We start from the raw sequence: 123,538 nt of genomic DNA on the forward strand, positions 1-123,538 counted from the left end.
CCCATCAAACAATTGATATTTCAATCAAGCATTTATATATGTTTCTTAATATTGTTCAAGTTTCTGATTTCCGATTTAATTAAGTATCAACTTAAACTAACAAATTTAGACTTACACCAAACTTAGTTTTGACACCAAATTAGCCAACATAAAAAAACCAATTAAATTCTAAAATTTCATTTCTGTGAGATGTGCTTAGATGATATGTGAGGATATGATATGATAGGATGCAGTTGATCAGTTAGTTGTCCATGTCATTCGATAAATTAAGATCAAGGCCACCTGCCTAGCTAGCTAGCTATCTAACTAGCTAGTCAAGATGCTTAATTAGCCTAAGCAATTCATTTAGTTTGACTAGATGGATTCAGGATTAATGTCCTTGCCAACATGTTGGTAATTAGCATGGCATACATTCAAGAGTCTTGAGATCATGAACTAAATCGGAGGGTACTTCTCTGGAAACCATCTTTTGCCACGCAGCTCCTAATTTATTTTTGGGTAGAAGTTAGGTTTAAGTTTGGATCGTGTTGATGCATAAGTATAAAATTATAGAAATTAATTATAACTCAACTAATTTAGTTAAACATGTCAGATCCTTAGACCCAACCCACTAATTTTGTGAGTTGCCTTAAAAATTGCGGGGTCTTTATGAGTCCAAATCGTGTCGAAGTATATGTATAAGATTATATAGATCAATTCAAACATGACCCATTTAATTAAACAGGTCTAATTCGTCTTGAATTCACAAATTATGTCAAAAATTATTTGCATTAATTGAAGGGGGCCAGTTGGATGACTTATATGAATATATGATAGATATCTTAGAGCTATGAGTGAGGATAGCCGGGTTCAATGATGACTGGCTAATAAAATTCCCACTTGGTTGTATATATATTTAACCTTTTATTTTCTTTCTTTGATTTCTTTTATATATATATATATGGAATTTCAATGATGCAGCAGAAAAGACTGATCGGTACCAAACGTCAAAGTAGGTCGACCTATTTGAGCAGAAAACAATATTGCAGAAATCGGAGCCCATTACCGAGCATATGGAACTGTAATAAGAGGATCCAATGTGACAGCTAGAGTACTCATGTTACCAGTGAAAAAAAAAAATCCAAATATGGGAAAACAATATAAAAGAAAATACATGGAAACCCTTAATCCTCTGCATGTGAGGGTCCAAGAAACCCTAATTCCTCATCAGACACTCAATGTCCCACTTCTTACACAGACCAGATTGAAAGCTATAGACTTTGATGCCAAACAAAATGGGGTAGAGTAGGGAGGATGTGGGGTAGGGGTGGGTGTCCTTAGCACTAATTGAATTGTCCTTTATTGGGAGAACCTCTAATTGACTTCACGTGACAATGCAAATCATGTGCTTGTGAGAAAACAACGGGCCGGCTGTGTACGTGTTGAAAAACCCTAGCTAATTAATTGTCGATTTTTTATTTTTTATTTTTGAAAATCCCTTGTGGGAAAAATTATTTACCGAAGGAATTTTCTTGTCGGATTCAAATTTGCTGGTTCTGTTGGAACCCTAGCTAGTTACAGCACAACCATTTGAGCTAACTGAAAAGAAATTCGTTTGGGTTCGAGACACCAGGATGAGATAATTAGGCCTGGTCATGGTCAGGAGAAAAAGTTAAAGAGTCCAAGACTAGTAGCATGGAAATAATAGCTCCATGTTCTTCTTTCTTTTTGCCGCTAGATACGTACCCATGGACTGGACTGAATTTTTTTCATCTTACACGGATTGATGTCAAGCCAGCGATTGCATGTGGTCCAAAGCTTCAGACATTGAATAAAAAGGAATAGATGTAGGGGCTATCCGCTCATGTTAGGACCACCTATTAATCATCCATCTTGATGACTCAAAAAAAAGAAAGAAGAAGAAGAAGAAAGAATTCAAAGAAAGAAGAAGAGTTTAATTAGGGTTTCAAAAAAGAGTTGTGTATACCCATTATTTAGATGAAGAGTGGTAGAGAGAAAATAGATAGATAGATAGATATAGAAGCTAGCATGGGGTCGGCATGAACACATACAATTAATTAGGTCATGCATGTGGTCATTTCAGCAGGGGCATCATGGAAATTGAATGAAAGAACGTGTGACCTTAAAATTAGTGTCATAATGACAGGCAACAGAGACTGATGAGTCCATTCTAACCCAATCCCTCTAAAAAAGGTGAATGAAAACAATTAAGGTGAAGAGACTCTCTGTACGTGTGAGTGGGCATGCAAGCTGGCACTTAGTGAAATTCATGTGTGAAAGATATGAAATACAAAACAAAAGAAGAAAAAAGATGGCAGCAAATGGCAGGGTTCTTTCAAGGCCCTTGTGCTCCACTAGATGGGTTACAAGGCCTGGGTGGAAATAAAATCTGTGTCCCGCAAATCTCCAACATATGTCCTCAGGGGTGAACCAAAAACCCTACTTTCAAATCACATCACACCACAAAATTACCCCCACTATGCAATATTATGTGTGAGAGAGTAAAATATATGGTGGTGGGGTCTCCATATATAGCGCACCATGGAAAGAAAAAGAAAACAAAAAAAAAAAAAAAGTCTTCACTGTGCTCCTGGTCCATCTGTGCTTCACTAGTGTGGACAAGATCTAGCACCATCCATCATCACCTGATATGAAGGGGTCAACTTGGACACCCAGTGATGGCCTTCGTTACGAATGGCTGAGATCACTTCCAAACTACACCCATCTTCTTCCTACGCACTAGACTCTATCTTTTTTTCTCCTTTAATTCCCCCTTTCTCCTCCACATTCTATCTGGTTACAAACTAACTAGACTAAATATAAATAATTAATTGCCTGAAAAAGTTATACATGTTTAAAAACATGAGAGAGAGAGAGAGAGAGAGAGAGAGAGAACAAGTCTCCTTTTCAAAGTCTCATGTGCATGGTGAAGTGTTATGATAATTGGGGATCGAGTGGATTCGAACAGTAAATTAAACTCAATCAAGTGATGGAATTATGGCATCTACCTTACGAGTCACCATCTTTATTAATAATGGATGTTATATATGTTGTTGAAGCATTTATTGGATCAAACAGTCTTCGTTTGGTGTGATTTTTACGTTTTTCGATGCGTCTCTGATCATCGACCTTAGAGCTCCTACAAAATAATAAGAGCGTCAAAGGGAGTATCTGGGAAAGGCCCCGTAGACCCTTCGTATATGGGGTCTAAATGTAGCCTAGCTAACAATATATTGAGAAATAAATGATCGATCTTTCTTACTGATGCCTGGTGTTCCTTTTTATAAGATTTTATCTGTAATTGATTCTTCAATCTTTTCCCTTTAGATAGTGGAGAGATAAGGTGAGGTAGTTGAAATAATATAGGATCTTATGAGATAATTGAGGCTGTTGAGAGATAGTATGACCCATAGTGAATTTTATCCCCAACATATGTGAACTTTGTTACATATAGAAAGAATCATTGGCATTTGGCGGATATATAATAGAGGGCTTCTTTTTTAAAATTAATTACCAGAGGAGCTCATATAGTTATTTGAAGTTTTTACCACACAAATATATCATAATTAGTTATGTTTTGCTTAATCTAAATCATTAAGTTAACTATTTCCTATCAACCTAATTTCATGGATTTTAACCTTATTTCTGTCTTTAACCTATTATATATTTTAGTTAAATATTTCATGCGTTAAATTTTATTTGTTGAGAAAAATTTGAATTCACACGTGAGTGAAATATGATCATTTCCTATAGACTAATAGTAAACTTTAATTTTAAGGTAATTGACGATATAACATTTTGACCTCCACATTAATGCTTGATATCCCTAGCTAGTTAAATCATACCATGTATTGGTGACATATATAATTGTTATCAGCATTTGATTGGTTAATTTGCATATTATTCTAATCGATCCTTTACCTATAATTTCTTATTGGGAATTGGAGGTTCAAAATCTAGACCTATTTATTATGGAAAGAATGTTTTGGTTTGGTTGAATGGACAGCTAGGCCATTCCTCTTGGTCAGACTATATGCACCCTATTTGGTACCTATCCATGTGCAAAGTATTTAGGGCCATGGCCTGACCGGGAAAATAAATGTTCCTCCCTATTATTTAAGGGGGAAATTAAGTGTTACATTTTACATGTCACATCATCCTAAGGGACAATGAGGTGGAGATTAAGATAGAGATGGAAATGATCTTATTTTTGAATTGAAGTGCGAAAAAATAGAATTCATTTAGATTTGAAATTTCAAAGGTACATTTTATTTGAGAACGTAATTTTTAAAAATATAATTATATAAGCGTTTGATAAAATCAAAAATTTGTCGATTTATTTTAAAAGATGTATATAATAATAATAATCTGCCGGAATAAATGTGAGTTCTTGATCCCAAAAAAAAATCACATTATATACATGCACCTTTGACCACGTCGATACAAGCACTCGACAGCTTGCATATATTTATAATATGCTTCGGATCCCCACTAAATATGCATTTCCGGGTCAATCATATGATCGTACCATTGACCAATATATATATATATATATATATATATGTATATATATATATATATATATACAATTATAAAATTACAGAAAATAATTATTAATTATTATGATGAGAATGTATTTCTTAAGAAACAAGCATAAAAAAAAGTTTGGTGTGTGAGAGGTAACATGGACTGGACCACAAGCCTTCATTAAAAATAAGGAAATATCATATAAAATTATTAATTTCGCTACCCAACTTGTTGGGAGAAATTCTAAGAAAAGGATATCTAGGTGACCCACTACTGCTAAACCCTTCCCATGTGTCTGGTTTTGTTATAAATATCTTTGAAAACATTTTGTGATGATTTGGTAAATCTAAATAAATTTATTAAATTGGATTTTATTTTCAGAAAAAGAAAAAAAAAAAAAAAAAAAAGAAGTGAAATTTTAGTCATTTTTAGAGAGCACTTAAGTCTCTTTTATATTGAAGCCTCCCTCAAACCACTTTCCTCTACAACACACACAAAAGAGAGAGAGAGAGAGAGAGAGAGAGAAGAGAAGAGAAGGTTGAAGGAGGTTTCTGGGTTTCTTTCTACTACTGCAACTAGAGGAGGCATCCAAAGGGATCGCATTGATCCCAAGTTTCAACTCTCCCTCAATTTTCCAATTTTGGATCATGCTATCCCTTTGGATTCCTCCTTTGGTAGCTTCTACTTTCCTTGCAGAACTATGCTACATAGCCTCTTCTTCATGCATGATCACACCTATACATATATATATCCTGCAGCCACTCATCCCAGAGAAGCTAGAGCTCATGACCACCTCTAATTCAAGTAAGTCATTGATATCGCTAATTCTCTCTCTCTCTATATATATGCAACATTCTTAGCCTTTTTTCTAGCTTTCAACTCATCACCAAAAACCCACCTTAATTTGCATGAATTTTAGATTTTGTTTTCTTCTTCACAATTAAGTTTCTTATACCAAAGATCACCATACTGCATATTTGCATATTTTTCAACATATCTAGCATCATTCTGGTTTATTTTCTTGTATATGGATGAAATCATAACTTTATTCAAAACCCAAAACCTAATATGAACATATTATTGGGTCTGATTTTAGAGGAACATGGCTCAACCCTAGAAAACGAAGATCCGCTCCAAGAGGTGAGTTGATCTCTCAGTATTGTTTGTTTACAGTTGCCAAAAAAAAGAAAAAAAAAAAGGCAAATTTTACTTCAACATTTATTCCTTAATAGTTAAATAACATGTAATTAAAGTAAAACAACTTATCTTTGGTGAAACTCAAAAACATCTTTTGCTGTTAATTAAATTTAGAGATCTATATATATAGTTTAGTCTTAATTTCTCCAACTTTAATTTGGTTAAACTGTTAAGGATCTTCTGCAGTTATACAAGCAAATTAACACATTTTTAGGTACTTGTGTTGTTGTGTCTGATGGTAAAAATAACTTGTTTTTATCAGTTCTTGTATTTCATGAACAGATTTTCGTTTTCTCAAACTATAGTGCTTCTGTTCACAATATCATGATTTGACAGAGAGCAAAGTGGAAGCTAGCTAGCTATTAGCAACCATAGCAAATAAAACAGTGATGGGTAGTAAAGACTTTCAATTTTCTAGATACGTAAACTGACAATCTATCTCATTTGCAGAAACTTTTTGATCATTACATACTTCCAACATTTTGATTCACCTTTTAGAAAAGTAACTTTTTTTTTTTTTTTTTTTTTTCCTGCAAATGATTCAAACATAACATATATTTGACCAACTACCACTAACATTATAGTTTTTTAGTTTACATTATTGAATAATGTTATTTTTTACGCTCATTTTATATGTTACGTTAGTGCATTACTTTTTTGACAAGGACTAGAACTAGAGGGGAGTTGGATGAAAGGTAAATAGGTAATTGAGGAGACTAGCTCGCATTGCCACACATATGGTGGCCCTAGCTGAGGCAAGAGCCCAAATCACATGCTTTTAAGGACTTTAATTAGAATCCAAGGTTGTAAAAGATGGTACTATATATTTAAGAAGTTCCTTTTTTTTTTTTTTCTTTCTACTTTGGGCCTCACATTGAGTGTCCTAAAGGGCAAAGGAATCATGTACATGCATGTGATGAGACCTTTAAAAAAAAAAAAAAAAAAAGCCCTTTGAACATTGCTCTAATTTTGAAATAAAGGTTCTTTATATAAGGCATATCCCTCGTACGTAGCACATGAACCCAACATACTTCAAATCTCACCCACCCATATGATCTCTTCTTCTTTTTTCACATGGCCCCAACCTACAATCTCCTTCCGTTTTAATTTATTACTTATTCCAGGCATTGATTCATGCCTCTTTGATGAATTATGATAAAGGTACCCTCAAATAAGGAACAACATACACAAGGCACGGAGTGGGGCTTCCAACAAATTTTAAATTACCCTTCAATATATATTATAATGTTAATGCCCAACCATAGCTTAATTAGTACATGGACAATCATCATTAGATATTGAATTATGTTACTCTTACACTAATGCATTTCTTATACTCATTTTACACCGAATTACGTGACATATTTTAAGTGATATATATATAAAACTAATATGAAAAGTCATTTAAAACACGTCAAGTCAGTCATGACATGTTTTAGAATCATACTAAATATTGACCGTGCATGCCTATTAGCCCAATGGGATAAAGATGGGATGGAGGTATAGTAATTAGTGTTACTCTTGATATTAAACAACCAAATCTCTTACTGATATAGAAACCAAACTCCTTCTAGCTAGGTTTCTTTTTTGTGTCGGACTTAATTAATTAGTAGAACAAATGATAAAATGTAATGGGACACAGTTTTTCTCACAGAAAATTCTTTTAATTTAATCTATCAAATGGCATGACCTCATCATAATCTGTAGTGAATTTTTATTTTATTTTTTCTATGTTTCCTTCAACAAACAAACATGGTCCAAATGTCATAAGCTCATAATCTAGATCTGGTGTTTGATAAATAGATGTTTTGAGTGTTGATCAGCATCGCTGCTAGCTAGCTGCTAAATTTGTGGTACGACTGGTTCGATTAGAACATGCCAAATCAGACTTCGGTCTGGTAGGCATGATTGAAGGCTATATGTACTGGAAAAGGCAACACCAAAATCTTTCTTTTTTTACGAAAAGGATTTTCATGAGATTTTTATGCATCTTTGGTCTCCATAAAACCCAAGAAACGTACAGTAAAGAAAAAGGATAACCAAAAACAAAAAAGAGGGGGCCATATTATATACGAATTCGACCAATTAAAGGCCTGATTGCGATTGATGCATTAATTAATTATTTTGCATATATAATTCTTTACATGTTTGCTTGATTCTTAGGATCCCAGTATTATATGCATCTCACTTTTGTTTTTAGAGTCTAACATATAGAAGAAAGAAATTATGTTAACCTTGTCATTGGACTAATTAATTCCACTTTAAGATACTATGGTATTTTACATTCTTTAATTCTTTGATGGGCATAGTTTAGATCTCTTTTTTTAAAAAAAGTTAAAACAGAAGATTACGTTAATCATTCAATAAATATGACAAATTTAAGAGTATCATATACAGAGGATGTTAAATCACTAAAAAAAGATGAATTTTAATTATTTAATTAATATTTTTGTGGAATTCCTCATGTGTTGGCTCAAGCTCTCTTTCAACAAGTTAAGTTGGGCTTAACACGTAAAATATTTAACTGAAATTTAGGATTTAAGTGTAAATTCATGATTAATCGAACTCATCATGACCTCTGCACTGATACTATATACTATATGGGCAAAATGTAGTGAAAATTTTGCTTTTGTCAACAAATTAGAGAGCAAAAAAAAGAAAGTCCTTGACTTAGGAAGAAAAAAGGGCAAGATATGATAAGTTGTCCTAGTGGAGTTCTTCAACTCTTGAAGGAAATTATGAGGGGATTGAAATGTTAGAAAGAAGATGGGGTCCTAATTAGCTGAGAATGAAGAATTGTTGGACACTAGAATGTACAAATTTTTCTTCAAATGCGAAATATGTCGTCCAAATGTCTCCCTCTTCAACTACAGAGCCTTTTGGAAGGACACATGCTGCCAAAAGAAAACCAAACACATTATCCTTTTCATGTCAATGAAAGATCGGATGCCTCTTGCTTGGGGACAAAATACCCTTGACTTGCGTCCAAATTCAAACCTTCCCTTTCTTTAAAATTACACTTGGATGGTGAAACTCAATTTAATCGTAACCATTAATTAGATGGCCGGCGGGGCTCATCAATCTCCCCAAACAGGTGTTCGGATAGTTTGAAACCTATTCGGGCATGTGGACCTTATTAGGGTCTCTCTCAGTTACCGCTATATATGATTGTAATACATTAATTGCAAGGAACTCCAGTCCATCATATATCTTTTTTTTTTTTTAATCTTTTTTTTTCCCTACACAATACAGGAAAAGGTTAAGGGAAAAAGGATTACAAACTAGTGCTATGAATCTTTGAGGCTTTCCAGAAAGAAAAGAAGTTGAGCTGTGAAATAATATCCCTGATAATAGGCTCATTAATTCTCCACCAATTATGAGATAAGCCCATGGTAATTTTGTTGTGCAAGCAACAATCACCTTGCCTTTATATATCATCACTTACACTTAGGATAGAAGTGAGATAAAAAGTAAGTTAATTTAAATTCAGCACATAATGACTACGGTATAAAGTGGTGATTTGTTGAAGCAAATATCAATTGTATCTTTTGATTAGACAAAGGCTAATTGGGCCAGCCAAAATGTTGGGGGCTTGGGGTAGCAAGAATCCCTGATTTTATGGTGTATGCACCATTTGTGGGTTTAAACAATGGAAAGGAAAGAAATGTACGTTCGTTGTAGTGAGTCTTTTCCTAAGTTCAAAAATGATCTACTTGGCCACTCTGCAATTTCATTATATTGTATTTGACTAACTTGGCTACCATATCTACCCACCTCTTTTGAGGGGAAATGATTATGATTTTGTGGGAGAGCAAAGCAACTCCACGCCCACGGTCAGAGACCCAGAGCCAATGAAGCCCCACCTAACATTATTATGTTTCTAAGATTACCAAGATTTAGATCATCTTCATGGTTTCTAGAACTTCAAAGCTTTTCCACACCTACGTATCCCCCATGTTTTGTTTAATCATATTTGTTTTATCTCGATTCTAAAAATGTTAGAACATTAATTAAATTATTAAATTTATTATTTCGTATTTAAATTTCAAGAGAAACTAATTACAAAATCTCCGAAATATCAAAATATCAATCTCCACAATACTTCTATCGATCTAACCATATCTCAAATATCACAATCAACCACAATGCTTCTATGCCTGCATCTAATCAATGCAATGATCGCACATAACTTTGTAGAATCTCTACACAATGACTTGATTACATAAACTCTCTAATTCACTATATAAATTTTGAGTATATGGAGAGAATGCATATAAATTTATCAGTTTCCTTAGAGGGGATCGAGCTCCAATGATATCTGAGCTACTATGATTAATTATGTTTCTATGTCTTTTAAGGATCTAATATGATTTGCGCAAGTTTTTTTTTTTTTTTTTTTTTTTGAGAAATTGAGTATTTCATTGAATAAAATTGTAATGAATGGAGCATATAAACTCCATCAACATTCACAAAATAGAGCTGATTGCTCCATCAAAACAATATCACTAATACAATTTGGAGTAGTATCCCTCCATATCCTATCACTGATATCTGTTGTCGCCGCTTTTGCAAGCCGGTGTGCCGCCTCATTTGCATTTCGATAAACAAAATTACATCTCCAACTGGAAAAGGATCGTAAAATTCGCCTTGTGTCATCTATTAGGTGTCCGAAACGACTCCATGTACTCGTAGGAGAGTTGACTGCTTCCACAATTTGTTTCGCATCACCTTCTAGATGTATATTTTGTATTCCAAGATCCCTTCCAAGGCAAACTGCAAGATATGTGGCTAATGCTTCTCCCGTTGTCGGCTCCAATAAACCCAATGTAGTTTTACTTATAGCCGCAATAACCTGCCCATTTTCTCCTCTAATCATGACACCAATCCCCACTCGTTCATGTAATTTATCAGTAGCCACATCCCAATTTATCTTATACCAACCTTGAGGCGGGGCTAGCCACTTCTTCTCATGATCAATGTTCTCCACCCCTCTTTTATTTAGATTCAACTCATTTGCTTGTTTGAACTCCTCGGCCTGCTCTTCAGTCTTGCGGAGAAGAACATTTGGGTGAATAAATATTCCTTCATGGACCCATTTATTCCTCCTAAACCAAACCTGACGGGCTAACTGCACAAATAAGCCAAAATCAGCTACTCCACTTCTTTTTAGAATATATTCTACCGTCTCCATGAAATTTTCACCCTCTATAACACACTTCTGGAATATTCTTTTGCTACTGCCCCATACATCCATGGCTGCTGGGCAGCCCCACAAAGCATGATAAACGGTTTCCGGTTCCTTCTCACAAATTGGACACCAAGACTCAATCACAACCTTTTGTCTAAGGAGATTATCCTTTGTTGGCAATAGATTGTGACAAGCTCTCCAAAGAAAATTTTTGGCTGCATTTGGGATTGTTAGTCTCCAAAGAGTTTTCCACAAAATACTCTCCTTTGTCTTCAAAGAGCCTTCCGGACTCCCCCTCGTCTCCATCTCTTTCGCAAGGTGATAGGCGCTCTTTACCGAAAACATTCCATTGTTTGAGCACCGCCATATTTGGACATCTAGTTGATTTGTTTGGCTTATAGGGATAGAGATAATAGCAGCTCTTTCCTCCTCAGTGAAAATACTTTTCAACAAATCTTGGTTCCATCCACACTTTCCATTGTCAAAGAGCTCACTTACCTTACTACTCGGGTCCAACACCCTCGGTGGGGATTGGATTCGATAAGTTGAAGAAATTGGGATCCAGCTATCCCCCCATATATTAATTGATTGGCCATTACCCACTCTCCAGAAGAGACCATCTTTAAGTAGTTCTTTGGCGTCTTGAATACTTCTCCATGCAAAAGAAGGCTTCGTCCCCAATTTTGCATCCATAAAAGAGCAATGAGGATAGTATTTAGCCTTTAAAATTTTTGCTGTTAAACTCTCTGGGGACTTCAATAATCTCTAGCATTGTTTCGCCAACAGAGCTTTGTTAAACATGACAAATCACGAAAACCCATGCCCCCACATTCTTTGGACAACCCCATTTTACTCCATTTCATCCAATGTATCTGCGAGCTATTTTCTTGATTTCCCCACCAAAACTTCTGCATCATGGAATTTATTTCGGAACACAATCCTTTGGGGATAAGGAACATACTCATGGTGTATGTTGGAATGGCCTGGATCACGGCTTTTAGCAATATCTCCCTCCCAGCTTGTGACAACAATTTTAGCTTCCAATCACCCAGTCGCCTCCCCACTTTGTCTTTTATGCTATTAAAAGCTTGTTTGCGAGACTTACCAACAAGAGCTGGCAACCCAAGATACTTGTCGTATCTCTGCGTGGACTGAATCCCAGACAGTCTCAAAATTTCCTCCTTTGTGACTACCGGTGTATTGCGGCTGAAAAACAGGGAGGTTTTTTCTTGGTTTAGTCTCTGTCCAGATGCTTTCTTATAAATGGTTAGGATCTTAGTCATCCGTCGCCAATATAATGGAGTAGCTTTACAAAATAACAGACTATCGTGCGCAAGTTATTCTTTTGCGATGTATTGATTTAATCGCTATTTTGGGGATACGCAACTAAGCTACGATTTGAAACTAATAAGTGCTTATTACTATCAGCTTAAGGAGTAATGTTATATATGTCAATGATGTTGTTTGATAGTATTTATTTGGATGCTCTAGGTGCTTGATATTTAATGATATTAGTGGATAAAAATAAATAAATAAATTATTAGCCAAACTTCCATTGCTTAACTACTATTAAAAGTATACTAGTAACCCTCTAAATTAATTATTTAATAACTAAATAATTTGGGGGCGTTTCAATTATACTAACAACTCACTCTTTACAATTTTTTACTTTGGATGTAAGACTTAATTATTCATACGCCGACATTTTTTTAGTTTAAAGTGTATCTCAAGCATACAGTACTTTTAAAAAATATTAATTAAATGATTAAATTTATATTTTTATCAATTTAAAATTTTGTAATAAATAGTAATTTAACATGTTATCAGAGCTAAATGTTATAAGTTCAAACTTTATCGCAATCATTCACCTCATTATAGAGTGAGATGGGCATCTCCTCTTTTACTATATATGGTTAAAATGGGAAGAGAGGTTGCCGGAACGGCCCAAAAGGGAAACTGATAAGGTTTAAAAATTTTGTTCTTGCTTTCACAGAGAGATAGAGAGGGAGGCCATGACTAGAAAAGATATGCGGGAGAGAGCTCAATTATGTAAACGTACGAACAGACAGCAATGAAACAATGTTGCTAAACAATTCTGTCCTGTTCAATTGTTGGACATATATATATGACAACCAAACAATACTAAAACAAAAAACAGAATAGCAGACGGTCGTAGCCCAACCAAATTAAACACGAAATATATATATATAGATCCTGATTGGAATCAAAAAAAATTATCACATAGTTCCAATAATCTCTTGTTGGGATTGATTTTCTACATGTAAAACGTGGACCCAGATGCCTTTCATGCACACCTTTGCGTGCAGCAGATACCAGACACAAGGTCTTGTCCACTCGGGGCCATTCTATTATCGACCTACCTATACAACAATTCCCTACTGTTTCAAAACACTACTATCGATTTTAGACAAAATTGTGAATATATAGTACTGATGGTTTGAAAGTGTCTTTAAAACATATTGAAAATATGAATTTTTTTTCACCTTTTTAAATTATAGATAAAAATATGTATTTTTTTTAAAAAAAAATGCACGATTTATTAAGATATAATGAAAGGATTGGGCCAAATACATGTTTATAGAGGCCCATTGAGTCAGGCTATGGGCTGCTCTTCTTCAACAATACAATGGTGAAGAATCTTTGTAGACTTTAACAACCTGGTTCAGTCCTGCAGATAATAGTTTCTTTTTCATAAGCTTTTTCGTGTCTTCCTAAGTTTTATACGACAAAGATTTGCAGCCCATATATAGATATTTGGGGCCTGAACAGAAAAACTTTGAACTACACGTTTATGTCCGTAAAGCTTGAAGATCGGCCCGGACCGGCCCATTATCTAGTTATTCTGCGTGCCAGCTGCTTCAATACTGAAGAAGCCCCAAACAAGCGTAGTGAGGTACTGGTTGCTCATTCAATCTTACTCTGCAAATCGATTATGGCTGAAATTCACACTCTCAGGTTCAAACTCTCTTTTTCTCTCTTAGTTCTTCCCTATGCCCTAACCCTGATCTCAAACCCCACGTCCTCTCTCTCAACCGGGTTTGGCTTCGATCCAGTTCCAATCTATCGAACCCCAACCACCAACCTCAACTTCGATTCCCGAACTGCCCTCTTTGGCTACGCCGACATGGTTGCCGTCAACAATGGCATGCGGTGCGTGAAGCTCACACGGCCGTCGATCTCGAGATTCGGGCTTCTCATGCGCGATGAATCGTTCAAGTTCCTTGACGGAAATCATCCGACGTCGTTCTCAACGGAGCTCTCGTTCTCGATCTTCCCCGTAAACGGCGACGGCGACGGCCTTGTTCTCGACTTCGTTCCCAGCGGATGTTGGTCAAAATGGTTGACTACTGGAGGTTCGTTTGCGCTCTCCGAAGAGAACAGGTTTCTGTCCGTCGGATTTGATGCGAAAATGGACGGCAATGTAGGTGATTCGAATGCCAGCTACGTGAGAATCAATGTGAACGGCGTCGTTTCCTCTTCGAGTTTGGTGCTAAGCAACGGCGACAACAATGGATTGAAATCTTGGATCGACTACGATGCGAGCTCGAAGCGACTGGAAGTTAGGCTCGCCAAATACGGGGACGCGAGGCCGTACAATCCGATCATGGCGCGTGCGGTCGATTTGGCCGAAATGTGGATGGACGACGACGTGCGCGTGGGCATAGCTTCTCGGAACGGGATGGTGTGTTCGTGGAGGTTTAGGGTGCGAAAGTTTCCGAATTCGATTCACACGCTGCCGGTGGATCCGCGGAGTTATGTGGGTAAGGAGGAGCGTGGTGAGCGCGTGAGGCTGGAGAGGAGGAGAGTGCGTCCGTTGTCAGTGGCCGGATGTTTGATTTTCGCGACGGTGTGTGGGGCTTCGGTGGCTTTTGTGGTGCTGTTTCTATCGGTGATCTTTTTCAAGAAGCACGCGGCGGAGCATCCGGTGTACGCTGTGGAGTTCGGGTACGAGAAGGTTGCCGTGGATGTTGAGAAAAATAGAGAGGGCTTCAAGAATTCCATTATTGTCTCAGCCACCGCTTCGTGATCCTGCTCGTCCGCAATTTCTGGCCACATTTTCTTGGGTGTGCCATGGGGGAACACTTGGAATAAATTAAGGTATGGCCGGGCATGAAATTGGTTGTGGGATTTTGTGTTTCTGTTGTGTTTGTTGATAGAAACTAACGTTGGCAGAGCTAGAACTAAATTCTGTAACATATAACAATTGTACTAGAATGAACTATGATGTACTTGGTTTGCACAGCTGACTTGCCGGAAGTGTTGTCGGAGAAAATCTTATAAAGCAGGTTTTGAGAAAAATAGTAAGGTGAGGATTCAAACTTCTATTTAGGGGGAAAGAGGTGATGAAGCATTTTGGGCTACGTGGCACCTTTGGATTGGGGGTAGTAATTCGAAATTATGAGTCTCTCAATTCTCTCTTTTATTGTCTCTTAAATAACATTTAGGTTGTAGGCATATGTGTTTTGTTCTTATAATAAAACACCATCGTTGAGTTCTTTCAAATCTGGACGTGAGATGCATCATTATACATTGTAAAACACTTACCAAATATCCTTATTTGTGAGTTCTAGAATAAAGGTAGAGTTCAAACTCCATGTTTCTTATTTCTTATGTTTATGTTTTTCCAACAATATATTAGACATCTCTTAGTGGGGTGTAAAATGTCATCGATAGGCAAATACTATTTAATTACTGTAAATGCTATTTCAGTACCAACGATTTAATAAAGTCGTTGTTAGCAGAAGACCCGTGATTCCGTGAATTTTCTTTGCATTAATTAATTGTGACATATTTTCTTTGCATTAATTAATTGAACTTTGAAGCAACGATATGAATTCAACTCCGCCAGCCTATGGGTCCAATGGCATATCTTGTGTCCCTCCCTATAGGTTATGGATCCATATATAACTTCATCTCCTTAATTAAAGCATTTGAGTCCTTTGCAAATGTGTTGTTTGGATCCGGAAATTCTATGCATTCTGGTATCCTTTCTTCCACCTCTTACATACTCATAACTCATTAATCCAAATTCATGTATTAAATGGTTTTTTTATTTATTTTTTATTTTTTCTAATTGAATAAGAAAAATGATTACAAGAGATGATCATTTTCATTAATCCAAATTCATGTATTAAATGGTTTTTTTATTTTTTTATTTATTTTTCTAATTGAATAAGAAAAATGATTACAAGAGATGATCATTTTCATTTATAATCTTAAAGGAAGAGAGAGTGGGTAATCTTAATAACGTAAAGGGGGTGGATCGACTCTCCTACAACAGACCCAAGACGAAATACAATAGTAAAAAATACATTAAAAAGTAGAAATTAAGTCAAACAAATGATCTGGTGGCTGTTTTTAACTTACAATGATTTTTAGTAAGGAATGAAAGGTGAGGTTACAGTTGTAATTTCGTGTGGATAGTATACATGACTTTCGTATTTACCCCAAGTTCGATTCTTGAATTTGCTTAAAAAATAAATAATAAATTGTGTGATTCGTGTTCTATGCCAATATGCAATGCAAAGAGTTGTGATGTTAAGGCTAGAAACCTATTGAAAATAAGGGTTGAATATAAATTTGTTCCGTATGATTTATTACTTTATCCAAAAGTTTGTAGGGTTTTCCAAAGTAACAAATTTTATCGACTTGCTTTTCTATCAACTTCTTGTTGAAGAACTAATCGAATTTTTATCGCAAATGCATATAACTTGTAAAATATTGTCACGTGTACATTCTTACTACATCAGCATATTCTTTAAAACCAAAAATAAAAGTAAATAAATAAATAATTTAAGATATAAACAATAAAAAGGTGGAAGGAGGTGGTGCCAACGACTAACTCCCACCCCACCCTCAAGGAGGTATTTATGTGGAAACTCTAATCCCACAAAGCTGGATGCGGGATGAGGAGTCCCTTGTAGTTTTTAAATTAAAAAACATATATATAATTTTTTTTTCACATTTGTTTACACTCATGGTCTACCACGTTAGTTTAAAAAATTTTTCAAATTAATTTGTGTAGCACTTTCCGATCATGTCTCGTAAATATCGTTAGGTCCGTGCCTCTATTTCACCTAGCCAAGATGATGATGAAGTGGGCAGAGTGTAGTATTAGCAACTTTAGAAGATATTCTCTTTGTTTTTGGACCATTATAAGATATCGTATCTCCATAGATGGGGCCAAGTATCGGTTGGGGCTTGGATTTTTATATGAGGAATGGTAAAAACGAGAATCAATGATTAAAATAAAGTTAGTAATATAGTAAGGGAATGTCTCGGAATCCACGTCACATGGCGGTTGATCAATGATCGTTGTCAAAGAAAATAAATCAAAAGTCAAAAATAAGTCAGAAAAATTTGGCAGAATATCTAACTGATGTTACGTTAACCTTCACCTAAAACACATTGGAAATAAATTACGCAACTTCTGTAGAAAATTCTATGCAACTAGTATTCATAGAAGAATTTCCACACGTCAATGAGTCATTTATGTATGGAGATTTGAAATACCAAGTTTCATCCAAATTATGGTAAGAGAGAAATTTATTTAATTCAGTTTATGAATTTGATATTAATCTTAAGGATATTTGTTATGAAATGTTAATCTTTTAAAAAATGTATATGATAATTACATACTCTAAAAATAAATGTCAATTTAATAAACTGAGAAACCTTGTCCTAACCTAAAATAAGACGTACTATAAAGAGATTAATCATCACTTTTTTCCGTAGTTGTAATATTAGTTATTTACTATTTTGAGAAAAAATCATACTTCCTTCGTAATCATAAAAATAAAGTTTGTTGTTATAATAGTTAGAATATTACATATTTTTCGTATATATTATAATTATGCTGATATCAAATATTATCTATTTATGGGTTAATTGTAATAAAATCTTGAGATTGTAATCAAATCAATGAGATTTAATTACAATAATTGTATTTAAATATTACCCTATAAATAGAGACATTTGTATTGTAGACAAATCAAGTTAATGAGTACAATGTAGCCCTTATGGGTACTCCTAGTAGTGGACGTAGGTGTCTAACACCGAACCATCTGTAAGTTCTCTGTGTTCATTCTTTTTCTTGCTTCCGCTCAATATTCTCACATCATCATTATCTCAACATTGGTATCAGAGCTTAAGTTTACCAATAAGTCTCGGCCTAACAGTCCATGGGAGAAACAGGTTGTCGTTACTCCGACCCAGGGCCCGATGTGTGAGGAGGAGATATCCCACATCGGTTGTAGAAGGGGCTGATAATCACTTTATAAGTGTGAGAGAAAGCCTCACTTCTTGAATTAGAATATATGAAAAATATATTCTAACAATAATGAAACAATTTCACAATGACGAAACTATTAATATACCAAGAGGAGGCATAGCCCCCTTTGTTTTCGGTATTATTTTTTTACTTTATATATATAAATTTGAATTTATATGCATTTCTAAGCTTAAAAACTAGACCGGACCCGGGATCCCATCAAAAACAAGTTTAACTTCTCATTTATAGTTTGGTCCCTCCAAATGAGAAATTATAATTTCATCCCTGGTTACTCATATACGTGAGGTTATCTTCCACCCAAACTTTATTCTTGATTTGTTTTAAGTTGTTTAACTTCTCCTTTGACTATTTAGGCATCCCATTATGGCACATAAAGTCATCTAAAACACCATGGAAACAAAGAGTACCATATCTCCTGCGAAAAATCTTAAAATATTTCGCTTTATCGATCAATCATTTACCCCACGGAAAAAGCGTGATTTTATTATTAATAATTTAATATCCCATTTTCGTATAAAAAAATAATAGAATATATCCTCTTCATATTAAAAGATGCAACAGCCAATCAATTTGGCAAGTGTAGTACGTACTGTCCTTAACATGCCGTGGAATTGATTTATCATAATTACTAAACCCCCTTCTTTGAAATCCAAATTCCAAATGGACTAACGAATATAAAATTAGTCACCATATCGACTAAAGTTCATATAATGCAATCTTTTTTATTTTGTCTTTGTCGTCATTTTTGATTGATTTCACAACGCTTTTAATTTTGTTGGGTCATTATGGAAGAACCTTTTTATAGCACTGAAAAAAATAAAAGAAATCGATGAATAAAGCAATCTTAGTACTTACAAAAGTTGGTGGGAATGTTTTTTTTTTGAAGATGGTGTAATAATTAAAGGTGGCTACCAAATAGTGACAAACAAAAAAAAGAAAAAGAAAAATTACACTTTATTTTCTTAAAGTTTTGTGCAATTTTCAATTCATTCTCTAGTATTTTAATTTTTGCAATGCACTTTCTTTAATTTGCAATGTTTTTTTAATTCGATTAATATTATCTCAAAATTTTCATATTGCACATAATTTTTTTTTTTTTAATAAAAAAAAATTAGCGGTGCAAAAATTGCCAAATGGCCAAATGGGTGGCTACGACCACGAGATTTTTTTTTTAATTTATATATATATGGGCTATATGAGAATTTTGAGATAGCATTGGTCGAATTGAAAAAAAATTTAAATTTAGAGGGATGCATTACAAAAATTAAAATATTAAAGATTGAATTGAAAATTGCTTTAAACTTTGGATGGGTAAAGTGTACTTTTCCTGACAAAAAAAAAGGTAACCTTTAATCTTTTATTAGCTATAAGAAAGTTGTTGCATTGTGCCGGGCAGGCTCTATAATAAATTTCAAGTAATATAATTTTATATTCATGTTTTGATACGTTTTGAACTTGACATATAAACACAAATTGATACTCATAATTTTAAATCCTCAGAAAAAGAAAAAAGAAAATGAGAAGACATAATATCGCCTTTTATGCTTTAAAATTTATAGAGCTCGTGCTGGATGGTGGAGAGTGAGAAGAAGTGAAGAACCCTTTGTAATTGAATTTATTTATTTATTTGTTTGTTTTTATATCTTTTTCTCATCAATTAAAAAAAAAAAAAAAAAAAAAAGACACGAATCATATGCTACTTTGACAAGACGGGGGAGTCCAATTGTTTCTCATTTATTTATTCATACAATAATTAAAATATAAAATGATAGTAATGTAAAGACAATGGTGATGGTGCACTCACTTTTATTTTTATTTGTTTATCTTTTTTCTTTTGGTTAACAAATTAATTAAAAAGAAAGAAAGATGCAATAATTGGTGGGAGCCCATTTAAAACTTTGATCTGGACTGATCCTTCAATATAAGACTTAAGTGAACATTGGTGTCAAAAAAAAAAAAAAAAAAAAAAAAAAAACATTGGTGCTGGTGGGCTTAATTCTCTACTCCTCTCCCAAAAACAGGACAAGCTTGTCGATGTCCCACGTGGCACCTTATTAATCCACAAGCACCATTAAAACTCCCTGTGACCCAAATTGCATATCAACCATCATTTGTAAACAAACAAAAGAAAATATTGGATTAGAATCCCCTTCAATTTATTTTGAATTGAAAAATATTTATTTTATGGTAAGAAATTTTAGAGTTATAAATGAAATATTTGTCCCATTAACAACAAAATAATAATAAAAAAAATTATTTTATATTAAAAAAATATAAAATAAAATAATAAAATAATAAAGAGTGGTTTGCCACTCCATTGGGGGTGGCTGGACTACCCCAATTGGGGGCTAGGTGGCTTTGGCCACCCCCAAAGGGCCATGGGATGGCCGACCACTCCTTATTTTTTATTATTTTATTTTATATTTTTTTAATATGAAATAATATTTTATTATTATTATTTTGTTAGTGAGTCGTGTGTTTCATTTGTAACTATAAGATTTATAAAAAAAAAATCATAACTATAAACTAGATATTCTTTAGTCCAAGTCTAACATGACCTAAAGATATTCTTTAGTTCTGAAAATATCACCGTTTGTCCTTGCTCATATTATGAGTTAAAATATCTTTATTTTTTTTAAAAAAAAATTAATGTAGTTAATTATTTAATAAATAAGTAGTTCATACTTCATTCTTAAAAATTGTAAGTATTTAAAAATGCCTATTTTTTGTCAAATGCTTTCCGAAATGAAATTATTTATACAATTTTATTTAAGAACGTGCAAAATTGAAGGGTGAAGCAAACGGTCCAAACTCTTAATTTTCATTTACGCGGAACGAACACAACAAAGTCAGTAAACGCACAACATATGCATGATACTGATGGCTGTTAGCCAATATATATAAAAAGATAAAAGTAATTATAAATATTTTATTTTATAAATTATTTATTGATATTTTTATATTGAAAAGAGAAAAAGGAAAATAAATGCCATTTGCACGAAACTCCATTGGTGCCACTTCCACGTACGAAAAAAAGAAGAGAGGAAAAATCAGACTCCAACCAAGTTGGGTCGTTCTCTTTGGGATTCGCATCGGCAGGCTAAAAAGAAGCAGAATTAAATGTTTCTAAAAAAGTGAGCTGGGTCTGAGAGATTCGCTGGTTGTAACTATACAGAATTGCTGTATAAAAGCGGGTTAAGAGAGCAGCGATTCGATACGCTGGCTGTGAGCTGTATACTCGAAGAAGAGGAGGAAGAGAGCGCGGCGCTCTTCGGGGGACGAGAACCGAGCATGGAAGGCGGCGAAGCAGATTCTCTTCATGGCAAAGTGCGGGATGAGGATCAGTTGGCCGTGGACATCCCAGAAACGGCTCATCAGATCAGCAAAGGTTTCCCATTTGTCTTACTTTATCTTCCATTGTCGTTTTCCTTTTTCTTTTCTTTTTTTTCTTCTTCTTCTTCTATTTGAGGTTGTTATGGCATTTACTGGCGTATATGGTATCTGGGTTGTGAAAAATGGATTTATATGGTATCTGGGTTTGGCGGGTATTGCTTGTACGGTATTTGGGGTTCTGAAAGTGATTTTATTTTGGGTGAGATACTGAGATGGGTAAATGGTTTATCATTCTTCGGAGCAAGAGAGGATTGATTGATTTTTATTTGAATCATTACTTTTATGCTGACAGAGCCTGAAGACGTGTTGTGTGTTTCGTTTGTTATAAAAACATTTGGGCCTTTAGTTTCAAAAACAATTTTACTTTATTGTATCAATTCTGTCAATTATGGTCTGCCATGCTTTGCTATGTTTGATACCACCTCTGCAATCTTGAAACTCTTCCCGGCCGCAAATATCTAAGGAAGAGGAAATTTTGTATCTTGGTAATCTGTTAGGATAAAGAATTTCAATTTCCATAAGTTAGTGATGTTGAATTTTATGTTTTTTGGAGCTCATTTCACTTTTTTTAATTTTTATTTATTTATTATTATTTTTTATGAATGTACAGATTCATGGTTTCAAGTGGGGTTCGTCCTAACTACTGGTATCAACAGTGCTTATGTACTGGGATATTCTGGGACTATCATGGTTCCTCTGGGTTGGATATATGGTGTGGTTGGTTTGATAGCTGCCACCGCTATATCTTTGTATGCAAATGCTCTTATTGCCAAGCTTCATGAATTTGGGGGGAAGAGGCATATCAGATACAGAGATCTTGCCGGATATATATATGGTATGAGCAAAAAGGAAAAGAGCAGAGGAGAATTAATTGGATCCGTTTTCTCAAAAACATCTTATTTGATTTGTTAGTTTGTCTTATTTTCTAACATTGCTTTGTTTGTTGGGGTTGTCTCAAGGGCAGGCAGGAAAGCTTATTCTCTTACATGGGGATTGCAATATGTCAACCTTTTCATGATTAACACTGGGTTTATCATTTTGGCTGGCTCGGCTCTGAAGGTAAGATCATAGAATAAACAGGGCCCTTTTTCAATCAGATTAGCATATTCCGAGAAATCAAGTTGTCTGCAACTGGAACATTTTTTTTTTATATTCTTTATCCTTAAAAAAACAGCAGTTTGCAGTAAAGGAAAGATTCCTTTTTCTTTTTTTTTTTTTCCTTCCTGTTAAGTAATCTTCCATCATATTCAGATAATATGCTGCCTCATTCTATTTTACAATAGCTTTGCATCTGGTAGTCACTGTCGAGCTATTTGAATGAGATTAAGCTAAATACATGACAACTTGACGAGGCACTTTTCACTTTCTGTATCCCATGGGCGTTATAGTGTGCTTCATGACCATAGCCCCCTCTTCCTTCTAGTTACAAATTTATATATGATTAAAATATTTATATATAAATATATAGTTAAAAGATTTATGTATTTATGGTTAAGTATTTATATATAGCTAAAAAAAATTTCTTAAAATATTTATATGCAGTTAAGTATATATATTTTTCAGCCTAAAAATTAAGTTTGACCCTTATCAAAATTAGACTTAGCCCTTTATTAATATTTTGGCCCCTCCTAATCAGAAATTCTAGTTTTGTCCCACATCGGTTAAGAATATCGTCTTCGTGAATTGTAGTAAGTCCATAGATGTAATGATTAAAGTTGTCAGATTTTTTTCTTAACCTTTTGGTCTATGCATTTGCTGTGCAGGCTGTATATGTTCTTTTTAGGGATGACCATGTCTTGAAGCTTCCCTACTGTATTGTCATAGCTGGGTTTGTGTGTGCATTGTTTGCCATAGGGATACCCCATTTGTCAGCACTGAGGATTTGGCTGGGATTTTCAACGTTCTTCAGCCTGGTTTATATCATCATAGCATTTGTGCTGTCGGTTAAAGATGGTGTGCTTTGTTGTTTTATTCAGAATTGTGCTTGCTATTTTGAAGTTTATTAAGATAATATTATACACTCTTTCCTTTATGTTCCAAGGGACACAAAATACCAAATAATATACATGCTAGTACATAGAACTAGGTTCTTAGGCTGGCACCTTTCATCTGTCATTTTCTCATCTTGGCCAGTTCAACTTAATAGTAATTTTCTAGTCTCAAATTTGCATTTACAGTCTCGAATTTGCATTGATATTGTGTGTGTTGTAGGAATCGGAGCACCAGCTAGGGATTATGACATTCCAGGAACAACAACTTCCAAAATCTTCACAACAATAGGGGCAACTGCCAATCTTGTTTTCGCATTCAATACTGGAATGCTTCCAGAAATACAGGTAGGCCAGGAGTTCAGATCCTTGATTTCTCGATAAATAAGAGAAATTTTAATGGTCTCGTCTGCATAAATAATGTCTTGTGATTCATGTTTTATAACTTTTGGAAGTTTCTTCCTTTATGTGGTCTATGGTCATGAATAGTTGCCATTTTGATACCTTTCGGGGGAAACCATAATTTTATGAATCCTCTTGTTGCTTTTCAAAAATAAGAAAATCAGAGCTGTTGGTGTGCTTCAGCTGATTATATCACTCGCATAACATTTCCCAAGCGTATGTATCATTTTGCAGAATGAGAAACTTCACGTATGTTTCAAAAAAGAAATGTTTTGTTTCCATCTTTTGCCCATCTCCTATCCATCTTCGTATAGGGACGAATCCACCATTGAAAATGTGGGGCCCAATGTGAGTCCCACATATTCAATGATGGATTTACAAAAGAGATGGACATGAGATGGGTTATAAATGTACGTGTAACCTTTCTCATTTCAAAAATCATTTAAGAAGTTGGTCAAATTGGATGTCCGTCTGCATTTAGCTTAAACTCATAAGTATCCTTCCATTTCATGAACATGGGGCTTTTTAAACATCTTTCCAAGTTTCAAAACTTTATATTAAAAGCCATTAAGTCACCTCTGATTGGTAATAGCTGTAGTTGCATTCTATTCGACAGCCAGAATAGGCATGCCATGTGTATCCATCTCTTTCTGTATTTTACTCTTTAGCTCTGCCTTCAAAACTCACTCTTTATCTGCAATGTTCTTGCAGGCAACGGTGAGGAAGCCTGTTGTTGACAACATGTTAAAAGCTTTGTACTTCCAGTTCACAGCGGGGGTTTTACCAATGTATGCTGTTACTTTTGTTGGGTACTGGGCCTATGGATCTTCTACATCGTCTTACTTGCTCAACAATGTCACGGGTTCAGTTTGGGTTAAGACAATGGCCAATATAGCTGCCTTCCTGCAAACAGTCATCGCTTTGCATGTACTTTTCTATGATTCTCCATTTCGCTTTTAAAAAATTTGTTATCATTTCCTTATGAGAAATGCTATTGAAGAGACTCCTATATAATTGCCATATAACTGAAATGACATGGCTATAAAAAAGTTTATTAACACGTCATTCCAGTTGTATGATAGTCGTATAATAGTCTACTAAACAACATTACTCTTTTCTTTTTGTTACACTAACCTAATATACGTGTTATCTGCTGCTTGAAGATATTTGCAAGTCCAATGTATGAGTTTTTGGATACCAAGTATGGGATTAAAGGAAGTGCACTGTCATTGCGCAACTTGTCATTCAGAATTGTTGTAAGAGGTGGCTACCTCGCTATTACCACGCTAGTGGCAGCTCTTCTGCCGTTCCTCGGAGATTTCATGAGCCTCACCGGGGCAATCAGCACGTTTCCTTTGACTTTTATCCTTGCAAACCACATGTATCTAGTGGCAAAGAAGAACAAACTCACTTCTTTACAGAAGCTTTGGCATTGGCTCAATGTTTGTTTCTTTGGCTGTATGTCCGTTGCAGCAGCAATTGCAGCCCTGAGGCTCATTGCCGTAGATTCCAAAACATACCATGTTTTTGCAGATTTATGATGAAGCCTTTTCTTCTAGTATTCCTTTTCTTCTTCTCTCTTTTTATTTTTTATTTAAATTTTTCCCATGATTGTAATTTTCCCAATCCAGATTTTGGGGTTACATTGTTTTATTAGGCTTAAAGCTTCAAGCATAGAATAATGTATGCCCTATTTATTTAAATACGATTCTTGTCCCGTTTGTTAGGCTTAAAGCATTTCACCGTCAATGCATGTCATAGATCAAACCATGTAATTTTTATCTCTATTTCTCTTCTTCCATATCTTGTCTCTTTCTCTTCTTCCATCTCTTTAGTTTATGACAAGTTTCTTCATGCTATCCGAGCAAAATACCTTATTTCCTGTGAGAGTCCATTTACACCTTCCCTCTCTCTCTCTCTCTCCCTCTCTCTCTTGAACAGATATTTCTTTCCATCTGTTGAATTTAAAATTTTCGATAGACAATTTAAAAAGAGAAAGAAATACCCCAGTCGTTTAAGCAATTTAATTTTAGTTTCAAAGATTCATTTAATTCTCTACCTAAAAGAAAATCAATTTAAGCACCATGTTGCACAAGGCACAATATTTATCACGATGAGAAGTACTTGTTTATCATACCAATTCATTGAAACAGTGACAAGTTCCATTAATGAATAACAGTACTAAATGCTGCATATAGTCAGAAAGTTAATTCATGAATTGTAAGGGAGGAACTTATGTCAAAACCAACAGAGACTAAAGCATGTGCTGCATCCATCGTTTATACCTTGGCAAACAGTAACAGCAAAAAGTCAAAGTTCCTACACCATTGAATCATAAACCGCAAAAGCTATTTCAACAAAATACAAAAACCACTCTGTAACATTCAACCAAATTCACAATATCTTCATTCCCCAACTAATCATATAAAAGGGCCATTTCCAAAAAAAGAGTTTCTTGATTTTTCTAAACCTCCTCCCCCTACACCCCCCAAGAAGAAGATGAAGAGAAAATTCCTCAGCCTTCCAGAAGAAAAATGTCTTTTTTGTAGAGTCCCATCCATCACAAAACTTAATGAAATCTGCAATCATTCAGAAACAAAATCATATAAATCCCCTCATCAGTAAATACTTTAATCATCACAGGACAAGGAAACTATAAATGACAACGTTTTTATAGCATACAAGTCAGAAAAGGACAAACCTGCAAAAGAAAGGTGTCAATGGGAAGGCGGGGAAGAAAAGGTAATAAGTCAAGCTAACCTATAAAAGACTCCAAAGGATCATTACTCTGGAGAGCGAGGTTCCTTCTTATTCCTTAACCTTCTTTTGGAAGGGGGTAGAAACAGGAAGGTTCAGTCAAAGATTTTACAACTGGTTGTTGTTATCATCATTAATGTGAGACACATATTTTGTCTTTGTTTAACAAATTGTGCTTTTGGTATATTGCTGTTAATGCGATAAATTCACCCTGAAGGAATTTCTGTTCCTGTTTAAATTCGAATTAAACACCATTCAAGCACCAATGCATAGTCTCACTTATAACGAAAACTAAGCTCAAAAAATCAGCATTGTGCAGAACAAAATATACTGTCACCATAGTTTAAACAAAAGCTACCCAGAGGAAAGTCATACGATACAAGTCTGCTTGTATTAAGAGAGACCAGCTCTCAATTTCAGAAAATAATTTACATCCTATTTGTATTTGACAATCGACAGAAACTCTGTTTTCATGAAACATAAAATATCCTTGCTCCTTCAGTAGTAACATAAGGGTGAAAATTTGTTCTAGTCATACTTGAGTAAACAGAAAATCCAAACTACTATAAAAACATATCTTACCTTGTGTGGTGTCATCCAGACACCAACTTTACAACGATGCAGATGAAGTTTAGCAGTATGAGAGGAACTCTTAAGTACTGGGTTGCATAAATGAGACCTATTAGTTGCCCCTTAAATGATTTGGTCTTGCCCCCTGAGAATTCTGAGAAGCTCAACCCTCTATGTGCCAGGAAGCGGTCCTCATTTAATATTGCCAATGCATTTGCAAGAAGTAGACATCCCTCCAATAATGTCCACAAACCCATTTTCCTGTATGATGAAATAGTTATTATGCAAAACCATAATGGACTTCAATTTGAAGGCAATCTTCACCCTGGCCTTCATCCCTCTTGTATTTTATACATAAAACTGCTAGAGAAGAGGATGGCAAAATATCTTCTCCGCATCCATTTAACAGACATGACAGAAAGGACATGAATCCTAACATTGTTTATTTTGACAACACATTCTTTACAGGTGATACAAGTGGATGATGTCAAAGTTGCAAAGTGCGCACATAAAAGCCCAAAGGCAACTTCAGCAATATAGCAGTATGAATACAGCTGCCAAGTTGTCACTCCACCCTCCATAAATCAGTTCAAATACATGCTGTAGACATGAGATGATAGGAATTGTGTACTCATCATGGTGTCATGCAAATGCACTAGTTAAGCATGTTTCTCCATTGGATGCAGAAGAGTTCAGAAACAAATTTGACCATTTAACTAGGGTTGAGCGTTGGTCGTTAATGTCGGTTTTGGTATAAAATTTTTATTTTTGCCTTTCAAACCGACAATGTCGGTTATTTCACCGACTTTTTTTTTTTTTTTTTTGATAAGTAGTTATTTCACCGACTTATTCCGTCAAATTTTATTTTATTTCGCATTTCGAACTGAATGGCAGTCGGTAAAGTTGGTGTCAGTCGGAAGTTGGTAAAGTCGGTGTCGGTAATGTCGGTATGTGGAAAAGTGGCAAATTTGTTGGTAAAGTCGGTTTGGTTAAAACCTCTTCTGCCTACTGAACCGAAAAATTCGGAATACAAAGAATCATGCCGTCTATTGTCCGCCATCTAGTCGGTAACGGTCGGTGTCGGTCGAAATCCGTCGAAAGTCGGTTAATCGGTAATTTGCTCAGCCCTACATTTAACCCGTAAAACACACAATAAACTCACATTTTAGCATGGGTAACTTGTATAGTTCCTGAATTTCCTAAACTTCATGTACTGAAAAATATCACATTCTCCCGGTGCCAGGACCAAACTCATTTCTGAATTAAACTAAACGGACCAATAGAACATTTGTTTTTCTCAAAGATGTGAGGAAATAAGAAATCTGTCCATATTCATAATCAGACTGCTCACCATTATACCTATCACGTAATTACTCCTTATCATTTGACATTGTATCAAAAAACAAATGTAACCCATTTTCTATCCTTTCGTATATGATTGTGCTGCAAAAGTAAGCATTCGGAAACCCAGTTCTAAAGATGTACATTTTCCAAAAACCAAATAAATCCTTAACGAAAATGGGTATCAATTTAGCATTCACAAAACCAGTTCTAAAGATGTGCATTTTCCAAAAATGATCCCTAACGAAAATGGGTATCAACCTTCCTTCCTTACCTTTTTTTTTTTTTTTTTTTTTCAAATCCCAGCAATTCGATCGCCACAACACAAAAAGAATAACCCAATTGCGAGATACACAAATATGAGCGAAATCTGCACACCAAATCGAAAACCCGATGCGAATCATGGAAATCATGTAATAGTCTGAAAATCTCAAACTTTACGAAGCTACAAGATTAATAGATGAATCTAAAATTTATGGAATTAGGGACAGAATAGGAAATTTATTTGTTGCTCACCTGATTACAGAAAAAGCTTTGAAGTCGCGGAGTATGGAGCAGAGGCTTCACCGAAACCAGAAAAGGGCAGTAGAACATGCCCTTTCTTTTTGTTGTAAAACTAAGGCCGCGTTTGGTTACTGTCGTAAAATTAAAATGTGTTTTCTACTTCAGAGGAAACAACATGGATGGAAGCGGTATTTTGTCGGTTGAAGGTGTTTTTATTTTTCTCCATCCTAAAATTAAAATGTGTTTTCTATTAGACTATTACAGAGGAAAGAGCGTGGGTGGATATTTTGTCGGTTGAAGGTTTTTTTTTTTTTTAATAAATATAAAAATTATATTTTTATTTTAAAACTATTTAATAATTAATGTGACCCTCTAAACTAATTCTTAATTAGATCAAATAATTGTTAAAAAAAAAAAACCCAAAGTCTGGAGATAAAAATTATGATATATAATATCTCTTATATTAATGTGAAAAGTAATGTTATATACCACATTAATATTCGACAAGTATTTAATTATGTTATTTGACACTGCAATGTTAGTATAATGAAATACTTGTATAATATTGGTGACATGATAAGAACTTCTTCATTTCAACAAAATAGATAATATCAACTTGATAATTATAATTTAAACTTAGTACATCTAACAATATACATGATATCACGTTATTTAAATTTGTTAATAAACATGTCAATATTAACTTTATGTACATAATTAAATGCACCAATTTTAAATTAAAATGGAATGAAAAAAATCATTTTCTTAGGTAGCATTATATATATATATATATATATATATATATGATCGAAACTCAAAAGGTATGAAAAAGCTTGGAGAGGGATAGAAAAATTATTTCCTCGGCTCAACTCAATCGTGGCTTGAGTTATTGCTGTGTATAAATATAAATATAACTCTTGTGCACATATTACAAGTAATCAGCAATTAAAAATAAAGATTACAATATTCCAAAATAAGGCAGATTTCCACTCATATTCTCGATCAGCAGTAGTTGGCTGCAGATTTTCTGCATCAATCTTGCCATCTTGCCTTCCAGAAGAGGGAGTTGACCATTGCCACCATTTTTGCTCATCACCATATATATATATACATATCCTTAACAAAAAGTAAAAACCGAAATCACCATCAGAACATTCTATGAAGGAAAATTCAGAAGAAAAAAATCTGGTAAATCATAAATGCGTATATATATATATATATATATATATATGTACCTCTAGGCCCCAAAAAAATGGCATATATATATATATACAGTGACTCATGAACTACAAATGAATCAATGGGTGTCTGCATAATATACAACAGCCAGAATCCGGATGATCAAGAGCCCAAAAATCTAGCTTCTCAAACGTGAGTTTCGGCTGTGTGTTGGGTCTACTTTCTGGTTCCTCTCTCTCTCTGCAATTTCGGACTTGTCACAAATGCAACCAGGAAAAGGATTTGCATAGAAACTCTCCTCTAGCTTATGGGAAACTCCTGGAAGCCTAGGATATGGCCCTCCAATCCTATTTTTATGTAAGCTCTTCACCTTTGATGAAAATGTTTCCCATGATATCACCCCCTTGTCCAATTTATCAATCAACATCACAAAATTTTGTCTGCATTAACAATATAACTTCATTATTTCCATTAATAATGCTCCCCTTTCCAGCAAGCACATAGAATATATATATTCAATTGAAATAGACAGTTTTTCCTAAATCAGTCTGGATATCCTCCAACCCATTTAAAATAATGTCAAGTGTCTATAAACATTTAAAACGTTATTCTACTTAGTAAACTGTTATTAATGACCTTAAGAATTTAATGTGGGTTTTAAATGTTTATAAACACTTGAAGGAAATTTTCAGACTAGCTTAAAGGAAATTTTTGTCCAATTGAAATTATACATACTTGTCAGGGCTGATGGTTTTCCGGAAACCTTCAAATCTCCGGTGACCCTGGACTGCCTTAGCCATATTTCCATCGTAGGTGTAGACAAAAACGTCACTTTCTAGAGCCACAATATAGTCCAAGGCAGCAAGCCGATTCTGGCAGTGTTTAAAAGGTTTTATCTCCTCCTCTGTAGCTAAATTGAAGTGGGAGAAAATCAACGGATACTTTTCTTTCAGTGGCTCAATCCCATTTTGACCATAAATCTCCCCGGCGACTATGTAAATTTTTGTGTCGGAAGGATACCCAATTGTCTCAAGGAACACGGCAACCTCTCTCGGTGTCATGGGGCATCCTCCTTGTAATCGCCGCTCCCCGCCGTCAATCTCTTTCACCTTCCAATGCGACACGCTGTACCTCAGTTTCTCGAGCTTCTCTGACTCGGCTTCTGTGAGATTGTGATCGCAGCCTGTGAAAGCAAGCATGTCCTCTTCATATCTGTACGTAACATATTCATATTAATTTCAAAGTTACTGAAATTGCATACATGCAATATTGAAAGACAATATTATTAATATTCCTTGGTGCCAATAATATCATAATATCTAATTTAATACCTTAAATGAAGTGCAATATATGGGTTACTACCATTCCTAAGCCTGTTGACCAACTTTTTTCCGAGAGCTTCGATTTCGGGCGTGAACCTGGTGTAGTATAAATTAAACGATTAAATTCATCATTTTTTATCAGTTTAAACTTTCGGGATACGTGATGATTTAACATAGTATTTTTATTAGTTTAAGTTATTGGGATAAGTTTTGACAGAACCTGAGAGCCTCATACATGGCACGGCAGCGGAGCATTTGGATCGAAGCGGCAAGACCATTGTTAACGAGGCGAGAATCGGTACGGGTAAATTTGAGCACCTTATGCTGCTTTAGTAATGAAACCATCTCCCCTCTATAGTAACTGGGCTGCATAAGAATATATAGGTACCCTCGTTTTTTTGAATTGATCAAAACCTCATGACTACTTTGTTAGAAGAAAGATTAATTTGAACCATATTTCTAGCTGTACTACCTTCGACCAAGAAACTGGGGCCTTGGTGGCGGCCTTCACTTTTGCAAACTGTCTTGGAAGAGACTCTACAACATCAATCTCATCTTTCAAAACTTCCTTGAAATTCTTCCAGTTGAAAATGTCTTTGAAGTCGCTGCAATTAAGGAAATTAATGAGGACTATTATTGTTATTATTATTATTTTTCACTTAACCCATTGGAAGCACTAGTATACACACCTTGGATCTGTCCAGAAAGAGCTATGATCTAAATAAGGAAAAACCAGAGTGGCATTCATAATCTTTGCCACGGCAACCATGTCACTTATCTGCATTTTGGTTAATACACAAGAAAACAAAGGGAGAGGATTATAAAACTATGAAATATACAAGACTGAGAATCTCCATTGAACCAGCCAAATGGCTTGTATTAGCTATATTAATTAGCTAATATATGTCATTTAAAAAAAATAATATTTAAATAAAATAGAAAAGACTCAAAAGAGAATAGAAAAAACAGTAGCTAAAATAAAAATTTGTATTTATTTTTGGTAGATATTTTAGTTATTATTAATTAAAATGAAGAAGATAAGGCTACAAAAAGTTTTACATCACACTGATGAGCAGCCTACCCCAGTTTTCATTTGATTCAATCCCCCGTTTGAATGTACTATAATGTACCCGTTTGTGGCACCTCTACTCCCTGCAGGAAGAAATATTATATATACTTGCAAGTTACAAAAATTGCAACAAGAGTACGTTAAAAGTGTGTTTTTTAAAATTTGTGCACATTTTTAAGTGATAAACTGTAATTTTAAGGGCTAAATTGCAATATTATTAAAGGCTTGATTGGGTTTTTAAAACTAGAAATTCAATTAATAGACTCTAAATGAACTAATACACAAGCTATCAAGTTGGATATGAAATTTGTTGGACACATACTTCTTTCTTTGGCCGAATGGTTGATGCATTTATAGTAGTCGCCACTATCTGGCTGCATCCAAATTTCAGGAATCTGACCCACAGAAATCAAACGAAAACAAGGGTTAAAATCTAAGGTAACTGTAAATTAAAAATAAAAACCTAATCAACATAATATCACAACAATCAAACCAAAATTAAGCAAAATCCCTGCATGAATGCAAGCTCAAAGATGAGATTGAATTAATCTAAGTAATTCAATAAACTAGTATTTGTGTAAATCTGTGTAGGGTTATGTCATTTCATGAGGTACAAATTAAGCTAGTTAAGAAGATGACTTTTTGGGGGAAACTTCACTTTGGATTCCGGAGTTACCACTCGTTTTGACATGCTCTCCCTCAAACTTCAAAACATCTCAATTTGGACCATTGAACTTTCAATTGCAGTCAATTTAAACAATTCTCTTAAATTTTAAACGTTAAAAGTTAGACAATGACGTTTATACCCTTGACTTTTTTATAAAATTTTAAATTTACCCTTAATTTCAAATTAAAAATTTTTAAAAATATATATTATTAAAAAAAAAAATCACAAGTTGACCAACAGTTGGGCCACCTTGTGACCTTTTTTTTTTCAAAATTTGTTTTTTTCATTTTTTTTTTCAATTTTAAATTGAAGGGTAATTTTGTCTTTTTAAGGGTTTTAATGGCAAAAATTGATGGAGATGTTCAAATTGACTGCAATTAAAAGTTCAAGAGTCCAAATTAAGAGAGAGCAAGAATACATATAAGAAATAATTTAGGGGTCCAAAGTAAAGTTTCTCATAACTTTTTTTGACATATCATTGAGAAACACCAACATGAATATATCAAATTGTGCAGAAATATATTAGAAAAAAAAAAAATAAAAAAAATTGTGCAGAAATATGTATACACCAAACGATGCTCGTTTTGTCAGAAATATATCTAATTATGCAGAAATATTGGTTTTGTCTTAGAAAAACGAAGACAAAACTAATATTCTCTTAAGAGTTTGTATGTTAATTTTATTAGCTAGGTACCAGAAAAAACACAACCTAGCTACTCACAAATCTCTGTTATTTATTTATTATCTATCTGAGTTTAAGTAGGAAATAATAGATATATATCGTTTATCATATCTTTATTTATGTTTATCTTTAGTATTGTAAGGCTATGTATAGCCTATGGATTAAGCAAAATTTAATTCCCTCAACTCTAGTAATTCTTTTAAGAACGAACAACCCTTATTTATCCCGTCACCTAACAAATTTGTCGCATTATTATGTTCGGTTCCTGATCATGCCATAAATAGAAAACAAGAAATCGAGCCAAAATCCCTTTGACGGGCATTAAACTGTCATTTAATGAGTAAATATATCTCTTCCTCCGCCTAAAATATCTTATCTTCAACTGGTGCAGCCAACTAGCATATCAGAATCCAGAATATATATATATATATATATATATATTAAGATAACTATATATAACAAAATTCAACTTTTTATAATTAAACTTAATTAATATAATAACGAGCTGACCGGGAACTTCTCCGGCGACAATATCCTCGTACTTGTAGCACCCACGTCCTCTTCCTCAATTACAACATCATAATTTGTAACTGCTGACACACCTTTAACCCTGGTTCGAAAACGATTCTCCCCCACATTCAAATCATGAAATGTACTTAGCAAGGCAAACTTTGCAAGCAGGGAAAGAAAACACAGAAGCATCAAAACCCCATAAAGCCGACGGCTCGGCCTCAAGAGCTCTGGAAAAGGCCGAACTTTCCGACGAAAAAACACATTGTTTTTCATCTCGGATTGGCAAGGATGTTGCCCTTCTGTGCTCTCAAACACCCGCCTTCTCGTCATGAACCGAAACAACCCCGGGGATGAACCGGTATATGTGTTTTCTTTAGCCCTTGACATGGAGAAAGAAAGATAACCCCCTCCCCCCTAAAAAAAAAAAAAAAAAAAAAAAAAAATTACGAAAGCAAGTTAGAGAAGAAATGAAGAGAGAGACATGGTGGAAGGAAATGGGCAAAGGCTTTCTTTCTCTCTGTCGTATTTTTTTCAACACTTGGTTGTGATTTCAATGGTCATTGGGAAATTATGGGAGCGGAATATAAGGCGAATGAGACTCAAAAGTCTCTCATTTAATTTTCTCCTTCGTTGGCCATGATATGGAAGAGTTCCACGTAAATTCAAACCCCATCCCCCCATTCAACCAACCACAAACACCTTTTTTTGCCAAGGATATATATATGTTTCACGTAATTGGAACAAAGTCGTTGAAATCGGACCAGAGTAGAATTTGACTCATTGAAATTGAAATATATCAATTTTGTGTCCTATTATAGAATGTATGTTTCGGCTCTATCGGGTCCAATTTTAATTGAAATTGGCTAGCAAATCTATATCATGAACCTAATTTTAGATTAATCTATTTGTTACCAAGTAATCTCATTCATCCTAGTCCCTATTATTTAACCGTCTCTCCCAAAAAGAAAAGATAAAAAAGGCTTAACCGACCTAACACGTACAAAGTAATGACCTCCTCGTTGCCTGCCATGCAATGTGACTCTGGGCCTGAAGGAGACCAAAATGTAGTGGGCCTTGTTAGTTTGGCCCACAAACAATGCAAGCCCTCGTCAACTTTATCTCATGGACGTAAAAGGCTTCAAGTAGATTATTTCCGTCTCTCTTATAAATACCCAACTCTCATACATTGGCCAATTAGGGTTTTAGGTTCTTACACTACTTGGCCTCTCTCGGTTCTGCTTTCTGAAGCGAGCGCCTCCAAAGCAAAGAAAATGGTGAAGGGACGCCAGGGGGAGCGAATCAGGTTTTGGATCCTTGTTTTCCGTTCAGATTTTCCTCTCTCAGAACCCTATCTTTCCTTTTGCCTATTTTTCACTCTACGGCAATGGATTTTTAGCGCTTAATTTTTTGCCTTAATCTTGTATTTGTCCGCAGGCTCTATATCAGAGGAACAATCCTCGGGTACAAGAGGTAATAGGATCATTTTTTTGTGAATTATTTTTTTCGTTTTTGTGGGTTCTATTTGGATGCTGAGAAAAAACCGAGAGAAAGTGAGTGTTATTAAGATCTTAGCTGGATTTTGGTTTTCTGTGTTCCCAAATGGTAAAAAACTAGATGGTATTGTTGTATTGATGTGTTAGGTAGATGGTAGTTACTTTCTTTGTAATGTACTAGTTTGTTTTATTCGGTGTCTATTAGATGTTTAGATTCTGAAAAAATCTAGAGAACGAAAAATGAGGGGTTTTTTTTTTTTTTTTTTTTTTTTTTTTTTCTCTGGGTTGAGGTGTTTGTTTTGCTTCCCGAGTCCCAAATAGTGAAACTGAAGGATTTAGGTCGTTATTATAGTTTGCGATTTCCACATACACGTTTCTCGGTTGGTAAATTAGGGGCGGAGATTTTTCCTAGTGATTTGTGTAGTGTTTAAATCTTTGGTGGGATGATGGTTCAGGTCCAAGTCCAATCAATACCCAAACACCTCCCTAATCCAGATTGAGGGAGTGAACACAAAGGAGGAGGTTGCGTGGTACGCTGGCAAGCGCATGGCTTATATCTACAAGGCCAAGGTGAAGAATAATGGTACTCACTATCGCTGCATTTGGGGAAAGGTGATTAGGCCCCATGGTAACAGTGGTATTGTTCGTGCTAAGTTCAAGTCGAATCTTCCACCAAAATCCATGGTATGTAAAGAAGCTATTGCTTTGATATTTATCAAATGGGTCTTAATAAAGAGTTTTCTGAGTTAATCGTGCCTTTGTTTTTTTTTGCAGGGAGCTAGAGTTAGGGTTTTCATGTACCCCAGCAACATCTGAGGTGCTTATGGCTCCCTTTTTTACCTCTTGTCATTTGTCCTTTAAATTTTAATTTTTATTACGACTTTGCTTGAGATTGTGGCTGAATATATCACTTAGCAATGTTTTGATATTGAATGGTAACTATTTCGTTTTCTTGTGTTTATTTTTCAAATCTGTGTTCAAAATTAGCATTAGGAGCAGCTACGCCATGAGCTCCATGGGCACACAAATGTAGATTTATATTGATGTAAACATTTCACTGATTTTAGTACCTTATCAGCTGTTCAATGGATTCTAACCTTTTCGACTTTTCTGTCTTTAGATGATGTGTTTATTTTCTTTGTGGTTTCTTAGGATCTTTTAGAATTTTACCGGTGATCGTACTTTTTTTGTTTCTCTGGAGTTTGTTGTTGTACTCCATATCCTTTTATTTTGTTTGCATTTACTTATCTGTTGGAGTGAAGAATAACCATATGTATAAATCTATTGTCTCTCTTGAATTTTAACTGTTTGGTAACAATTGTTTTGGGAGAATCAGAGATCTTGGTATTATTTGCTGATCTGTTTGACTTAAGAATAAACTTATGTGAACTAAACTGAAGAATAACCATATGTATACACACTTTTTCTCTATCTACGCAGTGATTCACTACTGTTTGAAGCCACATTTGGACTAATTTGGGATGTTCGTGTGATAATCTGTTTTAACTGTTTGGTAACAATTGTTTTGAGAGAATCAGAGATCTTGGTATTATTTGCTGATCTGTTTGACTTAAGAATAAACTTACGTGAAATAAACTGAATAATAACCATATGTATACACTCTTTTTCTCTATCTACCCAGTGATTCACTACTGTTTGAAGCCACATTTGGACTAATTCGAGATGTTTGTGTGATAATCTGTTTTAATTACTGAATGCTGGTTTGTTTTATAGTTTTGAATCGTTTTTCTGGTCCTTAATTGCACCTCTTTTTTCCCTGCAGCTCTCAGGTTGTGTAGATGCTGGATTGAGTTGGGGAACATGTGATAGTACTTTTTATGCCAAATTGAGTTACGAAGTTACTTATTTTTATGAGTTATCATGTGCTTTCTCTATTTAGGTTGTTGGATGGAACATTGTTTGACTCTTTACTAATTTCATTTAGAAGTTTCCACCTGTTTGTTTCTTGATTTGAGTTTTGGATTATCATCATTTATATAAATGGATGTTGAGCAATAGTTGTAGGTATTTATGATAATGCTAGATTTTATTTTTGGCAAAATGTTCCCCCCATCATGATGTGATAGTTTGTTTCATATTATGATACTTCATAAGAATATGGTTAGGGAGAAATTATGATGAACGGCTTTTTCTGTTTAATATACGTAATTATAGTCTCCATTCAAGCTGTTGTGTTATTTTGGGGGGAGGGTTGGGGCTGATTTTCAGTTGCTAGTCTCAAATTTCTTGCAGCCGTTAACGAAGGCTCCCCAAGTGATGTTTTTTGACATGGCAAATGCCACTTTTAGTGAAGTTGAGGGATTTCCGGTTTGATGGGTCATTGTAATTGATGAATGAAACTGTTTGTGGAGGATTTAAGATAGAGAAGTGACTTAATAACAAATCGCATATTTCATATTTTAAGACTAGGTTTATATCCCTGGAGGTAAACATAACACTGAGTCTTCCTGGTTCCATGGCTTCCTGCTTAAAAAGGCATCGTCCTCAGATCCGAGAACTATGTGAATATACTCTTCTTGAAGATTTTAAAAAATAAGCTTAAAAGGCTGAAGAAGTTATGTACGGGGCAGGGCGAAGACTAAGAAAAGTGACGTGAGTGCCTTACCCTTGAGTGTCGACCCTCGTGACTCGCTCTAGTGCCATTCGCGTGCATACAATCTATGTGCGTTTTTTAACTTGTTTATCATTCGTTTGAGTTTGAACTCCTTGGACTCGTTAGATTTAGGATGAATCTGTGGATGTAAAAGAAGCTACTTTTAAGGTTACTTTAAGATGAAAGTGTAATGTGGAACAGTGGAAGTTGAATCCGTGGGTCTTGTAAAAAGTCAACAAAACTCTAGTTCATAGTTCATATGTGGATTTCAAAATCATATCACCATATAACATTTCATAAGAAACACGAGTTCAGCTACAGTTTCTTATGTGGTGCATAAAATTTCAAAAGAAACCTCTTTTGTTGAACTACGCAATGATGTCTATATTGGGTATCAAATTGGGCCTTTTTTTTTTTATATGTATACCATAGACAGTAGCAAATTGGGGCCTTCTTCCACTGGACGGAATAATAACAATCCAATTCTCTCCGAAAAGCATATGCCCGTGGGGGAGCTAACAAATGGGAACCATCAGCGGTGCCACGTAGGCACTAGACTGCCAAAAAACACTCGATTCTAAGTTCCTTCACGCAGACGAACTCTTGCACTCGCCGGACCCACGCTGAACCTGAACAAGTTTCTTGGCCTGGTTCACTCCGACTTTCCCTCCTCTCTCGCGCCCCCGCACAGACTCCAGGGTTTCCCCCCATCTCCAATGGCACAGATCGCACTGACCGCCTCGGCAACACTCGTATCCTTCAAAGGTACGCTCGCTTTCTGTCTTAGAATAACCTACCCAACACTTGAGAAGTGGGAAAGATTTATCGATACCTTTGATCGGAGAATTTCAGGCGGATCAAAACAGGGGGCGACGCTATTCTCCGATTCTCTGAGAGTATCGGGTGCAGCTGCCAATTTATCGTTATCTCCGAGTAGAGGGTTTGGATTTGTTTCTTCGGACCGAATAAGAAGGGGAATCGAAGGTGTTGCCAGGGTATCAGACGGTCAAACTGATGCCTTATATTACACCTGGCCGGATAATAAGGTTCGACTTTCATTCCAATTTCTTTATGGATCCGGCTTGTGACTACAGCACCGTGCTGCTAAAACAACCAACGGTTGAGATTTAATCAAAAAAACTTAGAGGAGAAGGAATACGTACTGCTTCTAGTCTGTATTGGGTGCTTTTAGCAGAGACTTGTAGGGCTTTTGAAAAAAAAAATTGTTAAATTTCAACAGTTGGATTTTTTTTAAAAAAAAAAATTCTATTTAATCCCAACCGTTGGTTGTTTTAATAAAGCCGGATCCTTTGTTTATTATAGCTTTTTTTTTTTTCTCTATTTCTCTAGCCAAGAACTTTACTATATTTTTTATTATAATCTTTTATAAATTGTTATATCATAATAAATGTTAGGTAAATTGCTAGGTCTTGACATAATAAATTTATAGTACTATATATATATTTTTATTATAATCTTTTATAAATTTATAGAAATACACGTTTTAGTGAATGTAGTGACATGTGGTAGTAAATATAACGTACAATTCTCTTCTTAAATCCATCTCTTTGAATTTCGATATAGCGGGTCTTTTAAGGTAGTCTTGTCATCAAAGGAAAGGAGCTAGCGATACACGTGAATATTAAAATCTTAAATTCTTTGATAAAACGAGGGAGGCATGGGTTCTTCGGCTTTTGGGCCCAAGCCCAGAGCGTCTGTTCCACAAAATGTGGACCTTTTATTGTGAAAGCAAACTATACTATTCCAGCACAATGCCGCGTTAACGAAGCATGAGTTTTGCCTAACATGCTAGCAGAATATGCTGCTGTTTGACAAAACGACGGAGTCTAACGCCGTCTTATCTTGACTTGACGTCCCCTGGCCGTTAATTCAATAATTCAGACCCGTCATAAATCAAAATTATCGATTGACACTAAATTACGTTAATAATAGAAAGAAAAAATTAATGGTTAGCCGACAACCCTTTGACCTTGAGCGAGTGATCCTACATTCCTGCCATTCATTCATAAAGTGGCTGCCCACCACCTTAAGGAATGGCTCCGCCATGCATTAACCTTTTTTTAAAAATAAAATTTTAAAAAAAAACATTGTTATTGTTTAAATTTTCATTTTGAATGATTTGTCTGAATCATTAGAATTACAGGCTCACCCTCTTCTCTTTCCGCTAATAAAAATAAGGAAATTCATTACTTGTTCAAGCAATTCGGACAATAAATACTATCAATTCGGCAACTCCCTCCTCTCTTCGGGTTCGTGAATTCCATCTACAATTCATACACCAAATTGTTAAAGATTTGAGTCGGGTTCATGCAGCTTATAGAGTACTGTTCCAAATCCGAAACAAGTAGTCATTTATGATTGTAGTAAGTGTAGCAGTTAAAGCACAGCTTTGTAATTAAAGCTGCAAATACTTTGGCTTACAATCTTGACCATTCATTTTCTAATACGAGATCTTATTTGAAAAAATTATAGACTGTAAGCCAAAAATCCAGGAAGGAATGGGAGTTGATCCGGCCTAGGGCTGCTTGTTTAATTAGTTTGAATAATATAAATAATTAAATATCACATTGACCAGATCCACACAATCCCATTGAAAAATTAGGCGGCATTTGGACCGGCCTCTGCCTATTACCTCTTCCAAGTTGTAAGTCTCTTAGCACTTTTGACCATTCTCCGTCCATTACGGTGCAAGTCACAGAATACGTCTTTGCTTCTTTTTTTCTTCTTCTTTCAATTCGAAAAGTCAACGAGAACGTGCCGCGTATTGGGTTTTTACCTAAGGGTACATTTTCACAATTTATTATAATTCTATTTATTAAATTGACACTAATTAATTATTTTGATGTTTAGGAAAGGTAATCTCCTTAATTGAATTTTCATAAGGACAAAAATTTCTTCTAAACCGGTATAGAGGAAATATCCTTAAACCCATGTAAAATAGTGTCAGGTATTTATAAACATTTAAAAGACACATTAAATTCTTAACCTCATTAATAGCAGTTTACTAATTTAGACTGAATTTAATGTGTCTTTTAAATGTTTATTTTGCATAGGTTGGAAGATATTTTTTTCATACCAGTTTGAAAGAAATTTCTGTCCTTTTCAAAGGGAGAAAAAAAATAAAAAATAAAAATCCTCATGTGGAAATGGGACAAGAAATAGAATAGAAATTTGAGAGTGACTTGCTGATGTTTCAATTTCCAATTGATCACGCTCTTTATAATATGTCTTTTATAATCGTATTTGTGAATGGAAAGTATCCTCTTTTCGTAGAAGTTTTTGGTGCAGTCAATATATTGTAAGATTATTCATCAAATCGAGTCAATTTTGGGTCTCTCTCCATGGTAAGTCTTATTAATTCATTCCAACCCACTTTTGTTATTATTTAAATCTCATACTATTTATTAACCCGATACCCTTAAAATATTTTCCTTGATTAAATTAAAAATCTTTTTTTCAGGGAAGATGACAATTAAAGATGAAGAAAAGAAAAGAAAAAAAAAATACAAAAGGAAAAAAGAAAGACTAGTAGCACCATAAAATAAATAGTCGGAGAAGAAGGTAGTAGCAATAAGTACAATAAACAAAGAGAGAAAGAGAAAAGGAAACGAAACGAAACGAAACAAACCCCCCTGTACGCGTTTACCTCCTCTGCTTTACAAGTCTCTCTCTCTCTCTCTCTCTCTCTCTCTCTCTCTGGGTATTCTCTATTTGCAGATGCACATTCGTCGTCGGTGGTCCTCAAAACTCGACCCCAAATCCTTAAATTTAAGACAGACAGACATTTCTCTCTGTTTACCTTGCTCTCTCTCTCTCTCTCTCTCTCTCTGCGAGAAAGAAATGAAATGAAATGAAACTCAAGTTTTCGTCAGATCCATGGGAGCGTTGTGTATTAATCTGTCTCTGCATCTGAATTCACCAATGCCCAGATCTCTGTAACGCGGCCTGAATATTTTGTGATTTATCGATTTGGGTCTTTGTTTGGTTGTTGAGAAAAATCTAATTTCCGAATCTCAGCCGTCGGATCGAGACCCACCTCCCGGAATGAAGGGCTCAAGCCGGTTTTTCACGATCGGCCTCGTCGCCTCCTGGTACTCCTCCAACATTGGGGTGCTCTTGCTCAACAAGTACCTGCTCAGCAACTACGGGTTCAAGTACCCGATCTTCCTCACCATGTGCCACATGACCGCTTGCTCGTTGCTCAGCTACGTGGCCATCGCGTGGATGAAGGTGGTTCCCATGCAGACCATTCGGTCTCGAGTCCAATTCTTCAAGATCTCGGCACTCAGTCTCGTTTTCTGTGTGTCGGTCGTGTTCGGCAACGTCTCGCTCCGCTTCTTGCCCGTCTCGTTCAACCAGGCTATTGGGGCTACGACGCCGTTTTTCACTGCTGTCTTTGCGTACCTTATGACCTTGAAGAGGGAGGCTTGGCTTACCTATGTGACGCTCATTCCTGTTGTCACGGGGGTCATCATCGCAAGCGGGGTAAGAGATTTTTTCTTTCTTTCTGTTTTGTGCCAATTGATTGATTTTATTTGGAATTGCTTTGAATTGTGGGTATGAGTTTTGGTTTTTCAATCGAATGTGAGCTAGTTTTATGTGCAATTGGATCAGATTTATTGGGAGTTGCTGCAAATTGTGGAGATGGGTTATGAGCTATTTTTTCTATTTTGTGCCCAAGTGATCGATTTTATTGGGAATTCTTTGAATTTTGGATGCGGGTTTTGGTTTTGTAATTGAATGCGAGCTACCTTTCAATTACAATTAGGCACTTTTATTGGTAGTTATTGCAAATTGTGGAGATAGGCGGGAGGGAAATGGCAGAATATGGTTAAGTCCTGTGTGTTTGGCTGGAAGATTTTGGGAAAACTATATTTCAAGTCTTAAATTTTTCGTTCTACCCAGCTGATCCTAGTTTAACTATTAGGCTTTATGGTGACAATACGTAAGATTGAAATTTCGTTTGGCTGCATGAAATTGGATAGCTTTCTTTAGTTCCAGCTACGGGTTATCTAGCGTACATGTAGTCTTTAAGATTTGTGCATACTCGTGTGATACTGTCAATTTGATTTAACCTAAAATATATATATACATATTTTTTTGGTGGATTTATATTAGGTTCTTTGAATCATTATTGGATTTGGGCTAGAGAGAGCCAGAGAGGCTTACTGCTTCTACTGTAAATTTAGTCTTTGATTTTCTGATTTGTTGACCCTTTTAACTGTTTGATTTATTCAAGTGATACCATTGGAATGAAATATATGTCCTCATTTTTGTTGTATTTCTTTTCATGTGGCCTTAGGGTGAACCAAGTTTCCATCTGTTTGGGTTCATAATGTGCATTGCAGCTACAGCTGCAAGGGCTCTCAAATCAGTTCTACAAGGGATTTTGCTCTCCTCTGAAGGGTAAGGAACTCTTATTTATTCATCTTATTGAAACTGAAGTTGATTTGCATAAGTTTTTTGTTCTGTATTTTTTACAACTAGAAATGGGTACTGAGAGGCTTGTGATATTATTCAAGGGAGAAGCTGAATTCTATGAACCTCCTTCTATACATGGCTCCAATAGCTGTGGTCTTTCTGCTACCTGCAACGCTTATAATGGAGGAAAATGTGGTTGGCATTACCCTGGCTCTTGCTAGAGATGATGTCAAGATCATCTGGTATTTACTATTCAATTCGTCGCTGGCATACTTTGTAAATCTGACCAATTTTTTGGTCACAAAACACACCAGTGCTCTCACTCTCCAGGTATGGCTCCTTGATCTAGACTAAGTTCCATCGCATGTTTAATGGCTGCTATTCATTATGCGTGTGTGCTTGTCTTTGAGCTCTAAGATATCAGTATTTTAATAAGCAGGACAGTTCAGGAGGAATGATCTTGGTAATAAATGAAGTGTGGAATTATAGAATTCTAAATATTAATTAGAAAGGGAGCAAAAGGTTAACATTTTTTTTAAAAAAAAAAAAAATTGATTGTGACTGCACTATTTTATTGGTACATATAACCAGATAATCTGGTTTTTGTCAGTCGAAAATTGCAATAATTTCTCTCTAACAATTATTGAGCTCGGTCATGTTTCTCCGATTATGCCATAGATGGAGCTTTAGTAGTTCTTACCTAGATTTCTGTAAATGAAACAATAAAAGGAAGTTGATTGACTGCCTTGCTTGCATATGTTTGCATGTTATTCCGGATGGGCTATACCTTTAATTTCACTTCTTCTCCCAACGGGACATGTAGAGGGTGAGCATGTGGGTTCAAGACCCATTGAGCGCACACCTGACTTGCCAACATAAAATTTATTTTGCATGTTATCTGCAGAAAAATAATTTTTTAGTGATACTTGGAGAGAGGAAGAATTAGGACTCTTAAGATGTAAATGTAAACAGCCTAGAAATCTAGAATTGAGAATCCTGTTGCAGCCATAGAAAAGAGTATTTGGCGGAGCTCCTTAATCATAGATTCGTCTAGAGGTTATTGGTGGGAGAAGTATCATTAGGTTCTGGTGGATTTTATCCGTAGGACTCAAAAAAAAAAATGCCAAAAGTTGTTAGTGGTAGGTTATAAAGCTAGTCTGATTATTATGAGGGTTTATTCTATTTAATTTGGTCATTTCTATAGGTCTCAAGAAATGGCTTGGGGCTTGTTATGTATATGTATGCTGTATATATATATATATGAAATGCTTGCAAGTGGTTTGTGAATTTCTTCTGAGAAATAATTATTTTGCCAACGACAAACTTTAGCTGCCCCTTGCATGATATGCATGGAAATTGGGGGGAAATTTTCCAATACACGTTGTATTCTCTACTGCTAGACCATCTTCTGTTGCTGCTCTTGGTGGCAATGGAAGAAGTGAACATTAGAGATAAGCTTTCAATCTTGCCGCCCTGTCTATTTGTGTCTCAAAGGGTGGTCAATGCATGTATATGCAATGTTGCCTTATTTTTCCCTTTTATCTACATAGTTTTGGAAGTTGGAGCTTTGTAAAACAGAGTGCTTGGTTCTTTCAGGTACTAGGAAATGCAAAAGGAGCTGTGGCGGTGGTGGTTTCAATTTTAATTTTTAGAAATCCTGTATCGGTTACTGGAATGCTTGGTTACTCGCTGACAGTCCTTGGAGTTATACTCTACAGTGAAGCCAAGAAACGAAGCAAATGAGATCATTCTGGGAGAGCATTAAATATTTTGGTTTTTTCTAAAGGGAGGCAGCTTCAACCCAATGTGGAGGCAAGTTTGGAGCACATGCCAGCAGTTGTGGCGTGGGTTTTGCCCTCTAAATTCTATTTTTTGCCCGGAAGCCTTACAGATTGGCTTCCACTTGTATCAGCAACAAACCCAGGATTTAGCCAACAAGTAGAAAAGTTCAATAAGTGACCGGATATGCCTCTATTATTCCCAGCATGGGGTATTGGAGGAATGTCTTTCTATTTTTATTTTTTATTCTTTCAGGAAAGGATTGTAGAATTGGGTCTCTCTACACAATCAGTCTGTTATCAACATTTCTTATATTGATTAAATTAATGAAAAACACTCATTAATCTTACCATTCTGTGCTTATACATCATGGCGTCCAATGAATTAGTTGAGGATTATTTCTTCTATTCTTACCATCATGTTTGACTCAAAAGTTGAATTCCTGATATTATGGGAAAATACTCCTCTTTTTTTTCTCTTTCTTTTTTTAATCAAAGCAGGAGAGGGAGAAAAGGGGAAGGGAAAATACTCCATGTACTCGAGAAAGGAGTATACTCTTTTTCAATGTTATTAAGCTCTCTAAGATTCAATGTTATTAAGCTCTCTAAGAGTATACCAAATCATTTGCGATGGCAACTTTTTCATTACATCAACAAACATTTTTCACCTTCTTCTCATCCTAGCCATTAACCTCGAATCAAATTAAATTCCCTCTAATAACAAAGGAAAATGGCAATGACATGCTGCAGATGTTGTATTATTGCATTACCTGTTGTTATCAAACTCAATGCCATTTTGATCCAAAAACAACATTACCTCGTACTTCCGTTCATGATAAACCCCATTTCTATTATAACTTCATATATGCATTACATCCCCAGAAATGCACCACTATGTTTGAAAACCATATAAAATTTCCACGAATGCATCAATCACTCCATTGCAATATGATAAATCTCGAGCAACTCAACTCACCCACTTGTTGGAGCAAATGGACCCATACATGGGAGCAAATGGACCCATATATGCTTTCTCTGGAATCCTGATCCGTCTTCTTTTGAGCTTTTTCAAATTTCAGTATCACCATGAAGTATTGCAGCAGCCTAAAAACACACAGCAAGTACAAATCCCAAAATTTTTGCTTGCACCAATGGAATCCATTGATATCACATATATCAAGCGTCAAGTCAACAATATAAAGACAAACAATTATGTCAACTAATATTACAAAATTGCAAAGCCTATGACGTGATAAGACCTTATGGCTTGCTCAACTTTGCACGAGTACTAGGATACAGAAGCTGGTCTTTGGGTCTTTAACCCAAACAAATTCTCAAATAATTTAGGAGCCATAGGAAGAAGATCACTAGGCCGAGGAGCCATGAAATTGACAATCTTTCATGAACTTGATACCTGTAAAATCATAACGCAGGAGAAAAATATGATAAATATATTCAGATATGCATTAAGTTTACCAAAGTATGAAAATTTTTGCGGGGGAATGAACGATTAACTTACCTTATCTTGCGACTCTTTGATGCTCGTCGATCGACTATCTTTCTCTTCTTAGTTTGCAACCTTTTCAAAGCATAAAAGGCCGTTTCTGTGTAGTATTGAAGTGTCAAAATCAAGGAGTCAATCACATTGTCTAGCCAGTAATCGTCTTTTTTTTCTTTCTCTAACTATGGGACAACTATGCAACTGGTGTTCCCCATTTTTTATGATATAGAAGCAAAATATTCTTCCTTTACATTTTTTAATGTTCTTCTCTTTTGGATTTTTAAAAGAAAGAAAAAACATAAGAACTCAATGTCACAATTCAAATACTTAATCAAACTTATTAGGTATTTTTACACTAAAGAAACTCATAGACTGGGTCCCAATTGCAGAAAACATGGATATACAAATTAAAAGCTGCCAAAAAAAAAAAAATGATGTTGGGTCAATCGTCTCAAAGAATTCTTTCAGTAATTGCTGGTAAAGGGTCACCATCAGCTTGTACTTCCTTATTAAAAAAAAAAAGGATTTAATAAACATCAAATTATGATGGAAAAAACATAATTCAATAATTTTACTCGGTCCACCTTCAAGAAAATGAACACCATATAATGAACTCAAGTATGTGCATAAAAGTAGATTACCTCTCCCCCAGCATTACCCTCCCCCTAAAGACCCTGCCATCAATATATACCAGGTATTAGAATATGCACAAATGTCAAGAAGGATAGCATATTATGAATACCTTGTCCAATTTAGTCCACGTGTTCATGTGAGTGTACATATGCATTATCTCTTTAACAGTCAAATGAATAAAGAAGATAATCTTACACTCCCAAATATGCCTTCTGTTGACCATTCTACTTGGATCTCTCACATAAGCAGCAACTCGCTTGCTAATATTCTATGATTGGAAAAGGAGAATTTACTGAGCATGTTGTAGGTCTTATAGGGCATGTTGTCAGTCCAGTCACAGAGCCTAACCTGATTAAAAGCTTGCAACTTGCCTTTAATAGCAGCAGCACCAGTTGTCACCCGTGTCTTCCTCTGCCATTTATCTATTGATTTGTCTCTGAAGGAAACTGTTCTATAAGATACAAACATGAGTAGTACCGTCAGTTAACTCAAATTTCCCATTAAGAAATAACTCGCACTAGAAGGTTTAATGCATGCAAAAGATGAAAGGTTTATATAACAAAACTGAAATGGAATAAATCATGCGAGGGAAGTTGTCAAAGCATGAGCTGTGTATATATAAACACTGCTTTCAATGAAGTATATATGAGTACTTCATTACTAAGATTAAAATGGGGAAGTGGATTCAGTTTGTTTTTTTTTTTTTTGTTTTAAAGACACCAAAGTAATAATTTTGCTTTAACTGATAGACAATTTTGCTCCAGTACCAGGACTATCCTCCTGTAGATTTGAATTTCAATAATATATACACATCACAAATAAGATACATTCACCACAAACCTCCATAGCCTTAATAACATAGGATGGGATATTCAATACATACTATTTAAGAACAGAAAATAATTTAACAGGGGAAAAGTTGGCTAGTCTAGAAGATGACCATAGTACCTCATACGCATTTGAGAAGCCCCTGACCAATCTTCATCTCCTTCAACGTTTGAGTTCTTAGAAGCTTCTGAATGCTGGGATGAGTTTCCAGAATTACCTTGAGAGGAGAAATATATTAGGATAATCAAGCCAGCCATATCAATAACTTTTCATGCAAATATGTAGTTCTTTCTTGAACAGTAATCATGCACATAAATCGCACGTAAAACAGTAAAACTTATGAACCACAGAGAGAGAGAGAGAGAAAGAATGGGACACCGGCGTGAGTTTTTTTTTTTTTTTTCCTGAGCAAATGAGAGAATGAGATTGAGAGGATGAGTAGTGATTATTGGGACACCAGCGTGTATGAACAGTAAGCATGTCGGTATGCCACGTAATTTTTTTTTTTTATATAAAAAAAAATTGAAAACCATGATTTTTTTTGAAATCCGTGCACAAGACAAAATTTGTCAGTAAATACACTCCTTCCCCCCAAAATCGTTTCAGATTCCACTCCCATCCCCAAATTTCCCCCCAAAAAAATTCTCCCTCCCCCTTCCCTCACTCCTGTGCAACGACCCTCCACCACCGCCGGCCTTCCCCACCATGCGATGACCAGCTCTACCACGCCTGAAACCCTCACCGACCCAGCCCATTGGCACTGCCGTTAAGCTCAACAGCGCAGACTTCGACATCGCCTTCATTTTGTGAGGGTTTCAGCGCTGTTGAGCAACAAATTCACATTGGCTTTCTAAGAAATTTTGGAAAATAAAAGGAAACCGAAATCTTGAACCTAAGATCTCTATTGACAAAGACCCATTAAAAGAAAAGCCTCCACTAAGTTCATCTAAATCCAACTATTTGGTTTCATGGTAAGATTCCATATTGTATATATTCACTTATAAAAAATAATAATAAAGATTTCATAGATATTCACTATAATTGGGAGGTCGAGAATAGAGACAGGTTTGAATTTATAACCATTTTCTCTAAATACAATGACAAATTACCATTTATCCAAAAAAAAAAATGTAAATTTTAATCGTTTAATCATTATTCTAAAATAAATAAACCAACACGATCATGATATGACTAACGGCGGTAGTTAAGTAGAATGCTCCATACAAAGAAAATCCAAAACCATAAAAACGGGTTTAACATTCAAGATTTTTCCTTCCTCTACCAACAATAGAATTAATTCGCACATTTTCCTTTCTCACATTTTCTTGGCAACCATACAAAACAAAATACAAAAAAAGGAAAGAGAGTGGATTTGTACTAGGGCTTCTGAACATGAAAGTAACGCTGTCTCCGCCGTCATCGGCCTTGATCGTGACCTCGTCTTTATCGCCGGCACACTTGAGCATCTTGGCCATGTTGTTGAGGTTCATGACCATGGAGAGGTTGCGGTCGCAGCAGTAGTGCTCGAAGCCCTCAGATCAGAGGAGGATGGCCACTAGAGCCACGTGGCTCGAATCCATGGCCTAGAGCGAGAACCCCGCCGCCGAGCAGTCGAAGTTGGCGTCGTTGACTAGGTTCTTGGTCGCTTCCAGAACCTTCTTCAGTAGGCTGCCTTGGACCAACCTTTAGCTCTAGCAGTTTTTTCTTTAGTATTTGAATCTTTCAGATAAATTATGCTCTTGGTTTTCTGAGAGAGAGAGAGAGAGACCGTTGTTCTCGTTTTGCTCTCTTTGGCGTTCCCGCCAGAATCGAAATGAAACGACAACGCTTTGGGCTCTCTCTCTCACCCGTCCCTTCTTAAAATTGTCAAATGGTAAAGAAATGGCATTTGATTTTTCAAGGTAAATGCTTCACCAATTTTATTTTTATTTTTTTAAGTGAAGGTATCATCAGAGATTGATACAATATATAATAGAGAAAATTTTCAAGAATTCCCAAAGAGTTGCTTATTACCACACCCATGAGTAACATATTTTGCAACTTTTCATGGCAATCATTTAAAAAGTTTTGTTTTTTTTTTTAAATCCACTTAAAACACGTTATATTAACCAATATAAAATGGATGTTATAAATGAGTGTGAAGTATAGCATTACTCAATCCCAAAAAGAGCAAGATTAGAGAAAAAAACATATATAATCAACTGACAAATCACAAATGTCTTAACGGGCAAAAATCAGGGTAGAGAGGTAAGCAGCAATAATGGACAACGTAAATGAACTTTTCTCACTCCATATCTTTGTAACAATCCAAAATAAAAAGCGCAAGATGCTCATGATGTTCTGCAAATGACATCCTGCAAGCCGTTTTACCATATATCAAGCAAACACAACAGTAAGCCCAACACTGATGAATGAGCTCAAGAGAGCAGAGAAGAACCAAGTTTTGCCAGTTCTCCACCATTGCGATTAGGGATCAGAAAAAAAAAAGCACACTTGGAAACCCCCAAAAAATTAAAAAAAAAAACCATGTAATCAAACCATAATTAAGCATAGGGAGGGAGTTTAAGCCTCGGGAACAGATGCTGCTGCGCGTTTCATTGATGCAGACTTGATAAGATGGTTGTAGCTCCCTTTCTCCTTGAAAAGCTGAGCGAAATGGTGTTTGCAATACAAAATGCCCTCGAGGGCTGCATAATTAGATGGGGTTATTGGGCAACCGCCATGAGAGCACTTGAAACATGACTTATGATAGGCCTGGCTTTCCACTGTCACCTGCAAATTTTTGGTCAAAACAAACCCACGTTGTATTGTCAGACGTGTAAAATATGATCTGATCTAATCCAGATCAAGAATATTGTAAATAAGAAACATCAGATTACCCCAATCATGATTTAAAACAATTGCATTACATTATATGCATCTACCTGCATAACTTTATGCATGTACAGCAAAAATGTATTTGCTCACCACATGCTATGCAGAACAGACAGAAAATGCTCAGATACTTCAAGGTTTATTGATGAAACATTCCAAGAATGTTTCCTCTTTTAAAATTGTATTTTGCTATTATAGGCTTCTAAAACTAGGAACTTTGGGACAGGCTTCAATCATTGCCAAAGGAAAACTAACTTGACTGAGCTAAGCCCATCTCCAAATTAACTATACGCCTATCTTCTTAGTCTCAGACTTAGCCCAGCTTTGGTCCTATATGGCTTTAATCTGTTCTGTTTGTTCTTCCACTCAATATCTGGCAATCTGATCCCCTAAGCACCAACACAGTTTTGTTTTCTTAGTTCACTTAGCTTGACAAATTTGATAAAAGCTTACAGAAACTACCCAATACAACATTAGAACCAACAAATTCATATTCATACATTTGCGCATTGGAGATTCACTGCAATCATTAATCCTACTATAGCACATATAACATGGCAACAAAGAAACAAGCATGTTATACCCATCCGCTATATATGCGATACATATGCAGTCACTCATCTTCAAAACTAATCTCTATGCATAACTATTGCGGATGAACTCATTCACACCAACATCATGTGAGATCAACATACTCCCATATAGAAGATTATGATTAAAAATAGATGTGTATAAGACATGCACTCATCTATTAGAAATAACACTAAAAAGTGCAACCTCAAACCCATAACTACCAGGTTTGGAACATACTTTGATGTAGAACATCACAACAAATTGACTGTTGGGTATCTTATAATTTTACCTTTTCCAGCGGATAAGCAGTTTTACCACAAGTAGCACATTTTTCTTGTGTCCCAGAAAACATGCTGGCAGCTTTGCTAGGTGACCTAGTCTGAAACCAACTCAAGCTTTTGAGAATCAGTGACAACACCAAGTAACACATTAGACTCCTTACGATAAATATTCTCCACTCATAATCAAATTTTGAATACATGCAGTGCAGTAGGGAAAATTTACCATCTCTGGGGTTAACTTGTCAGCTGACTTTGCAGCTGTTGAAAATGAAATTCATGGCAAATTATTAAATAGGTAGAAAAGAAAATGCCAACAGAAATCAAATATAGAATTTAACCAGACAATGAAAAGACATACGTGACTGAAAATTCTTGTTGAAACTACCCGTCTCCTTGAAGAGCTGCTCAAAGTGAGGTTTACAGTACAGAACACCTTCCATTGAGGAATAGTTGCTGAGCTGAAAACATAAAAGTTACACACATCAATAACCTGCATAGAGTTCAATCCACAAACAAAGAAGTTGCTGATTTTTACTAAACAGAATCTGGGTTGACGCAAATAATTATTGCTATGTCACATTTTGAACCCATATAATAGTTATATGAATAGAATAAATAATTCTCTCAAAGTTGATTCATACTTGGCAGTTGATTTAACACTGATTCATATTGGCAGTTGATTTAACATTCTATTATTTTAAAACCCAAATAATTTCAGCGAAAATATAACAAAAGGCGACAAATATAATGGATTCCTCTTACTTCCTACCTACTTATGAAAATGAAGCATAATTACGACAATGCTATATCAACCAAAAAAAAAGAGCAAAAACTCTCCGGGCAGAGATGATAGATGTACCTTCAGCGTCCCTTTGCAATGGGAACACTTGAAGCAAGACTTGTGGTAAACAACCCCATCAGCAGAGAGCTGCTCTACCGGATAAACTGTCTTCTCACAAACCTTGCATTTTTGTTGGGTGCCAGTGAAAGACATAGCTATTGCTTCGGATCTGACTCTTCTCTAAGTACTAATACTACCACCAATTCCAATGCGATAGATCGGTTTTCTAAAATAACTTCCTGCTTAGATTTGCCCTTCCAACAACAACCTTGTCTCCTCCAAGAACTTAAACAAAGAAACAGGATCAAGAATGCATGCAGATTGTATCCAATCATGAAAAATAACTCCTTCAATCTGTTTGGTTTCTGAGAAAATGCAGAAAACGTAGAAGAAAAAAAACCCAAAATTTTGAAACTTTAATTGATTTATTCACATGGGTTTTTTTGTCCAGAAAGAATGAAATCTAAACTAAGCCATATACGTATACTGGACTCGGATCAAGTAAATTGTCCACACCCATTATGTGAAAAAACAGACTCAAAATTAAGTTTCTTTCAATTTTCCTGGGATTTCTCAATAACCCATCAGACCACTTATAGAAACACATAATTTAAAAGCCAACCCAGAGAAATGTGAACATAAATTCAAACACAAATAGATTGAGCGAGATCTGGTTCTTTAGCTGATTAAACGCACCAAAATTAAAATGGTCAGAGATGATTACCTCGAGAAAGAGAGAAATGGTGGATCTGAAAGCTTCACTGGGTTCCACTCGATCTCAAAACCTACGAGTGGCTGAAATGGATTGAATGCGAAGGGTCAGAGTGGTTTTACGCAGCGAAATGAAAACTATAGATAAAGTGGTACACCCACAGAGAGAGATAGAGAGAAAGAGAGATTATTACAATTAAAAAGATGCAAAAATATCTTTGCTGGAAACACTTTGGCACCACTTTGTCTCGTTCAACGGCTCAAATACGCGGCTTTCTATCTGGGGAACTTTGTTGAGGGCGAAGACACGCTGACCTCTTTCTGCCATTGTGGGGGCAGACTTTCTTTACTTTTAACTTTTACCTCGTAGAACATCGTTAATGCGGTTTCAAATTTCAATATAGTTTTACTCCAAATTTTATGGATTATTATTTATTTATTTATTTCCAATTCAGGCTATGATTGTTATATTGAAACGGTAATTTCTTAACAATATAAATTAGTATTATAAGAGATTGAATAAAGATTTTTATTTTATTTTATGAAAACAGAATAATGATAAAATAAAATAAAAAAATTAATTCTTTTAGGGTGGCCTACTACTCTCACGAATAATAAAAGTTTTTTTTTTTTTTTTTAATCTTTGAAGGAAATGAGAGAATGAAAATATGGTATTTCCCCAAATTAAGCAAAATTTATGTCAATGAAAATAGTTTTCGTATTTTGATAATGTTTTCTTTTCTGTTTTGAATTGTTTATTTATGTCTTTGGCTTAAAACAGAAAACAAATGACAAAAAAGCAAAATCATTAACAAACAACTCATAACACAAAATATTTAATAATACATTTACGTTTAAAAAGTATTCTTCTTATCAAAAGAGTGAAATGTCTTTTTAACTCTTGAACAATGAAATTACAAAAATAAATATATAATAACCAAATCATGTATATACTCATTCAAATAAAGAAGAAAAAAAAGGGTGGGGGAGGGGGGAAACTACATTCATTTCCATCTATCTACCACTTAATTTGTTATATTTTCTCAATCTTTCAATTTAATTAATGTATCATAATAATCTACAATTGAGATTACAATACTCTTTTCACAACTCAAAATAATAAAAATACCTATCATATCATCAAAACAATTTGCATTATACTTTATATGTCAAAGGAAGAATATTAAGTCATCGACTATCAATTTTTGACATAATTTACGAACCAGGCATGAAATTAGTTGGCTAATGTTAAAGGGTTTGACCAATTTAATAAAATTAATTGGGTTATAATTGACTTATCAAGTATTATACATTGACACAACTTGCAAAATTGACATAAACCCGACTTGACATTAACATATTAGAAATGATAAATCCTACTTGTTTAATTAAATAAATCGAATTATAATTTATTTATATAATCTTATATTAATGCATCGACAACCTAACCACAACAATCGAAGGCGGCCTCGCTAACACTAACAACATGAGGGAATGTTTTTTTATTTTTTAATTTTTTATTGTAAGATGATGAAGGAATGTTGATTATTAATGTTGTTGGAACATTTTATGGTGCATTAGGAGATGCCGGGGCACGCGCTGGTATATATGATTGAGCTGGACGAATGACGATGATGACCTTTTATTACCTGAGAGCACGTAAAGTAAACCTGGTTGGCGTGTCATGTGATTGCCTTTATATATCTCCACACATAATCCTCAAGGAATCCACGTTTTCTAGGCATGTCAACGCTTTCCTCTAAATTTAATTTAATTTTTTTATTAACTTGTTATTGGTCCCAAATAGATAGGAGAATCATATGTTATTATATTAAAAATGTATACGATAATTAAGAATACAAGTAAAATTCATATGTATTTTAAACATGTGTTAGTTTAATAGGCTTAGGTAAAATAACTTTATTTAACCTAATTTAGAGAAAATGTCATCCGAGCATTGCATGGTACATGATCACTTTTTCATCAAAACAGACTAGCGACTCTAATGTAGGAGTTTAAATGCAATAAAATTGTAAATTGATATATCTAAATGTCACAACTGTCAGTTTATAATGTTAAAAAAAAAAAAAAAAATTGTTAATCCAAAGAACCAAAGTATATTTATCAAAATATATATACAAGAAGGGTTGGATCACCCCTACATTGACACTAGTACAAATATTACAATGTACAAACAGATTAAGCTACAAAATAGGGAATGGGTTTATGAATAGCACAACCCAATATTAAGGGGTGCACAAAAGTGGCAGTTTGTGAGACAAAACAAACGGTGAATTATCGTAAGAGACACCCGTGATAACAGTAAGAAGAATGACAATATCATATCAGTAAAGTGAAATAAAAGTATAGATTGTAAAAATTTGTGTACTTATTATTTCTATGGAATTCCTGTACCCATTAGTAGGCATGTCAATTTCATGTTTGCATGTTGAGTTCGGGTTGTATCAAGACAAGGGTTAGAGTTAGAATCCTCAACCCTAACTTGTTAATTTCACGTTAAGTTTATGTTAATTTTGTAGGTTGTGTAACCAATTGTTAACCTTAAATGTTATGTATCAAGTATAGGTCATGTCGAAACATAAGTATAAAAATAGTCAATCATACATCGATCAATTTAGTTAAATCGGTTGTACTCTTTATCTTAACCCAGTAATTTTGTATTTAATTAATATGGAGATGGGTGTTCCTTATTTTCATAACATCTACGACGGCTTTAATGACTGTCGTTTTGTAGTACCTCCCAAAGCAAAAGGATCTTTTTCCGCCAAACCAAACCGAGTGAGTGAGGATTCGACTGAGTCAAAAATGTCGAACTCGTTCTCCGACCTCCACGACCTTCTCATTCAGTAAGCTCTCTCTCTCTCTCTCTCTCTCTCTCTCTCTCTCTCTCTCTCAAATTTCTCTCGCTAACATTTAATCTGTGATTGTTTTCAAGGTTATCGGAGCCTATAACGGAGTTTCTCTCCAAAACCCACTACACGCCACCAGAGGGCTCCAACATCTCCGTCAAAACCCTAATCGAACCCCTTTTCCCACACAAAACCTCACCACCAAACCCTAGCATTTCCGAAGCCCAAATCCGCGCTTCAATCAGAGACTTCACCCTAGCTTGCGCCTTGATATCCTCCTCCCAGTCCTCAACCCACGAGCTCCTCTTATGGATCCCCCAACACCTCTCCATCTCAGCAGACTCGGCCTTTCGCGAGCTCTCAAAAGCTTATTGCGGCGTTTTCACCGAGGAAAATGCGAAGAGGATTGGAGAGTTGGGTGTGGATTGTGTTTCGATGCCTGAGGAGAAGAGGCTAGTGGTGGAGTTGATGCCTGAGGTGCTGCTATTGTTGAAGGAAAGGATTAAGGAGAGTTCGATCGATAAGTCGGACGAAGTCCACGAGGTCTCGGCGGCGTCGGCTAATGTTCCGGTAGGGTTCGCCGTTGTGGCAGCTTATCAGTTCAGATGGTTTGTGACTCAGGTTTGTGTTGCTTTGGGCGTTCTTTTTGAATTTCAAAGATTTGAGGTATAATATTACATGTTGGTGTTTGGTGGTCATGTGGGCTTAGTTACAACTCTTGGTTTTTTTTGGTAGGTTGGTTATCCTTATTTGGGAAAGTTGTGCGCTATGGTGATTCCTTCTGCATTGACTGCGCTAGATCATTGGTCGCCGGAGGTGAAAGTATGTGCAATTTCATTGGTTACAAAGTCTTCTGTTTGGATTATAGACTTCATTATTTGAAGCTTCAAGTTTGTTTCAAATTTCAATCGTGTTTCAAAATGGGAAGCAAGAGCTGTTGTTAGAGTGATAAATGTCCTCATGTTGGTTTTCTCATGAAGTAGGGAAGAGGGTTTACCCAATTAAAAGTGTGGCGTGATTACTTTGTTTCATTTTTTTTTCCTTTCAATGAGCTCTGGCTTAAATGACACTTCCTCTGCCTCTTAAGAATGGAGTAGAGGGCGAGATTGGGGTTTTAAAACCTACTGGATGCGTGTATAACCTCTGCCCCATTTTTTTGTAAATTTTTTTTTGGAGCGATTTAAAGTTCTATAGTTATTTGTATTATATTTGTGTCCTTATGGACAACAGTAGTAAGCAATTGAAATTCCTGCTTCATGTTAGTTAGGAGATTGATAAACTGTAAGTGGAAGAACTTGTTGGAAGGAATGCAAAATAAGTAAATTGATGTGTCATAGTGGGTGGATAATCCCCTCTTCTCCTGTATTCAGGGGCAGGGCATGGTTAGCCTTACACATCTTGCAAAAAATGTTGATGCTGCTGAGCTTGGTTGTTATGGGGATGTGCTTCTTGATGCATGCTGCCAGAATATTGCTTCTAGTGATGAGATATGGCCCCATGTAGTTGAGATGTCAGCACTTCTTGTGACTTGTACTCAGAAGGGAAATCCTCGTAGCCCATGGTATACTTAATTATCTATATTCCTTTACTTCTTGACTGTTATTGCTAATGAGTTTTTCAGGTGTTGTTTTGAAACTGAAAGAACATAGACCAGGTTGATAGTTATTATAATAATGGATGGTGATGTCTTCATGGGGAACATTATTTGTGAAACTGAAATCATGGCTATGGTTCTGACAAAGAATTTGGATAAGAATTATGATAAGTTTTGCAAAAGAAGACTCTCTTTGGTATTATTCTAGTTAATAATCAGTTAGAACGGCAAGAATGTCTTCTTTTTTTCCCCCTGTAAGTTAAGTAAACAGTGCAAACTCTTTCTAAATTGACCAGCGATAGTGGGTCTGTTTAAATTTTTTTGCTTATGTAATCTCCTGGACTTCCATAGTCAAACAGTAACTGTGTAGACTTTCTAGCACCCTTTCTGGATACACTGCATTAGAGATAGTAGTTCTTAGTTTGTGTCTTGCTGATTTGTTTGTACTTTTAATCTTAGATTTTGTAGAGTTGAATAGGGATTACAAATAGATTACACTATGCTGCTGTATGATGCAGGGTTAGAGATCTTGTCAACCAGCCTGCGTATATGTAAAACATATTTATGTTGAGATTGCTCATGATATATATATATATATACATGTCTATACACAATATATATATATATTGTGTATAGACATGTATATTATCATCCAATTCGTTATAGAAATTAGTGTTTGCTTATTATCATATACTTGTTCTTTAGGTTTGAAAGGATGTTAAATGAGATGTTAAGTCACTTGGAGCGGCAACCAAGGAACAAGGAGCGCCGTATTGCATGGCTCAAATATATCGAGCCAGTTTTGACTGGTGTTGGTCTTGTGTTATTAGCGCATTTTAGTCGTATTTTTCCACTTTTCCTTAAGTGGATGCATGCTGATGATGACGAGACTGTCAAACTGGTGAGAAAGAATTTAATCTTCTTTTGACATTTAGCATAAGATTTCACAAGCTTTTCTTTTCCTGGGTTCTTTCTTTTTTTGGGAGGGGAGGGGGCGGTTGGTCACTGTCTGATGTCATTTTGTTAGCATGAAGACGGGTTTGGGATCCTTGTCTTCCGGTAACACAATAATGAAGTTTTACCACCTTCACTAGGTGGCGTTTTCAATATCTACATTTCAATTATAAATTCTGATGATAGATCTTCTTGGGTCCTTGTTTCATGCTCAGTCTAACTATAGGCAGGAATAGTATTGGACTTTGCTATGGAAGAGTGAACTACCTAGCAAAAGCTATTTGTCTGTTTTTTCAATGTGCAGTCGTCATTTGGCCTTTTGCATCTTGTATTGTCAATGCATAGCATCATACTTGTCTTTGTTAAGATAAATATTTTTCAAGAAACAATTCTTCAAGAGATCCTTGTTAGTCCAAAGTTCCTTCTTAGGTTCTTATTGACTCGGCCATTTAAAGTTCAGGCATTTCGTTCATAACATAATTGAACATGTAATTGTCCATTATCCTCTTTTGTGCTTTTCATTGACAAATTAGTCTAGGGCAAACCTAGCATAATTTTCTGGAGCTGATGTTGTTGGATGTAGTAAGAGATGCACCATTTCTCAATTCCTTAATTGTTTGCAGGTTTTGGAAAGGATCCAGACTATTTTAAGGTTAACGTGGATAAGGAACACACCATATATTGGAAGGTAAACTACTAGGTAATTATGCTTCATCATCCAAAAGAAAGTACAATTAGGCAGCATTTGGAAGTTCCCTGAAACATTGTCATTCTGTTGTCTTGCTTGCAATATGAATATATAAGTTGATAGTGTACAACATCACAATATGAGGAAAGAATATGTGGGGTTTAATCACTGATTTTTTTCTTAAGGATGTTTAGAAAGTACTTCAGTTCAACAATCGCTTCTAGATAGGCAGCTAGTGATTGTTTAAGTGACAATTAGAAGTAAGTTCTCAGTGAACTTTCTTCCAAACACATACTTAATTGCTTTAACCTTGAATAGGAAGTAATTTTTTTTAGTTTCATACATCCTTCTTCAAATCCTATCTAATGTAGAACAGAAACTTTTGGTGTCAGGTTGGTCGATGAACTCACAGTATTGTATAAAGAGGCAGCATTGAAAAAGGCTCGCGAAGAAGTCAGAGCACATATTCTTCAGATATTGTGCTTACTCCAGCAGTAAGAATCCTGTTATGATTTTTCATGATAATAGAGTATGAACAGAATTTCTTTGTTCATCTTTGATTTGTTTTGGTGATACTTTTTCCTGTAATCCCAAAGATGCAAAGGCGTGCAATTCGAAGCAGCCTGGGGCAAGCACAAGGATGATCCAAATTTGACAAATCTCGAGTCATCTTTAAGTGGTAGAGACAAAACAACGGTAAAGATTAAGCCCTTTGTTGCTGCACATGAATGACAATCGCAGTGCAGTGCAATTTTCACAACAGGGTTCAAAGCCATTGAGAGCTCTCACTTGGCCCATAATGTGGGAAAAAGCAATTTGCCGAAGATGGGGGGAAGGGATATGCAGCTGGCTTATTGAGTTCCATTTCCTTCAATCTTTCCGAGCATGTTCATGTAGTTACGAGCTACTAATTTAATTTGCGAGATTTTATGGTGCTAACATATTTCAAGCACAAGCGGCAAGCCCATGTACATTTGCTTACGTGCTACTGAACTTATTAATTGTTTTGAGCAAAGATTAAAATACCATCAACATATTTCAGGCATGGCATTTTTCATAAGTTTATCATAATGTTAACCAACCCGTGCATAATTTAGCTTAATGGACGGCCTCTACTAATTAGAGTGGAGGCATTTTTAATGCAGACATGTTTAAAAAAAAAAAAAAAGAAAAGGGAATATTAACGAGGGAGGGAGGGTGGCAGGGGGGGAGAGTATCTAGAGACGAGCCTAACGAAATTCATAACCGCCCTTCACTGAAAAAAACGACCTGAACGGCTTAACCTCCTCCTGGCTCCATTGAAGTCACACAATTTCAAAACCCCATGAAATCCCTCCAAAACTCTCTCTTTCTCTCTCTCTCTCTCTCTCAACAGCCAACTAACCACACCACATGGCTCCTTCTCTCTCCTCCTCCTCCTTCTTCAGCCTCGCACTCTCCTTCCACTTCCTCTCTCTCCTCCCAACCACCGCCTCGCTCACCAACCTGGGCGTCACCTACTTCACCCCCGTAACCATGCCCAAGCCGCCGCCACAGGACCACATCCCCGCCGCTGTCTCCTCCCTCGGCCTCACCACCATCCGCATCCTGAGCCCCGACCCAGCCCTCACCCGCGCCTTCACCTACACAAACACCACCCTCATCCTCACCATTCCCAACCTCTTCGTCCCGCCTATCGCCGCCAACCGCTCCAACGCCCTCCGCTGGCTCTACATCCACGTCGTCCCCTTCTACCCGCGCGCCAAGATCGCCGCCATCTCCGTCGGCAATGACTTCCTCTCCGCCTCCCCACCTGGCGCTCTCTCCTCCGCATCCATCCTCCTCCCCGCCATTCGCAACATCCACCTGGCGCTCCGCGACCTCGGCATCCGTAGGATCTCCGTATCCACCTCCTTCTCCTTCGTGAACCTCGTCACGACGGCGTTTCCACCCTCCTCGGCCGAGTTCCGCCCCCCGGTCTCGGAGACTCTCATCAAGCCGTTGCTTCAGTTCCTCAGGGACACTAACTCCTCCTTCTTGATCAACATCTTTCCCTACAACGTGTACCGTTTGAACGCCGAGATTCCCATTGGGTTCGCTCTGTTCCAGAAACACTCGTTCAATTTTCGCGACGATTTGGTCACCGGCGTTCGATATCGGAATCTTTTTGATATGATGGTCGATGCGGCGATTAGCGCCATGGCCGTGGCTGGATATGAGAACATTCCGGTGGTTGTGGCCGAGACCGGGTGGCCGAGCTCCGGCGGGGAAGCCAGTGAGGTCGATGCCAACCCAGCCTACGCCGAGATGTACCTTAAGGGCCTGGTGGCGCATTTGAGATCGGGAGTTGGAACGCCGTTGAGGAAGGAAGGAGTGGCGGAGGCTTACATATACGAGCTGTTCGACGATGAGGATCAGGCGATGAGTCGGCCTAAGCGGAACTGGGGGATTCTGCACCCCAACATGACCAAGAAGTACAAGATTGACTTCTCTGGGTCACTCAGGACCGGTGAGGGGTATGCTTTGGTGAGAGTTGGGCTAATTTTCTTGGTCTTTGCTCTCTTGCATTTGCTCAGCTTTTGATACTCTGTTTCTTCGGTGACGGCCTGCATTTGAAAGCTCCTTTGAGTAATGGGATTTCGTTGCGGGTTGTTGATGCATGCTGATCTCTTTGCTGTAAAGATCGATGATACATTCTTTGTCTCTGTCGGCTCAGGTTTTCCGGTTTCTTTCCGGAAGCTGGTGACCCTAACTCTCTCTTCATGCATATATAGATGCCTAAAAGCTCTCTATTCGAGTTGGTGATCGATGTACATTTGATAAAAAGAATTCAATTGAAATGTGGTTTATGTTTCGCACTAAAATTCTGTGTTCTTGTATTATCATTTTAAGCATGACTTACTAGTGCTAAAGCATACTAACTGTGATTACCTACCTTCCTTCAACTCTGCAATGGCTGCAGTTGGGTAACCAAAAAATATGATTTCTGTGTTAATGGCTTCTGGATATTTGTTCCATGCTTAATGCATGTAATAATGCATTCATCGCGAAGGGATCCTTCCTATTTGCTCATTCTTCACGTATTGCTAATCTTTAGTCCTTTTCACACGTGGCAAAATCTTAGACCCTAGCTCACAACCTTGGGCTTCTTTTTTAAATATAATTAGGTTAGATTTCTCAGTTTTGCTAATTTTAAGTTTTTAACCATGCCCTCATCTTCTTTTCTATATATATATATATATATATATTTTGGTGGCATTTTATGATGTGACCTTTTTTTTGATTCATCGAAATATGTGTATGGCCCGATGAGTCGCAAAATTATTGAATACGAAGAATATTCTGTTATAAAAGTTATTGAAAAGTTAGAGAAAGAGAGTGATTTGATAACGAATTAAACCTTAATTATCGCTTTGATAGGGTTGAATCTTAAAAATTGATTTAATAAAGCGATGAAAAGGGCCTATGTGAATACTATTACATCAAATAAAAGAGATGAAAATATAGTTCACAGCTTTACTGGTTGATACAGTCTTTTTCCAAACAGGGCCAAAAAAAAAAAAAAAAAAAGAAATTCCACCTAATAGTCATTTTATCTCCAAAAAATCATCTTAGGCCACGTCCTTGTGTTTGGGCCTTTTCCTTTTTTTCATTTATGTTCTGAGTGGCCCAAAAAGTAAGAAAGGGAAATGGCTTAAAGTAGTTCATGTCCCCGCAAAAATCTTCAGCCTCAGGTCTTTTCTTTGTTTCACTCCCTGTTTTCGCGTTTGAGGAGCGCTCAGGAACTGCCATCACCTTTCTTCTCAAAGCTCGGTCCGGACAAACATGCGGTCCTTTTGAATGCAGGTATTTCTTCTTTATGCAAAAATCTGCAAAATGGGTTTCTTTCTGATTGCTTATCTAATTCATATAGCTTACTTTGAGGACTGGCGCAATGGCTCTTTTTTTTTTTTTTTTTTTTTTTTGTTCCACTATTGATTCATAGAATGATACAATTTGTCAATTTATAAGATCACTCCATTTGAGATTCATGGAGATTGTTTCAGACATACAAACACACATAGAGACATTTATGTATATATGTGAAAACAAATGGGAAATTGTGTGTAGGAGTCCCACAATCTCTCTCTCTTTAGGCTTTGCTTTGGGTTAAACCTATGCCTCCACCTGGGTATTGAAGTTTTCAATTTTTCATTACATGGGTCCAAAAATGTTGTTGAACTGAAACCCAAGTTCTTATGAGGTTTATTCATTTCTTCTAGTCGGGTTTTTTATTTTTTATTTTATTTTATTTTATATATGTTTCAAAATATAATAAAAAATAAAAAATTATTAGGATTCCAGTGTTATCTATGAACCCTACAGGGGAGAACATAACTATAGTTGTTTGCTAAGGTAGCCGTTAATTATCCGAGTCTAAATTATTTTAATTGTTTCAAATTTTTTTATTATTTTAATTTTCTTTTTTGAGTCTTTTTCTCCTAGCGCTCTATATATATTGCAAAGTTGGCTGGTTTTATGGTAGACTATTAACTCGACATGGTAAGAAATTCCCAGGTTTCCAACTTTTAGTTACTCTTTCTATTTGTCAATACTTCAGCAATGATAGTCTTTTGGGTTCTTAGCTGTTGAAATCTGATAGTACTTGCAAAGAAGGGTACATTTCTTGTGTATAAGTTATTTTTAGTTTTACCTGCAAGGGTTAGCTTGAATGGTTACTCGTTTGGTGTAAATACGACGAGCTCAGCTGTTCGAGTCTCCTCAATTACCCAATACACGGTTGTTACGGGCGAGATTGTGTATCCAGGGTTTATCCAACAATGATGGGTCTCAAAGGGGCCCTGCCTTGAAGGGGTTCCTCCTCATTTTTTTTTTTTTAAAAAAAGGTTCTTTTTAGTTTCAAAATTATTTCGCGTTCATTTAATTTTTGCTAATTTTTAAATACATTGTGGATGTGGTTTGAATTTGGGCCGGGGGATCACAGTGATAGTGAATTGGTTAGGGTTTTTACTGATATTTTAATTCTATCATGCATGTGGAGTCTACCAGAAGAATTGCAATTGAAGAAAGTATGTCTCACTTACCAACTGGAAAAGCCACATGGACACCTGCCTTCCACAAAATATTTCTTGATTTATGTATTGAACAAACATTAAAGGGTAATAAGCCTGGGACGCATTTTACTAAGGAGGGTTGGAGGAATATCGTCGAATCATTTTATGAAAAGACTGGTTCGATGTATGATAAGAAACAAATGAAGAATCACTGGTCATTAACCAAGGAACAATGGAAAGTCTGGATTAAGCTGATCGGTGATAGTAGTATGAAATGGGATCCAGAAACCAAGCTATTGGGTGCTAGCAACGAAGACTGGACCAACTATATAAAGGTAGGATTACTCACTTCACAGTGTGTAATGGTATATTAGTAGAGACTGCTGAATGTTCTTGACGTATTCCAGATTTGTGATAACATAGTGGTTTTGTCATAGGCAAACCCAGAAGCTGCACAATTTCGATATAAGGAACTCCAGTTTACTGACAAATTGGAAATTGTTTTTGATGGAACAATAAATGCTGGAGACATTGAAGCTTCGTCTAGGCGTAAGAGGCAGAATGGTAGTTTGACCTCCTCGCTTTTGCGCAGGAAAGAGCAAATAATAATGACACCAGATTGGAAGAATGAGCATCTATGTGATGATGAAACGAGGAGTGCTCTTATGGTTCAGTCTACTCAGGGCACAACAATTGCAAGTGAACAAAGTATGTCTAGCTCATCCCCTCGAAGGGCAAAAGCCATTTGGACGCCTGCCACCCACAAAATATTCATTGATCTATGTCTAGAACAGACATTAAAGGGGAATAAACCAGGAACACATTTTACTAAGCAGGGTTGGAGCAACATTGTTGAATCATTTCAGAAAAAAACTGGTCTGGATTATGAAAGATTACAACTAAAGAATCATTGGGATATTACTAAGGAACACTGGAAAGTCTGGTCTAAGCTAATTGGCACTAGTAGTATGAAGTGGGATCCTAACACCAACCAATTTGGTGCAAGTGAAGAAGACTGGGAAAATTATTTACAGGTTTGCTTAATGAATGAACTATAGCTGTTTCTATTTAATTTAAAAACTTAGGGAGGATCTGCATGAATTTTAGATTGATTGTTGCAGGCAAACCCAGAAGCCGCACAATTCCGCTTTAGGGAACTTGAGCTTGCTGACAAACTGGAGACCATCTTTGATGCAATGACAGTTATTGGAGAGTTCGAACCTGCTAGTCAGCGTAGGAAGTATAATGATGCTTTGACAACATCTTGGTTACATTACAAAGAACCAGCTATACCGAAGCCAGATGAGAAAACTGAGCCACTCTATGATGCTGTTGAATCAAGAGATGCTGTAATGATTCAGAGAAGTGCTCAAAGAGTTCCATCTACACAGGGCAAACTCAGTTACAGCATTGGGGAGTGCATCGACTGTCTTGATGGGATGGAGGAAATTGAACAAGGAAGTGACCTCTACTTGTTTGCCTTGGACATATTCCTGAAGAAGGAATACAGGGAAGTTTTTCTTCAACTTAAGAAACCTAGTGTAAGGATTGCATGGTTGCAGCGCTTGCAATCACTTGGTCCACCTTTGTAATACCATGCTTTTTCCTTTTTCTTTGGTGCGGATAATAGGTAGTTTTTGGATATGAGTAGCAATTATAAAGTGGTTGTTCTGTACAGTCAAATGGTGGAAGATTTGTATTTTATGTGCTTACACATTGAATTATGTAGTGGTCTTTCTATATGAGCATTTAATCATTAATTGTATGCTTACTGTAATTTTTATCTAATTGGCTGAAAGCTAGCATGATTTGCACTTTTCACTTCATAATAGCTGCACGGTATATAAAGCTGGATTCCCAAGGCTTCTTGAATAAAAGAATATTTGTCCTTAAAAGAACGTAATTTTTTATATGCATTTTTAAAAAATGTATATAAGAATCACATGTTCTATTAAAAATGCATGTAGAAATCATATGTTTTGAAGATAGATGAAAGTTTAACAAGTTCTTCAACTTAGTTTGAAGGAAAACTGTCCTTTTGTGAATGCCATTGCCCTCTTCCACTCTGTTCTTTCATGCACAAAACCTCTCCCCAACTTGATAGCCCTGCCATTTATTCTCATTCTCACGTACTGCTAATTGTTGCAAGCAGCAGCAGCAGCAAGATTTTGGTTGAATTCTTCATTAATTTCTAAGCGAACTCACATAAGACATAAACTTAATGAACAGTAAAAATCATAAAGTAAAAATCTGATGTGGCTGAACAGAGTTTACAATCTAAGACTCTCAAAGGATTAATACAAGAACAAAAATCCGACAGTTCCACCTTTGAACATGATCTATTCTGGAACAGATTTCCCAATTTGACGCTCCAAATTGTAATATATAGCATTCGGAAGCTTAAAAATACGCTTTCCTAAATATGGGCCCGTTAAAGCATCCATGTGGCTGCTTATCACACCTGCTATATGGAAGCCAGATTTCTGCATCACTGCCCTTCGTCTGGAAAAGTATTCACAGCTATCCATATGCACTTCATCATCCGATCTGCATCAGCGCCAACTAGTTAAACCGACGGCATTGGTGGCATCAAATATGAAATGCAGTTTCAAGGTACCATACGCCCAACTAAGCAAAAAGAAATAGACAATCACCTAACAGACTTGGAAGATATTTTATTGGCATGCTTCATTGGAGATTTATATGTAGCTACTAAGTTATGGGCAGGGCACAAAATTTCTCTCGTCTCATAAATAGTTTGATACCATCGAAAAATTCAACCCATAAGTTTCGAGAAATATTTCGTATGAGAGAACAATATTCAAAAATGCTCACTGGGTAATCTCAATTGCTTTCTCCATCACAACAGTCCTGATAATGAAACATTCAAACCCCTCCCTCCTCTCTTTTGCAATATCAACTCCTCAAAAACAATTCATAATGTACCACAACATTATGTAGAAATAAATAGCCTTGCATGTAGTCTATGACATCGTTTTGCATATGGAAGACTACAACCGCAATTACCAGATTATAATAAAAATTAAAGACAAAGAAGCCTTGAACTTTTTCTGCTAAAAACCTGATAATTAGCAATTTGACCTAAAGGGTTTAAAGAAATGAACATAATAACAATACCTCATAATCAATGAAGTCCAACCACTATATCCTGCAGAAAGAAGATGCCCTACAGTGGCATTCTGTTGTCTCTGAGACTTTCTTGATAACAAAATTAAAGGCCACCCACTAGCTTGAAGTTTCATGTATAATCTAAAGATAAGCAGGTGCTTCAGATGCTTAGCCTCTTCAATACAATCACTACAACTGAACTGATCAAATCTGTACCAAACAGAAACATTTTAGTCTCAAGTCAAATATAACAACATAGATCGAGATTGGAAAGGCATTAGATATGAATTTTCTACAATAGGAGTTAAATCAATATCAGATATAACGAAATTTCTGAATTTGAACACTAGAGCAACATTTCTAGGTTAACAGACCCATAGAAATAACCATTTCTTCCTGCCTTGTGGCGGAGGGCTTAAGTGCAGATTTTAATTTCAAGATATAAAACGAGGGTGGCAAACGGAGCTGGTAGCACATGAAAATTTAAAACAAGGTAAGTTGCTTTGCTATTCCATTTTCCAGAGTATATGTCCTCCCTTAAAAAACATTAGCAATAGCACAAAGAACCATTGCAATCAAGGGAAAAAGACAAAGAGGGGCACTTATTAAGAAATATATATAAAAAAGAAAATAAAATAAAAAGAGGGCATTAAATGGGAAGAAGCGAGGGGAAATAAGCAAAGAAATGGCAGAACTTCGGTTTCAAATGTTCAGTAATTGTAATAGACAAAAGATGTTCATTTTCTTTAGGAGACTTGTGACTGACTTGAACGGGCACTTTAGGACAACCAACTTAACTGTACATGAGGACAATAACATGTTAAAGAACTCTAAGTGGAGTTAAAGATCCAACATGTGAACACCAATCAAAACCTGACATGAAATCGGGAAAATACATAACAGAAGACGTGAAATATTAAAAGAAAATTACCTGTGCATTAATGGATTGATATGGTGAAGATTTGAGGAAAGAATGTCATCTATGTCAATTAATACAACATCCAGAACATTGTTTAGCGGCATAATGCTACTGAAATAGTTCTCAACCACCAGCATAGTAGCATTTAAATCTCTCGCATATTGACCTACTCTAATATACTGGCTAGCAAAATCCCTGCAAATTGAAGGGAATTCATCTGCTTCCAAGCTGTTGAGCTCTGCATACAGAGCAAAAATCTTGCAATCATTGTAATCATCACTTGGTTTCTGAATTTCAACAACTCCTGAACTCTTACTTTGGCAAGATTGCAACATTACTGTTAATGCAATCAGCAAAGTGATTAATAAAACCCCAACAGTTACAAGGCCAGCAATGAAGATTGTTGCAGCAAAAGATGTCATGTAGAACCCTGACTCCATCACATAACGACTTCCCATCTCCGTGCCTAAGGAAAATGAATGGGATTGGAAGTTTATCAAAATTAAGCCCAAAATATTAGTAAAAACATAATTTAGCCTCAATTATAACATGTCAAATAGTCTAACAATTGCAGGCTATTTTTGAATCAGCGCAAGAAGCTCATTATCCAACTTCACATTGATGGTTCATCAGTTTCATACAAATTTCAACTTTGAAAACAAATTTAAAGAGAGCTTAAGGTCTTAGGTCCATGGTGAGAACACTCTGAAAAGAAATGACAAGCAAGAGAAGGTATCACATACCGGAATTTTCTCTATTGGAGAGACTCCGCGCGGAGTACTCCCGCTCCATTTGATGGCCATATGCAGACATGGTTTCTGACTCAATCAGCAATCATTGGCCACAATTAGTATGCACAGAAAATTCTTTCGATCCCTTCTGGAAGATAGAAGGCCACCTGTAATCACAAAAATCAAACTCAGTCAAGCACCAGCCTCATTTGAGCGATACAGTCATAAATATGGAGGAATAAGTACTCTTATAACTTAAACATTAACATCTGAACGAAAACATAACTTACAATCAGCTTCATTTACCATGCTAAGAGCTATTATATTATTACCCCATCTCAATTTCTTTGACTATAACATTTATACCAGAAAACAAAGAGAATTTTTTCCATTTCAAAATAGATGACATGATTTCAAATGACACAATTATTAAAATAAATAAATAAATATAATGATCATCCTAAAATTTTGATAAGTATATTATTTAAAAAATAATAATAATAATTAGAATAATATTGAAAAATCGAAAAAGTATGAACTTCTATTTTTGTTAAGTTTCATATATTCAGAGACATCATAAACGTTATCATCCGAGTGATTAAGTAGAAATTGTTATAGACCTTCTCATCCTACGCGGATAAAATAATACAGAGACCAATTGCAATGAGCCAAAAAGAAAAAAGAAAAAAAAAAAAAATATATATATATATATATATATATATATATATCAATTTTCTAACAAAATTATACTTTCTCAGATCTCTACCTTATTCAATATAGGCCCAGCAGTCTAATTTCCAGCACCCAACCAGAGAAAATACATTGAACTTGACCATTTTTAACCACGTGATCATCCATCACAATACAAACAACATAAAATCATGAACTGGGTCCCTAAGACACTGAGCTGATCATGTCATCGCATTGGTCAAAAGAAAATAAAAAACTGAGATAAACCCACTTCTTTTCTTCTCCAGCAAAGTTTGTTCCAACAAAACTCCATAAGTCACTGAGTAAAACAGACACTAGAAGCTAACCAATCAATCAAAACTAAAGCGAGAGAGAGAGAGTACCGGAGAGAGACATTGATGAAGAGGTGATTTCTGGAAGAGGGCAGACGATAAGAAGAAGTAAGCACTAGAAAACTCCAGGACAGATATTTCACCATTATCTCTCTCTCCCTCTGTCGGTCTCTCTCAGGAACGAAGCTTCCTTTTCAGGATTTTTTTTTTTTTTTTTTTTTTTTTTTTTCCATTATTGATTGAGAGGTGCCTGAAAATGCTTTTCAAACTTGTTGATGATGCGGACATGAACGGTCCAGATTAAAACAATTGCATCCAGTGTAAAATATACAGGATCGCGATCCCGATCCTATCACGATGTCTGTAGTGGGGACTCCTTACGAAAATGATGTATAGCTAACCGAGATTCCGATTTTCAATTTTCCGATCCTATTGCCTCTTTTTTTTTTTTTTTCTTTTTTTGACCTACATTCCCTCTACGTCAAATTGTCTAAATTATATACAACTTAAATTTACAAGGTCAATTGTTCATAATCTCCTATTTGTGATCCTAAAATTCCACATTTTAAGTGTTGAAGTAAAACTATGGCTCGAATGGTTTTCGTTCGTATAAATCCCTCTTAGGCAGTCCCTGCGGGTTGGTGTTACTATAGTCATACTTCAGATAGAATAGCTACAATTAGTCTCTCCTTCTAACATTTTTTATTAAAAAAAAAAAAAAAAAAAACTTTAATGGCACTTTTTTTTTTTTTTTTTTTCCTTCTTTTTTTGACCACCAGTCCACCCTTTACTTAACGGGTTTGTGATTTGATTATGGACTTTCTTTTGGACTCAATCTATCAGCAAACTGACTTTATGTCTTTTTCCTAAACCTTTCAAAATTAAAGTAACCAAAATCAAGCTTATGGATCAAGTTACGTTAGTTTACACCAAACAAATGCATTTGGACAACAAAAGGTTTGCTCAGTGGAAAAGGTTCGGATTTAAATTTTACATCTAACAATATAGTCATATCATTTAAAATGATTAAAAATCGGATGTTATTCCAGGCTGTCTCATTTGGGAATATGATTTTCGAAGTTGGCAGTGTAATTATGTTAAGAAAACGTATAGGATTTCTCAGCACTACTTTATAATTCAATATTCAGAATCTTGGTTTTGTCCCCTTCCCGAAAAATTAGCATTCAGACTACAGTAATCAAGAACCTACACTATTTTATAATGAAAAATAATTGGTGTTTCTCTATATTTCACCCATCTAATCTTACAAATCAACCATTTAATTTTTTTAAAAAAAATTTTGGAGGGGGAAGAGAACTAATATCACCAGCGAGAGAAAGATTGTGATTATATTTGGATCAAAATTGCCTACAAAATTTCGACCCACTTGGCCATTCAAACACATGAGAAACAATCAATTCAGTTACAGTTGCCCATTCTTTTATCAGGAGACAAATTATTCTTTTCCTCATTTCCAACAAAATTAACATTTCCAATAAATCACGTTTTACCTGATCATTGATTGATTTATGGGGCACTGAAGATTCGTCCAGTAGTGCAACAATGCCCTGTAGTAAACCATTAAATACCTTGTTGAGCTCATTCAACTATTAGTTTTCAAAGACCACCACGCCATTCACCAAATTCACAGCTATGTCTACAGTCCTGGCCAATTCAACGGCTGCCCCAACATAGCTATGTGGTGTTAATTTCAACAGATTGGTCTTTGCTTCTTCAGGTAAATCCAAGCCCTTGATAAACTCTGTTATACTTTCTTTAGTAACTGCTCTTCCTCTTGTTAGCTCCTTTAGCTTCTCATATGGTTCAGGAACACCATATCTTCGCATAACCTATATTCAAGTTAGCAAATGGTGTGTTATTACGTAGCATATTTGGGAGGAAACAGATAAAAGAAGAAACGGTACTGAGAGAATGGGAGAAACATCATAACCAGGTAGATCAAGAACAAAATGAATCAAGCTAAACATATTATCTTCTTTCCTGAGGAGAAACTCAACCCCACATGATTGCTAACACATAAACTTATACAAATGCTACATGCCACAGAACATCGAAATGCACTCATGTTTCTGGCATTAGCTAATAGGATGATGTAAGCAGTAAGTACAACTCAAATCATATATATATATATATATATATATGATGATGATGATGATGATGATGAAAAAGAACATAAACAATACATACAGTCTGTATTGGTTCAGCAAGCACCTCCCATGACTGGTTCAAGTCCTCACTCAAGTGAGCTTCATTGACCTAGAGCTCAAAACAAACTCCATCAGGCAAAAAATAAAAAGAGAAACGCCTATGGAATTTGATAAATGTACTACCATCAGAGATCAACAGCATTGAATCAATACATGAAATAATATTTTGATAGATAAGCAACCTCTATCTATCACTTAATTACTTCTGCACCATGTAAACATAACCATGCACCTTCCAGAATACATCCAGCACAATTCTGTATTATATTGCATACCTGAAGCTTTGTTATCCCCTGTAGTGTGCTTTTGTAGGCAAGAATTGAATGCCCTAATCCTACACCCATGTTCCTCAGAACAGTCGAATCAGTCAAGTCACGCTGCAACAACACATAACAAGAAATCTATTTACTAGACTGCCACACTCTATAATCCATACAAGAGTAAAATAAATTGCAACAGCTAGCTAAAAGCTGCTCCCCGAGGCTTAGTTGAATTAGTGAGCACAAGCCAATTTTAATAGCAACTAGTAATACACAGGCAATATCTATGGATGCTTGTACCACACAGCCTCTTAATGTTACTCGGAGACTCAAAATACCATAGGGACTAGGAAGAATACCTAGAGCATGGACAATGATGCAAGGAATAAAGGAAAGGTTAAATTGGAAACTGGAGCAGGTCTTACCTGCCAACGTGAAATAGGTAACTTCATGCTTAGATGAGAAAGACCTCCATTAGCAACACCAAGATTACCTTCACTGTTTTCAAAATCAATAGGGTTCACTTTGTGAGGCATAGTTGAAGACCCAATCTCACCAGCCTTAGTTATCTGCTCAAAATTTCAAAAATGAAATGGGTCACTATTCCTGTACGAGGGGTGAGCTTACATTCAATATTACCATTCATAACAGGTGCTCACCTGCTTAAAGTAACCCAAAGATATATAGCCCCATGCATCCCTATCAAAGTCAGTCAATATATTATTGAACTGAATGATTGCATGAAAAAGTTTTGCCATATAGTCATGGGTTTCTATCTGCAAAACAAGCAGTGTAATTCAATCAGAAGAATAAAAGAATAACCATTCATGATTATATGCCATCCATTTAATGTCCATTCAAAAGCTTTTCTATATAGTCATGGTCCACGAGATACCCCATTCACTGTGAGAAGAGAATTTTTCTATAAGCAGTTAGAAGGTTTATATTATGAATCCATAAGTTTATTTCATTCTCTATGAACTTTCATATTTGAGGACTAATGCTGACATAGTATATCAGCCAATTAGTAAACATGTTTACTGGAGGCATTAAAATGCAACACTCATTCTTCTACTTAGCAATTTTTATTCATGAATGGATTATATTATTCAAGAATGTAAAATGTATAGAATTAACCCAAAAAAGTTTTTACTTCGAAGAAAAAAACAAGTGCAAGAAAGATACCTGAGTAACATAGGGATTAAAACTCAGTCCAAGTGATTTTACAAAATCTTCAGCAATTTGAGGCCACTTAACATCAGGATATGCAACAAGATGTGCATTGTAATTACCAACTGCACCAGCAAACTTCCCCATTATCTCAACCTGAGAAATTTCTCGCCTTTCTCTGCTTAACCTGACGGCAAAAACTGCCATCTCCTTCCCCAAAGTCGTTGGTGAAGCTGGCTAAGGAAGACAAAGATAATAGATTATCTATCTATGAGTATTTAAGAGTTAATTTTAGATAATATGAGGTATACATGATTAAAAATAAAAACTTCAGGTTCAAACATCGAGATGCTGATTCTATCACATCATGTTGTTCAAACAAAACTTCAATCACCATCTTTAATATAGCAAGAGTGGAAGTCTCTGAAAGATTTTGAGAAATGATAATACAGAGACATACATTTTAAATAAACTTCAGAGTTCAAACATCTAGGCATGGGTCAATGTTGCAGACTCTCGAAGATTAATAACATGGTATTGCATAAATGGCTAATTATATGCAAGATATAGCATATCACCTGCCCATGAGTGCGAGAAAGCATTGGAATGTGAGCATTATCTTTAGCAATGTTACATATTGCCTTAATCAGTTCATCCATGACAGGGAATATGGCAGAGTTCATTGCTTCTTTAAGCATCAATGCATGGGCAAGATTATTGATGTCTTCCGATGTGCAAGCAAAATGAAAAAACTCAAGCACCTGCAATGAGAAAGAGAATGGTTAGTTTGTCCTAAAGCTTCAAAATGAAATCTATAAAAATTGATGACTCCATATAGAAAGAAGCAGGTAGTCTCAGTATCTGAAGGAACAATAAAAGTGAGTCCCCACCTTAGCTACCTCCAGATGCAATTGGCATTTCTTTTTCAAGAAGTATTCCACTGCTTTTACATCATGATTTGTCACTTTTTCAATATTCTTAATTTCCAAGGCATCATTCATGCTAAAGCCATCAACCAGTCCTTGCAAATATGACTGAGCTTCTTCACTGAAGCTTGGAACCTCTGTGACTTCAGGAATTTGTGAAAGCTTTAGAAACCATTTGATCTGACAGAGAGCATCTAAATTAAAGATAAACCCTTTAAAGTATTAAAAAAGTCCCACAGAGAACAAAATAATTATAATGTAAATGACTGGCATACCATGAGAATGTACATAGATAAACCAAACTTGAAAGATTATATATTTATTTATTTGGCGACAAGGAGTATAACTCCAAAATTCAGCACTGGTAGTTATTATGGAAATTACCAATAACAGAAAGAGGTGATCAAGTTGGACGCCATGATTTGGGTAACTTACTAATCTATCACCCCAGAATCTTGATCACAAACTAGCAAACCCAATACACAATAGTCTTAAGGAGTCATCTCCATTATTGGCAGTATGCCATCACCATCATAGTTCATAGACCACTAGACATGGCATCACATTTACTCAAGCAGTTTATGACCGGTTAGTTCCTTGTACACAAGGTAGAATTTTTTTTAGTAGTAGAAAAAATAATGCACAAGGGAGATATTAGTATTGTTAAGCCCTGCATAAGGCACAGCCCTTTGATTCTTCAACAGCAAAGAAGCACTTTCAAAGCTTACTACTTTAACTTCCACCCATGAGCTTAGTGACACAAGTAAGACTAGTAGAAGAGCCAAATATGGGATACATGTTAAAACTTACCAATGATGCTGTCTAATGCCCTACACCTTCTTCAGAGAAAAAGGAATATCCTAATCTTTGGAAAGCAGGCACATGTAGTTTCTAGTGGCTCAATGCCCAATTGAATTCGTTCGAATCACGCATTCCCCTTCCCCTAGGGGATAAAAAACTTACTTATCAAAAAACAAATGCCCAACTGAACCACAACTTACTAACCTGCATGGTAAACCATGCCAGTCAGCTCTAAACTCAATTTAGTTCATGAAACTCCCTCTAGTTTTTGGTTCAATTGAATCCTTTAACCAAGTTATAACTCAACTAGGTCAACTGCTTTTTATGATTTCACTCCACATTCATCTTCATAAAATCTCAGCATCAAGCCTCTCAAAGAACTTTCAGAACGTAATGTTGCCTAGATGATATAAGCAAGACAAAAGCATATTTCTAATCCATTACTCTTAGAATGTAATTGAGCATTAACACAACTGTTTTCATTTCCTTTAAAATATTTTGAGCAAAACTTTCCATCAATAATGGCAGATCAGTTTCCAAAACACTTATCCTTCCCCTTGATTATTCACACACAAAAATAAATAATTTTTTGTCATTTCCAACAATATGACGCTGCCCATAAGAGTTTTAGATCAGAAGAGCACCTCAACTAAGACGCGGAAGTAGATTAGACCATACTCGCTCATATAAGGAGCTAAGTCCTTAACTTTACTCCAATAACGACCATCCAACGGTGACAAAGCCGTTAAACCTGAAAGCTCAAATTCATTTCCAGACATCTTCTCCACCTGAAACGCCAAATTCAGCCAATCCACAAACCAAAAAGAAAAAAAAAATTATAATTCTTCTTAAAAAATAATAATGACCAATTATTTAACTATCAAAATACAGAATTCGAATTAGAAAAAAAAAATTAAAAAAAAAAATACTAGGAAAACAAAACGAACCTTCGCCGTGGCCATATTGGTCTGTTTTAGAGTCGCTTTGCAACTGCAATCTCTGCGAGAAGGTGTGGTGGAAATGCGAAACGAAGCATTTGAAGGACGAAGATAAGGCAAGCTCGAGAGGCCCGTCGGCGTTTGAGATTTTATCGGGAAGGCGCTGGGCCAAGAGAACTGGGTGCCGTTGAAAACCCTATAAGAAGAAGAAGCTCCTCCAAGCTCCATGAATCGCAACGAGACTGCGTAAAGAGAGAGGGTTAGGCACAGAGAGCTCAAGCTCGAGGGTTTTCTTCGCGGTCTTTTTTGCTTTTTGGGTGGGTTCTGACTCGGATAGTGTAACCCTAGTTCGGGTTGGGAGGTAGGTGGGTCGGACTCTTCTCCTCAAGACTTCAAGTCCGACTCGACCCGATCTTTCAACCTAACCAATTATACGGCAGACGTCTGCCAGTAGTCCCAACGTCGGATCAGGATCCAGTAATAGTTGTGGAATTGTCCTTGGTTTTTTTTTTGGTTAATTCGGACCCTCTAATGTCATTCAATATATCACGTGTCATACTAATAATAAAATATTATTTATATTAAAAAAATAAATATAGAATAAAATAATAAAAAATTATTAAATTATTAAAAAACATGGGTGATTCAGCCACCCCATTTTTTCCATAGGAGGTGGCTTCGGCCACCCCAAGGGCCCGTTGGGGTAGCTATGGCCCTAGGGGCCACCCCCTAAGGCCAAACCCGAAAAAAACAAAATTTGGATTTGGCCTTCGGGGGTGGCTAGGGTTGAGCTGGCCACCCCCTATGCGGAAAATGGGGTGGCCGAACCACCCCATGTTTTTTAATAATTTCTTTTCTTTTCTTTTTAATTTTTTAATTTTTTAAATATAAATAATATTTTATCATTTTATTATTAGTGGGACACGTGGTATGTTGGTAGCCGTTGGATGACATTGAAGGGTCTAGATTAACAAAAAAACCCATGGGCAATTCTCCAACTATTGTTGGGATCCCGATCCCCCAATGTTTGCCAAGTCTAATGTGGCCTTGTGACACGTCTAGACTTGAAAATGAAAAAAAAAAATTAAATAAACACAAAACTTGAGAACCTAAAGATGATACTCACAATAACAAACGATAGTCATAAGTCGCATGCCTGTTGATTTTTTGGAAAAAAAAAAATGAAAATATTTTTTTGGGTAAAGTCCTTTTAATCCCCTCAAACTATCATCTCAATGACAATCTACCCCCCAAAGTATTAATTGTGACAATTTACCCCTCAAACTACCAAAACAATGACAATATACCCCAAATTCTAAAAAAATGACAAAATTACCCTTACTAAAATAAAAACAAAAATACTAAAATTTATAAAAAAAATAAATAAAAAGTACAAAAATAAATAAATAAAAAGCAAAATAGGGTGCCAGACCACCCCTGTTGGCCGGACAACCCCTAGGTAACTGGGGATGTTCCGGCCACCAACCAGGGGGTGGATCAACCACCCCCGAGCGTTTTTGGGCATGGCCAATGGACTTGCAATCCATCCTAGCTGAGCCATGCTCGAAGCCTCCGTGCCAGACACAGCACTCCTGATCCTATCACCCCTGTTATCATATGCGCTACTGCTGTCCATACATTCCCTATTTCCCTTCATCATCATCATCTTTCACACATTAGAAAATTACCCATCAACGCATAAATGAATTATTCTTTCTTATCACCATTGAAAATAAAACCCATTGAAGATTTTCACCAGTTCTCTTGAAAGGAATCTTTGCTGGTTGAGCTTGCAACAATGACGCCTAATCTTGATTATCTGCAGTTGCTACTACCAAGATGTTTTTGGGGGTGGCTGGGACATCACCGTCGGCGAACCTAGGCCCTCCTCAGCACTTGGTCCACCATTCCCATCCACCCCCAAAACTCTTGTCACCTTCAGTGCAGTTCCCGGCGTGTTGCCGGCTCCCTGGGAGCTTTCCAGCGTCAAAACCCCCTTCTTCGGAACCTTCCCCGCCATACCCAACATCTCCGGACCCGCTCCAATCACCCCAGGCTGTGCTCGGAGACTACTTTCTACAATCGGAGGCGCCTTTTCTATCTCCGGCGATGTCTAGGCTATCTCCGACGGCGGCTGAGCTAACGTCGACAAGAACTGGGTCGTCGCCGACGACCCACTTGAGCTCTAACAAGCGAGATGTCTCTCGACTCTCGGGATCCCCGCCAAGCCCAGCTTCAACCCCTTCGCCGGCGAGCTTGCCGCCAACACATGATCTTGCGCGAAAGATTGATTCGCCTTCGACCCAGACTTCGACCCCTCAAGCGATCTCGGCCACCCCATGCACCTGGGGGCGTTAGAACCACCTTTTTTTTTCTTTTATTTTTTTTTTCAACTTTTGTTTTAAAATTTTAATTTTAATTTTTTTAAAATTTTTTGGGATATTTTTGTCTTATTAAAAATTTTATATGGGTAATTTTGTCATTTTTAAAAAATTGAGAGTACATTGTTATTATTTTGGTAGTTTGAGGGGTAAATTGTCGCAATTGATAGTTTGGGGGGTAAATTGTCATTTGTGTGGTAGTTTGAGGGGGTTAAGAAGACTTTACCCTATTTTTTTATACATGAAGGGTCGCTTGTTTGTTGATTTCTTGAAAATGTATTGAAAATATTTTTTTTATAAAGGGTCACATGGCCGTTGATTTCTTGAAAATTTATTGCAAATATAAAAGAAGAAATGACGAGGGCGTGGTAGCGGAAAAGGATCCTCTCAATTTCAAATTTCCTTTATTTCTTTTAATTAGTGAATTTAAAAGAGTAATGTTGTCAAAAATTTTTAACTTCAAAGTAGCCTCATATTCACCCACTTGACTTTTGAAAGTTGTTTCTTTGTCACCTACCGTTACACTTTCAAGCATAAGAAATTGACAAAGATATATAGACGTAGAAATTTTTTTTTATGGGGAAACTTCAGAAAACCCCCCTTGAAGTTTTAGCCGATTTGAAATACCCCCTTTGAATTTTCAAAACTCTCATTTAAGCCCCTTGAACTTTCATTTTCTTTCACTTTGGACCCCTTTAACATTAAACTATGTCGTTTTGAATATTTTATACCCATTTTACCCTTCCTCAAAACTACGTCGTTTTGTGTCCTAAAATTACCCAGCCTAAAACGACGTCGTTTTAGGCATTAATTTTTATTTTTTTTTAAAAAAGAAAAAATTTAAAAATTTAAAAATTTTAAAAAATTTTTTTAAAAAAAGAAAAAAACTGGGGTGGCTTCAGCCACCCCCTGGCCGGTCTGGGGGTGGCCGGACCACCCCCTTGGCCATGGGGTGGTCCGGCCACCCCCAAAAGGGGAGAAAAAAAAAAAAAAAAAAAAAAAAACGGGGGGTGCATATGGGGTGGCCGGACCACCCCCAAGGGGCTGGGGGTGGTTTCGGCCACCCCATACGGCCGGTATGGGGTGGCCGAAACCACCCCAGCCCCTTGGGGGTGGTCCGGCCACCCCCAAAAACACCCCATCCCCTTTTTTTTTTTTTTTTTTTTTGGCCAAGGGGGTGGCCGGACCACCCCCTTGGCCATGGGGGTGGTTCGACCACCCCCAGATCGGCCAGGGGGTGGCTGTAGCCACCCCCTTGGCCAAAAATGGGGTGGTCCGGCCACCCCATTTTGGCCAAGGGGTGGCTGAACCACCCCGGTTTTTTATTTTTTTATTTTTATATATATATATATATATATATTTTACTTTTTTTAATTTTTTTTTTTTTTAAATTATGCTTAAAACAACGTCGTTTTGGGCTGGATATGTGTTGTGATTTTAGGACACAAAACGACATAGTTTTGAGGAAGGGTAAAATGGGTATAAAACATCCAAAACGACGTAGTTTAATGTTAAAGGGGTCCAAAGTGAGAGAAAATTAAAGTTCAGGGGGTCTAAGTGAGAGCTTTGGAAATTCAGGGGGGGTTTTTCAAATCGGCTGGGACTTCAGGGGGGTTTTCTGAAGTTTCCCCTTTTTTCATTATTTTTACAAGGTTTTGTGTGTGTATTTTTTTTTTTTTTTTGACATCTCCACACAAGAGGGGGAGGAGATTTTTTTATTTTTTATTTTTATTTTTTATAATTTCACTTGTCATATTTATTGGTTTTTGTGAGTCTTTTGTTTTTTTTGTTTTTTAATGAATTAGTTGACATTTGCTTATGTTACATTACATTGGAATGTTGACATAAATAATAACGTATCAAATGAAACATACACAACAAATAACACATGGGTGATGATAGAGAGAACATGGGCGTGATGCACGCCCGTGTTTTTTAATATTTTTTAATATTAAAATGATATTTTTTAATATTATAATTAAAAATATGTATATTAAAAAATATTAAAAAATAAGGGCGTGCATCTTGCCCGTGTTCTTTCTATCATTACTCAATGACAGACTATTCACTTTGAAGGTATGAGAAAGTGACCTACTTTTCGACTGATTAATGCAAATGGCTTATTTAGTTAAGAGTGCATTGACCTATAATTTCATAGGCTAGAGGTGTACTTATTTTAAAAAAATATTTTTTTTGAGAGTACTTTAAAAAAAATAATAATAAAAAATAGTGGTTTGAAAACTTTGAATTTTTCTTTTTTTTCAACACGCACACGCACTTGAAAGGAAATGGGTTTTAAAAAATGAACGATCTTAAAGATAATTTAAGGCACTATTTTTTCAAACCGAAAATTTTACTAAATATTTAACTATATTTTTAAAAATCATGTTTTTAGTAACTGTAATTTAAAATTGTTGTTATTGATGTTGTTGTTTTTTTTTTTTTTTTTTTTTTTAAATAGCATGTTTTAAAATTGCTACATAAATTTTAGTGTGTGATGCAATATTATATAAGAGGAGGAAACATTGAATAATTGCTCATAGGATAGAAGAAAGCTTACAAAAGTTTACTGTAATGAGAGTTAATTATAATTTTTTTAAAATCTCTTATGCAATCTAACCCCCAAAAAAAAAGGTAGAAAATAATTGTTTGTGCAACTTGCTCTTCTTCATGCACGCGGTTCCAAAAACAAAGATGGGTCTCCAATTGTCTATCTTTATTTTTGTTTTGTCTTTTAAATTCATACAATCAGCTATCCAGAAAAATAAAAAATAAACTACGGAATCATCAATTACTATTAAACATTGTATGTGTTGGTTTTCACACGTCAAGAAAAATATTAAAATATTAATTTTAAACTTTAAAATTTTAAAATAAATGATAATTTAATACGAGCATTCTTACCTCATGCGAAAGATTGGCCGAATTAGCCTTGCACATGCCAATTCAAGGAATATGACAAACATCAATGGAAAATCTTGATCAACTTTTCAGATATTAGAAGAAGTGATTATTCCGAAATTAGGAAAAAAAAAATTGTGCATTTTATATGGTTGTGGACAAAATCAGAAAACAGCAAAGTGGCATGCTTACCAAAAAAGAAAAGAAGATGTATCAATAGACAATAGTCCTATCTGCTGCTAACAAACTAAATGGCAATTACGCATGCACAAGTGGGGCTATCTGCTACCATATCTCTTCATAGGGCCAGAGCAGAGCCACATAAATCTGAGCGATGCTGATTAACCTTAGCTCATGCCCACTGTATCAGCTAGCAGATGACACGTGGCAGGCCACAATTAACCGCTTATCTTGCTATTCCCAGTTGCCATGCCAAAAGCAATGCAATAACACACTGAGAGACATACTTCAAGGCAAGAAGTGGCTCTCAAGTCTCAAGAAAGCAAATTGAGGTCTTGCAATTGTTTGGTCTTTCTGTGTTTTGACAAGAATGGAGACCGGCATAGCTTGTTACACGCGTGGGGCATTCTTGCCTAGTGTTCCTTCCAAGCATTCAACTGGGATAGTCTCTCCACCATCACTTTCTCCATCTTTCAGTTCCAGGGTATGAAAAAATAGAGCTCAAATACAACATAAGCATGCACATATTCATGTCAACCTTTCTGGGTTTACTTTGTTTTGAATGAAATAATTGAATGTTTCTTAAAAGGGTGTATGCATGACAGAGTTTGAAATCAAGCTCACTTTTTGGGGAGTCATTAAGAGTGGTGCCAAAATCATCACTGAAAGTTTCGAAGGCAAAGAACTCTTCCCTTGTAACAAGATGTGAGATTGGGGATAGCTTGGTAAGTTGCAGGGAAGCTAGCTAGTTAGTTTTATTTCATGAGCATAATTTGTGGAGAGCATGGATGAATAAGATGTTAATGACTTTGTGCTTGTAGGAAGAGTTCCTTACAAAGGCCACCCCAGATAAGGGATTAATCAGATTGATGGTGTGCATGGGGGAAGCATTGAGGACCATATCCTTCAAAGTGAGGACAGCTTCTTGTGGAGGAACAGCATGTGTGAATTCTTTTGGAGACGAGCAGCTTGCTGTGGACATGCTAGCCGACAAGCTTCTTTTTGAGGTTAGACTGAATTTCCCCAACTAATGTGTTGTGACATGCTCTTTTTACTACCTGTCTGATTTCTGTCGACATAAGCTTTGATGACAAATGGTCAGTAGAATGAATTTCAGATAGGTTCTTTTTCATGCCATTTTCTGTTTGTTCTCCAAAAGCCTCATTGTTCATCATTAGCTTGAAGCTGTCAAATTGGAATATGATGTATAAAAACTTTGTTACTCAAATCTCAATAGTTAATTCCATGAAAAAGTAAAGATGACATTTAAAGTGGTATCTATAGCTATCTATGATGCAGGGGAACTTATAGTAAGATGTGGTGCTTATTTGAATGAAGTTTCTATTTCAAGTACAAAAAAAATTAACATTTCTAACCTTTCCTGCTGTATTAAACTGTGACATAATCTGGAAATTGCATAATAAGTCGCACATATTGTTCAATCAGAAGGAATTTTCCCTTAAATTTATTCATGGTTCCTGAATAAACCCTTAATTTCAGAATCAGCTATAAAGCTAATGTTGCTGAGTTTTGTTTATGTAGGCCTTAACTTACTCACACTTCTGCAAGTATGCTTGCTCTGAAGAAGTTCCTGAACTCCAAGACATGGGAGGCCCGGTTGAAGGTCTGCAAGTCTTATCACATATTCACTTGTGTAAAAATTCATATATTGATATCAGCAATCAAGATTTAAAATTTTTAATAAATTTTTTTAATAATAATTAATTAATTATGTGAAAATACACCTTATGAGATTTCACCATATGAACAGGTGGATTTAGTGTTGCTTTCGATCCACTTGATGGCTCCAGTATTGTTGACACAAATTTCACAGTAGGCACCATCTTTGGGGTGTGGCCTGGAGACAAGTTAACTGGGGTGACAGGAAGAGATCAAGTTGCTTCAGCCATGGGGATTTATGGCCCCCGAACTACTTATGTTCTTGCTCTTAAAGATGTCCCTGGCACTCATGAGTTCATTCTTCTTGATGAAGGTTTGCCTTTTCAATCATATGATCAAATTCCAAAGTTTTAATGGAAGATATCTAGCATGCACTTCTTTTTCCTTATAAACTGGAAACTAGAGGCTCCTGTTGGTGGAAAAGTGTTTCCTTTATAAACCGTGTTTCTTTTAAAGGATTTTAAGGGGTTCCCTGCTTGCCAAGCAATGAAAGGCTCTCTGTCTCCTCTCACTCTCTTCTCATGGTGCATCAGGAAAATGGCAACATGTCAAGGACACAACAGAAATTGGCGAAGGAAAACTCTTCTCCCCAGGAAATCTGAGAGCCACATTTGACAACCCTGAATACAACAAGGTCTTACTAATTACCTGGCTTTTACAATATTATTGATATTTTGGGGATCCTCTTATGGCAGAATACTCATTAGCCTTTTCATTTGTCACCCAACAGCTGATCAACTATTATGTACGTGAGAAGTACACATTGAGATACACTGGAGGAATGGTGCCAGATGTTAACCAGGTGCTCCCTTTGCTTTCATACATCCCGTTGCCATGTTTTAACTTTCTCAATTCAAATTGGCTGCAATGACATACTATTCATTATTTCCATGGCTGCAGATTATTGTGAAAGAAAAAGGTATCTTCACTAATGTGATTTCCCCAACTTCCAAAGCCAAGCTGAGGTTGTTATTTGAGGTAGCTCCTTTGGGACTATTGGTTGAGCAAGCTGGAGGTTACAGCAGTGATGGCCATCAGTCTGTACTAGACAAGGTGATCAATAATCTTGATGACAGAACTCAAGTTGCTTATGGATCCAAGAACGAGATTATCCGATTCGAAAAAACTCTATATGGATCCTCCAGGCTCGAGGCTGGGGTGCCTGTTGGAGCTGCTGCTTAAGTGAAATCATATTCTTTTTGTTTGATTGTAACAGAATTTGAACTGTTTCCTATAAATGTTGGTGTAAAAGTGAATGTATGCTGCGCTAGGATCTTAAGTATCCCACATAGCTTAAGTATAATCTTAACTATGTGTATATACGTTTTTGAATACCCTCCCCTTGTAAGCTGATTTTCAACGGTGAGTTTTATTTTAGGTTTGTATAATTTGGTATTAGAACCAGACACCAAGGTATGGGTTCAAGTCACAGAAGGGAGGACTTATATAAGATAAGGTGACCCGCCGTTGACATCGGATTCAAAAGCGTGGTAGTATTTTCTTAAGAATTGTGCTTATGACATAAAATTAGGTTCAAAGACTAATAGTGAAAATGTTGTATTGTGAACCTCCTTGCAATCATCACCAATGAGAAACAGGTTTATCCCCTGGCTAAGAGAGCAATAACAAGTTGTTTGGAATTTGAAGGAGAACTACAGTAATGTCCATAGCACAACTATTGTATTTAGGGTTTAATAGTTTAAAGAACAAAAACATAGGAAACAACCCAAGATTCTAATTTAAATATTTGTAAATCACTAAGAACAAAAGCCTTGAAGTTATCCCCCGGTAAGCTCCAGCTATTTGTCTTCTAATTGAACATAAAACCTTGCCTCGGTTGATTCGCTTCCTTGAATTTCTTGAGAAATTGCTGATGTCATCCCCCTGCTGATGTTATCCCCCGATAAGCAACCATCTGATGCATAGTGCAATGTCGATGAACTCAGGAGTAGAAACAGAGAAACGAGCACATATAAAGCATGGTATGCATTCCAAAGTTCTGCATTAATTTATCTTTGCAGTTGAATGCTATATATATAATTTAGCATTTCGAACTTTGCTGCAGGAATTGGAAGTGGGAAATGGGAAATGGCATGGATCAGTTGGTGGCATCGTGGGTGCACCCATTGACAAAGTGTGGAACATGGTTGCTCAAAGTAAAAAGCTACCAGAATGGATGCCAATGGTTGAAAAATGCACCGACTTAGCCGGGGAAGAAGGCAATCCAGGCTATGTTCGGCTAGTCTCTGGTTTCATGTTCCCTCAGCAGGATGGAGAAAGGTCATGGCTCAAGGAGAAGCTGGTTTCCATGGACTCATCATCACGTAGCTATAAGCTATGTGTACGGAATGGAAGCAAGCAATGTGGGATTAGATGGGTCTGTAAACTCGTTAAAACTAGTAGATTATGGGGATAATTCGACACTAGTTGACTGGTCATTTGAGATTAGCCCTCTAGAAGGCGCACGTGAGGACAGCCTTATTGATTATCTGGGATATCTCTATAAATCTTGCATTAATAGAATTGAAGGTGCTATTGAAGCAGCATCAAAGAAAGTTTGAGAAGCATCCAACTATCCAAGCTAACCTTTTTCTGATGTACTTGGATATATGTTGAAGAAAATGTCAAGAACTTCATCAGATTTATTGTCTACTCTACATAAAACAGATTTCTAACCAAGGTTAGCAAGGACTAATTGTGCAACATCACAGTCACTTTTGTATTTTGCTCTTCAAATAGATGGATTTTATTTTCCTTGGCAACAACAACATTCATATATATATATATATATATGATGAAGCTTCACAACTACTTTCTCAATTGAGTGTGCTTGCAAAAGCTCGACAAAGAAGGCTTTAAATGCCTGTCGGGATCAACTGATGGAGGATATCTCCAATGCTTAAGTTAATAAGAGATTCAAAGAGAATTCTCCCTTAAAATAAAATTGTGTTGGATTGTATTATCCAATGAATGTCAGTGAGATACTTACCATCCCAATAGAAGGCCTTGTCTTTCTTGTATCGATTCACCATTTGTCATCCGTTGGCCGGATGGCATGTAGTGTATTTGTGGGGATAATTCACTGGCTCAACTGAACGAGTGTCCTAAGCCTCTTGGGGACCTCCTTCTCTTATAGGTTAGACCACATTTAATGCCCAATTTCCCCTTTCTTAATGAGATAAGCAAAATTCTCTAAATTTTCAAATGAAATAAAGATAAGTAGGTCAGTATTAAACAAAATCTAGTCAATTTTGCCCTTTATATTTGTACTAACATGCTCTTCTCCATTTCATCTTCTCCCAAAGGAGGAGAGGAGGGCATTTATTGCTCAATTGTTCCTTGTGACGGGAGGAGATCACGCGATCACCATACTATCATGTTGTGGACTTCTTGGAAGTCTGCCCAAACCACACGTAAATCCCTTCCCTCTTTTAGGTAATGAAGGAGATCGGGTGCCACGCAGCTCTACTACGTCTTTTGTGCAACCATTGAGATAAGTTGAGGAGCCCACTTAGGCCTGGGCAAGCCATCCTTCGGAAGGGCCTCCAGCCCATGCCCAATGGCCGAAGTCCAGGCCTATCATCATTCATGATTACCTGATAACTTGCCATTTGATTAGGGGAAGTTATATTTAATATTGATTAATGCAATATTAAAAATAGGCTTAATTCCTACAGTCACAGGGACACTATCGATTTGATAAATTAATTAGATATTGGGTGGTTAAAACTTAAAAGTCATGACTTTAGGAGGAGATATCACTAATTAAGGTGGGCAACGTGCGTCTAATGCAAACGATCAGGTGATGGGCACAGGCGGCTTTTAATCCACCCCATCACTCTGAGTTTTAAGACAAAATCCCCCACTATAAACCTTTTTTCTCTTTTGTATTTTTGTTCCAGGGATCTTCTTCTTCTTCTTTTTTCTTTTGACCCTTTTTGTTTCTGTGAGTGCAGGCTAGTAAATTCTTGGAATTTACTATTTAATGTGAAAGAGACAGAAGAATAATAAGAAAAAAGATGTGGGGTTTGAAGGTTTTGTTCTCTTAGCACATACTACATATAAATATATGAAGAAAAGAATGACCAAAAAAGCATTATCTAAGGTTTGTATATCATAGTGAAAAGGATGTTGGGATTGAAATTTGCAGGGGAGTTGAGCTGTTACGACTAGGACGGCAAATGAGGCCATTCCAGTCGATTACCTGAAAACTATTGCTCAACTATAAAATTTTCTTTTGAAAAACATGTCAAACACTTAAGGATATCTAGTTACCCACAGCCACCAATCCCATCTCTCCTTTGCTACCAATACTCTTCTGGAAGAGTATTAATTAGCTCCCCAATACATATCATACCATACCGTTTGAAGGCTATTTAATTTGACAATACCAAGTTACCAACCTTTACGTTTCCTTCTTGGTTGGGTTGAGGGATCAGCCTATCAGGATTCTTTGCAATTAATGCTTGGGATGGCGATTGAGAGAGGCTTCCGATGAAGCTCACGTATCCATGCAGGTGATTAGGGCCCTCTTTTATTAATTTGTTTATCTCACTATATGTTAATTTACTATTTATCTCAAAAGCTTAAACTTTAATCTTGATAAGTAAATGCTAATATGTAAAATATTTAATTAAAATGAGAGGCAAATTATGAAAAACAAGGTTCGAATTTGGACATTTTGTCTAATAAATTTTTTTAATTTAATCATTTAATTAATATATTACCATTATAAACAAGATTTGCTGATTTGAATCATGAAATGATACTTTGGATATTTTATACATGGCAACTCAAGACATCACACACACACACACACACACATATATAAAACAGTTTAAATCTTACTAAAAAGAGACAAATAGGATCGATGGTAATTAATTGAATATTAGGTGAGTTCAACAATGTTTCTATTAATAGAAAAAATAAATAGGGTTATGGATGATTTTGCTAATTGATAGAGAGAAACGGTAGTTGTGTAGGTGGGCGGTATCTTTCAATGGGTTTCAGTCATTTGAAAATGGCAGCAAAGAGCTTACATACACAAATGGACAGACTACTTTGTGTAGCATGGAAGGAAACTATGTAATATATTATATATTTGCTGATCAAACTCTTCATTCACCTACCGATTTACAACGACATGACATCGAAGATCTACCATGTCTTTTTTAAGGTGGTCAGTCGTCGCTTCAAGCTAAGTCAGAAATAAAGCTCCGAGCCACATACACAGAGAGAGAGAGAGCTAGAGAGAGAGAGAGAATGGATCATTGGTTTCGGACATTACTGTTTCTGGGAGCTTTCTTATTTCCGGCGTTGCTTGAGTCCTCAGTTCGTCACTACAAGTTCAGTGTAAGTACATTTTTCACTACTTTGTTGCATTTCTTCGCCGGCCGGCTGGCATGCAATACACAACGTACGTAAGAAAGCTTGCAATGTATGGCATGCTTTGACCCGGTTCCTCTCGGGTCAAACTTCAAAGCCATGCTTTTTTGGCATTTATTAGCGTAAATGAACGACCCAATTTAAAACCTATACCTTTTTTGGGCCATATAGAACTTAATTTGTTCGTTTTTATTGCTTTAGCAACCTAGCAGTTTTCATGCAATTGTATTTTGAGAAATTAGTTAGGACGGGAAAATGTTGAAGTGTTAATTAAATAATTTTTTTTTAAAAAAAAATAAGTGATAATTTAACATAGTATAATAATAAAGTTTTTAGTGTGGTGGATCTCACTTGTTAAAGATAAAGTTTGAATCCACACCTGTAAAAGTATTATAATATTAATTAAATGATTACATTTACATTTTTTATTTTTTATTTTATTTTTTTATTTTTTTTTTATCATAGTTGGTCAAGTTTATATATACCACTTTCAAATTTCTAATATTTTTCGCTTGAATTTGGGAATTAATGGTCCGCTTTGTCATCTAGAGTAATTAAGTAATTTTATGTTTCCAAAGAGATAGCTCAATCGGCTAGGACCAGGGCCGGCCCAACTGTTAGACAAGTTAGGCCGCACCTAGAGCCTAAGATTTCTAAGGTCCAAAAAAAAATTTTTAAGGCTCAAAATATTTTTTAATAAGGCCAAAAAAAATTTGCATAAAAGCTCTCAACATGCTTTAAAAAAATATTTTTATTTTTTTTATAATATAGCGAGGCCCTCAACAATCAACATGTTTTTTTAAAAAAAAAATTGAGAATCCCACAGACTTGTCTGTTGTGATTATTTTGCAGAAATTTAGCCTCTCACAAAAGGTTAAAATGTTTAACTTTTCACATTTCAAAAATGTTAAAATTGTTATTTTGCAATCTACGAAAATGCTGAAAAATAAAAATTAGCCTGCTTAATTTAAGTATAAAGAACAAAGAGTAAGGACAAAATGGTAAATTAGTCTCAAACAAAAAATCACTAAGTGCGGAATCAGTGCTTATTAGGTAAAATCTCCTGCCACATTAAAATAAATATTATTTCATTAATATTTAAATATTAAAAAAATAATGCCCAATTTTAAAGTTTTGCCTAAGGCTCCCAAATACATTGGGCCGGCCCTAGCTAGGACCACGCCTAATGAAGCGAAAATCACTAGTTAGAATTCTCCTCTCTTTCTTGTGCAGACATGTCCAAAAAAAAAAAAAATGAATTAAGTCATTTTATTTATCACTCCACTATCTACCTCTTATCTCCAAAGTTGATGTAGCATGGTCTAAGTCTTTAAAAAAAAAAAACCAACCCTAATGCACCAAATGAATTTAACAATTAAAATATATTAAATATTTGATATTATTACAATATTAATTAAATAATTAAATTCATAATTTTAATAATCCATTTCATTAAGATGTAAATAAAAATATATATTTCATTAATTATAGGTTGTCTCGAAGAACATCACAAAGCTGTGTGCTACAAAACCCCTTGTCACCGTCAACGGGCAGTTCCCGGGGCCAACTCTCTATGCAAGGGAAGATGAGACCGTGATCGTAAAGGTCACCAACCACGTGGCACATAATGTCACAATCCACTGGTGAGAAAATTTCTGCCTTTACTTTCAATAGAGAATATTGAATATTATTCACATCTAATCATCAATTTTTTTATTTTTTATTTTTTTAATTTTAATTAAAAAAGTAATCACTTTTATTATATTTTAGTTATCCATTTTGTCAAAGCACGACTCTTTATTTTAATAATTCATTTTCCATCACTTTTTATTTAAATATTATATTTGAAAGAATTTTTTTTTTTTAATTCTTTATTAAGATGAGAGAGAATATTAAAGGTTAAAAAATATTTCATTTTTATATTGGTGAGTCAACAGTGTCATCAAATATTTTTCCAAATTGCTAAGCCAAACGCTGCTCCTTTTATTCTCATTTTAGTTAGTATCATGACTAAGCTAAAATAACATCTGGCTACCCAAATGAGAATGTTCTAAACATTAGTAATGCCCAAATACCTAATAAAGTATTGGAAAATATTTGGAGCATTCTAACTTTTATTACGACTACTTATAAATATAAATTGATATGACAGTTCGCATGATACTGTCACACTAGTTACAATCAAATTTAATTGATTATTAGTTGACGTGATGAATGTCATGTAAACTTACAAACTGATGTGATAGTTTATATGTCACAGCTACATCAGATATAATCAAATTTAGTGGCGAACATAATAAATATCATTTATATTGTCTCGTCAATTTATAAAAGGCTTAAAACAAAAAGATAAATGCTTATTTATATTTTCATGTCTATCTTGTCGAATATATTTTTGCTGATTTAGCACGCTTTTTCATTGCCAACTCAATAAAGAGGTAGGCCAAAAATGCAAAAAATGCCAAAAAAAGAAGAAGAAGCATTTCTCTAATAAAAATTATATTCTTCAACGGGTTTGTAATGGCAGGCATGGGGTGAGGCAGTTTCGAACTAGTTGGGCCGATGGGCCAGCATATGTCACTCAATGCCCAATACAGCCGGGGCAGAACTATATTTACAACTTCACCCTCACCGGCCAGAGAGGCACGCTTCTTTGGCATGCACATATCTCCTGGCTCAGGGCCTCAATACATGGCGCCATTGTTATCTTGCCCAAGCGAGGAATTCCTTACCCATTTCCCACACCAGATAAAGAAAAAATCATTGTTTTAGGTGAGCTTTGATTTTTCAGTATTTGTAAAATTCGATCTTTAAATATCCTTAATTTGTTCAATATTCATAGTAATTTTGATGTGATTTTCTACTCTTTTTAACTGTAGCCGAATGGTGGAAAGTGGATGTCGAAGCTGTTGTCAATCAAGCTACGCAATCTGGTTTCCCACCAAATGTGTCAGATGCGCACACCATTAATGGCGATCCAGGACCTGTTCCTGGTTGCTCTTCTCAGGGTACTGAAATGGGGATGTGCATATTCTTGTTATGTGTCTAGAGCTAATGTGCCTTCTTAATTCATAATTGTTTTCACTAAGAAACAAATTTGAACAAAAAAAGCAAAAAAGAACAGTCTTTTCTCCCCAAAAAACAACAAAATTTTCTTCCTCTAACCCACTCTACCCACTCTATTAAATTAACATTTGTCCTGTTAATCCTATTAAAAATGTATACGAAAACCATATGTCAGTTTAATAGAATGAGTCGGAAGAATTTTCTCCGGAGAATTTTGTCAAAAAAATTATATTGTTTGGATAATTTTTCTGTAATCTACATTGTAGCATACCACCCATGAGCGTTTTCAACCTTGATGCAAAAGGACAAAAGCAAAATACATTATCAGCATATATGATTTATCAATTAAACTTTCAATCGTGTCTCTTTATTTTCATGGGTGAAATTTAATCCTTCCTTGTCATCTGCTAGCATTGTGGTTTGGAATCGATATTTTATCAATTGCTCACCCTTTCTTTGAACCTTGTGGATGATCAAACTTTAAGATATGATTCAGTCTGTTTAGTAGATTGTTATGCTAAATAGTTGTATCGCTGTCTATCAAATGGCGCAAAGGAACTGAAGAGTTGACATAGTTTTGCCTTTCTACAAGTGCAGGGGGATACACTTTACATGTTGAAAGTGGCAAGACCTATCTACTACGCATCATCAATGCAGCGTTGAATGATGAGCTCTTCTTCAAGATTGCTGGGCATAATCTGACAATTGTTGAAGTTGATGCCTCCTACACAAAGCCCTTCCAAACTGACTCAATATTCATCAGCCCTGGCCAAACCACAAATGCCCTTCTGACTGCAAATCAGGGCATTGGCAAATACTTGATAGCAGTCTCTCCTTTCATGGATGCTCCGATTGGCCTTGACAATCTAACTAATTATGCTGCATTGCGCTATAAAGGCAACCCTGCTAATCCCCCAACCATCTTAACCAGTGTTCCTCCTCTAAATGCAACTCCATTGGCACATGCCTTCATTGATTCACTTCGAAGCCTTAATTCAGAACAATACCCAGCAAAAGTCCCTTTAACCATTGACCATTCTCTTTTTTTCACCATGGCTGTTGGGGTTAACCCGTGTGCTACATGTGTTAATGGGAGCCACCTCGTGGCGGCTGTTAATAATGTTAGCTTTGTGATGCCAACTATAGCTCTCCTTGAAGCACATTACTATAACATTCCAGGAGTTTTCACTGATGATTTTCCAGGAAACCCACCAATAGCTTTTAATTATACTGGGAATTCGCCATCTAATATCCAGACTATGAATGGCACAAGGCTATATAGGCTGGCTTATAACTCAACAGTCCAAATTGTGTTGCAAGGCACCGCTATAATAGCACCAGAGAACCATCCAACCCATCTCCATGGATTTAATTTCTTTGTGGTTGGGAAGGGATTAGGGAATTTTAATCCTGAAAAGGATCCACAGAAATTTAATCTTGTTGATCCTGTGGAGAGGAACACAGTTTCAGTACCAACTGCAGGATGGACTGCAATCAGATTCAAGGCAGATAACCCAGGTAAATTTTCACCCTTATCTTGTTTTTTGTTAAGAGAATGTTTTCTTTTCTTTCTACTTATTATATTTTTGAGGTTTGTCATCAATTCCAGTAAAAGAGACACTAATGTAAAAATAAATTCCATATTGATAAATAGTCTTTTTCTTGATAATGAGGTTGCACCTTCTAGTGTGTCTTGGCATGGCAGAAACCCAAGAGGTTCTTTCAATTTTCTTTGAGATCACTTCATGATGCGACTCCTGAAAGCAGTGGACTTTGTTTTTTAAGTTACCTAGTGCCATCCAAAGAAGAAGTTCCCACTTCTTCCTTGTCCTGTAAAATAAAGACAAAAAGATATACAGATTTAACCTTCTGTGAAATGTTTTCTCAAAAAATTTTTGAAGTTGTTCAAATTATTCTCAACAATTCTGTATCCTAAAGCTGTTCCAAATATTCTACTTTGGTGACTGTAGGTGTTTGGTTCCTGCATTGCCATTTGGAAGTGCACACAACATGGGGGCTTAAGATGGCGTTCCTGGTAGACAATGGTAAGGACCCGAACGACTTTCTGCCACCGCCTCCTAGCGACCTCCCCAAGTGCTAGAATGTCCAATAAACTCTGTTTTTTTCACATCAATGCTTGGAACAAGGCATCAGAAGAGGCCTGCTAAAATACAATACACCTAAAGATGCACAAAAGCTTTGACATGGTTAATAACAACAACGAAGTGGTTGGTTGTTTTTGGGAGAGGAAGGGGAAACAGAAAATGGGCAAGTTTAGTCTTACTGTACAACTCAATTTCTTTTCTTTTCTCTCTTTTTTTTTTTTTTGGTTTTTTCGGTTGTTCTTTTTCTTGTGGGTTGGAGTTATACTTTAGAGTGCACATAAGGGTATATGTTCTTGGTAGAGCTTAGAAGGATCTTTAAAATCTCATGTTTGGAATTGAAACTTTTGAATTACTTGTTTATTATTATTGTTACTTCGGTGAATGCTTCTATTTCTATGGCTTATCGTGCCAATAACTTAAAAAAAAAAAAAAAAAAAAAAAAAAAAAAACTAAAAGAAAGTCACATTTTCCTATCTTGAGAAAGAATTGGTGGGGTGCAAAAGGGCAATCTCAGATTCTCAGCAGCGCGCCAGGTAGGGGTCGAACCTACGACTTTCTGCTTAGGAAACAGACGCTCTATCCACTGAGCTACAGGCGCATTTTTGTCCACTGCGATTTGATGTATTATTTTCAGAAAGATATATATATTGATGTATTTAGAATTCCCACAAGAAAAAAATTCCAACAGTGCTGACAAAGATAGGTGCATTGAACATATAACTTCTTCAAGAAAATTCAAAATAAAATTTCTAAATGTCAATTATTATATGAATCTTTGACCAAAAAGAGTTGATTCCTGAACATTGATGGTTTTTCATTTGGAAACTATTCAGTATTTCACCAAACCATATTCGTTCAACCAACCTTAAGGAACTCCTTTGAGGCAAGTTTCACATTAATTACCCCCCCACCCAAAAAAAAATCCACATTAGTCCAACCATTATGAAACATGACACATAATTCTTTGTATTTTCTCTTATCTTTGATATGATTTTGGGTTGGATAGCATACCTGCCAACACCTCAATAAGAACACGACTGTAATATAAAGTAAACGAGTAGAGTTTGTGGGTTAAAAGCACGTTTTTTAATAAAATTGCAAAAAATATCACATTTGAAGAAAGAAAAAAAAATGGTGGGTTAAACAAAATTCACATTTTCAACTTGCTGCATGATGATGTATTTTTAAGAGCGCACGATTTTAGAGGTTGAACTGAAACTTTACTAAACGTTTAACTACATTTTAAAAATCATTTTTTCACTAATTGCGTTTTAAAATTGTTACTTTTTCAAACCGAGTCCGTCTAAACTTAGGGGTAAAAGGTTAACTCTTTAGGTATGGTATCACCCTAAAGGGATTATGTCATCCTAAATTTGGTGCTAATGCATTAAATTCGGTCATCTATAATCCCCTTGTAACATCTTTCCTCTTCAATTAAAATAATAATAATAATAATAAATGAAATATGCTTGGCTGACTCAATTTGGCAGCCAAAAATCTCTACTCTTTCAAACCACACTTAAAACAACTACCTACCATATTTGATTGGAAGAATGATTCTCTCCATTTCAAATATCTAGTTTTAGTTGTTTTAAGAGGGGCAAAATTGTCCAAAAAAATAAAATGACAAAACTACCCCTTTAAGAACGATTGATGGGATCCTCTCAATTTCAAAATTTTAATTTCTGTCTTAACAAATCAAGTTGCTTAAACTCAAATCAACTCAAGATTAGTTTTGATTAAAATAATAACAATAAAAAATAAAAAGGTTTGTGATTAACTTATTACTTATTACTTTTTACTTTCACTTTTCTTTTTTGTGGGGTTTGGAAAATTGGGAGGGGCCATTGAAGTAACGAAAGCGATAAAAAAGAAAAAAAAAAAAAGTTCGACGACTTCAATTTTATAACCTTAACAAGCTAAAAAATAGCTTAGAAAAGCAAAAGAAACCAAAAATCTTATCAATTTCTCAATAATTCATTCAAAAGCTATCTTTTCAATAAATCTATTATCTTCTTATAACTTTAACCAAAATCAACTTAAGAAAGCAAGTAAATCATCTAAGAATGAAACATTACAAAGACCAAATTTCAAAGGCAATAAAATCTTTTTTTTTTAATCAAATGCAAGAAAATGTTACAAGGGAAAGGCAATAAAATCATTTAAACCTGAAAAGTCTAGACAAAAATGACAAGTCTTAAGTGTATATGCACCCCGTTCGACATATTGTCTCATTTGTAATTCCATTCGAACCTGATTATAAATGGGACATTCATCCTAAGCTCATATTGTCTCGTTTGTAATTCCGTTCCAACTTAATTGCGATCGGAGCATTCTGTTTTGATTTGCAATCTTAAGTCAGCCATAAAAAGTGAGACCTCAATCTCCTTGGGATTTGATTAAAAACTTAAAAGGGCACAAGCCAACACAAGTTTAAACCTCAAACTGCCTCAACCTTGGTTCATTAGCCTTAAATTAATCAAACCTTGGGAGGTTAATTTGAGAGCCTAATTTGGCCCGTTGAAAAAGAAAAGAAGGCAAAGGGAACAGATGAGAAAATCCAATGAACAAACACACTATTATAGTATTATAAGAGGAAACTTCGTCACTAGGCCAGTAAGTAGGCCTTAGACTGCCACACTCCACTCTCAACTTGCCACATTTCAAGCGTCCTTTTCTCTGTCCGATTCTCCTTTACTTCGAACTCGTCCACAACCACCCGAAAATCTCAACTGGTTCTGATTCATATCTTGGATTCTCGCTTGCTCACTTTCGCTCTCTGTTTTTCTGTTGTATATTAATAGATTTAGATTTCTTTTTCTTCTCCTCAAAGAAACCAAGAGAAATAAAAATGGTTTCCCGCTTTTTCTTTCCGGATTCTTCAGAATCCATCTCTTTTCTCAACTGGGTCGTGCTTTGTCCACCTTTTTCCACCGTATTGTTCTCGGGTTCGTCGAATTTCTCTCTCTTTTCTTGATCTTCTAGACCTTCTTTCGCTCTGTCGGCTAAGGGTGGCAATCTGAATAGCATAAAACTTCTCTGCTTCAAAATCAAAACTCCAAATTCCATCTGGGTTTGGGCTCTCTCTCTCTCTAGGGGTTTATACCAAAGCAACACAATCAGAATTCTCTTGTTTCTCCATGATTCCCTTCGATTCTTAAAAGGTGGGTCTTTTTAAGATTCTTTAATTGATGCTATTAAGAAAAGGAAATTCTTGATTCCCAGTAAAAGATTCTGAATTCAATGCCTTTTAAATCATTGTAAAGATTACATTCTCTCTGCCTTCTGTCTCTGTTTCTCTTACTTTAAAAACTTGATTTCAATCCTTTCTTACATGAATTATCCAGCTATTGTTGTATATTAGTGCTCTGTAATTATGGAAACTCTATATCCGGGATCCCCTTGGTGTCTCCAAGTAAGCGAGAGCACAGAATGGACTAGGGAAGAGAATAAGAAGTTTGAGAGTGCTCTTGCTATATTCGACGAGAAAACCCCTGACCGATGGATGAAAGTGGCTGCAATGATCCCCGGTAAGACGGTTTGGGATGTGATTAAGCAGTACGAGGAATTGGAAAATGATGTTTGTGACATAGAAGCCGGCCGGGTTCCAATTCCCGGCTACCTCACCTCTTCTTTCACATTGGAGTTGGTTGATAATTGCAGCTTCGATGCCTATAGAAGAAAGTCTTCCACTGCTCGGGGTCCTGATCAGGAAAGGAAGAAAGGGGTCCCGTGGACAGAAGAAGAGCACAGGTGAATTAATTCCCTTCAAAATTCTGTTTCTGGGTGCGAAGTTTCCATTACTCGTTCACTTGCTGACAAATCTTAGAAAGCTAAAATATTACACTTTCTGTTGTTCAAAACATTTCTGTTTCTGATGGTAAAAATGAAAAAACTATCAATATAAACACGTTTCAACTTTCCTTGGCCATTAACCAAATAAATTTTCCACTATGCCACATTGTTACTTGAGTCACACTTGAGTAATTTCTAATAGGGTTTGTTTGGTTAATGAATTGCAGGCGGTTTCTGATGGGGCTCCTGAAGTACGGTAAAGGGGATTGGAGAAATATCTCCCGGAATTATGTGATCTCTAAGACTCCAACTCAAGTGGCAAGTCATGCTCAGAAGTACTTTATAAGGCAGCTTTCCGGAGGGAAAGATAAGAGGAGGCCAAGCATCCATGATATCACAACCGTCAATCTCACAGAAACTGCATCAGAAAACAATAAGCCACACTCATATGATCACTCTTCTGTGCTGACACCACAGCAAAAGCCCACCAGCACACCAAGAATTTCGCTCGACTGGAATCAACCTCATGATGAAGCTGTCATGGTTTTCAACTCGACTCATGGAATTGGAAACCTTTTCGTGTCACCTCCATATGACTTTAAAGTGCAAGGCCACAATCTGTTTGGCAGTGCTTATTATGGAGCAGCTCATCCCAAACCGCACAACTCAGTGTTTCAAATCCAATGCTCAAGACATCAACAACGTGGATAAGGCAGCCATTTTTTTTTTTCTGTACTCATTGATTAAAAAAGTTCCAAGTCCGATCATGTTCAGTATAATTTCAATGTTAGTGCCTTTGTCATGGTTTTCTGTGTGATTACATAAATGGGGGCTCGAGTTACATGATTTTGAACAATACAGAAAGATAAACTCTTATACATGGTGTCAATCTTTGAACTGTGAAAATCAAATAAAAGATCTTCAATTTATCTGTATATTTCCCTTCTCTTGAATAATTTATTCTTTTACTGATGTCAGCATTACGGTAGGCAGTTTGAGGATGCATTTAAAAATAGCCATATCAATAAGATATGCTTCTCAGTGTATAAAGTGAACATACATATTTGTCTTGGAGTTTGTGCTTCTTAGCTTATTTTCAGCCTTTCTTTATTTTCAACTAAATAATGCTATTTAGCCACCGTTAATGTAACAGCAAAAATTAACATTTAGATCAATAAAGACTTGTAAAAAAAAAAATTAAGAGTTGGCTTTGACTGGAACACCATGTTAGTCGTATAGCAATTTCTCTTGTCAACTTCAACACATATCAAAACTTAAATATGATGGATACCCAGTTCTGCAAATAAGTGGGCTGACTGCTCTGAGGCTAGATATCCGTGGATCCATTATGCATTCATATGTGGAATAGTTTTTTGTGATAGTTGCATACAAGCAGCCATGGCTTTGGGTGATGTGGCCAAATTTGCTGACTCACTTGTCACTTTTTCTGATATTCCACAGTATCTGATTGCTTCTTTTCCTCTTGGTACGCTTTCCGCCAGTCTCACCTTTATGGTATAATATGGCCAAGTTGACCAAGATTCATCACCATCACTTAGTCGAAGCTGAGTTTGCATTCCACTTAATAAGCATCCCATGCTTCAATCCACGCAAGAAAGCCATTGTGGTTTGCATTTTTCTAATCATCTTTTTTATGGACCTATCCAATTTTGCCTTGTATTTGATATTTCTGTTTGAGCCAACCCAGTTGTCGATCGTGGCAAGACTGTTGCATCAGCATATTTGCTCCTTTTACCAGTCTCTGAAAGCATCATGCTTTATAGTGATTCTGTATTTTACTTGAAAATCTGAAAAGGGATTATAGACATATAGTTGTATTCAGATTTTAGGCACGTTTGTAACCCTGATCATTGGAGTAGAGAACCTAGCTTTGAAATTATGCAGCATCAGGGATTGACTGTTTCCTGACCATGGAAGATTATTATTTGAGTTTTATATCTAGAATGACTTCAAACTTCCCCATATTTCTTTGGTGCCACAGTGCCAGAGATTTAAAAGATTAGACTCTTAGAGTGCGTTTAGCCCGCGATTCGGCAAGATTTCTAAAAAATTGCAGAAAGCGTTTCATGTGAGAATGCATTTGAAAACGTTGAAAAAAAAAAAAAATCAAGTTTTCAAACCGCACTGAATTGTAATTTTACTAAATGCTTAACTTAGTTTTGAAGATCGCTTTTGCATTAATTATGCTTTGAAATCACTATTTTTTTTTTTTTTTTTTCAAACTACACATTTTGAAATCGTTAGATCAAATGGACACTTATAGTTCTTTCCATGCAAAAAGGGTCCTTGTCCTAAATGCTAGGCAGTCCTAGTGAGTTGATTATATAAAGATCCATTTGAGTGGATGAGATAAAAGTAGAAATTCACAGTTTAATTATATCCGAGGAATGTTCTCATCACCACAGGGTAGGTGCGCAGAAAGAAAAATCACATCAATATTACAGGAAAAAAAAAAAAAAAAATTAGAATACTAGAATCATCTATGTTCTCTGAAAAAAAAAAAAAAAAAAAAAAAAGTTTTCACTTTTTAATGTAAATCCCCCCTCCTCATAAAAAAAGAAAAAGAAAAAGAGACTATTGGGGTACTTCATTGGGCCCTCATGACATGGATGATGATGCATCACTATCTCTATCTCAAAGATGGGCATGCCACAAATGTCAAGTGAAATAAAAAAATCATGTTTCCTAAAATGCTGTTACTGTTTTTGTTTTGTTTTAGTTGCCATCGTGGGTTCTACTACCATCAATTTTGCTGCTGCAACTATTATCAAAAAGCTCAGTGCCCACCCAAGTCACTTTGCATATATCAATCTCTAAACCACACATTGAGCATTAAAATTTCCAGAGCAACATAAGCAATGTGGTTATTAATGTGAAACTTTTTTTCCTGTTTGCTATATGACATAACTATCAACTTTATACTGTATTTTAAGAAAAGCAGCCTTTCTGCAAGTTGCATAAGAAAGCACTCTGCCCACTTTATGCTAATTTTGATCAAACCTTTGAGAAGGTTAAAAATCTTTCCCTTTACCCATCTTTCCTTATTTAAAGTCTTAACAAAAGATGAAATCTTTTAGAAATTTTTTTTTGTTTGCTCTTCAAATCCTTTTGAAGAACCATGCAAAGGCCATATTCCATGTTTCAAACACAAACTTCCACTATTTATAAAGATGCATTTTCATTGGCCCACATGGATTTGAGGATGATCTTCCAGGAAGCGTTTTGTCATCAGCTTTGTTATAATGGGTAGTACTTGTGGACAAATTATGACTAAAAGTTAACAATATGTTTACACTCACAAATTCCATTAGCTATTATAGAAGTGAAAGTAAGTATCCGGGGTGAAGAAACAGAGCCAGTACAGAAGGGTGCTGTATCATTTCTCTGATAAAATCAACCAAGTGATACTACCAACATCCCTACTGTTGAGAAATCATGCACATTAGTGCAGCACACTGTGCTATGGCACGATTTTGTTGGCCTTCTAGGTGAAAAGGACCTTAAAAGATAAAAATAATAATATACTATGCAGATGATCATTTGTTAAACAAACAAAGAAAAGAAAGAAAGAAAGAAAGGGAAATCTGCATTCTTTTACACCCATAATTGGACATCACAAAATGGTGAAAGGAAGTACCTTTGAAGAATAAGGACAAAGCCATTGCCTGTAGGTTATCTTAGGGAAGAAGAACCTGTTCTATTCATAATTGGAATTGACTTCATCTCCATGGAGTCGCCCACTAGTGCAATTTCACTTTTGTGTTGAAAATAAAAAGTCCAATGATGTTCTCTATTTTCTGTTTAATAATTGAAGTATTGAAATTTATGTTTCTAGCCAGTTTAGTTTGTCAAAGCATTCACATCCGGTCCATCAAATTTAGCAAAAAAAATTATATTTTTCTATTTTAACTATCAAATTTTTCAAATCGCTTATATTTTACTCTCTATTTTAGCTATTCAATTTAAACACGGCTAGCACCGTCGCAGCTAAATGTAGACAATTTTTTTTTTTTGTCAATTTTCACTGCATGACAACACAATATAACATTTGGCTACCCCTACTAGAATGCTCTCAGTGCCCAATAAATTCAAATTTCTAATAGAGCTGATGATTACAGACCCAATTTCACTTTTGTCCCTTCTCTTCCTTTACAGCAATTTTTTTTTTTTTTTTGAGCATCTTCCTTTACAGCACTGCATTTGCTTTAAATTAACTATTGGATGACTCTACTTCTATCATCTACACATGCCAACAGCAGAGAGTGGTTCCATAACCTGCCAAAGACAAACAGCACCTTAAATTACCATTTATCATAAGAGTTTAAGTTTAAAAGAACACATGGAATAATATCACGTTAAATTATCAATTATTTTGAAAACTTAAAATTGATAAGTGTTGAATTTGTTTATTTAATTAATATTTTAACATCTCATAACATTTTTCTACAAACTTTCCAGTCAAGAGATCACACTTTGTTAGACCTGGCCTATTAAAATATTAATTAAATTATTAAATCATTCATTTCTTATCAATGTAAAAGTTTTGAGTTCGAACTTTATCTTCATTATTCACCTGCTATTTTAATTAAATATTTCACATGTTAGCATCACTTATTAAAATGGGGTTTGAACTTACATGTGAAGATGAATGTTATAATATTAATTAAATGATTAAAATTCATTATTTGCTATCAACTTAAGTTTTGGAGATAAGTAGTGATTTTTTATTTCCCTCTCTCTCTATTTCTTTATTCATTTCTCTTTCTTTTTCTTCTTTCAACAACGAGCAAGTATATGTTTGGGGAAAAAAAAAAGAATACTTAAATGATATAAAGAAAGAATAGATAATCAAATGTAGAATTCATTTAAAAAGTCATTAGCTAAAATAAACATTTTTTTATATGACAAGAAACCTGGCAGGCCCACTTCGTATACCCGCCCCTGTCAGGCAAATTTTAGACCCGTATAAAGCACTATCTCTACACGGATCAAGTAAGACTTTGACTTTACTGGTGGGCGTAATCCCAAAGAATTGATTACACTTAAGGAGGTTCGAAACTTGATGGCTAATGGGGATGCCATCCATTACCACTTAAGCCAACCCCTCGAAATTTTTATGAGGTATTTTAGATAGAAATGTAAAAAATTCATTATGAATGCCTTTTTTATGTTTTTTTTTTCTCTAATCAAATTGAGAAAGGGGTACAAGTGATCAAAAAACCAAAAAAGGGTGAACTCCCCTACAACCGACCCAAAAACGAAAGATAACAATGCAAGTAAACGAACCAAAGTAGGAAATTGGCCAAATAAATGGTCTAGTCCTCTCAAAGGGACCACATAAAGCGGTTTTAAAGACAAAAGGAGCACATAAATGATCACAAACCTCAAAAAATTCATAAACCCTAATTACATGTATAAAAACCTCAAAAGGTCCAAACACATATGTACCCCTAACAAAGAATACTATCAACCATACGAAAGAAGTCAATACAGGAAAGGCACTGATAAGATCCGGATATGGTAAGAGCATTATTTATATATATATATATATAATGATTAGTTAGTCCCATTTTTCAGTCTGGAAGGTTTTCAAAATACTCTACATGTTTCTCATGTAATCTACCATTTTAAAACAAAAACATGTTTCTCATTCTTTGTCAAATCACAACCTCCACAAAACGATCGAATTCCATAAGAAATCACATTAAAGGTCCAAACATTTCAAGGCTAGTATCACCACAGATCTAAATTTCTAAAGTAATAAAACCTAATAATAATATAGCGTCTGCCACCATGAATCATGCATTTTATAAACTCAATCATGTCAATAATTGGATTAGAAAAAAAAAATCATGTCAATAATTGTAACCACAGACAAATCTATAAAATCATGAAATAAGTCCATGAGAACGTAGAATAACATATAGTTTCAGAAGAATCTGAAACCAAAATATCCCTTTAATTACAAGTAGGTGAAGATGTCCCTAATAATTCTAAAAGCCAAAAGCCTAAAGGATCTCAAGGTTGAAGACTCCATTTGATTATTTAAGTGATTAGAGCTTCTGTCTTTAGCCATTCGATAAAATGTTATCTGATAACCATGTACCGTTGCCAACTGATAATCCCAGCTTTCAGAAGGTGGTAGATTGCGCACACTAGAATAGCGCCTTTCGCTGGAGTCGATGACATTGCGGCTTGAATTCTGAACATATGCATCCAACAGCTGCACGGGGTTGGACCACAACGACGAAGATCCTCTTTGAACCCTATACAATGACTCCAAGCTCCTTTGCACATTCTGCTGCTTGAGAGAGTCATATAGACTTGAATTTATAAGATGATCAGACCCCTGCTCCCACAGATGGTAAGTATCCAGAAATTTCCTTTGTAGTGATATCCACTTTTAGTGATGAAGAGGCAAGCTTAGAATCCACTCCTAGCAACACATCCAGTTCTTAACCTTCGCTTCTTGAGTAGCTTGCCCATGGAAATCATACAGTTGACCCCAAAACTCATAAAGAACTTGCGCTAGTTGACGCCTTGCTGCACGACCCAATCCTGCTAATCTTGGAAGACTTCCGGCACCACTCCCACCTTCATCACCTTTCCCACTGAGACTTCTAAATGATCTCCGACCCTCAGATGTCAAAGATGGGGTGCTCCCAGAAACCCCTTTAGATGAAATGGTGAAGAAGTTGAGGCTTTAAATAGCAAAGAAGAAAGACACGTGTTCTGTCCGAATGGGTTTAAGAGTATAACGGATGTAGGTAAGTGGAAGAAAATTAAAGTTTAATACACTAAATTAATAGACTTTGAACATTGGCGTAGTGTTTGTAAAAGACGCGCAAGTTCATGAAAGTAAAGTTACTCATTTTTCAAGTAAATATTGACTTGAGTATCGTAATTCTCTTTAGTCGGCACACTCGACAAGATCACTTATACTTATTTTCTTCTCCAGTGGAATAAAGTAGAGTGTCAAACCAACTGATTCTTCGATGAGGGAGATTGAAAAAATTGTATCGCCCACGATAGCCCTCACTCATTTAGTTTTATCATAACATATAGACATAATACCTAGGATAATGTCTATATGTTATGATAAAACTAAATATTTCTATGCAACTTAATAATATGCGAACTTAAAATGTTAAATTTCACCGCCTTATCCGACATATGGGGGAACCTGTTTGTCACAATAATATGGCAGCAAGTAAAATCAACTCTTCATTTTTTATTCACAAACTTGAAATGGCCCAATATTGCACCCAATAAAACAATTCTTTCCAATAAGATTGACTCAGCGTATTAATACCAAGTAACCAAAGGGTTGAAGAGTTTAGGCCAACTGCCCCAAACAGGGAAGAGAGATGGCAGCACCAAAGACGCAAGTGCTTCCAAATTACAGAAGAAAACCCCCAAACTTATTACAGGACTAATGTCTAGCACTAGGAAAGAAAAATGAAATAAAATTGAAAACCTCTTACCAAAAGGGAAAAGCTACCTGAATTTATGAACAAGACGTGACAGGAAGAGGACTCCTTCGCAGATAGGGTGGTATATACAGCTCTACTCGGCAACTAAGGCTTTTGGATCCAGAGGGATCACAGTATCTGGAAAATCTGTTCTCGGTCCAGCAAGGGAGTAATATGCAAGTATATGGGCTGGATGCTCCACTACTACTACGTTATCGTCCCCAAGCTGATCAACAGGAACTTGTCTGGGAGGAATCAATTCAATATTCCAGAATGGGCGCGCCATTGCTAAAAGGTCACGACTTCCAGATGCTCTATATCCTTGCACCCATAGGTACCTCAGAGAAGTCAGTTGCATCACAGCAGCAGCCAGGGCACGCTCGCTGAAGCAGCAGCACCTCATTTCTAGTTTTTGTAAGCTGGGACAGCCCCTAGAGAACTCCAAAAGCCCGGCATCAGACTCCCCAACAGAACCCAGAAGCATCCATCTTATATTTTGGCTGTACTGCCCAACATAACCAAGACCCACATCAGTCAAGCCCCCAGGCCGGACATACAATGCAAACCTTCTAAGCTTTTCACAGCCCCTCAAAAGAGCTCGAACCCCGTTGTCAAGTGGCAAATCTGTTATCCTCTCTTCTTGGTCAAGCAAGACCAGGCGAAAATCATTGAGGTTTTTTGAGTAAGTGCCAATATATTCCAGAGAAGCATTTGTGATATCAGACACATAAACAGCCAAATATTCCAGTTCTAGGCAGCCCTGAGCCAAAGCAATCAAACCTCTTTGGGAGACTACCCCCCCTTCATCATCCATTCCCTGCTCATCAGCACCTCGCTCAATCCTAAGCCTCTTTAGTCTCTTACAATTCCGAGCAAGATCTTCTAATCCTCTATCTCCAATAACATTCCTTGTCTGTCCATACAAAAAACAAAATTAGAAATATATGCAATTTTCAGATACAGTTCCTAGTCCAAAAGAAGAGCACCACTTAGTACCCTCTCACTCCCTTAGGTAGCACTAATTTCTAGAATATGCATCTGTATTTTGGCATTTTGCTTTGTCCTTTAGTTTCTAAATCCTATTTTCCAATTGTTGACATTCTGAGTCAAATGGCAAATTTAAAATAGAAGTATAGACAAGGTAAAATTATAGGAATCTAATCTTATAAAACCCAGAAGCCAAGGTCAAATTATGAGAATTAAGTAACTGTAGATTCTTATGGAAGAAAAAAGTTCAATAAATAGTTGAATAACAAACTGCAAAGAATCTGCGTAAGAAAACCAGAAACAAAAGCCTGTTCAAGAATGTATATATATGGTAGAAATAAGAGAAAATCCATGATTCAGACCAAAGGGGGAAAAAAGAAGAAGATATAATAATGATAAGAAACGAGACAAAAAGAGAAGAAATGGTTTTGTGATTCTACCTCAAGAACTTCTAAGTTGGGGCACCTCTGGATTAACATACAATGGTCATCCGTGTCAAGCAGCGCGTAGAGGAGATCCAACTTTTTGAGTAGGGATGCATAAGGGAATACAATTTCCAGTTCATTCTTCCCCATGTATGATAGACCTAAACGGCATAAGTGTGGGGGTAATGATACAGTTGAGTACCTCTGAGGTTGATCACTGAAGGAACCCCCACAAAATTCTTCTAAAGCAGCTGCAGAACGAAAGAAACCTTGGAGTTCCAAGATTTCATAATCACTTACTTTAACCGAGATTAAGGAGCGGCAATTTCTTGCTATGAGTTCAAGGTCTTCAAATCTGACCTTTTCAAGATAGGTCATGTAAAAATTTAAAGTTTCAAGAACTGTATTGTTCACAGCAAGCTCATGTAGCCAGTCACCATCATTCTCCAAAATTGAGCTCTCCTCCAAAAACAAAGTTCTTAAATTCCTGAGGAAGCATATAAAATTAACACATCAGTCAATAATGACTACAGATCAGATCAGAGCCGCAGAAACAATAGCTTAATTCAGTTGAAAGCAGATTGTGCTCACACTTCCACAAGATCAAAGTTGCATAGAAATGAAAAAGAAAAATGATCTCTTATACAACTTTAACATATATGCACTACCACAATATGCTTAAAATTTTGTTATAATTTCATGTTTCCAGCAACAAGAATCTTAAATACTGCATCAATTAATATACCTGACATACTCATACTCTCACAGACAAAACTCAGAAACATACTAGTAATGGCCTGAATAACTGGCACCAAATACAGGTACCAACCAAGATTTAAAATTAGCGTGGGTATCACATGATCAATTCAACACTATTCTCAACTAATTTGCACCCACCACACAAGTCCTGTTTCTCCGACTCCAGTACATGTTCATTAATAGGTCAACATTTTTCTTCCACTATCTCAACACTTTCTTGTTTCTTCTTTTGGGGGGCGAGCTTACAGTCCTAAGTCATACAACAGGGAAAACAGGGATTTATTTTAATAAGATTAAATACTAATGGAAAATTCCAAAATGCATGTAAAATTAGAAGCACAGAGAGAACTTTAAAAGGTTAGCAAAATTTTGTGCGTAGAACACAATTCTACTCGTTGTTTAAGCTGCATTGCAATTGCAGGAAAGATATAATTCATTTTGTACATCCTGAGCAGCTTTAATGCCAACTTTAAATTTCTAATGGAAAATTCCAAAATGCATGTAAAATTAGAAGCACAGAGAGTACTTTAAAAGGTTTGCAAAATTTTGTGCGTAGAACACAATTCTACTCGTTGTTTAATGCCAACTTTAAATTTCTAATTGTCCACTGTAGTACAAAAAGCTGCTCAAGTAAAAAAATATCAAAGAACGAGTAAATGAATAGAATGTATTACTATTACACATGTGAGGACTAAAACTTGACAAGCATATCAAAATGACCCAAAGCATCTCTCTAGAGATTCAAGTTCTAATTTTTAACATCACACATGCTAAAATCAGTTCACTTTATACATATAAAAAAGAAAGAGAAGAGACAGGGGAGGCATTGCTTATTCATAGATCTCCTTTGATTGCACTCATACTCAATTGCTCCATTGTTCATGGTATTGCTATGCTTTCCACAGTCCCCAAGTCCCACAACCCAGATGATTATCCCACACTTCTCAAACCTTCACCATGTGCATAGCCCGTAATCCTACAATTCTCCAACCTTCACCTTGTGTTGTAATCCAACTCGAAATCATGACTAGTTGTTCACTAAAATTTAATTCATAAATTCTATAAGGATGAGCATATTCATGCTTTTTGGAATAAATCCTGCAATTCTAACAAGTGACGAGTTTCAAGATACAGAATCAATGCAGTTTGCTTTCAAAGCAAAAGCAAATATATAATTCACTCTGTATCATTGCAAGAGCTACCTTTCAAACTCACTCAAAATCTTCATGTATGTACAGTTCACAAGCATTTGCTTGTCAAAAGTATAAATATTTAAGTTTTTGGTCTCAGTCCTAGATCTGATGCATTTGAAGTAGTAATTAACCTTTTAATCCATATGCCTTCTTAAAAAAAGAAAAAAGAAAAAGAAAAGAAAAAAAGATTCATGATCAGATCTTCACTATTTAAAATTTGTTATGACGGTATTGTTAGTTCTACTCCATCCTTAGAATGTTTATATGGAATGAGCAAGTGTTCCTATAATTCAACTTTTCCAAGATGTTTATTATTTCTAGACAAATGAGAATGTTTCCATTCTCCAAATCTTGATTCATTGCCGAGCCAACATAGAATCCAATCCTGACAAGCCTGAGTCTTTCATTACACAGTATATCATCTCGACTCTCAGAGTACTTGTGAGGAAATCTTTCCATCGATCACTCAAGTGAAAATAACTAGTTGTCACAATTGATCTCCATACCATAAAGAGTCAATTATTCACTGCCCTTTCCAAAACTGATTGCCCCCAAAGCTGCTCAATCATTCACACAAAAGTTTCACAACATAACCCATGTGCTTGATGTAACAATAACTATCTATTTATTCTATTTTCTTTTACTTATCAAAAAAAACAATAATTAGTACAACTTCTTTTCAATAAAATTATTACTTATAAATATTTGGGACAACTTCCTCTGATAAGTGATTAATATATTCATCACCATGTTTTCCCTCCATTCATCTAGTTATTTCACCGTTTCAAGAACCAATGCTTTGTGTAGCCCATTGTCATACACAACCCATCATCTCTAAAATCTAGTGGAAATTTAGTTAGATGATTTTCCGATTACGAATTCTAACCTAAGCATTACATGCGCCAATCCCAGCTACCTAAGCAACCCTCAATGTGACCAATATGAATTGACAATGCAAGGAATCCAATTAATGCTGATTATGGACAAATCCAGAATATATACAACTATTGTCTAAAAAAATATGTTATAGGATTATGAAACCATTCAAGAATATTCTCACTTTCCGTTTGTACTCGACCCATCTATCAATGGTAAATTTTGTTAGAATATTAATTAATGATTAAATTCACTCTTTCCTATCAACTTGAGCTTTTGAAAAACGCAACGATAGTTGGGCCTCTATCATCTTCTATCCAGTAGACTTGGTAAAAGGGCCTCAACCTATTTCCAAAATTAGAGTTCGACCACATCTGCCCTTTTTTAGGGGGATCAAGTTCCTTGCCCATTTTCAACCCCAATCTCTTTACATTTGTTTTGGGTATTAGCAAACCTAGCCTAGCCTTTGTCAATCACACTAATGCAGAGCACCCAACCATGTCAAGGCCCCCTTAAAGGTAAGCAATCATTTAACATAGTATCAAAGCAAAGATTTTGAGTTCGAACCTTATCTCCATCATTAACCCCATTTCAGTTAAATATGTTACATGTTGGGTCTTACTTATTGAGAGGAAGTTTGAGCCCACGGGTGAAAAAGAGTGTTAGAATATTAATTAATTATTAAATTCAGTCTTTCCTTATATGTTTAAGCTTTTTGAATAACTAGTGATTAAACAAATTCAAATTGACTGCGAACATACTTTCATTTATAAAACTTGCCATTATTAAAAATAATATATTAAAAATTTCACAAACCACCGAGAAATTGTACAGTACTGTAATCCTCCTAAATGAGGAGGGTATCAATTCACAAGCGTCAACTTTTTTTTCAAGCTTTAACTTTCCAAAGAAACTGAAACTTTCTCTAAGTGGTACATTGTATCGGATATAGATATAAGAGAATAACTTTAATAAAGACCTTGTGTAAACCAAGTCCTTTACACCCTCCAATGGAGAACTACCACATTAAGAGAAACCCATTGTTCTGGCAGGGGTGGCTGCGCCACCACCCCATTGTTTATCACTCCCTATTTCGGAATGGGGTGGCCACGGCCCCCTTTTAGAACAGTGGGGTGGTCGTGGCCACCCCCATAGATTTGGAAGGGGGGCCACACCACCACCCTCTATTTTGCAAATAGGTAGACACTATATGGTGTGGATAAGCGCCTTTGGTATTGTGTTCCATGCTGACGTGGCAGCTATTGGAGGGTGTAAAGGACTTTATTTCCACTAGGTCCTTGTTGAAGTTATTCTCTAGATATAATAATTGAATGACCTTAATTTTGGCTAATCGTTGAAGATAACAACAAAGAGTTTGCATACAATCAAAAATAAATTAAAACTAGCATGTCAACCATTAAAAATGCAACCCCTTAACAACAATTAGAAGCACTGAACTGTATCAGAAACAAATGATTGAAAAAGGAAGTTGAGACTAACTAAAGATAAAGGAAAACTACACAAGTCACGCTCAAAGAAATTCAAGGCTTGCAATCCATATTGAAAAGGAAGTTGAGAAACAAATGACTGAAAAAGGAAGTTGAGACTAACTAAAGATAAAGGAAAACTATACAAGTCACGCTCAAAGAAATTCAAGGCTTGCAAACCATATTTAACCAATCCAATAGCAATAAAAAAATAAACACGTTACACATCATTCTCTCAATCATCTCTTTTGCAAATCCACCATTAAATTTGTGAACTCACATGTAGGTTCCACAAATTTAATGATGGATTCATCCATTTACTATACAGAAATGACTGAAAGATGGGCAGGAGAATAATTTTTATCATTTCTCTTAAAAATAAAAAAATAAAAAAATAAAAATTATCTAATAGGATTCAAAAAACAAAAGAGAAAGCTCAGTAAGTCACACAATCTATAACAAATCCAACAGCAAGAAAATAGCAATAAAAAAATTTATAAAAAAGGATTCGAAAAATAAAAGAGAATGCTCAGCAACTATTTTTCATAAAAGAAACCTCGGCCAGGTAATAAACTGGAAGAATCAGTTAGTAAGCAGATTCAACACAAAAAGAAACTTTTTTCCTTTTCGTTAAACTTAATAAGGCACAAAATTCTGTTAGATTCCTCTTCAAATTAATAATAATCTTTCCTAATTACCTAAAATTTAATTCAATCCCGAAATTAAAGCCCATAGCAAAACAAGTATTAAATGCAAATCCACAAGAGTACAAAACCTACAGACGAAAACAACAAACTTGAATTATCAAAAACAAAAAGAACACAAAAAAGAAAAATAACCTGCAGGAGCGACCGATATGAAGAAGCCCATCGGTGGAAAAGCCAGAGCACTTGTCGAGCTTGAGCGTGTGGAGCACGCGCCCGCGGGACCGAGCAAGAAGCTCCAGATCCAAGTCCCTGACGATCATTCGCCGGAAGTGAAGCGACTTGAGGCAGTTGAACGACTCGGCGATCTCGTTCACCCAGGGCGTGACGTAGCCTCCCCAATCCTCCGGTATCAGATTGAACATCGCGGCCCTGGGCTTTCCCTTCAGCTTCAGCGACTCCAGGTGCTGAAACCTCCGGCGCAGCCGATCGGGGCTCGTCGTGTAGCAGAGCGCGATCGTCACGTGCTTCCGCGTCTGCGCGTCGAGCTCGTACCACCGCCGGCACACCAGCGACGCTGCGTCCCGGTCCTTCGAGTCGTGGATGTACGGCATCACGCAGCCAAGAACCACGTCCGACATTCCGGCACCCATTCTGCTCACGTTCCGATCCTCCATCGCCACCAGAACTCTCCAAACCACCGTCCAAAACAAAACCTCAACAAAGTAACAAAAGATGAGCTCAGAAGCTTCGAGTGAGCTCCTAATCTCCAAAACAAGCCCAAAATCGGTTCCAAAAATCAACTAAAGAAACAAAACCGTAAACTCGCAACCGAGCTCACTCTTCAACGGTTACGAGCGAAACGAGCCGGTCTATTAACTAAGGAGCGAGAGAGAAACAAACGCGGTGTAGACGAGATCCACATGGTGCGAGGAAGATCGGAGGGCGGAGATCGTCGGAATACGAATCCAACGGCGACGGTTGGAAACAGTTGAAAGGTGGGGATTAGATCAGACCCTAGTGAGGGGTCGATTATGCGCCTCTAGAATAGAGAAGGGAGGGGTTTGGGTGTAAAGAAAAGGAGGAGAGGAAGAGAGGGGAAACAAGGAGAAGAAAAAAAAAGTGACGATAAAGAGGAAACGACAAAACTACACTAGCGCAACCAATCACACGTCATTGTTTAGAAAGTGAAGCTCGATATCTGTTATTTTCGCTCCGCTCTCTGTTTTGCTTAGTAGCAGTTCTAGTGCGGAATTATTGGCACTTCTGGTTAGTGGTGGCAACGTGGCGGGACGTGATACGCTGGATCGGGATATAAGGCGTTGGTGATCGCGTTGCTGCACCGGGTACTGTAGAGGGGTGGTTTTGGTTTTGAGAGTTTTAACGGTAAAAATATAAAAAGGGAAAGTTGGGACTGCAGGTTGCTTTCCGGGGTTGGAAATGATTGAACCTAGAATTTTGTGGCAAACTTTCCAGAAATACCCTTGGTTATTCAAGTATTGCGAAAGAACGACGTAGTTAAAAAACCACTTTTAATAAAAGAGTAATGGTAGAAGTACTTTTTTTTTTTTTTTTTTTTTTACTATATCTTTTCTAATTTATTTGAATCGATTAATATTTAGTTAATTATATTTGAATAATATTTTTGTCTTTTAACTTTTTTATGAGACAAAAATTTATCTATAATATAACTAACTCAATGCTCTTCGTGAATCCTAATTCACTGTTTTTGAAGCATCTCAAAAAATGATATGATTTTTAAAATTACTATTGAGCATATAATTGATCATTATTATCAAATGATAATTTTAAAAGCCACATCATTTTTTAAGGGACACGTAAAAGACTTATGACATTATTCTGAAAGAAAATACACAAAGTAATTAGTAGTTCCATAGCAATTCAAAAGAGTAACTTTATTTAGTAGATTGGTGATTAGATTTGTTGTAGCAATAGGATAGCTTTACGTAAGAGTTTGTCTGGGCGTACCTATTTGAATAATTTGAGTTCGAGCTGCCTAGGCACCTATATGAGACTTGAGCTTTGATAGGTTCTCACAAGGATTATAATCTTACACAAGATTTAAATTTTGTCATTGATTTCTAATCCAATGGTTGATTATCAATGGTAGTCTTATCACTTCATTAGTTACTATATTTCTCTATATTTTGAAAGTGATAATCGCTTTTAAATTAAAATCTCAAACTAATTTCAAACCAATAGTTAAAGAGATAACAAATTAAAACTAAAGGTACATAAATTTATTCCAAACTATTTTTGAGGGATTTCCTCTAACACACTATAAAATTGTGATTTTAAATAAATCTAGAAGTTTGTATGTTATCGATGTAATTAATTTTAGTTTTCAACATGTCAAATTTGCTTGCCTCAGTAACACAAACTTTTGAATTTGTTTAGACTGATAGATGAAATTGAGGGCTCATATTTTAAACAATATGAGAGGATCTAAATCCATAAAATTGCCAAGACACAAATTTTCTCTAATCTAGTATAGTAAGTGTCAAGTATCATCTCTTACATGTTTTTGTTTTTAATATTTTTCAGAGCTATGAACCAAAACATTAATTTTTTAGAAACTCAAACATGTTAAGTGATACTTATCACTTATTAGAGTAAGTTAAAGAAAATTTCCTTCAAATATATCCTTTAGCATGTAAGAAATACATAATTTTTTAATTAAGTAATGTTACATACTACAATCGCATTCTACTGAACATGCTACAATCGCTTTTAAAATGATTGGAGGCCAAAAGGGGTGGTCCGGCCACTTTTAACACAATTAGGATGTACTGAAGAATGGAAATTTTGGGTAATTCACTTCCCTATATTTTCTTCCTTGTTTGGGTTGATATATGTAACAACCATTCCCATGGAAAAAGATAAAACGTGCTTCGAAAGCCATTAACTTTTAAAACTCCTTGTAAGGGAAAGAAACAAATAAACATAAAATGATTTGATTATCCGTTTGTTATTCTTGAGTGTGCCTTTTGTTTTTTGTTTGAAAATTTGTTAGTATTTTTGTTTTCAAAACAAAAAAAAATAAAAACAAATTAAAAAAGATATTGGTTTAAACTTTAAACAAACAAAACCGAATGTCGTAACAGCACTATCTAAATCTATAATCTATAATATCAATGCGTCAAATTGTTTTTGTTTATTTTCAATTACTTCATAGTATTGCTAAATCAATATCTAAAAATCAATAATGAATTAAAATATGATTAATTACGTCATACATGCCCTCTCTTTCCTACCTCTCAGCTTCAATTATATGATATAAATAATTTTCCTCGTGCCCATATATTTTTTTTTTTTGGAAAGAAAATAGCTTTTGTATTTGTTTTGAGAGTGTTCTTAGTTTTGATAAATGTTACACATACTTAATTAATACCCGTATACATTCAAATGCATGTTTTTTGATGTGATCCTAAAATTTACTAAATTTAAAATTTAATAATAATCTATCTAAAATCTAATAATAATATTTCAATTTTGATGTGATTTAAAAATACTCGGACAGGACATGTAGGCCACCTACGAGGTATACGTGGCTTGGAATGGCATGAGCCTTAATTATCTTTTTGTTTTTTTTTTTTTAGTCTGGGTGACACGATTGGACAATGTCAAAGGTGATACAAGTGTGTCTTATTACATTTAACAATTTTTTATTTTTATTTTTTTTGAAAAGACGTTTAACAAATTTGACACATATATCTATGGAAGGTGCAAAATATCTTTTATCATCATATAAATTGCAATGGACGTGATATTTCTCAACTTGAAGTACTTTAGCTAAAGGTTATAGATGTACAGTATTCCAGGTTTTGTGATTGACAAATATATTTACCTTTCCTTATCAAAGTCTTTGTCGCATTTAATATCAAATATATATAGGGCTTTGGCCATTATATTTATTTCACTTCTTACATGTAACTCTATGGATTTGAAAAAAATAGTAACTTCAAAATGCATTTAATAGAAATGTGATTTTTTAAAACGTAGTTAAGTATCCGGTAAAATAGTGGTTCGTCTTTTAAAATTACATTTTGGCCTCTAAAATTACATATTTTTTAAAAAATACACCCCTTTGTATGTTGCCCGAAAATATGAATGTTTTCAAGTTTTAAATGGCATTTTTTTCAAGAAAAATGATAGACTACAACTTATTGCCATGCGCATGTCAACATGCGAACTAAGGGTGATAAAAAAAAAACAATAAATAAATAAAATAGTAGCTGACATGCCTCAAATCACATATTGACATGTGTAAGCAAGTTGTAAAAGAGTTATATGTGTAACATTATTTTTTTTTAAAAAAAAACTGCTAAACTTATAACTATTTTACAACTTGTTGACACGTGTTAGCGTATAATCAGAAGGTGTTAATGTTTTTTTTTTTTTGGTTAGTGTGGTTTCAATCACATGTTAACACGTAAGGGTGGAACTAAAATTTTAAATATGGGGAGACGAAATTCAAAAAAAAAAAGAAGTAAAATTTTGATTTAAAAATAATTATTAGGGTATTTAATTTTTTTTATTTAAAAAAAAAAAAAAAAAAAAAAAACAAACTGGAGAGCATTATATATATATATATATATATATATATATATTCAAAGGGAGGAAAGAGAGGTACAAGGGGACCCTAAGAATGATATTTGTGTAGAATAGGGTGATGCTAAGAAACGTATGGAAAAGTATGGAATTAGCTAGAGTCGGGTGTTTGGTGGAAATTGCTTGCGTATGGGTGAGCGTAAATTAAAGGTGTACACTGGAGAATGGAGATCAACGGCCGAAAACTTTTACTTCACACCGATAGCGTCCCTATCAATGCAGCATGCATTGCATTTGCATGCACTGAACACTAGTGCATTCTCGACTAATTGGAAGCAACACATGCCAATTGCCATGCCAGCTGGTTGTTGCAAGGTGATCACATTAATTTGTGCTTATATTATTATTATTATCATCAGATGATTCACGATAACACATCACATTATTAAATTTGAATTACTTAATAAGTAACAGAAAAAAAAAATAATAATTAAAAATAAAAACCTAGTACTGTTTCATGATCACTTAAATAGGAGATCGATCAGGTCGCGTCATTTTTTCTCTATAAATTCAATATTAACAAATATTTTATTCATTTGGCTGATCAGGGGATTCATATATAATGATTAGATTTTAAAAAGAATAAGTAATCCATATATGATTCAAAATATTTGACTGCTTATTTATAAATCGTGTATCTGAATGGTTCTAATATAAAAATATATATATATATATATTTATCGAAATATATAAAAAGGATGATATCCTATACATATATATCAGTCGTGGTAAGTGTACGTCCTTTAAAGTTGTTAAAGGACACTTAATTAACCTCTAAATTGTATACTACTGCTGTCTTGATCTAAATTTACAAGAAGTAATATTGGTAAGAGGAAATAATATTAAATATTTATTCGACATAAGATATCACAATATTATTCCATAAACCCTAAAAGAAAGGGGACTTAAAAATATGTATATGCATGATATACGTACATTTTATTTCATTGGAATTGTGGCTCAATTGATCAAAGCTCTATCAATCCCAACAAACGATCCAATATATATATATTCTCTCTCTTTCAAAAAAGAAAAAAGAAAAAAAGATCAAATATATAAAACACTAGATGCTCTTTTTGTCAAATATATAAAACTCAACTCAATAGCTTTTGAAGAGAAAGAAGCAACGGGCCGGGGAATGATTCTAGAGGTCAATCACGACTTTTATTTCCAAATTTGACCCATAAAAAAAAAAAAAAAAGGAATTTATTTTATATAATGTGGATCCCAGATTTCTAATTTTATAATAAAAGTGGGGAATATTTATAATATTCTACGAGACATCGCATCATCATAAAACTTTTTTTGTCAAAATGTGCCCGAGTTTCCAATCACATCTCTCTTTTGACATTACTGAACCCCACCTTACGCCTAATAATTCACATAAAATAAGGCCCCATTTTGGACTATTGCTCTTTTAGCTGCTGTAGTTCTAGACTTAAATAGTTTATAGGCTCCACCACATAACCTAATAAGAGTTTATTCTATCTTACTATATATATAGGGTGATAGATCTCATCAGAAGTTTGTAGTTGAAGTTATAATAATTGCAAGTCTCAATGTGCCACTTCATATCTAACCCCTACTTATTAGTCCTCTTTGGGGGGTCTTGGCTTCTATAGATATTGTTTTTGTTTGCCTCTTCTTCTTGTTTCTTTGCTTTTGCTTTTGCATTTGGAGAGCCTAAAACGAATGTGAAATCGAAATATATGATACTGTGATTACGCTGCATAGGGTTTTTGTTCCAATTTAAATTGGAACGCATGTTTCTTGTGTCTTGTAATTATGAGACGTGTTCAAATTTTAAAGGGTTCAGTTCCAATTATAACTACTAGACCCAAGCTAAATCCATCTCAATATAGCACCTTTAATTAATTAGTGATCGGTATATATGGCGCCTTTATTTATTTCGTGGTTGATATTTGTGGACACAAATTTTTTATAAATTGGATTTTATTCTAATTCTCTTATAGCACCAAGAAAAATATGTCTATAATTGTAAAATCAAGAGATAAGCTATTTAGCATTCTCAATTGACGTGGCATGTTCAATCACCATTAAATCAATCTTAATTAAAAAACAAAAAATCATGGATAAATTGAGCATGCCACATGCATCAGCTGAGAATGTTAGAATAATGCTAAGAGAATGTTAAATAACATATGTCTAAATATTAATAATAATAATAAAAAAAAAGGCCACAAATACCAACCACAAAATACCCCTCACTAAATAATTAAGGGTGTTATATTGAGACCAATTTGGCTTGAGTCTAATTATAATTAGAACTAAATCAGTTTGTAAGAAATTTATATTCAAAATGGACTCTATCTCATGTAATTTAAGTTCCATGTTGATTAATGGGTTCCATTTTAATTTGGGATGTCTTTTTTAAGTATCAATGCACACAATTTAAATAACTTTATAAACGTATTCTTTAGTTTAATTGAGAAATCCATTCCCTATTTCGATTTTTTGTTTTTGAAAAAATGTTTATATTAAAGGTGTTTTTTGTTTTTTTTTTTGTTTTTTTTTTTTAACTTAATATTTTGTGTTTTGAATTATTTATTAATTTTTCTATTTTGAAAAAAAAAAAAAAAAAAAAAACATGGTTGGTTTTTCACTCGATGCTCAACTTATTTATTTATTTTTTTTTTGACATGTTTGCACAAGAGGGGGGAAGGAGATTCGAACTAATGACATCCGCTTTATTAAGCGTGATTCCAGCCGATTGAGGTACCTCTTGAGGACGATGCTCAACTTAATTAAGTGCAAATTATGGTTTAGGTAAACCCAAAACCTATCCCCTACTATATTAAGATTTATAATACTGCAAAATTGTCCACCAACCCATTTATTGAATTTTGAAATCTAATTCACACGAAACCAGTTTCTTTATTTTCTGAAAGCTGGTTCGTACGACACCCAAACTATTCCTTCGATTTTTATGACTATTTAATAAGAGAAATGACCAATTAATATATCAACAACTTATCCTTCATTTGCCTTAAAAATTCGGATTCATTGTTTTGTTCCTGTTTGATTAACAAACCCATCTCATCATTCCTAAAAGAAAAGATATATACATATAGACTAATAATGTCTAAACAATAAATTAGAATTACTTACGATTAAGGTGTCCGAATTTAAGTGAAATTTGAACGGTCCACAAAGAGAAGCAGCAGAGCCTAGACACCCAAATTTTAGTCCAATTTAACCTCAGGCGGCACCTTAAATATATTGTATAGAATCTTCATTCCTGAAGAGCAATGGTGGGTTTTTTTTGAGTGACCTAACTTACCTATAAATCAAACTTGTTTGAGCAAATAGGTAGGCTGCTTGAGACATGCTCTAGCAAATAAATAAGCCTTATAAAAGCTAATTTATCTTTTAAGTGGTCCTCAGCCATGAATACACTTAGGTCCCTCAAATAGGCACAAATTAGCTTGTCTTTGCCTTTTGAGGAGACCAGGACTTTTTGCTCAGGAAAAATAAAGGAGACCGAGACATTTTAACTTCCATCAACCTTATAATTCATTTCGAATATCTTATCTCGACGATGCCTCGTTGTCCGATTTCTATTCTTTCTTTTGTTTATGCAAAATCATTTACTTGGAGAAATGACATGGAAAAATAGTGGCTCAAGATTGGCTGTTGCTGATAAGTGGTAACTGAGGTGGCTTTTGTCTTGTCGTACCCGCAACAATGCAAATTAATATATCCTCTTAAATTTGCTTGTCGTTTAGATATCCACAAACAAAGGCTTGTCTTTTGTTGTAACAAAATGCGAATCACTAATTAAAGAAAAGATTAATTGAAGAAGAATATATACCAAGCTTGCTTAAATTTGTACACCAATTTTTACTTGCTCACTTATTAGTTCTATCTTTCTTGCTATGGCTATCAATTTCTTTTGCCATTTGCATGCATTTTCTTAGTGTTCTCCTGATCTTAGGTAGATATTATTTTTAAAAATAAGGTGAGAGAAATAAAGGCAAATTTATTTTTAGTTTCTTTTAAAATTAATATTCACTAGGATGAGAAAAACACTAAGGAGAATGTGGGGAGAACACATAGCATTCCTATTTCTTGAAACCACTTATTCATTGGTCTGCCTTAAAAATCGTCATTTCCGATGGCCAATTTCTTGGATTGTGGAGTAATCCTACTGGAATAGGATCCTCTGCAGTCTATTATGGACTGAAAAATATTCAGTTCATGGCTGTAATTTCTTTTTAAAAATCCTACAATCACAAATAGGACACATGTCCTACTACAAAAAAATAATAATAAAAAATAATAATATTTCAGATTAAAAATAATAATAAATAAATTAATAAAAAATAAAATAAGGGGTGGCTTGCCACCCCATCTTGGCCATAGGGAGTGGCCGGACCACCCCATGGCACTTGGGGGTGGTCCGGCCACCCGCTAAACCCAAACTATATATATATATTGTTTGGTCTTTTGGGGTGGCTGGACCTAGGGGCCATGGGGTGGCTTCGGCCACCCCAAGTCGGCTGTTCTAGGGTGGCCCAAGCCATCCCAGGGCCCTTAAGGGTGGTTCGGCCACCCCCAAGGGCCAAACGAATATATATATATATATATATATTTTAGATCTGGCACTTGGGGGTGGCCAGATCACTCCCTAATTTTTTATAATTTTTTTAAAAAAATATATAATATTTTATTATTAATGAGACAAATGTCATATTTATGGCCCCATGATCTCTTTAAAGAGATTCTAACTATTAATTGGATATTCGCTAGTTCAAAATGGATTGGAGAGAATCATGTTCCCAATGCTACTCTTCCTACTCATTTTTCATTGGTTGAGTTGGTGTGTTTTAATTAAGTAGTTTTTCACATTCATTTAAAACACGTCACATCAGTTAATATAAAATAAATATAAAGAGTAGCATTTACACTTAATTTTGTGCCAATAAATTATCAGACTAGAAGATTTGTTTCACCCATTTCTAGATATTGTTAGATTTTATCTTACACTGTAAATATTATATATATTAGAGTCATTGTTGACGTGTCTCAACCCCTTCCTTTTGTATTTTCTTTTATTTTATCAGTACAAATTAATTAAATGGACTTTAGAAACAAATGTTGGTACAGTATATTCAGAGGAGAAAAGAGTCTTAAAGAGAAAGTTAATGCAACTTTTTTATTGAAGAGCTAGCGGCTAACAAATGAAACTTGGGCACCTAATCGCCGAAAGCTGCAAGACAAGAGAAAGATTCCCATTATGCAGTAAGAATAATGGGAGATCATGACAATAATTTACTTTTTGCACCAGCAACTTCCATTATAGCCAACTTCAGGCAACCACCATTTTGATTATTGAGTGAACCCAACACTTTCTCCAAATTAATTTTTAGTGGCTTCAAATCAGAATGTACGTGGCACTAAATATCAATACAGCGACTTTAAAAAAAAAAAAAAAAAACTCACCGTTCTTCCAAATTCGGCCTACTCTATCTAATTATAAGTCGACACCTAACGTGTGACGTGGAACCTGGCTTTCATACTAAATCATGCAAGCTTTAGGTAAAACTCACTTCAAAAAATCAACTTTGCAAGGAAAAGTGTTTAAAAGCTTATATAAATATGATTAAGACTAATACCAACAAATTCCAATATGGATGCTTTCAACCCACTTATACATTATTCAGCTTATGAGCATGAGAAACAGCAAAACATATATGTAGGATAATTTTATTCATAGAATCTAGTGCTCAAGCTGCAGAATAAGTTCTTTCTTTTTCTTTGGCTTCCTTCCTTTAAAGACTTGGGCTGGAGGTGGGTTTACTGGAGAATAATTCAAGCACTTCTTTCTTCTTTGGGAACCTTTACTGGAGACACCAGGAATGCCAAAAGGTGAGAAATTGATCAATAACAAAGAAAGTCACCCTTTGGGTATTCTGTTCTATTCGAATTATAGCATCTTTTTACTTACCCCTGGGAGAGGAGTCCTGCTATCTGGCTGCCAAGAGTCAGACAAGTGTTTGCCAAAGTCTGATGTGACTTTATTAAAAAAAAAAAAAAAATTGTAGAAAAATCTCTCTCTTCCTAGTCTTGCTAGATTTTGTTTTTT

General features: G+C 35.6%; 16 protein-coding genes, 2 non-coding genes and 1 pseudogene across 26 annotated transcripts; 11 read left to right on the plus strand and 8 right to left on the minus strand.

Annotated features, from left to right (window-relative positions):
• Window positions 1-13,688: 13,688 nt before the first annotated feature.
• Window positions 13,689-15,173, plus strand: LOC132187378 (L-type lectin-domain containing receptor kinase IV.3). Its single transcript, XM_059601673.2, has one exon. The coding sequence runs from the start codon at window positions 13,725-13,727 to the stop codon at window positions 14,958-14,960; it is 1,236 nt and encodes a 411-aa protein (XP_059457656.2). The 5' UTR covers window positions 13,689-13,724; the 3' UTR covers window positions 14,961-15,173.
• Window positions 15,174-21,228: 6,055 nt separating this feature from the next.
• Window positions 21,229-25,744, plus strand: PROT1 (proline transporter 1). Its single transcript, XM_059602559.2, has 7 exons — window positions 21,229-21,612; window positions 22,228-22,452; window positions 22,582-22,676; window positions 23,381-23,570; window positions 23,829-23,953; window positions 24,719-24,934; window positions 25,171-25,744. Exons 1-7 carry the CDS (start codon window positions 21,516-21,518, stop codon window positions 25,546-25,548), a joined length of 1,326 nt encoding a protein of 441 aa, XP_059458542.2. The 5' UTR covers window positions 21,229-21,515; the 3' UTR covers window positions 25,549-25,744.
• Window positions 25,745-26,202: 458 nt separating this feature from the next.
• LOC148585164 (uncharacterized) lies at window positions 26,203-29,338 on the minus strand. Its single transcript, XM_088517916.1, has 3 exons — window positions 29,192-29,338; window positions 27,347-27,595; window positions 26,203-26,586 (listed from the first exon to the last, which is right to left on the minus strand). The coding sequence occupies exon 2, from the start codon at window positions 27,589-27,591 to the stop codon at window positions 27,358-27,360; it is 234 nt and encodes a 77-aa protein (XP_088374042.1). The 5' UTR covers window positions 27,592-27,595; window positions 29,192-29,338; the 3' UTR covers window positions 26,203-26,586; window positions 27,347-27,357.
• Window positions 29,339-30,536: 1,198 nt separating this feature from the next.
• LOC132188115 (O-fucosyltransferase 19-like) lies at window positions 30,537-34,941 on the minus strand. Its single transcript, XM_059602519.2, has 9 exons — window positions 34,609-34,941; window positions 33,072-33,144; window positions 32,762-32,832; window positions 32,370-32,458; window positions 32,153-32,285; window positions 31,901-32,046; window positions 31,690-31,776; window positions 31,094-31,570; window positions 30,537-30,798 (listed from the first exon to the last, which is right to left on the minus strand). Exons 1-9 carry the CDS (start codon window positions 34,939-34,941, stop codon window positions 30,537-30,539), a joined length of 1,671 nt encoding a protein of 556 aa, XP_059458502.1.
• An 845-nt stretch (window positions 34,942-35,786) lies between these two features.
• On the plus strand, window positions 35,787-38,122 carry LOC148585165 (large ribosomal subunit protein eL33w-like). The gene is made up of 5 exons (XM_088517918.1): window positions 35,787-35,914; window positions 36,046-36,081; window positions 36,560-36,788; window positions 36,879-36,921; window positions 37,888-38,122. Exons 1-4 carry the CDS (start codon window positions 35,883-35,885, stop codon window positions 36,918-36,920), a joined length of 339 nt encoding a protein of 112 aa, XP_088374044.1. The 5' UTR covers window positions 35,787-35,882; the 3' UTR covers window position 36,921; window positions 37,888-38,122.
• A 1,056-nt stretch (window positions 38,123-39,178) lies between these two features.
• LOC132188116 (putative sugar phosphate/phosphate translocator At3g11320) lies at window positions 39,179-46,288 on the plus strand. Of its 2 annotated transcripts, XM_059602520.2 has the most exons (6): window positions 39,188-39,483; window positions 39,571-39,764; window positions 42,757-43,224; window positions 44,042-44,145; window positions 44,262-44,490; window positions 45,757-46,288. In XM_059602520.2, exons 1-6 carry the CDS (start codon window positions 39,435-39,437, stop codon window positions 45,901-45,903), a joined length of 1,191 nt encoding a protein of 396 aa, XP_059458503.2. In that variant the 5' UTR covers window positions 39,188-39,434; the 3' UTR covers window positions 45,904-46,288. The 2 variants fall into 2 exon arrangements, with proteins under 2 accessions (XP_088374043.1, XP_059458503.2); XM_088517917.1 differs by having other exon boundaries at window positions 39,179-39,764.
• A 592-nt stretch (window positions 46,289-46,880) lies between these two features.
• On the minus strand, window positions 46,881-50,584 carry LOC132188117 (uncharacterized; annotated as a pseudogene). The gene is made up of 6 exons (XR_015912699.1): window positions 50,279-50,584; window positions 49,021-49,117; window positions 48,421-48,523; window positions 48,182-48,340; window positions 47,458-47,621; window positions 46,881-47,352 (listed from the first exon to the last, which is right to left on the minus strand). The product of XR_015912699.1 is annotated as an uncharacterized LOC132188117 (transcript).
• A 566-nt stretch (window positions 50,585-51,150) lies between these two features.
• On the minus strand, window positions 51,151-54,491 carry WLIM2A (GATA type zinc finger transcription factor family protein). Its single transcript, XM_059600934.2, has 7 exons — window positions 54,375-54,491; window positions 54,194-54,264; window positions 53,488-53,754; window positions 52,987-53,086; window positions 52,852-52,886; window positions 52,637-52,726; window positions 51,151-51,672 (listed from the first exon to the last, which is right to left on the minus strand). Exons 3-7 carry the CDS (start codon window positions 53,620-53,622, stop codon window positions 51,463-51,465), a joined length of 570 nt encoding a protein of 189 aa, XP_059456917.1. The 5' UTR covers window positions 53,623-53,754; window positions 54,194-54,264; window positions 54,375-54,491; the 3' UTR covers window positions 51,151-51,462.
• A 2,438-nt stretch (window positions 54,492-56,929) lies between these two features.
• Window positions 56,930-61,331, plus strand: LOC132188479 (ARM repeat superfamily protein). Of its 3 annotated transcripts, XM_059602940.2 has the most exons (8): window positions 56,930-57,047; window positions 57,137-57,671; window positions 57,786-57,872; window positions 58,421-58,611; window positions 59,350-59,545; window positions 60,222-60,286; window positions 60,679-60,780; window positions 60,883-61,331. In XM_059602940.2, the coding sequence occupies exons 1-8, from the start codon at window positions 57,007-57,009 to the stop codon at window positions 61,016-61,018; spliced, it is 1,353 nt and encodes a 450-aa protein (XP_059458923.2). In that variant the 5' UTR covers window positions 56,930-57,006; the 3' UTR covers window positions 61,019-61,331. The 3 variants fall into 3 exon arrangements, with proteins under 3 accessions (XP_059458923.2, XP_059458924.2, XP_059458925.2); XM_059602941.2 differs by lacking the exon at window positions 60,883-61,331 and having other exon boundaries at window positions 60,663-60,774; XM_059602942.2 differs by lacking the exon at window positions 60,883-61,331 and having other exon boundaries at window positions 60,222-60,298; window positions 60,679-60,767.
• A 347-nt stretch (window positions 61,332-61,678) lies between these two features.
• LOC132188119 (Glycosyl hydrolase superfamily protein) lies at window positions 61,679-63,067 on the plus strand. Its single transcript, XM_059602522.2, has one exon. The coding sequence runs from the start codon at window positions 61,679-61,681 to the stop codon at window positions 62,846-62,848; it is 1,170 nt and encodes a 389-aa protein (XP_059458505.2). The 3' UTR covers window positions 62,849-63,067.
• Window positions 63,068-63,971: 904 nt separating this feature from the next.
• LOC132186154 (Myb/SANT-like DNA-binding domain protein) lies at window positions 63,972-67,084 on the plus strand. Of its 2 annotated transcripts, none has more exons than XM_059599989.2 (4): window positions 63,972-64,111; window positions 65,315-65,654; window positions 65,757-66,353; window positions 66,441-67,084. In XM_059599989.2, exons 1-4 carry the CDS (start codon window positions 63,972-63,974, stop codon window positions 66,909-66,911), a joined length of 1,548 nt encoding a protein of 515 aa, XP_059455972.2. In that variant the 3' UTR covers window positions 66,912-67,084. The 2 variants fall into 2 exon arrangements, with proteins under 2 accessions (XP_059455972.2, XP_059455971.1); XM_059599988.2 differs by having other exon boundaries at window positions 64,040-64,111; window positions 65,307-65,654.
• A 453-nt stretch (window positions 67,085-67,537) lies between these two features.
• LOC132186156 (HAD superfamily, subfamily IIIB acid phosphatase) lies at window positions 67,538-71,333 on the minus strand. Of its 3 annotated transcripts, none has more exons than XM_059599993.2 (5): window positions 71,183-71,333; window positions 70,111-70,265; window positions 69,380-69,833; window positions 68,458-68,658; window positions 67,538-67,866 (listed from the first exon to the last, which is right to left on the minus strand). In XM_059599993.2, the coding sequence occupies exons 2-5, from the start codon at window positions 70,178-70,180 to the stop codon at window positions 67,659-67,661; spliced, it is 933 nt and encodes a 310-aa protein (XP_059455976.1). In that variant the 5' UTR covers window positions 70,181-70,265; window positions 71,183-71,333; the 3' UTR covers window positions 67,538-67,658. The 3 variants fall into 3 exon arrangements, with proteins under 3 accessions (XP_059455976.1, XP_059455975.1, XP_059455977.1); XM_059599992.2 differs by having other exon boundaries at window positions 71,172-71,333; XM_059599994.2 differs by lacking the exon at window positions 71,183-71,333 and adding an exon at window positions 70,865-71,162.
• Window positions 71,334-72,453: 1,120 nt separating this feature from the next.
• LOC132186153 (uncharacterized) lies at window positions 72,454-77,765 on the minus strand. Its single transcript, XM_059599987.2, has 10 exons — window positions 77,453-77,765; window positions 77,150-77,293; window positions 75,669-75,884; window positions 75,357-75,539; window positions 74,794-75,015; window positions 74,268-74,384; window positions 74,034-74,177; window positions 73,624-73,725; window positions 73,329-73,397; window positions 72,454-72,970 (listed from the first exon to the last, which is right to left on the minus strand). Exons 1-10 carry the CDS (start codon window positions 77,669-77,671, stop codon window positions 72,731-72,733), a joined length of 1,656 nt encoding a protein of 551 aa, XP_059455970.2. The 5' UTR covers window positions 77,672-77,765; the 3' UTR covers window positions 72,454-72,730.
• Window positions 77,766-83,154: 5,389 nt separating this feature from the next.
• Window positions 83,155-85,919, plus strand: SBPASE (sedoheptulose-bisphosphatase). The gene is made up of 8 exons (XM_059599990.2): window positions 83,155-83,389; window positions 83,511-83,630; window positions 83,727-83,912; window positions 84,448-84,529; window positions 84,677-84,898; window positions 85,119-85,219; window positions 85,316-85,387; window positions 85,486-85,919. Exons 1-8 carry the CDS (start codon window positions 83,276-83,278, stop codon window positions 85,765-85,767), a joined length of 1,179 nt encoding a protein of 392 aa, XP_059455973.1. The 5' UTR covers window positions 83,155-83,275; the 3' UTR covers window positions 85,768-85,919.
• Window positions 85,920-86,098: 179 nt separating this feature from the next.
• On the plus strand, window positions 86,099-87,188 carry LOC132186158 (lachrymatory-factor synthase). Its single transcript, XR_015912754.1, has 2 exons — window positions 86,099-86,567; window positions 86,651-87,188. It is a non-coding gene; the product is annotated as a lachrymatory-factor synthase (transcript).
• Window positions 87,189-89,847: 2,659 nt separating this feature from the next.
• LOC132186152 (laccase-4) lies at window positions 89,848-95,447 on the plus strand. Its single transcript, XM_059599985.2, has 6 exons — window positions 89,848-89,937; window positions 91,462-91,613; window positions 92,498-92,742; window positions 92,850-92,978; window positions 93,634-94,554; window positions 95,007-95,447. Exons 1-6 carry the CDS (start codon window positions 89,848-89,850, stop codon window positions 95,135-95,137), a joined length of 1,668 nt encoding a protein of 555 aa, XP_059455968.1. The 3' UTR covers window positions 95,138-95,447.
• Window positions 95,448-95,666: 219 nt separating this feature from the next.
• On the minus strand, window positions 95,667-95,739 carry TRNAR-CCU (transfer RNA arginine (anticodon CCU)). The gene has a single exon. It is a non-coding gene; the product is annotated as a tRNA-Arg (tRNA).
• A 2,037-nt stretch (window positions 95,740-97,776) lies between these two features.
• On the plus strand, window positions 97,777-99,867 carry LOC132186157 (transcription factor DIVARICATA). 2 transcript variants are annotated; one of them, XM_059599996.2, is made up of 3 exons: window positions 97,777-98,305; window positions 98,489-98,894; window positions 99,164-99,867. In XM_059599996.2, exons 2-3 carry the CDS (start codon window positions 98,518-98,520, stop codon window positions 99,645-99,647), a joined length of 861 nt encoding a protein of 286 aa, XP_059455979.1. In that variant the 5' UTR covers window positions 97,777-98,305; window positions 98,489-98,517; the 3' UTR covers window positions 99,648-99,867. The 2 variants fall into 2 exon arrangements, with proteins under 2 accessions (XP_059455979.1, XP_059455978.1); XM_059599995.2 differs by having other exon boundaries at window positions 97,777-98,894.
• Window positions 99,868-106,168: 6,301 nt separating this feature from the next.
• Window positions 106,169-113,924, minus strand: COI1 (RNI-like superfamily protein). The gene is made up of 3 exons (XM_059600313.2): window positions 112,996-113,924; window positions 107,857-108,328; window positions 106,169-107,342 (listed from the first exon to the last, which is right to left on the minus strand). Exons 1-3 carry the CDS (start codon window positions 113,475-113,477, stop codon window positions 106,524-106,526), a joined length of 1,773 nt encoding a protein of 590 aa, XP_059456296.1. The 5' UTR covers window positions 113,478-113,924; the 3' UTR covers window positions 106,169-106,523.
• Window positions 113,925-123,538: the final 9,614 nt, after the last annotated feature.

Source organism: Corylus avellana, chromosome 6 (assembly GCF_965113065.1).
Source record: "Corylus avellana chromosome 6, dhCorAvel1.hap1.2, whole genome shotgun sequence".
NCBI classification, from domain to species: domain Eukaryota; kingdom Viridiplantae; phylum Streptophyta; class Magnoliopsida; order Fagales; family Betulaceae; genus Corylus; species Corylus avellana.

Bases quoted from the DNA above. Each gene is read 5' to 3' on its own strand.
- LOC132187378 (XM_059601673.2), top strand. From the start codon at position 13,725: ATGTCCGTAAAGCTTGAAGATCGGCCCGGACCGGCCCATTATCTAGTT.
- PROT1 (XM_059602559.2), top strand. From the start codon at position 21,516: ATGGAAGGCGGCGAAGCAGATTCTCTTCATGGCAAAGTGCGGGATGAG. The intron at 23,571-23,828 runs GTGTGCTTTGTT...TGTGTGTTGTAG, and splicing joins TGTGCTGTCGGTTAAAGATG to GAATCGGAGCACCAGCTAGG. The intron at 23,954-24,718 runs GTAGGCCAGGAG...ATGTTCTTGCAG, and splicing joins GAATGCTTCCAGAAATACAG to GCAACGGTGAGGAAGCCTGT.
- LOC148585164 (XM_088517916.1), bottom strand. From the start codon at position 27,591: ATGGGTTTGTGGACATTATTGGAGGGATGTCTACTTCTTGCAAATGCA.
- LOC132188115 (XM_059602519.2), bottom strand. From the start codon at position 34,941: ATGACGAGAAGGCGGGTGTTTGAGAGCACAGAAGGGCAACATCCTTGC. The intron at 32,047-32,152 runs GTAGTACAGCTA...ATTCTTATGCAG, and splicing joins CCCCAGTTTCTTGGTCGAAG to CCCAGTTACTATAGAGGGGA. The intron at 31,777-31,900 runs GTTCTGTCAAAA...ATACTACACCAG, and splicing joins GCCATGTATGAGGCTCTCAG to GTTCACGCCCGAAATCGAAG.
- LOC148585165 (XM_088517918.1), top strand. From the start codon at position 35,883: ATGGTGAAGGGACGCCAGGGGGAGCGAATCAG. The intron at 35,915-36,045 runs GTTTTGGATCCT...ATTTGTCCGCAG, and splicing joins CGCCAGGGGGAGCGAATCAG to GCTCTATATCAGAGGAACAA. The intron at 36,789-36,878 runs GTATGTAAAGAA...TTTTTTTTGCAG, and splicing joins ATCTTCCACCAAAATCCATG to GGAGCTAGAGTTAGGGTTTT.
- LOC132188116 (XM_088517917.1), top strand. From the start codon at position 39,435: ATGGCACAGATCGCACTGACCGCCTCGGCAACACTCGTATCCTTCAAA. The intron at 39,765-42,756 runs GTTCGACTTTCA...TCCGAATCTCAG, and splicing joins ACACCTGGCCGGATAATAAG to CCGTCGGATCGAGACCCACC. The intron at 44,491-45,756 runs GTATGGCTCCTT...TGGTTCTTTCAG, and splicing joins CCAGTGCTCTCACTCTCCAG to GTACTAGGAAATGCAAAAGG.
- WLIM2A (XM_059600934.2), bottom strand. From the start codon at position 53,622: ATGTCTTTCACTGGCACCCAACAAAAATGCAAGGTTTGTGAGAAGACA. The intron at 52,887-52,986 runs GTATGTCTTTTC...CATTTTCAACAG, and splicing joins CAACAAGAATTTTCAGTCAC to CTGCAAAGTCAGCTGACAAG. The intron at 51,673-52,636 runs GTAAAATTATAA...AAAAATTTGCAG, and splicing joins CTGCTTATCCGCTGGAAAAG to GTGACAGTGGAAAGCCAGGC.
- LOC132188479 (XM_059602940.2), top strand. From the start codon at position 57,007: ATGTCGAACTCGTTCTCCGACCTCCACGACCTTCTCATTCA. The intron at 58,612-59,349 runs GTATACTTAATT...CTTGTTCTTTAG, and splicing joins GGAAATCCTCGTAGCCCATG to GTTTGAAAGGATGTTAAATG. The intron at 60,287-60,678 runs GTAAACTACTAG...TTTTGGTGTCAG, and splicing joins AACACACCATATATTGGAAG to GTTGGTCGATGAACTCACAG.
- LOC132188119 (XM_059602522.2), top strand. From the start codon at position 61,679: ATGGCTCCTTCTCTCTCCTCCTCCTCCTTCTTCAGCCTCGCACTCTCC.
- LOC132186154 (XM_059599989.2), top strand. From the start codon at position 63,972: ATGTCCCCGCAAAAATCTTCAGCCTCAGGTCTTTTCTTTGTTTCACTC. The intron at 64,112-65,314 runs GTATTTCTTCTT...GGAGTCTACCAG, and splicing joins TGCGGTCCTTTTGAATGCAG to AAGAATTGCAATTGAAGAAA. The intron at 65,655-65,756 runs GTAGGATTACTC...GTTTTGTCATAG, and splicing joins ACTGGACCAACTATATAAAG to GCAAACCCAGAAGCTGCACA.
- LOC132186156 (XM_059599993.2), bottom strand. From the start codon at position 70,180: ATGTCTGCATATGGCCATCAAATGGAGCGGGAGTACTCCGCGCGGAGT. The intron at 69,834-70,110 runs GTATGTGATACC...CATTTTCCTTAG, and splicing joins CTCCAATAGAGAAAATTCCG to GCACGGAGATGGGAAGTCGT. The intron at 67,867-68,457 runs GTATTGTTATTA...GCGCTGATGCAG, and splicing joins TGGACTTCATTGATTATGAG to ATCGGATGATGAAGTGCATA.
- LOC132186153 (XM_059599987.2), bottom strand. From the start codon at position 77,671: ATGGAGCTTGGAGGAGCTTCTTCTTCTTATAGGGTTTTCAACGGCACC. The intron at 74,178-74,267 runs GTGAGCACCTGT...AATTTTGAGCAG, and splicing joins CTTTGGGTTACTTTAAGCAG to ATAACTAAGGCTGGTGAGAT. The intron at 72,971-73,328 runs GTATGTATTGTT...ACTTGAATATAG, and splicing joins TTGCTGAACCAATACAGACT to GTTATGCGAAGATATGGTGT.
- SBPASE (XM_059599990.2), top strand. From the start codon at position 83,276: ATGGAGACCGGCATAGCTTGTTACACGCGTGGGGCATTCTTGCCTAGT. The intron at 83,631-83,726 runs GTAAGTTGCAGG...TTGTGCTTGTAG, and splicing joins GTGAGATTGGGGATAGCTTG to GAAGAGTTCCTTACAAAGGC. The intron at 84,899-85,118 runs GTTTGCCTTTTC...ATGGTGCATCAG, and splicing joins GTTCATTCTTCTTGATGAAG to GAAAATGGCAACATGTCAAG.
- LOC132186152 (XM_059599985.2), top strand. From the start codon at position 89,848: ATGGATCATTGGTTTCGGACATTACTGTTTCTGGGAGCTTTCTTATTT. The intron at 92,743-92,849 runs GTGAGCTTTGAT...TTTTAACTGTAG, and splicing joins AGAAAAAATCATTGTTTTAG to CCGAATGGTGGAAAGTGGAT. The intron at 92,979-93,633 runs GTACTGAAATGG...CTACAAGTGCAG, and splicing joins TCCTGGTTGCTCTTCTCAGG to GGGGATACACTTTACATGTT.
- LOC132186157 (XM_059599995.2), top strand. From the start codon at position 98,518: ATGGAAACTCTATATCCGGGATCCCCTTGGTGTCTCCAAGTAAGCGAG. The intron at 98,895-99,163 runs GTGAATTAATTC...AATGAATTGCAG, and splicing joins TGGACAGAAGAAGAGCACAG to GCGGTTTCTGATGGGGCTCC.
- COI1 (XM_059600313.2), bottom strand. From the start codon at position 113,477: ATGGAGGATCGGAACGTGAGCAGAATGGGTGCCGGAATGTCGGACGTG. The intron at 108,329-112,995 runs GTTATTTTTCTT...ATGCTTCCTCAG, and splicing joins CATATCGGTCGCTCCTGCAG to GAATTTAAGAACTTTGTTTT. The intron at 107,343-107,856 runs GTAGAATCACAA...TTGTATGGACAG, and splicing joins CCAACTTAGAAGTTCTTGAG to ACAAGGAATGTTATTGGAGA.